General features: G+C 42.5%; 9 protein-coding genes across 13 annotated transcripts in view; 5 read left to right on the forward strand and 4 right to left on the reverse strand.

The window, feature by feature from the left end:
* Positions 1-5,499: 5,499 nt before the first annotated feature.
* On the reverse strand, positions 5,500-8,960 carry rpl15 (ribosomal protein L15). Its single transcript, XM_066674258.1, has 4 exons — positions 8,874-8,960; positions 7,685-7,866; positions 7,086-7,222; positions 5,500-5,863 (listed from the first exon to the last, which is right to left on the reverse strand). The coding sequence occupies exons 2-4, from the start codon at positions 7,854-7,856 to the stop codon at positions 5,558-5,560; spliced, it is 615 nt and encodes a 204-aa protein (XP_066530355.1). The 5' UTR covers positions 7,857-7,866; positions 8,874-8,960; the 3' UTR covers positions 5,500-5,557.
* Positions 8,961-9,512: 552 nt separating this feature from the next.
* nkiras1 (NFKB inhibitor interacting Ras-like 1) lies at positions 9,513-14,221 on the forward strand. Of its 2 annotated transcripts, none has more exons than XM_066674866.1 (4): positions 9,513-9,568; positions 9,885-9,999; positions 11,408-11,649; positions 12,342-14,221. In XM_066674866.1, exons 2-4 carry the CDS (start codon positions 9,906-9,908, stop codon positions 12,582-12,584), a joined length of 579 nt encoding a protein of 192 aa, XP_066530963.1. In that variant the 5' UTR covers positions 9,513-9,568; positions 9,885-9,905; the 3' UTR covers positions 12,585-14,221. The 2 variants fall into 2 exon arrangements, with proteins under 2 accessions (XP_066530963.1, XP_066530964.1); XM_066674867.1 differs by lacking the exon at positions 9,513-9,568 and adding an exon at positions 9,710-9,770.
* A 2,982-nt stretch (positions 14,222-17,203) lies between these two features.
* ube2e1 (ubiquitin-conjugating enzyme E2E 1) lies at positions 17,204-35,103 on the reverse strand. Its single transcript, XM_066674441.1, has 6 exons — positions 34,956-35,103; positions 33,936-34,102; positions 31,371-31,421; positions 19,706-19,838; positions 18,580-18,727; positions 17,204-17,362 (listed from the first exon to the last, which is right to left on the reverse strand). Exons 2-6 carry the CDS (start codon positions 34,091-34,093, stop codon positions 17,265-17,267), a joined length of 588 nt encoding a protein of 195 aa, XP_066530538.1. The 5' UTR covers positions 34,094-34,102; positions 34,956-35,103; the 3' UTR covers positions 17,204-17,264.
* A 3,671-nt stretch (positions 35,104-38,774) lies between these two features.
* Positions 38,775-65,123, reverse strand: LOC136699573 (ubiquitin-conjugating enzyme E2 E2-like). 2 transcript variants are annotated; one of them, XM_066674392.1, is made up of 6 exons: positions 64,931-65,123; positions 59,614-59,805; positions 56,582-56,632; positions 47,382-47,514; positions 44,954-45,101; positions 38,775-40,230 (listed from the first exon to the last, which is right to left on the reverse strand). In XM_066674392.1, exons 2-6 carry the CDS (start codon positions 59,802-59,804, stop codon positions 40,133-40,135), a joined length of 621 nt encoding a protein of 206 aa, XP_066530489.1. In that variant the 5' UTR covers position 59,805; positions 64,931-65,123; the 3' UTR covers positions 38,775-40,132. The 2 variants fall into 2 exon arrangements, with proteins under 2 accessions (XP_066530489.1, XP_066530488.1); XM_066674391.1 differs by having other exon boundaries at positions 59,614-59,810; positions 64,931-65,121.
* A 3,543-nt stretch (positions 65,124-68,666) lies between these two features.
* On the forward strand, positions 68,667-78,439 carry sf3a3 (splicing factor 3a, subunit 3). Its single transcript, XM_066674349.1, has 17 exons — positions 68,667-69,027; positions 70,545-70,592; positions 70,724-70,776; positions 71,373-71,478; positions 71,585-71,657; positions 72,406-72,497; positions 72,582-72,664; positions 73,441-73,579; positions 74,131-74,199; positions 74,744-74,811; positions 75,057-75,164; positions 75,675-75,744; positions 76,225-76,389; positions 76,841-76,951; positions 77,347-77,437; positions 77,608-77,663; positions 78,174-78,439. Exons 1-17 carry the CDS (start codon positions 68,932-68,934, stop codon positions 78,249-78,251), a joined length of 1,506 nt encoding a protein of 501 aa, XP_066530446.1. The 5' UTR covers positions 68,667-68,931; the 3' UTR covers positions 78,252-78,439.
* Positions 78,440-84,712: 6,273 nt separating this feature from the next.
* On the reverse strand, positions 84,713-104,612 carry maneal (mannosidase endo-alpha like). The gene is made up of 4 exons (XM_066675454.1): positions 102,649-104,612; positions 101,767-101,876; positions 91,711-91,787; positions 84,713-87,676 (listed from the first exon to the last, which is right to left on the reverse strand). The coding sequence occupies exons 1-4, from the start codon at positions 103,127-103,129 to the stop codon at positions 87,040-87,042; spliced, it is 1,305 nt and encodes a 434-aa protein (XP_066531551.1). The 5' UTR covers positions 103,130-104,612; the 3' UTR covers positions 84,713-87,039.
* A 2,895-nt stretch (positions 104,613-107,507) lies between these two features.
* On the forward strand, positions 107,508-118,574 carry LOC136700173 (protein lin-28 homolog A-like). Of its 2 annotated transcripts, XR_010803710.1 has the most exons (5): positions 107,508-107,534; positions 111,993-112,180; positions 115,156-115,331; positions 117,279-117,487; positions 117,623-118,574. XR_010803710.1 is itself a non-coding variant. In XM_066675443.1 (4 exons), exons 2-4 carry the CDS (start codon positions 112,103-112,105, stop codon positions 117,424-117,426), a joined length of 402 nt encoding a protein of 133 aa, XP_066531540.1. In that variant the 5' UTR covers positions 107,508-107,534; positions 111,993-112,102; the 3' UTR covers positions 117,427-118,574. The 2 variants fall into 2 exon arrangements, 1 of the variants encoding a protein (XP_066531540.1); XM_066675443.1 differs by having other exon boundaries at positions 117,279-118,574.
* A 5,104-nt stretch (positions 118,575-123,678) lies between these two features.
* On the forward strand, positions 123,679-140,997 carry pdik1l (PDLIM1 interacting kinase 1 like). Its single transcript, XM_066674259.1, has 3 exons — positions 123,679-124,085; positions 127,382-127,678; positions 131,772-140,997. Exons 2-3 carry the CDS (start codon positions 127,394-127,396, stop codon positions 132,498-132,500), a joined length of 1,014 nt encoding a protein of 337 aa, XP_066530356.1. The 5' UTR covers positions 123,679-124,085; positions 127,382-127,393; the 3' UTR covers positions 132,501-140,997.
* Positions 140,998-142,412: 1,415 nt separating this feature from the next.
* LOC136700308 (replication protein A 32 kDa subunit-like) overlaps positions 142,413-142,826 on the forward strand; it is a 5,926-nt gene continuing 5,512 nt past the window's right edge. Inside the window, exon 1 of one of the 2 annotated variants that reach the window (XM_066675598.1) lies at positions 142,413-142,518. In XM_066675598.1, coding sequence (XP_066531695.1) covers positions 142,506-142,518 — 13 coding nt within the window. In that variant the 5' untranslated portion in view covers positions 142,413-142,505. The remainder of the gene's footprint in view (positions 142,519-142,826) is intronic. The other variant, XM_066675596.1, reaches the window with a different exon arrangement.

The following is a 142,826-nucleotide window of genomic DNA, read 5'->3' on the forward strand; positions in this document are numbered from 1 at the left end:
CAGACTGTAGTCCACTTGTTGCTCTGCATACTTTGTTAGGCCCGTTTGTCCCGTTCCTCAGTGCTCAGGACCCCCACAGAGCAGGTGTGATGTGGTGGTGGATCATTCTCAGTGCTGCAGTGACACTGACGTGGTGGTGGTGTGTTAGTGTGTGTTGTGCTGGTGCGAGTGGATCAGACACAGCAGTGGCTGAATGAAATCTGAGTCTCTACAGTAAACCATTTCACACCAGACACCCAGCCTCACTTTGTTCACGTCTCAATTGTTGACATTGTCATAAATTTGGAAAAATGTGTGGAATATTGGAAGAAAAATAAAATCTCTTGTTTGGTGCGTGTTCACATTAATGTTGGCACATAGAGCCCACCAAAACACACTGTGAAACTAGACCCCCAGTTTTGAGAAACACAGTTCTATTTTGTTAATAAAACGTCTGTGACCTGCAAAATACTATAAGGATCAAATCCAACAGTAGCATTCTCCCCCTGTCTAAACAGCCCTGTTACTTTAAATGATAATGAGCCTCTTGCTGTTCCCCTGACCCCAAGTGTACAGCAGTGAGGAGCGCGGAGCAGAAGCTCTGGTTTTTAGCCGTTTTCGCTCTGTTCTCTTTCTTCTCCATTCTCATTTTTTCAGTTTTTACTCAGTGCTCTTATTTCTCCACGCTTGTTGTGTCTGTTTTAATGCGTTTAACCTCGTATTTACATAAACTCTCACATAAACAAGGGACCAGCGCTGTGGACAGACTCTGATGAGGGGGCGGGGCCATTCTAAAGTCTCTGTACTTGACGTCAGAAGCAGAGCTGATTCAGAACGACTCGTTTTATCTGAGTTTTCTGACTTAGGAAAACACTTAGGAAACACTTCTGTTTCACAGTGTGTGGCTTGGTGGCCTCCAGATTCACATGTTAATGTGAACATGCCCAAAGCAAAGAATTTCTTCAAAACATATCCCTTTTAAAACAACTTAAAACGTCTATAAATATCGGTATCTATAAAGAACGGCAGGTCTGAAATTTTACTGAATTAAACATTATTTTTGCTGTAAACCAAAACAAAGGAATGGTTTATAGTGACTCCACCCAGAAGAGTCTTATCAGGGAAAATTAAGGCCAAGCGAAGATGGGTTTATATAACAAAGAAATGTTCGAGGTTTATAGATAACAGCCATAAACTGTCCATCATCAACCTACTTTTATCAGGAGGAAGTCTTTGACTCATGTGGTTAGAGTTAAACTGGACACTGGAGACTTAACAGCACTTAAACAAACCATAAAAACCACCCCCTCCTCCACTTTACAGTCTACATTTACACACTTTTTCCACTTGCTATCTTCTCAAAATCTTTATTTTATGAATCTTTACCTTTCACGTTTTATGTATCGGTCATCTTCAGCTGTACACAGTGTGTTTACATTGATCAGCCACAAGATTATGATGATTTGTTTACATCAAAGGGGCAGCCGGAGGTGGTCAGTTGTTGATGTTGTCAGTGGAAGGATCTGAGCTGATTTGATTACCTTCCTCTGACCACTTTGGGTTGGTACTGGGAACACCCACCAAGACCTGAGTTCTGGAGACCTTCAAATATCACCCTCAAAACCTGACCCCCCACCACAGTGACAGCGGTTTATAATAACGTTATAATAATGTCAGTATTTCTAATTTTATGGCTGAGAAATACATTTATACAACATAATTTGTGTGTGTGAGTGTGTATGTGTGTGTGGATATTTTGTTTTAACCCCTTCCACATCTTTCCTTGCAATATTCATTCATTGTCTGTAACCCTTACCCAGTTCAGGAGCCTACCCGGAATCACTGGGCACAAGGCGGGACCACACCCTGGAGGGGGCATCAGTCCTTCACAGGGCGACACACGCTCACACCTACGGACACTTTTGAGTCTCCAATCCACCTACCAACGTGTTTTTGGAGCGTGGGAGGAAACCGGAGCACCCGGAGGAAACCCACGCAGACACAGGGAGAACACACCACACTCCTCACAGACAGTCACCCGGAGGAAACCCACGCAGACACAGGGAGAACACACCACACTCCTCACAGACAGTCACCCGGAGGAAACCCACGCAGACACAGGGAGAACACACCACTCTCCTCACAGACAGTCACCCAGAGCGGGACTCGAACCCACAACCTCCAGGCCTCTGGAGCTGTGACAGAGACACTACCTTCTTCTGTGATGAAGGGAGGTAATCAGGAGTGTGTTTATTTCTGAGAGTGTAGGGACACAAATGTGCATCCAGGTAAAAGCTGATTTAATGCTAATACGGCCGTTTTTCATTCCATTCGTTTTGTTTAGGTGCATTTTCTTGAACAAATAAAAAGAGAAACAGTACAAATCTCTTCAGTTTTGATCCACAAATCTGCATCAACACTCCCTCCTCCGACACACACTCGGGTTGATGTGAGAGAACTGTGAAATTACAAACCGGATTCCAAAAAAGTTAGGGCACTAAACAAATTGTAAATTAAAAACTGAATGCAATGATGTAGAGATGGCAAATGTCAATATTTTATTCGTAATAGAACATACATGACAGATCAAAAGATTAATCTGAGTAAATGTAACATTTTAAAGGAAAAATATGTTGATTCAAAATTTCAGTGTCAACAAATCCCAAAAAAGTTGGGACAAGTAGCAATAAGTAGCTGGAAAAAGGAAATTGAGCATATAACGAACAGCTGGAAGACCAATTAACACTAATTAGGTCAGTTGACAACATGATTGGGTACAAAAAGAGCTTCTCAGAGTGTCAGTGTCTCTCTGAAGCCAAGATGGTAAGAGGATCACCAATTCCACCATTGTTGCGCAGAAAGATAGTGCAGCAATACCAGAATAGTGTTACCCAGCGTAAAATAGCAAAGACTTTTAAGTTATCATCATCAACCGTGCATAACATCATCAAAAGATTCAGAGAATCTGGAACAATTGCTGTGCGTAAGGGTCAAGGCTGTAAAACTCTACTGGATGCTCGTGATCTCCGGGCCCTTAAACGTCACTGCACCTCAAACAAGAATGCCACTGTAAAGGAAATAACAGAATGCGCTCAGGAATACTTCCAGAAAGCATTGTCAGTGAACACAATCCACCGTTCCATCCGCCGTTGCCAGTTGAATCTCTACAGTGCAAAGAGGAAGCCATTTCTAAGCAAGCTCCACAAGCTCAGACGTTTGCACTGGGCCAGGGGTCTTTTAAAATGGAGTGTGGCAAATGGAAGACTGTTCTGTGGTCAGATGAGTCACGATTTGAAGTTCTTTATGGAACACTGGGATGCCATGTCATCACCAGAGAGGACAAGGATAACCCAAGTTGTTATCAACGCTCTGTTCAGAAGCCTGCATCACTGATGGTATGGGGTTGCTTGTGACATGGGCAGCTTGCATGTCTGGAAAGTCACCATTAATGCAGAGAACTATGTTCAGGTTCTAGAACAACATATGCTCCCATCTAGACGTCATCTCTTTCAGGGAAGACCCTGCATTTTTCAACAAGATAATGCCAGACCACATTCTGCAGCAATCACAACATCATGGCTACGTAGGAGAAGGATCCGGGTACTGAAATGGCCAGTCTGCAGTCCAGATCTTTCACCTATAGAGAACATTTGGTGCATCATAAAGAGGAAGGTGCGACAAAGAAGGCCCAAGACGATTGAACAGTTAGAGGCCTGTATTAGACATGAATGGGAGAGCGTTCCTATTTCTAAACTTGAGAAACTGGTCTCCTCTGTCCCCAGACGTCTGTTGAGTGTTGTAAGAAGAAGGGGGGATGCCACACAGTGGTAAAAAATGGACTTGTCCCAACTTTTTTGGGATTTGTTGACGCCATGAAATTTTGAAACAACATTTTTCCCTTAAAATGATACATTCTCTCAGTTTAAACTTTTGATTGTGATTTGTGTTCTATTCTGAATATTAGATGTTGGCACCTCCACATCATTGCATTCAGTTTTATTCACCATTTGTTTAGTGTCCCAACATTTTTGGAATCTGGTTTGTATAATTAGCTACCTTCTGAATTTCTTACTGAACCACTCAGAAATGACTGTCAGTAATGTCTTTAAATAAAGATGCTTGGGAGGGGTTCTGAGGGCATGTCATTCCTGATTGTTGTGGCAGGATAATGTGTATTTTATGGGTCTGATTTTAAATATTCCTTAATGTCCATTACTCAGTGAAAATGGTGTTTTAGCTGTTGAAGCTTTTAGAAATACGCTGGTGATATTAGTTAACATGATGCCTGTAGTGAACTTTAGTTTTCTTGTAGTTATGCTCTGCCTTTCAGGATTGAATTGACTTCTTACAGCCGCAGTGATTTAACCGGGGCACGTTGCTGAAAAGTGAGTATAAAGCCTCCCGTGTTGTGCATCATTTGCAGATATTGACCTTGCTGTAAAACAGTGATCAGAACCCAGGAGAGCCACTTTCTTGTCAGATATCTTTGGTCTGGACCAACACGCATCAGTTCATTTTACAGCTAACCAGATAAGTTAATCCTAAAAACAAGTATAGTCAAATAGGAATGTCCCCCTTTGCTTTCCTTTCTGGACAGACCTGGCTTCAGCTATCTGACTCAAGTGTGCGTACTTGATGATAGTAATCTGGCGCCCTCTAGTGGCCAGACAGGCAAACCACAACAATTAAGACAACTCCCTCCATCTCAGACTAGGTTTGTATGACTTCTTCTTAAGTCCTAATGAAATGTGCTCTGTGCATGAACATCGAGGACTATTTACAGCCAAGACCCAAAATATCTGAGCGCTGAAGGTGGATCTCCAGTCATGTCTCTGAACGTTGACTCCCTTGCAGTAGCTAAACGGCCTCCTCGGACTGGACAAAGGCATCTACCCCAGGTCCTTACGAGAGAACAGCTTTGGTGTTTGAACTGTGACTGCATCAGGGGGTGTACTACAATACAGCATTTCTCAGTTAAACCGCTAACTTAAGCCCAAAGCCTCGGACAAATTCTGGCAACGTTTTCTTCAGCAACGTGCAACAGCCTTCCAGCTACATCTCGGCTGCTACACGCAGTATGGTTTATGCATAGTTCACTGCTAACTTTGTCACTTGTGTGAACGCATCGTACAGGTCACTACTCTGACTTTGTTGGGACTCAATGCAATGGAAATAATCTACTTTAAAACTTGTCAAGTTGTTCTTGACAACGCAGGCTAGAATTATAACCACAGCTTTTTAACAGTCATCCACAGCAAGAATCACACTTTTTACTAGTCCTTAATTTTAGGATCAATACATGTGATTAATGGAGTTAACCAGATAACCCAGAGACCTGCAGAGTGCTCAGCAAACTCGAGGGACAGAGAAGGAACGGTCAGGAAAATGGACATCTACAGAACCAACTCAGTCTCCTCTGGGTTTAAATGAGCAGCTGTATGAGCAGCATAAACAGATTCAGGATTAATTTACCCAGCGCCCCCCCACAGACGAACTGAACGATCAAAGAGTCGGACGCAGCAGTGTTGACCATGAAAAAGGTACTTTATTCTGACAGATGTACAGTTGCGCGCGAGTCTTAGCGATAGCGGTGGAGCTGCAGAGTGTTGCGTCTCCTCCAAGCCGCGCGACGCGAGCCACCGATGGTGAGGTGGAACTTGTGGCCCTTGCCCAGGCCCCTGCTCTTCTTTCCTGCGGACGTGAGCCCGCGCATCTCTCTGTGCTTGTGCACCGCCTTCGTGATCCATTGCGTGTCCGGGTTGCGGCGGATGGCTTTGTGGAAGGTGTCCACCAGCACCACCTCGAAGAACTTGTACGTGGAGTCCTCTCCAACCCAGTAGGAGCTCAGCACCCTGAGACCACCGCAGTGACGGCCAGCACGCTCCTGAGGTACGGGGGGGAAGAGAGAGAACAGTCAGGAAAATGGACAAGTACAGAACCAACAGTTTCTTCTGGGTTTAAAGGAGCAGCAGTTGTCCAGCGCACTCCTGAGAGACTTTAGAAACAACAGGAGAGGACTGATCTCCATCCCATTTGATGCCCCCAGCAATGGGAGGGTGGGCTCTTGGAGGGAAGAGGTATCATCAGGGAACAAACCAGCAGTCTCCTGATGACAGGGTGAACATTAAGACCCCTGCTGCATTCGGATTAGAGCCGATTAAATTAAACAGATGAAAAACATTTCTAAAACTACACTTGAAGAACAGCAAAGAGCAGCTCCCTAATGTTTAGACGATTTTTATTTTAAAGACAGTGTCCCTAAGGGAGACGTTTGTAATGAAACATTATCCACGTGTGACAAACATGTATCCAGACGGCTTTAAAATCACCGCAGGATGAGCCAAGTCCTCGTGTGTCGTACTGATGCTGGATATTTAATGAAGTACACGACACATTAAGTAGATTATACAGCTGATTATGATACCCCACTTTAATTAAAGCCTGTGGATCTTGATATTCTTTGTTTTCAGTTCTATTTCCTCTGGAAAATTCTCCCAGGTAATGTATGGAGAGCAAGGTGTACCGTTCCAATCTAGTAAAATGTCGAGTGATTCTTCAAAAACATTTATTTTTCTCAGGGGAGAAGTCAGACACCAACATGATTGATCCAGAAGGAAACAAAATTGAGAGCTCCTACAAATAGACAAACATCACCCCAGGAGCCCGTGGATATGTAATCACAACCTTTCCAACACCTGTACTTGAAGCAAACAACCCGTTAATTTTCTTCAAAATGGATGCCTTCCTTTTAAGTACTGTTCCTGCATTGAGCATTTTAACTGAAACATTTAGTGCTGGTTCCACGGGTTCACTTCAGATGAACTCGGTTTATCAGGATCAAATGCATTCAGAAATTTAAGACAAAAGACATGAGGTCCAGTAGAGCTGGTTTTCGTAAATGTAAACTAGCTATAATTCCAATTAAGTGTGATTCTGTACATTTAGCCTTTAACCACATAGGAACCCACAACACTACACCTTTAATTTAAACAAGACCTTCACTATAAACACTGAAATAATAAAATTATATGAACATTATAATTATATGATATGAAATATCAGCACACAAGAAGTGTTCTAAAACACGTTACAGAACAGATACGAACCTCAGCGACGGACTGGAGGCTGCGGGCGAATTTGATCTGGTTGACTCCGTGGTGAACAGGTTTGCCGTAGGTGGCACCTTTGGGAACGGGACGTTTGCGACCTCCACGACGCACACGCACTCGGTAGATAACGTAACCTGGAAACAGAGGCAGCAATAAAAATAAACACTACTGCAGTGACCTCCACATTCACTTCATGTGGTGCTTTTTCAATCATAGCCCCCACCATAAAGCTTGGTTTAACTCCAAACCCCTCTCAGAGCCGCTCCCTGCGCAAGACGCTCACTGAGCAAATGTAAATGCAAAGAAAATGTGGACCAGAAAAGAGTATCCTAAAGAGATGGCTTGACGGATGGAACAGACACTCAGAATTAAAAGTAGTGTATTGATTATAATGAGGGCTCACTTTTAATACAAGCGTCTGACTTTGTTCTGTCTTCATTGTTAAAATACACAGCAAATTCTCAGGCTGTACGAGGGTTTTTTTTAAATAAACTTGCACTTCTACAGATGTTCTCAAAGTGCTTTCCATTCTCAGAAGATGTTCCAAAAACACACAGCAACACAAAGTTCATATTCATCTCAGTGTCCAGACTCACCCTGCTTGGCCTTGTATCCGAGTCTGCGAGCCTTGTCCGGCCGAGTGGGTCTCGGAGCGCGGTGGAGAGCAGACAGTTGGCGATATTGCCAGCACCGAACACGGAGCAAAAACCTCATAACGTCAGACTGCTTCTTCCTCCACAACTCCTGCATGTACTTGTACGCACCCATGATGCCTCACCTGGAGAAAACACATTTATTCAGACTTTAAAGGGACTATTGAATCAAAATGCAGTGCACTTCTGGAACTGGTTCAGAACTTTTTGATTTTGGTGAACAACACTACTGAACAGAAAGGTTTCTGTGAAAACTATAAGCTTATCTATGTGTGGTCCTATTTTTAGCAGAATTACCCTGTTTATGTCTGTAAATCAGTCATGAAATTCAGACACAATGGACATGACTTCAAGTTTGGTTACAATAGTGACTAGAAGCTATCTTTCATTTTCCACTAGAGATAATGTAGCTAAGTCAGCCGAATTTTATTTTCTCCAATAATCATTATAACAAAACAGACTAAAAGTGAACTTCAGTTTTTATAATTGGTAGTTTATAACTCCAACAACAACTTGGCATCAAACTGTACATTTCTGGACGTGCAGTAAATTCACAGCAATTTTAACGCTACTGTATTTTAGCTTTTTTTGGCAACTTGTTTTAAAACGTTTTGCTAGAAGATACAAATTCCAGCTCCCAAAACATCTGCAAAGACAGGCTATGAAAACCCAGACATTAGTTTTCCCCAGAAAAAGAGACTGAAAGCAATACAAAGGTCTCGCATATTATTTTTAAACTGCTTTAGTAGCTTTAATATCCGCCATGTGAGCCCCATGCAACAGCCAACCCGCCTAGCAGACCGCTACCGCAACATAAACACACACGAAAAGCAATATATTAGGGAATACGTTCTCATAGCACTGTAAATATCGACATTTATTTCAAATGCCAATTGCTTTCGACCCCACATTTCACCAAATACAACCAGCTAACGAATCGCCGCTAAACACTACCAGCGACATCTAAAGCTTAAAAAACACAGAGAAATTAAGAGTAGCCGCGAAATATCGCCTACAACTGCTTTAATAAACGATACAAGGCAGACATAAGAAATGCCGAGTTCGGATGACCCTGTTTTAAAGGTGATTTTTAACAGATTGTAGCTGAAGTGAAATGCAAAACTGCTCTTACTTGATGGCGTACTAAGCGGAAAGGAAGAGAAAAGGTCCCAGAATCCTTTATGAAAAACGTCACGGGGTGCTTCCGGCACACTGAAACAGGGATTATGGGTAATATAGTTTTATTTGTTGGCTTAATATATTTGGCAGAGTATGAAGTATTTGATCATTTATACAATTATTTTAAATCTAAACATGTTTGCAATGCTTTGATGTGTAATTAAGCATTATATGTCTTAAAAGGGTAAGGGGTTGAGTGCATTGTGTTAAATATATATTTTAAAAATATGTATTTATTTAAACTTAAATTAATTAAATTAAATATTTTTTCTGATATGTACTTGAAGTTTTTCCTCAAAGAGACAGCCACTCCTATTTATTTAATTTTTTTCTTAATTGTTTTTTTCTTAAATGTTACAATTATAATTATAATGTGTTATTACAATATGAGACAGTAAAGATTTGTTCGGTATAAGTTATTATTTAATTTGTAATTAATTATATTATTACTAATAAAAATAATAAAGTGTTTCCAGATTTACATACATTTGTTTATCTTTCCTGGCAGAAACGGGCTACCATAACAACGTGTGACGTGTGGAGGGTTCGTAGATAAAAGTCGTGCTGTTGAGAGAATACAAAATAAGAGTACCGTAGTAGCGCATCGTATTCTATGTAACGGTTATTATCAGCTAGTTGAGGTTGAAGGTTTGTTCGCGATTTTCGTTTGTGTTTTTATTAGCTCACAGTTTAGTAAATCGATTGGATTTTGTTAAATAATATGCGCTTTTGTGAGATTTTAAAATTAGATTCTTTTTCCCGTTTTTTTTAATGATCTGTTCCACCTTAAATTCGCAGGGGTTATATTCTGGCGCCCGACTCAACAGAATGTAACTGCGGCACATTTAAGGTGGAGCGGATAATTTCATCAGGAACCAATCTTTAACGCCTTTTGTGATTTTTTTTTTTTTTGTACTTGAATTGCATGTTTTAATTAATCCTTCATGTTTCCTATCTGTTGTAGGATATTTAAAGGCTCCTGAGTATGGGGAAAGGCTGTAAAGTTGTGGTTTGTGGTTTGGCGTCTGTTGGAAAAACTGCTATTCTTGAACAGTTACTGTATGGAAATCATAATGTAGGTTAGTTATTATTTATAATTATTGTTCTACAAAACACCTGGAAGCCTAAACTTATTCCTTTGCAGACATGGTGTTGAGCAGTGTGTGTATATATAATAGCATCTCTGTGTTTTTTGTATAATTGTATGTAAATTGTATAATCTATGTAAGGAAGCATTTTATTAAATGGGACGCTCTGTTTAGCCGCACAAGTCCAAAGTCTCACTGCTCAATAGCAAGAGTGGACTTTGAAGGGTATAAAGCCCTCAGCATAGGACTGTGGACCTGTGTTCCCTGGAGAGATGGAGCTCCAACCAGTGCGTTTTGAAGGAGTTGGATTAAGTACTAAACATTCAACCTCAGTGCATTACCTCAATGACAATTACGTGGCTTTCTGCAATCAAACACATTCAGCAGAAGTGGGCTGTTATTGCAGGAAATTGGTGCAAATTCTTGATTAAAGAGGATGGTTTCAGAGGTAGATTTCAGAGGAAATGTTGGATGAGCAGGTTTTCATTTACTTTTGACCTTGTAGTGTGTACTACATTAGGGTGAAATTGTATATTGACTGCTTATGTATTGTAAAAACATTCATATATACATTTTACACAATTATAAACTCAAACAACTTTATTGGAAAAAGCATCTCACTTTTGCTAATATATTTGTGTCAGTACTAAAGATGTCTTTACACAGATTAAATTATTATTGATGCAAACAGTGAAGTTATTTGTACATTTACTGAATTTGAAAGTGAATGCTAGTATAATGTGTTGTATTTATTGCTTGAAATGTGTGCAAAATTCAGTGTTTGAGCTGTAAACAGTGGTTATTCTGTTGTGTGTTTATTGTAGCGACTCAGGTTTCTTTCCAGTGGCTGTGAATGAAATGAGGTGTCTCTGTCTACAACACAGATACATTTTATTCTCTCTCCACCATCAGCAAGGACTTCCTCCTCTGATGCATGTACTTCACTTTTAAAAACACATTTTAAAGCAACTTTGGGTCGTATTTTTACCTTAACATTACAGCTTCAGTATCCTAGTGATGCTTCATTGAGTTGTTATAGGGAAAATAGAGCCTCTGTCATTGCTACTCTGAGCTCAGCACTGCAGAAATTAAACTATGTAATTTTGGGAGGAGGGTAGGAAATCATCCCTCCTTCTCCTTAATTTCAGGCCAGTGCTGTAAATGTCTTCTTCTCAAAAGGTTTAGAGAAGTATCACTAATTTCTAACATATTCAGAACAACCTAATTTACTAAGAATCTGGTTCCATTCATTGCAACTGTTAATGATCCTTAATGTGTTTTTTCTAGAACAGAGCATTTCACTCCAAATCAATCCATTCAGTTACACGTAATGTAACATTGCTGAGCATCTGAGCAACAGTGTCACATTCAACTTTAACCTGCTCAACCTGTGATTTAGGTTCAGAATCCAATGAAACCCAGGAAGACATCTATGTGGCCTCAGTAGAGACGGACCGAGGAGTGAGGGAGCAGTTACGGTTATACGACACAAGGGGGCTCCGGGATGGTCAGGATCTCCCGAAACATTACTTCTCTGTGGCAGATGGCTTTGTGCTGGTCTACAGCGTGGACAGTCTGGAGTCCTTCAAGAAAGTCGACCTGCTGAAGAAGGAAATTGACAAATCCAGGGACAAAAAAGAGGTAGAAAACAGTGGGGACACCTGTTTTTTTTACCAGCATTTGAAAGGAACTGAGAGTTCAGAGAAGAGCAGTTTACAAAAAATAAACCTGATTCCTTTTAAAACTGTTAACACTTTATTTATTTGTTTAAAAATAGAATTGTTACTGCAGTTAACAGCCAGAATGATCACTTCTCCAAGGAGACAAATACCTATACAGATGTTGAATTCTAACTGAAGTCAATGTAAATACATTTCCAGCAATTCCTGAGCATTTCTATTGGTCCATTGATTAGTGACGTGTTCAAAGGCTCTAGAAAGATGAAGATTAGGAATAAAGACATTGGAGATGCATAGATTTATTTGGACACTTGTGTAAAGCTCTTAAAGACTAGCCCTAGTTTAATATCGCAGAGCAACACAGAATATCTCCAAAGAGACCTAACATTTTCCAGGTTTTACTTAAGGAAACCTGTCTATAACGACACTCTGTCTGAATTAATTTCTCAGTATGAAATTAATGTCTCAGTATTAAAATGACTTAATTTAAACCATTTAAAAGAGGTGTTTAATAAACATGAGCATGTTGTCTTTGCCGGTAAACTTTGGGTTTAGGTTTGTAACAAACACATAATTTAACATATTTTAAAGAAAATGTCTGCTTGTCCTGTTAATACATGCCCCTCCCCCGTGTGTGTGTGTCTGTGCACGCAGGTGATGGTAATGGTGTTGGGGAACAAGTCGGACCTGCGGGAGCGCCGGCAGGTGGAGGCGGAGGTGGCGCAGCAATGGGCTCGGGGAGAGAAGGTGAAGCTGTGGGAGGTGAGCGTCACGGAGCGTGGTTCTCTCATCGAGCCGTTCACGACCCTCACCAGCCGCCTCACGCAGCCTCAGAGCAAGTCCGCCTTCCCCCTGCCCGGCCGCAAGAGCAAGGGCACGCCCTCCAACGACATCTGAACAGGCCTGGGGGCTGTTCCACACAGCAGGGTTACTCAGGTTCCCAGATAACTTAATAGAAAAAGTATTACGTTATCCAGCTAACTCATAAATCCTGCTTTGTGGAAATGCACCATTAACACATTGAGTGCGAACAGACTGTTGAGACTCTCATTTTTTCTCAGTGGTGGTGAACGGAACCAGACCTCATTGTGAGGAGCTTTTAGAGGCGGACGTCTGGTTCCATTCAATTCCACTGTTGATTGTTACTCTAGAATGAAACGCACTCTGTCGATATGTTTGTCTTAATATTTTATTTAAAGCAGAAATTCTGAAAGATCAGTGGAGTTCCCCTTTCTGAGATGTGCTTGTCTGCAGAAACAGCCACAAGTGCTTTAGAGTCAGTGAGCTGTGGAGGTCTGAATGATGTCATTCTTTCGTGTAACACCATGATAAAGTCTTCCTGCACCTGTCAGAATAGATACCTTTAATCTGATCTCCTGTGTGTCTCAGCGCAAAGCGTCTGGGACACGATGCTGTAATACTTGACTAATTCTCTTCTAGCAATAGGATCACTGCAAACAAGACATCCCTGTGGCACCAAGTGAAAACCTCTTAAATCCAGTCAGTACACAGCCGTGCAGAGTGATAATACTGGAACACCTCCTTTACAGACAACACCTTGATTACCTCTCGGTCTCAGAGTGGCGCCATGGTTTAAACTTTGGCCCCATCAACTCTAGATTGCAGGTTCGATCAGTCTCAATAGTGCTTTTCCACCCCACGGTCCTTCCACCAGGTGAATCAGGTCCTGGTTTTGGAAGCGGGTTCTTGTTTAGTGGCTGTTCTCTCGTGGTTCAGAGCGAGCCGAGTAGGGACTAAACCGTGGCGTGTAAACCTTGCAGAGCGCCAATTGTCCAGAGAGAGTCGTCACTCTACGCCACATGACACAGACGACCAGCACCAACTCTCCATCTGTAAAATCTCCAGCTGCAGCAGAGATCATGTTTGTTTTTATTCGACTCATGACGGCAGCTCGTATTTATTTATTACGCCATCGTCATTTGAAGAGGTTCAAACGCTCCTTGGATCGGTGGCCGACGAATGAATCCAGCGAGAGCTGGATGCTGCAACAAGGAAGGAACAAACTCTACTGATCTGTCTGAACTGATGACGGAGCTGTGTTCAGTCCCAAACAACAAAATAAACCAAATCTATAATGACATTATTGAACAAACACTGACTGGATTTAAGACAATAAGACACTTGCCAGGATGTTTTTAGCAGTGTTTGTTGTAAATGCTGTGTGTATGTATGTATGTAGTATTCACTGTGGGAGTATGTGAATGTATGAGAAACAAATGTTTGTGTAAATGTAGAGATATTTATTTTTATTTATTCTTAGCCACTTTATTGCGTACGTACGGAGTCCTGCTGGAATTATTAATGTGAGGGAAAAAGATCCTTCGACTCGGAACAACTTAAGACTTGGGAGTGACTTAATCAAGACATGGGAACGATGTCCTAATGACTAGGAAGGACCTGAAAAGGCTTAGGAAGGACAAGGTGTGGGTATGAAACATTACAGATCTCATTCCCAGGTGTGATCAGCAGGGCTCTGTGCGTGCGATAGGAACTGAAACGGCGTTAACTGCACTGGTCCTTTGTGTGGTAACTACGTCATATAAATAAATCTCTTAAAACTGCAAAGACTTTTATTTTCCCCCACTGCACTAATACACAGCCATGGAGAGGTTCAGCAACACACACACACACACACACACACACACACACAGTGCATTGTGCCTTTGTTGCTACAGGTCAGTGTTTAAACATGAACAAAGATGATAAAGCATCATTACTGCACTTAATAAACAGAATTATTACTTCAAGACATCCTCCTTTAAAGGAAGAGTAGCTAATTTCTGGCTGTATTTTCTCCTATGGCTCCCCCTAGTGTTAATCGTTTTGACAGCACTGTACTAAAATCAATGGGAAGGGGTGTGGTTTCCTACCGTCCTCCAAAAATCACGTGCATTTTCTGCAGTGCTGAGCCCACAGTAAGTACAACAGAGGCTCTATTCTCCCCTTTACAGATCAGTGAAGCATCACAGTGATTCTGAAGCTGTGAACTTCAGGCAGAAATATAATGTTTATTTAATTAAGTGTATTTTTTACTTTCACATTCACTTGTAAGCAGTCACTGTCAGGACAAAATATCTTGAAACGGTGTAAAAATAATGATTAAAACTAAAGAATTTGGAAATCCAGGGTTGTTTTTAGACAAAGATGATATTCACTTGTGTAAATCTTCTAAAGACGAGCCCTGGTTTATTTCAGAGCGGTGAAATACAAGCCACGTGTGGGTGAAAGTGTGTTAGTCATACTGAGAGAGAAAGATGTGTGTCATGGTTGTAACAGGTTTGTGGCTGCGAGTGGTGTTCACAAATATCCTGACAGTGCAGTGTAACTCTAATCTGATTAAGGACCATGTTGCTGTTTGCAAATTATGACTTTAATGTGGGTCAAACTTCATGAAGGTGTTTAAAGAGTGCAATTCAAACACAATTTCAGCACACGGTGGCTATGTATTACACGCACAAATATGTTTTAAAGTGTTTTATGTGATTGATGAAGATGAAAATTAACTCAGAATTCTTGAAAATATTCTCTGGCTCTTTAGTCATTTTATGATGACTGTTTCGTACTAAAATCACAGTCATTTTCTTCAACAGGAAAGAACCTATAGATGGAGCCTTGTGAAAAGTGAAGAGTTTATTGGGTGCTGCATTTGTTCTGAGCTCCATCAGGAAAAGCTGCAGAAGACTGATGGGTTTGTTCTGTTCTTTGGGACAATTCAGTGTCCAAAAGTCTGTGTGAGCGTGGGTTTAGACCATTTAAAGATGGAGTCAGTGTTAGAGTCAGGAACAGAGCGCAGTAACACTGTTTTTAGGTTATTTTTTTTGTGAATCAAACACAACCGACAAGAGCGGGAGAATGTTTGAATTCTGAATTATAAAATTACACCTTACACACAAACACTTTAAAACTTATTTGTGCCTCAGTTACAAAGCCCAGGGTCCGATACATCCACATCCAGGTCACTAAGTGTCAGTGTAACATACGTCTTCAAGAGCAAGTGTTAAATCAAAAAGACAAAAGCCAAACGGAGTCGTACATCCAATGTAACTTTAATAGCAGAAGAGGGGAGAAACACAGTCGGACATGGTAACCAGAGGGTCATGCTGTGATTTTAGTTTTACAAGCAATCGAGGGCTTAATAATGAAGGTCCTTTCTGTAAAGCACTAAACTAAAATCAATTTACAACCGCAGAACCAAGAAAAACAAGGGAAATAAAGGAAAAGTAAAGGAAGACACGTTAAGATCTGTTATTGCCAAATGAGGATTCTACACGGGTGGAGAGAAAAAAGAAAAAGCGCACACATAATGACGATATCAGGGGAGAAACAAACAGAAACGACTTTAAATTCCACCTTAAAAATTCTCCCTGCTCTCCATCCCCGCCGAGTCCCGCTCCCTGCCCCTTTAGGTACGGCCGTGTGCATCCGCACGGACCCCTTCGCTCAAATCAGCTCTGTTCATTTTCCTCAAACCTTTTCTGTTCACTAGAAAACAACAACATAGGTGCCGTTACTTTGTGTTTGAAATCCAGCAACTACCAACTTCTTTAAAGAATGTGATCCCCAGAGCGGAGGACTGTCCCACGGAAATGTCCCTCTGCTCTTGCCTTATTAGAGACAGTTGACTTGAGGCTTTATTTATGAGACTAAACAAATCCATCTCTGTGGACCCCCCCAGGGCTGTACATTCTTCAGATTAATGCAGACTGTTCATCAGGAAAATGTTAAAGCTTTAAGTGTGTCATGATTTTGCTACAGTTTTACTTCCTCTGCTCCATTTGTGTTTTTCTGTTAAATATTATTTTTATTTATAGGAGAAAAAGAAAAAAAAAAACTAAACTAAATGAGTGTTAACTTTCGGTTACACTTTTTTGTTGTTGTTAAATTCAGCAAATAAAACCAAAAGTGTACAACTGTGTTCTTTATCTGAGTCTTTTTTCCTGCTAAATTCTTTTAAAGAGGAAAACAAAAAGTGACATAAATGTGCCACATTTTTTATTTTTTCCTCCCTCTGAGATATTGATTTTTTTCCTTCTCATATTTAGCGCAAAATTTCTAAAAAGATGAAGCATTAAAAGCATTCCTTTTTTGGGCCTAAATTTGTTCAGCAGTAATTCTTTGTTTTTCCAAGAGGTTTTTCTGCTAACTTTGTTTTATTTATTGTGAAAAAAAAAAAACTAAATCCCTGGCATGACTTTGTGTCATTTTCTGTTTCCCCTCAACATTTTATTTCCAGCATCATTTCAATTAGAAGAGAATTGTGTTTTTGTTCGAGGACAACTCATACGGTGGTATTTTTCTTAATAAAATTAATAACATAAATTTAGCAGAAAAAAAAAAATATATATATATCCACTGTGAAAAATGTATCCTCCCCCACCCCCCCTCCGGTGTTCATCAACAAAAACATAAGCAAATTTGATCGAAAACATCCCAACGTTTGCACACGACTTTACACCGTCCCCATAAAGCCCACCCAAACACCCCCCAACTCCCTTTACAGGACCCCCCCACCCCACTCGCTCCACCAGCAGCTCGTCCCTCTCTCTCTGGAGGCGATTATGTGGCGTAGCGCTTGGTCCACTGTTTGGCTATTCTGTCGTGCTCCGGTCTGTTGGTTGTGTATTGAGTGGCGATGCTTCCCACCAGAGGGTCCGCTACAAAACAGAGCACAAAGCACAGGGTTTTCAGATTAAAAACAGGGAAAAGACACTTTGTGGAGAGAATGAAATACTGTATAGAAGCAGTACAGGACACAGTGGTTATTCTGTCCATCTTTGGTTTGTTTTTTACTCTTATACAGGCTTCTGGGTCTGAGCTTGATTTCTTTAAAGCTGCGTTCATACGCCAACCCCCATTTTTCTCTCATTCTGGTCTTTGTTTGATGTTTAAACGTTTTTTTTTCTGCACAAATCTGATTTTCCACAACATCACCCAACACACACAGACAACTCTGCTGCTGACAGAGGAGACGACAGAAGGCTTCCCAGGTCCCTACGGATCCAGGATATCTGTCGAATCATGTATGTTGTGTTTAAAAGGTGAAGTATGAGATTTTTATTTTCTTTTATTAGTCAAGAAAAAAAACTGCAAAATACAATAAACAAGATAAAATATCTAATTTAAATTCTAAGTGCAGTTTGTTTCTGAGAAAACCTGTTGGGTAAAATGCAGTGTCATTGCAGTTCTCCTGTTTGGCCAATGGAGGACACCGCACTGGTCAAGATTTGGGATGTGTGACCTAGGTGAACTACAATAACAGACTTGCTGGTGAAATTGCCTAGTGCACCTTTAAACTACGTCATTGCACTATGCATAATAAACGTTATACAGCCTCTTCAAGATGTTCACATCTACACAAAGCACACTGATATTTCAGCACTGCAATATCACTATATTTCGAAGCCCCCTGACTTTATTAGATCAGACTCGTGCTTTTTATAATTGTACTATTAAGAAATGTCTGCAGCATCATACATGAGCATCAAAAAGCTGAATGCATGCCCACACCTGTAACTGCCAAAGGAGCCTGGACGGCCTCCTCTGATATAATCTGGGTCTGAGACTGAGCTTCAGCATACAGCAACACTGCAGCTCCAGCCCATGACCAAACGCTTGTGGCAAAGGCAGTTGTGAAAGACCAGCGTGTGGTTTTCACTGTGACTTCAGCTCTAATAACGGAGCAGGACAGTCATTAAGTAACCACTGGTTTCAGTTTCCATTCCCCTTCAAGAGCAGACAACAGACTTCAGAGATGCAACACAGGTACAGAAGGCGTTTTCTCTGAAATTTGGACCAGTTCTGCACCAAAAACACCACCTCAACTCGATCTGGAGCAGTTTATCCCCGTGAGGGTCTCGGAGGAGGATCTTACCCGGGTTACAGTCTGTGAGGAGGGAGCAGATGGACAGCAGCACTTTGGAGATGGTGAGGGCAGGGCTCCAGTTGTCCTTCAGGATGTCCAGACAGATCACTCCCTGACTGTTGATGTTGCAGTGGTAGATTCTCGTACGAAACGTCACCTGGAACAACAAGCAGGGCTTTAAGCGAGAGGCTACCATTAAAAGTCTTAATGCAGTGTTCAAATAGCATTTTAAAGCTTATTTATACTTCTCCAGTACACTTAACGTGGTGTTCTCTTCAACTATAACCTTTTTACTTAACAGAAAGATATTGATCTTATCCTTTAAAGGAACAGGCACTGAAAGCGGTCATTCTGACCAGGGTTGCTTTCTTTTTAAAAGACTATCGGCAGCGGAGAGTTGCTCTGATTTTGCCAATATTTCAAACAGATAATTGCTGATATTTTATGCCAGATAAAGACTGGGTGTCGAGCCGGACCCATGTGGTGGAAACAAACCACTTGTCCCTTTCAAAAATTATTTTCTTTTAGAAACATTTAGAGCAGAATCTCAGGCCCCATTCACACCTGGCCCTGGGTGATCCAATCACAAATGGCCAGCACAAAGTCCAGGTGTGAACAGGGTATCCGATCACTCAAACCGCATTCAGAGATGGACAGAGGTGTGTATGACTACATTGTTTTTGGAGTGTGAATGGCAAAGAATCTTGATGAATCTCTGACGGCAGTAAACACCGTCTGCGTCAAACACTTCACCAGCCAGGGTTTTACCAGTAAATGAAGTTTCAAATTGTGTGTGTGTGTCTGACTTTTAGACTGAAACGTGCCTCTTATCTCGGTTTCTCTCACAAAGATCTAAAAATATTTTTTCTTTCGATCTGTACATATTTGAAAATTATAAAATTAGTTCAAGGTCTCTGAGTGTGTCATTTCAAAATCTGTTGTATCCTGTAGCAACATATTTAGCACCTATCCAACCATGCTCCTCCAGAGGGAACGATGTGATGAAGGAAGGGTTTCCCGTCATGTTTTCAAATATAGCGCCCCCCCCCCCCCCCCCCCCCCTCCAAAATTACAGATTGAGTCACTAACCCAAGCTACCCCCAAAACAAACAAATTTAAAAAGAGAACTGCGGACCTTGGGGGGTTTGAAGGGGTAGTCAGGGGTGAAGGCGATGTCCAGGAAGAAGACTCCACCCTCGTACACGGAGCCGGGGGGACCCAGGATGGTGGACCTCCACTCGTAGATGTTGTCTCCTTTAGGACCAGCGCTGGGAAATACACAGACAGGAGGTTAATATTTAATTATTCAAAACTATTGAGTCATATGTTTTTAAAATGTCCTTCACTGTGTTTAAAATGATCAAAAATGGCTGAAACATCAATAAAAACAAAATTTTAAATGTTCCTTGTCCTATAATTCTTTTTAAAGAGGTTGTGTTCCGACTGCCAAAGGTCACAAATCAATAGTTGCACAATTGCCGGAGGTTTGCTATCTCTGTTTGTAGCCATTACATCCAACACCATCAGCTCAAAAAAAAAAAAAAAAAAAAAAAAAAAAGAGAAAGAGCAATTTTCCTGAGTGTTATCAGTAGAGCACAACCATGGTCCCCCCACGGATCATTCTTCACTAGTAACTGCAGTAAAACACAGGGAACGATTCGGGATGAGAAATTGCTGAAAACATAACGAGAAAAACACAAAGCTTTATTATATTCACTGAAGAGAGAGACAGGTGCATATTAGCATCCAAAATCTGGCATTTTGTCTCTATTCAGAGGTGGGAGCTTTATTAGTAAGTTACATGAGTATTTCACACATGATGTGATTTTTCAGTTTGTCTGAAACACTGAACATATGCATGCATCACAAACACTGCATCTCTCTTACAAAGCAGCTGGAGTGATATAGCACCCTCTGCTGAAGAAAGGACAGCCTGATGAATATGAACCAGTGAGTAAACAAGTTTTTTGACCTCTAAAAGGATTGAGAGCAATTAAGAGTCTGTAAACATCAAATCTCAATATTAACTTCAAACAACACCACAAGATGGTGACAAAATGGAGCAGGAATAGAGCAACATCCTCTTCTCGGTTGGTGCTTTTCAGCGTTTGGAGTCTCTCCGTTGTCTAAAAACCGGACCCAGACACTTTGATTTTTTTTACCCATTTACAGACACTGGGGCTTCATAAACACATTAGAGCAGTTTCCAGAGCAAATCGACTAAAAAGCAGCACATGGAGGGATGGGGGAGGCATTTTCTGAATTTTATATCAAGTGTTTTTTAATCACGATCCTGAATGTCACCCTTCACATTAACCACTGCTTATCTGCACGTTATTCTTTTACTTTCACCCATTTCTGAACCTCCTGAGGTGCTGTAACCACGTCAGGCTTCACAGTGTTTTATTATTTACAGTGTGTTATCGTTGACATAACACACACCAAGCAGCGGACCCTCAGCTCCACGCCGAGACAAATGAAAGGAGTTAAAGGTCTGGAGCTAAATACAGGCTCTGAAACAACAGAGAGCTTTCACTCCCATCTCACACACTTCACTATAAATACAAACAGCCTCATCACGACCAGCGCAAACAACATATCACCACAGTCAGGCTGCAAATTTAGTCTGAGGTTTGTTCTTGTGACCAAGATGGCCTTTAGGACACACACACACACACACACACACACACCACTGCCCTCTATAGCTGAGCAAAGATGAGAGCACAATGGAGCTACAGAGTTTGACCCTCACACTGTCACCACTGTCATTTGGTTAAATAAAACACTCGTCCCCCCCACTCTCTCCCCCTCCTCCCTTCTGTAACCTTTACTCCCTATTCTCACTCATTTTGCTATTTTCTCCCTTGCTGACCTCTTCCCTGGTGTTTCTCTCCCTCTCTCCCCTTGCATCTCCTTTTTCCATGTCTTTCTCTTTTCTCTCCATATCTTCCCTAACACCTCTCTCTCCATCTCTCTTCCACTCCGAATATTATACCATCTCTGAAAGGCTTTATGTGACGTGTGATGGTTTAATCAGGTTTGTTTTCTTCTTAACACTGACTCGATTATTCACCAAGAACATCAGGAGTGTTTTACTGTTATTAACAAACACAGTGTTGAAAAAAATCAGAAGACACTTCCGATAAAAACGAATAATACCCTTTAATTAAAATATCAGATTTCAGTGCCAGTTCCTCCCGTGAGGAAGAAAAACCTGAAACGCTGAGGGACAACATGATAACATCTTAAAACTGCATTCGGAACAATCTCACAACTCAGTGTTTACAAATTCCAGAGTCACGTCGCCTTTTCTTCCCCAGAACATTATCACCTTAATTCTTATATAAGTCTCCATTCAGCCTATTGTCCTCACTTCCTTTTGTTCACAGACATCAAAGTGAATATAGGGCTGTAATCATTTTAGACGGACATTTGCATAACTGATTAGTCACGATACTGGTATTTTATTCCTTCACAATATGTAACCACTTCAGAACAAATGTATATGTATAAAATAAGAGTCAGAGACGCAATTTTAAAGGATTACAAGAGCGCCCCTCCCCCACTCTTCTTTCCAGGCTGCAGAAATATTTACACACTGTACCTTTAAGCTAGGTTTACATGTTTTGAAAGAGCAAGGAAGTTGTGACTTTTGGAAAAATCTGAACTACACACCTCTGATTTCACACAAGAGAGATTTCTAATTTTAAAAAATCAATTAAAGCTGAAATAGATTATTTTACAGAAAGCAGTGAGATTAAGCAGGTTTTGAAAACATCCAACTGGATCTCCCCTCTAAGCAGCAAATTTAAAAGCCACTCCTCAAAGCACATGAACATGCTGCACTACAGCTAGGGGAGTTCACACATGCACGGTAATCCAGAAATGTCCCGGAGTTTACCCGGAGGAAGTGTTTGTGTGAATGCGACCACCCACAAAATTCCTCCCGGACTTTACCCAGACCTTACCCTCCACACACCCCGGTAAAGACTATGGCAGAAGCTGAGTAAGCACATGTAAGAACAGAGTGAGAAATGTTCCGGAGCTTCTCCCACACAAACTCCGCACCAACACCTAAACCACACGTTTCATTCCCTACCGCGAGTGCGCGTCTCACGCAGAAAATCTCCTGCTGTGCACGACCGCTCCGGGACATCTCCGGACCCCATACTCCACAGTTTCTCAAGAGATTCTCCTGAGTTTGGTGTTTGACAGAGGCAGGAGACAGAGAGACGAAATGAGAAGGTGAGAGACAAAGAAAGCAGGAATAAGAGAGACAGAATAGAGAGAGAAACTACAAACAAAAAGACAGAGTGAAGAAAAGAGACACAGAGCAAAAGGAAACAAGATACAGCACAACAGACAACATCGCTGTCCAATAAAAAACACGCTTCTCCAAAAGGTTTTATTCCACTTCTGTTGCACTTCTATTGGTCCATTCATCAGGAAATGTTCACACTATATGTTTCTAAAAATAAAACGCACCCCCCCCCCCCCCCTTCCAGCTTTAAAAGCTTCTAACGTTTAAAACAAAACCCAAAATAAAACACATTAAGGACCGTTCAGCGTTTGTGTGCGAGAATTTTCATTTTAACGGGAGTTAACCAGGTGGGCGTCAATTACCTAAACCACAGACGACTTCAGCTCAAAACAGATTTAACGCACAGACGTGCAGCCTCTCCACTGATTACATCAGAAATTCTGATGTAATCCTGGTGAATTTCAAGAGACGGGACCATGAAAGCAACCCACCCACCCCCCCTCTGTTTTCCTGCACCGAGCAAAACGCCTCCCCACATCTCACATGTAACGCCGAGGCCTGCTCTGGAGAGTCTTCAGAGCAGCAACAGAGGAATGTGGGCAGTCTTGTCGAAAGGAGGAAATCCACTTTAAAGATCCACTTTAATATGGATAATTCGAGCCTGAGCTCACGGCTCAGTGTCGCCTGGAGTTTGTCCTTCCAGCGTCACGCATCTGACAGCATCCATAAACATTAGCTCGCCGCAGTGTGACAATCAAAAGGTCACGGCGCCAGAGGGGCTTTTAGAAAACAGCCTCCAGAGGCTCTAGAGCTCCATACACAAACCATACGCGTTTTATTAGACCGAGGTAGGGCTGGGAATCTCTGGGCGCCTCCAATTAGGGCCTAGCTGATAACACATGTAAGAGCAGACAATACAATAGTGCATTGCAATGGATATTATAACAAAAGCATAATAATGTAATTACACTCTTTTAAAGAGCAATAAACGTAAGAAAGAATGCATGTCATCTTGTTTAAACATGGTGCTTTTATTTTATTTATTGGATTATAGGATATTTAAAAGCAACAGTCTAAGATTTTGATAAGATTTGGGCTCTCCGCAAGTGTTATTCCTTTTAACCTTTAACAGCACTGTCCTGAAATCAACAGGGAGGGAGAGTGGTGGTTTCCTGCCCTCCAAGTTACACAATGCAGTTTCTGTAGTGCAGTGCCCAGAGTAGAAATGACAGAAAGTCTATTCTTACTATTACTGGTTTCACAGTTAGTATCACAATGATTTTAAAGCTGTAGTTTTAATGTGAACATACAACAGGACACATTTACATTACAAGCCCCATCCATGAACTATGAAAATAATACTTTTAATAAAATGAATTGTAAACGAGGTAAAAAGGTTCAATAAATCATGATACTGATTGACGATCATATCACCCAGCTCTAGCTTTGATTTGGAATCCTGGATACGGGCGAGAAATGAAAGATGAGGACAGAATGGGAATATCTGACTGGTTAAACTGATAGTATGCAAATTTCAATGATGAAACACTGTAGGTGAGGCATGTCTCGGCCATTTACACCACATGGCTTATTCCTACAGCACACAGTGGCAGAAAATGATCAAAGAGCACCAACGCGGCTGAAGCAAACCTGTTTAAGCAAACCTGTTTTACACCCGAAGAGAAGCCAAAGAAAACATTTCTTCTACACTATACATTTCACGCAGGGTCAGTGTGACAGGATTTTCAAAACCTTTCCATCAAATCACTGGACCATGAAAAGGATGAGTAACAACAGGAGTGTCTGACAAACAGCACTAGGCTCCATTCGCAGGACGTGAGGCAATTATAGCCCGGTGCTGCGTTTTTAATTTCAGGCTCGCTCTCGTTACTCAGCCCCGGGCGCAGGAATGTGTGGAATCCTGAAAAGTGTGACTGAGTGACACCCACAGGCCAAAATCCACAGAGGAGCAAAAGAGGGACGGAGGAGAGATGGAAAAAGGGCAAATTGGAGAGGGTATAGTGTAATAATGAGAGGCAAATGTGACAGAGAGGAAAACAGAAAAGAAAATCTAGAGTATGGATTTGTAAGAATGAGAGGATAAAATAAAATACCCGAAAGGAAAGAAGCAAAAACCTAATTTAAAGTGAGCAGGTTATGTTAAACTCCCTTCTTCAGAGCGTGTTCACATTAAAGTGCGAATCTGGTGTCCACCAACCCACACACTGTGAAACAAGAGCACCCAGTCAGTTTTCTGTGCACAGCCCAAGCCAGAAAACACGGGATAAAACGAGTCGTTCTGATGCTGCTCCGCTTCTGACATCAAGTGCAGAGACTTTAGAATTGCACCGCCCCCTCGTCTAAGTCTGTCCAATCACAGTGCAGGACCCGCGTTTATGTGAGAGCACAAAGACCAGGTTAAACGCAGCAAAACAGACACAATGAGCGTGGAGAAATGAGAGCACTGAGTAAAAAAAAAAAAAAAAAAAAAAAAAAAAAAAGATTAGAAGAAAGAGAACCGAGCGAAAACAGCTAAGAACCACAGCTTCTGTTGCTCGCTCCTCACTGCTGTGCGCTCGGAGTCAGGGTGAACATCGAGAGGCTCATCATCATTTAAAGGAACAGGTGCTGAAAGCAGGCGTTCTGAACAGGGCTGTTTACACAGGGGGAGAACACTGCTGGGGGTTTTAACCAAAGCAGGTCACAGACATTCCATTAAGAAACAGAACTGTGTTTCACTGTGAAGACAAGGGGGAACGTGCCCTTTAAAAGGAGTAGGAGTATAAAGGTACGCAAGACTACGTTTCTAAAGTCCAATAATTCTTTCAAGGTGGGGGTGTGTCTGCTGTGGAATTCCTCTTCTGGCACAAGCAGGTTTAGTTAAACGCTGATGTGAATTAAAATCATTTCCAGAACAATAAAAATAAATAAACCAATCTCTACAACAGTTTGATTCAGAGAAGAGCTGCAACAGGCCATTGATTTAACTGATTGATAACTTCAAGAACCCAGTTCTCATAACAGATTTGTTTCTCCTCAAACACATCTCATCTTTCGTCTTTTTCCACTTAATCCTTTTCAGAGTCACAGAGACAAAGGACGAATTAAGAATCTCAGCCCCCACAGCGTCCTCTAGCTCCTCCTGGAGGATCCCTATGTGTTCTCAGCTCAACTGAGAGATATTTGGTGCTTTTCAACTGCATGCAACCTAGACGACCTGACTTGGACATTTTGATTTTACACTGGCCAAATCTGGTCCTGGAACTGGGTTCGTTTAGTCCCTGCTCACTTATGGTTCCAAACGTGCCAAGTAGGTACTGAATGTGAGGTGTAAACCCTGCAGAGCGCTGATTGGCCAGAGACCTGTAAATCACCACATAATGCAGTTCAGTCATCTCAGTGAAAAAGGGGTTTATGTGGAGGGAGGGTTTAAATGGGTTTCTCAAAATGTGCTAAAGATGAAGACAATTAAAAGCAGACAATTAAAAAGACAGCTTTTCTTTCAAGGCCTTTTTTTTCCAAGGGAAGATGGTGTGAACGACTCAGATAAAAACAGCTCTCTGCACAGGTCACCATCAAAGAGTGTGAGGTGAAACTTGAACTCTGTGCAAGGGGGAAGAAAAAAAAAAAAACACACACACACCTCCGCAGCTTCCCAATGCTTGCTGATTCAATACCACAAGCCTCAAACTGATGATCCCATTACCATGAACTTGACTACAGATGCGCCACTGTTAAAAGACACTGACAGCATCAATCCAAGCTGTAGCAAAAAGCCTCTGCTGTCCAAGTCTGGGAGTCCTAGAGAGCACAATCGGCCTCGCTCTCTAGTGGCCAACGTATGCTTCTGCACTGACTCAGAGCCTCCGCTGTCTGTTTTGGAGCAGAGAGAGTCGTACAGGGCGAAGACAATAAGGTTAGCTGAGGGAATTTGGTCTTAACGTTTGTTTTTAAAATACTACTTTCAATGAATGTGGCACTGTAAGAAATCTGCGGGTGCTGCGGCAAAGAAGAACCGAAGTTGTGCAGTGTCGGTGTGATCTTTGGATGCAGGGCAGACAGCCAGTGTTTGTGAATGTTCTTTACAACTGTAAAACCTGTCTAAGTTAACATCAACATTTTAAATCTAACTTACTCTCCTCTCCTTGTACCAGTCGCTTCAAATTAAAAGCCCTCTGCAATATATATGTAGAGGAAACACTTATTTCAGGAGACAAATAGGAGCAGGCATCTCCTTTGTCTTTCCTTCTGAGCTCACTGTTTTCTAAGAGAAACTACTGCTGTCCTGGTGGTGAGTGAACTGAGTGTGTAACCGAAAGGTTGCTGGTTCGATCCCCAGAGCCGTCAGATTATGACTAAAGTGCCCTTGAGCAAGGAATATAACCCCCAACTGTTTCCTGGGAAACCACCGCTCTGGGCATGTGTGCTTACTGCCCCCTAGTGTTCATGGGTGTGTGTGTGTGCGCACGTATTTCACTACACGGATTGGGTTAAACGCGGAAAACAAATTCCTCTGTGTGCAGCACAGTGGCCAATTAGGTGATTCTGATTCTAATGATTTTCTTTGGGGAATTGTGCACTGCAACTCTAGGGGGAGCCCAGGAGCAAAAATATTAAATCTTACCTAGTGTTCCTTTAAAAAGCAGCTGAAATCATACATTCTGGTTCTTTTCTAAGCAAAACCACCCCCCACACACACACACACCACAACTAAGGGTATTTAAACTGTATACAGCTATGCATATCACACACACACACCTCTGGAGATGACGCCACACAGGCACAAACAAGACACATGAGAGACTGCAGTTTAACGTGTAATCAGCTCCCACCTCGAGGTCTAGACACAAGCAGAGAGGAGTGTTTAATCATCAGCACAGAGACGGTGCTTATCTCAACTCAGACGACCCAGCTCTCACTCACACAACTACAAAGACACACACACAATGATGGGAGGGCCCTCTTCTAATCCGCTGTCTTCATTTTGGATGCAAATATCACTCTCTATTCAGAGGGTAATAGTCTCCAGACAATGCATCAGATAACACTGCATCATTCAATCACAGGGCACTCTACCAGTGTTACCTTTACCGGGTAACGTTCAGGTTTCTCATCATTCACACTTTAACCTGGAGAAACTCCCCTTCATGAGACCAGTATACAGGAGAAATTCCCGTGCACGACACCCAGTATCACCGCACAATACCCAGTCTGATACTCGAGATATTCCCTCAGCAATGGTCTACTGCAGGACCTGGAGATTAACTGTGTGAGGCTTGGTACAATACCAGGGAAATTAGCCACACAAGCCCCAGTACTGTCCACAGAAAATGACCCACACTGGTCTCGGTACTGATCCGTGCATGTGCACTAGCACAAAAAGGCAGAGTTATCGGGTGTAATGTTGGCTAAATTTCCTGGGAAGTTTAAAATTATACATGGAAAATGTTCCAAACAAGACACATCACGATCTATTCCTCCGGATGAGACCCATTTTGAACTTTTAGCCAATATTACACCCGATAACTCTTCCTTTTTGTCCCTTTGTGACGCCTGCGACTACACAACTATATCTGCCGTGGGGACGTTTTTCACAGTTTCTGCAGAGAACAGGCTCTGGGATTAAAGCTCTCCTTCACTATGATGAATTTTGGTTTTACTGCCAGTTTGAGTGTAAAAGCTAATGTGATGTGCCAGTGACTCTCAGGTAGTGGGACAGACACACAACCCCCCCGCAGGAGCCCTTCTATAAAACACCTGAAACCTGATCTGGAGTCATTCAGAATTTATTACTGAAACACCTTCACTCAAATACACTCTGTCCCTCACCCTCTCACTTGCTTACCAAACTAACTGCTGCACTAATTAGCGCCCCTCTAGAAACCATTCATGCGGAACAATCTGTAAATCTTTGATAAATGAACTAAACTTAACTTGAAAAAAATTAAATAAAAAAAGTTCATAAATGTACAAATACTGAAGAAATGTCTTGTCCAATGACCACACATTTTGTTTGAATCCTAAGTGAATTTTTGAAGAGGGGAATGAAGAAAAAGGAACAACAATTCACACGGTAGGCTATCCGGGGAACTTCCCCCACAAATCCCGACTGGATACCCGTTTATTGACCCAAACTAGACCCAGGACCACACCCAGAAAATGGGTACACGTGGTAAAACACCTGGGAAATTCCTTGCATGAGGCTCAGTACCATAAACAGAAAATATTCCAAATGAAACCAGGTACAATACCTGGGAAATCCCACACAGACCCGGTACCGTACCTGGAAAACAACCCACATGGGACACAGTGAACCCCCAAGAAATTACCCACACAACACCTAGTAATACACCCAGGAAATGTGGCCCCCAAATTTCCCCCATTCATCTACACAACAACCCAGCGGACGAGATATAAACCAAACCCAATTACTCTGAGTACAGTAAACATCGTGGATCGTGTGTGAGAACAGGGGCAGACACGTTACTGAGAAACTGAGCCCCTTCCTGTATAATTACCACCAAACCCCCAGGGTAAGAGAGGGGCTTCTGTCCCCACGCTGGTCCCGTCTCAAGAGAGTGGACTCTGAAGAGCCACAGAACTCAGGAAGCTTTTTGAGACGTGGCTGTATAACACAGCTCTCTCTTAAAGATGGCAGCCTCTAAACAGGCTCCAAACCACACATCTGAACCACACTTTGAACTCATTGTTAATTCAGGGGGGGACATATACACAGGAAGTGATTTGAGAGTGTGAGACATTTGCTCCTCCTGCTAAAATCACTATACACACAGAGAGAGAGGAAAACATGCTCGTGGTCTTTAAAACAGGGACCGTTTTGATCCCTCTAGATCATTGACACTGCTACTGGTGTAAACACACCACCCAGATCTGTCATATCAGCTGAAAGACCCTCATGCCATCTACTACCAGGAGCAGGGGGATTGGGAAGAAGGGGCTGTGCTACCCACTCAGGGCATTAAATTTGACCAGAGGTTTTCTAACCTTTGCGTATGACCGCAGATAGAAACTAATATTGAAAAAACAGATTAAATTTAAATGAACCCAGAAACTGCTTCAAGGCCTCAACTCAACGATTGTATTTTTGGAGCAAAAGACAGAAACAGATCTGCAGCAGATGGTCCAGGTGCTCATGAAAAAGTCAAGCATGCGTAAAATGGTCAAAACAAATGTTTGTCGTCTACCTCAGCTTCACAAAGTCAATATTTATGTTTAGTATGATAACTAAAAATGCCACAGCTTATTCTGATTGGTCCAAACTGGTGAAACCTTGTGTAGTAATAGCTCACATACATATTTAACAGGGTACATTTGATTTAGGTTGCAATGATATCTTTCATATTTTTACACAATCAAGGGCGTCTGACACGTGAGCCTTGTATAGCTAAATATATAATATTCCTGAGTTTGGACAAGACAAAGGTCCACAACAATTACAAATACATATTTTTTTTATTCAGCATTCACAAACTCCACTGGACTAAATCCAAAATAAAGAACACACTAGAAACATCACTGACACAATCAGCTCAATGATAAAAACTCCCTGCACGCACTCCTGCAACCAAACCTGGACTTGTTTGGGGTTTCTGTCATTTTAGGGAAAACCTATGTCAACAAACAATGGAACCAAATATGAGAAGAAATACATTTCCAAGAAAACGTCACAGAATATCAACAGGGGGCGCTGCACAGCGGCAATCAACAGAAGTGAGAAGATGGCGGAGCGTGTAGACGACCTATGAGCGTTTGTGCTGTTGTTACCAACGTTTGTTTCTCTCCAAAAAGCAAACATAGACCAGCTTTTGGCGATAAGATGTAGACTACTACACTGTGCACGCCTCCTGGGTGTCACCAACGCTTCCTGCTCCTGTAACTAGCCACGCCCACAGACGTCCACACGGTTCAGGCTGAAAAACCTACTATTCTTTGGTTCCCGAATAAAACTTTTCAGGATCCGGAGCCTATTTTTGTTGGTGGAAATGCGTTGAATGGTTTCAAATTAGATTCACAAACTGAAACAAACTGAGCCCGTTCCACGTTGGTGGAAAAGCACCAAATCAGAGACTGGATTTTAGGCCACACACTGCTGTGTGGACATGATCACAACCACGTGTCTCATGACCCGTCTCTCGCTCAGAATTAATGGCTGATCTTATAGGTCTTGTTTATAAAGACAGTCCTGGAGCTTATTTTATTTGAAATGATCAAAATCGCCAAAAAAAAAAAAAACAGGAAGAAACGTCATTATATTAAATTCTCCCCAAGTCTTTCAGCCCTAAATTAATAAAGATTTTATGTTATTACACACCAATTTAAAATAAGGTCAAAAGGTTGTTGTTCTTACCCACCAACATTCAGACTCATTTATACAACTGTAGCTCAGAACTTCACTGTCCTAAAAGCGAGAAAAACTGACCCTGCTGATCTTAATCACATAAACCAAACAAAGCCAAAACAACAAAGTGCACCCCAGAGGAGACGGAGGATTAAAGGGGGAGAGCGTGGCTTCACTCACCTGCAGTTTGGTGGAGGATCCAACATAATATCAGCCAATTCCTTCTGAATTCTGAAACAAAAATAAAGCAAATGAATGTTTAAAACCAACAGTTAATCATTCTCTCTAATGAATCCTCTTCAAATCATATTAAAAACAACAATAAAGTATTTTATATTCATTCATATTGTACCAAAATCAAGCTGCAGTTGTGTGTTGTATGTGGGGAGACGTCTGGTTCCATTCACCATCAACCATTTCACACCAGAATTATTAGGCAGGCTTGCATTTCCTAATCATTGAGGATACACTGTCCACTCTCTCAGCTCCACTGACCACACAGGAGCACTTCAATTAGTAGTTCTACAATTACAGACTGTAGTCCATCTGTTGCTCTGCATACTTTGATAGCCCCTTTTCACCTTGTTCGTCAGTGCTCAGGAACCCCACAGCGCAGGTATAATCAGGATCATTCTTAGCACTGCAGTGACACTGACGTGGTGGTCACGGTGTGTTTTGTACTTGTGTGAGTGGATCAGACACAGCAGTGCTGCTGGAGTATTTAAACCCCTCAGTGTCACAGCTGGACTGAGAATACTCCATCAGTCACTCAGTATTGGGCATTAGATATTCATGTATAGATATAAAAGCAGTCCTCAGCTACAAGAGCGCCCAAATATCATCATCAATGCATGCATCTGTTAATCCGTGAGAAAATCTGTTCAGCTACAGTAGCATTTAAATTTCCTCAACAGATGCAACAAAAACCCTGCAAAAATCCCCATCTGGAGCTATAAATACATTTATTCATCAACCAAAAAACATGTTACATCTAAAAATGTCACTGATGGATAAACAGTGTTTGTGAATATAGGATCAGGGACTATTACTCTGTGTATATAACAAGCCCTGACATTGTTAGCTACAGCGGCACCATAAATATCCCCTCAGGCTCTATTTGCGTTTCAAAAACCCGATATATCCAAACAGTTACCTGCATTAATTCTGTGTATACACCAGCTACAGCGGCACCTGAATTCTACCCACACTGAGCTGGTATCGTCCATTATATATTAAAAGATAAATAAACATAAGCTTTGTGACAAATGAACATGCAAATCTATGAGATACAGAATGGAGTCCTGATATTCTGCACATAAACATATCTCCTCCAGCCCCAGAGAAACTTCCATTATTTTTTAAAACAAGAAACCTTGGTGCAAGTTTGGTGTATTACAGTTTAAATATATATCCCTTCAGTCTCAATCCCATTTATCGATCAATCAATCAAAACCTATTTATAAAGCTATAATACAATAGCATTCAAATTTACTTACACAGAGCAATTACCAAATATGTACTTTCACAGCATTTTGGGCTGAAACCTCATCTATAAGCAGTTGCATGTGCTCTCTCTCTCTCTAGCATCAAGACATCCAGGTATGTGATCTTCAGCTACAGTAGCAGCCAAATATCCCCCCAGGGTCAATAAATTAATCTACTCATCTCTTAGAAATAGCTAATACAGCTCCAGGAGAGCCCAAATTTCCACCTGTGGATTAATAAATATGTGCACTGCGGTCTATCGCTCCAGTAACCAATATCCCAGTAAACAACTGGATATTCGTTCAGGACCAGCAAATAAATCTACTGATCTAATGATCCACTCAAGAGGCAATAGCATCAAAACTTCCTCAAGTGGAGAAACAACTACATACACAGCTTTTGGGCACAAAACTCAACATATAACTGCGGCTAATCGACATACCAATATCCCCTCAGGATCAATTATATCTATAAACACACATAAAAAGCTACATACATAGGAATTTGGAATGAAATTCGATGTATAATTGAGCACACTGAAGTTTGTAGCTACAGCAGCAACCCCATATCCTCTCATCAATAAACTGATGCAGCTATTGATCAGAAACTACATAGGGACTGTAGTAGCCACATTTTCTCAATCTTCTCTATGTACATCATTTGGGATTGAAATTCAGATTATAAGTGGGGTACGATGTAGTCTATTGCTACAGAATCACCCCAATATCCTAACATCCCCACAGGACCAATAAATACATCTTCTGATCAATCAGAAACTCATTATACAACTACAACAGAAGTCAAATGTGGATGAATCAAACATCTATTGAGCTACACACACAGGAACTTGAAATTAAACTCAATGGATAAGTGGGTACATTGTAGGCTATAGTTGTGGTAGCCACCCATGTCCCCTGTTCAATAAACTGATAAATACAGTGCCTTAATCTGTCAATTAATCTATATATTGATGAATAGAGCGGTGGTCTTCAGCTACACCCCATTATCCCTCTGATCAACACATCTATTGATCAATCAGAAGGTCTTAATACAGCCAGAGTGGCGCACATACTGCCCCATGTGAATCAATAAACAAATATTGATCAACATTAACGACACTTAGGAATGGAATTCCATCCATAATTGGGGTGCAATTATGTTAGTCTATAGCTCCAGAAGCACCCCAATATCTCAGTATCCCCCAGGATCAATACCCTATAGTAGAGGTATTGATCAGGAATATGTGGATGTATTGATCACCTCTTGGCGCTGGTGGAGAGGAGTTTGGAGGTCTTGCTCATGTTGGTTTTGCTCTCTCTCTTCTTGCTAGGCGTGTCTTTCTCCGCTTGCTGGTGCGCGGAGGAGGAAGAGGAGGATGAAGATGAACTAGAGCTGGCACGAGAATCTTCATCCGACATGCTCCCGACCTCCAGAGAGACGACAAGAAGAGTCGATTAATATTTATACAACACATACAAGACATTGGAAAAAAAACAATATGGTGAGAAGCTCCCAAACATGAAGGACCTCATTAGGCCGAGGGTGACCTTTTAACTCCCCAAAACACAGCACAACACTCAAACACAACGCAGAGAGCAGATAATGGATGGCGCACGGCTATAATCGACGTGAAGCTTCCCTTTAATCGCGCGATTATTCGCCTATTTCATAATCTCACTGGCCTGTGGGTGGGATAAGCTCCTCTGACCTCGATAACAGAGAAGGTCCGCGTCTTCGTTTGCATGTCGACACCCCCCGCGCCCCCGGGGAATAATCGAGTATTGGTCATTTTTATCGTTATTGACATTAATCGAATAAAATAGGATGACGTTGCAACGGCGTCGTGCAAGAGGCACAAGAAGCATAAACATACATACATACATATATACAAACAAACAAACACACTCGCCCGCGCGCGCGCGCGCGCGCACACACACACACACACACTTGAACACAGCCTCTCGCTTTCTCGGCAAACTTTCACCCTTCCCACGACGATTAATCGCCCAAACCGCGTCAAAAGCGTCGAATATACATTCAAGAAAGCGCAGTATGTCGCGTTTTTCGTGCCCCAAACTCATCTGAACGAGTCCCAACAACAGAGCAGAACCCTTCTTCTCCCTCCTCCTCCTCCTCCTACTGTTCTCTACCCCTCTCTCTCTCCCTCAGTCTCTCTTTCCCTGACGCCGTTAAACAGTGTCCCCTCAGCTGCTCGACGGCGAAAAGCAACGCTCGGGACGCCGTTCCCGGGCAGAAACAGCACAGTGAGGTAACAGCTACCTTTCCTTTGTGTCTGCGTGCGCGAGCCCCTTCTCTTCGCCTGCGGACGCGCGTGGCTTTGGCCTCTCGCGCAGCGGAAGTGCGCGTGCTCGTGCGCGTGCTCGTGCTCAGGAGCCAAAGCGCGTTCACGACGAATGAGGGAATGACAACACAGGGTTAAATCGGCAGAAAGGACCGTGTAAAGTGATTTTTAATGGCACACGAGAGGTTTTATCAGATTGTTCACACTAAAAATGACACCTAGACCAGCTAAAAGATTAAATCTAGTCAAGTTTATGGGTTTGACACGTTTTTAAAGCTAAAGTCTACGCATTAAACTGATTTCTGTGGCACTTAAGGCCCATTAGCCCTTCAACACAAATACATACAAGCAATAAAAAGATAGTCTGTAAACGTTTTCAGGCTTAAATACATTAAGTTAACAAATTTACACATGAAAGATATTTAGAGCAAACTAAAACATGAAGTCAAATTGATTTTTGAGCTTTAAAGTCTAAAAACTACTCATTAAACTGATTTAAATTTCACGTAAGAGCCTCTCAGACATATCAACATTAATACATACCTTAAAAGATCATATGTAGTTGAGTTTTAAAGCTTTACACTGTTTACGGGATGACAATAACACGAATTTATGTTAACTGATCTAAACGTAAGCAGTAAGTAACAATTTCGCATAGGAGTAAAATCGACTACAGCTTGATATTTAGATCAGATAAAAGATTAAATCGGCATATATATCATTTAAAACGACTCATTTAACTGATTTCTGTAGCAAATAGGTGCCTGTATTAAAGAGTTTAGTTTTAAAATTATATATATATATATATATATATATATATATATATATATATATATATATATATATATATATATTTGTGTGTGTGTGTTTAAATGCGCTTACTTGGTGCGTGTATAAAATTGAGGAGTCCTTTCTAGAGTAGCATCTTTAATTTATCAGAAACCCTTAATACAGCTCAAGTCGTTTACTGGGATAGAGGCTGTGGGTAAACGCACTTTCACTACATGGTATCACAACACAAGAAAGCAGATATATTATTAAAAATCGACAGGCGGATGTGATGATGCCAATTTTGCTTCTACTTAGACAGGTGGCATGCTGGCACACAGCTCCAGGTTCCTGGAGGTTGTGGGTTCGAGCCCCGCTCCGGGTGACTGTCTGTGAGGAGTGTGGTGTGTTCTCCCTGTGTCTGCGTGGGTTTCCTCCATGTGACTGTCTGTGAGGAGTGTGGTGTGTTCTCCCTGTGTCTGCGTGGGTTTCCTCCAGGTGACTGTCTGTGAGGAGTGTGGTGTGTTCTCCCTGTGTCTGCGAGGGTTTCCTCCGGGTGACTGTCTGTGAGGTGTGTGGTGTGTTCTCCCTGTGTCTGCGAGGGTTTCCTCCGGGTGACTGTCTGTGAGGAGTGTGGTGTGTTCTCCCTGTGTCTGAGTGTGTGTGGGAGTGTGTGTCACCCTATGAAGGACTTGCACCCCCTCCAGGGTGTGTTCCTGCCTTGTGCCCAGTGATTCCGTGTAGGCTCCGGACCCTCCACGACCCTGAACCGGATAAGGGTTACAGACAATGAATGAATTAATATATATCTGGACCATTACATTTTGACTCAGAGGTTGACACATGTTTATAATGTGAACCCCTAGATACCCTCTTTTTGTCAGAGAATGTCCACAACATCCTTTAAAGTATCTGAGCTGTAACTCCACAACTGTTTTTAATACTAAACTTCACATACACACTAGCAAGATAACAAAACACACACATTTTACAACACTTTTCTGAAGTCAAGGAAGAAGGGGAAATTATGGTGTTGGTTTCCAACCCTCCTCCAACAGTTACATAGTGCAGTTTCTGCAGAACTGAGCCCAGAGTAGCAACAACAGAGGTTCTATTCTCCCTGTTACAGCTCAGTGGAACATTCCAGTGATTCTGAAGCTTTATTTTTAAGGTAAAACTACTACCTATTGTTGCTTTAAGCCATCTTTAAGACATAATAAGAACAATGGGAAAATAATTGTCACATAAAGAGGTAATGACTTTGTTATGATGTTGGGAAGTGATGAACAAAAAGCCACACATATTTCATGAGTGGAAAAACACAGGCTGTAGGCCCTTAAAGCTCCAAGTGTGTTGGGGGAAAATAGATGGGGGTCCCACCCCCAACACCAACCCACACGTAGCCTCGAGGAATTGCCCCATTTACCCACATTTTGACCACTGGTTCTAAAGGCACCCTGCACCTCCCCCACCAAAGTAGTTTGCATTTGTAACAGGATGGGTTTCAAGGGCTTTCCACTCTCTCTCTCTCTCTCTCTCTCTCTCTCTCTCTGTTACACACACACACACACACATTCACTTCCTGTCTGTCTCTATGTCTGCTTGCATTATGTATGACAAACGCTGGGCAGAATGGTTCAGCTGAAAATGCCATGCCGCCTGGATCACTACATTACATAAATGTAAAGCCACTGTCTTACACTACTGTGGAAAATTCAGAGACCAATTTCCACTTAAACAGCCTTTAAGTATGACTTATTCATTCATTTATTCATTCCCCAGATGCCATCTCTGTGGAGATTAGCTGTAAAATAAAACATCCGACATAGAGAATGGCAAGCTACAGGGAAATTAATAATTGAATCATTGAAATCATTGACGTCAGAAGCAGCGCAAAATCAGAACGACTCGTTTTTTTCCCATGTTTTCTGACTCAGGCAGCACACTGTTTGAAAAAGACAAACAGTTTGGTCTTGTTTCACAGTGTGTGGGTTGGGGCGTCCAGATAAAGACATTAATGTGAACATGCACTGAACAAGGTAATTGTTTATGATATGTTCAGCTTTAGGTTTTTGACTAAATACACTGTTTAATTCAGTTCCAATTAAAACAGTTCTCCTGTGTTGTATTTAGAGGTTTGTTGCCAAAATATAATTATTGTTTACAGTCACATCAAATTCACTACAAGTAGCAGCAGGGACAGGAAGCTTTCCAAAAATGACCACTGACCCCTGCGTTTTGTTTTATATATTACAGGTTTGCAGACATTTCACCCATCATTACACTACAATTCCACCTCATTCCACAACATGTTAGATGTGAGGCTGGACGATACGGCCCAAGTTTTTATCATGTTATAATTCCAATATCGAATGCCAAGAACAAACAAGAAACATGACATCACCGTCAAATATAAGCCTCTTGGCTTTGTCAATATTTTTAAAATAACTTTAAAATTGAGGGCAGTGAACAGGGCAGCGCCCCCTAATGACCGTCAGTCAGTGACAGATGCTGTAAATAACGTGCACTGAAATACTGAAAACATTGTATATATTCCGATATTTTGAAACATTTTATATTGCGATATATATTGATATTGAATTATTGTCTAGCCCTAGTTAGAGATAGATTCCAGCAGGCCCAGAATACTCATAAGAGAAGGATTTTGATTGGACTGGGCCTGACCAGCCGTGTGGTAAACACTATGAAGTTTCTTTTCACTCGATAAAACACACGACGACAAAACATCCCAGCTGAGGTCAAAAGGAAGAATATCATCGCTGTCCAAAAAATACATGTATCACCAAAACAGCAACTTTACCAAAGAAGGAAATACCCTCTTAACTTTCAAAGGAAGTCAATGTAAAACATTTTTATTCAGAGTCATTTTACAGTATTTCTATTGGTCCACTCTTTGTTAAATGTTTACACAGTGCTATGGTTAAACTATGTTCATTGGACAGCGATGTTATTCTCTCTGAGAGAGATCAACACAGAAGGAGCCTCACAAAGACCAGCATCAACACCACACCAACTTTCAGCGCAACACAGCATTTATTCACTCAACAGAGCACTGACTGAGATTTTCCCACACAATGTGCATTTTAAAACAAACAGCCCATGGCTGCAGGACCTCGGGATACACAAAACTACAGTGCAAACAGGCCAGGCCCAAAAGGGTGAAAGGGTAAGGTGTAAAGAAGCAATAAACAAAGAAGAATTAATGAAACAGATAAAGGAACTGAGTGTGGGAGCTTTTCACATTGAAAAAACGGAGTTTAACAGCAGAGGGGTTCAGAACTTTTCCCAACTCGATTTTATTAATCTACACACCAGAACTCCTCTCCACACCCTGATGTGTGTGTGTGTGTGTTGGAGGGGGGGTGGGTCTGTGAGCAGCGTCTTATAAAATGCTGATCATTTCAAACTTTCTGGGATATTCTCTTTATTATCTGTTGTTAAACCTAAATCTGTACATGGTCCCATTTTGTGCTTGGCCTATTTTGTGCAATGGAGAGTGTGTGTGTACGCATCCATACAATGATCAGACATAACATTACCATGACCTCTTTGTTTCTTCACGCCCTGACCACACAGGAGCACTTTGTAGTTCTACAGTTACACACTGTAGTCCATCTGTTGCTCTGCATACTTTTTTAACCCCCCCCCCCCTTCCCCTCTGTTCTTCAGTGCTCAGGACCCCCACAGAGCAGATGTGATCAGACACAGCAGTGCTGCTGGAGTTTTTAAACCCTGCATCCACACACTGATGGTGAAAAAAGACTTTAAAAGGGACTTTGAAATTAACTGCAAAGTGCTCCTGTGGTCAGTGAGTGTGTAAGCTATAGCTGATCAGTGTATATACAGCAGAAGGCCCTGATATACTGAAGCGGTAGTGGGCATTTTGAAATAATAGCAGGCCAGAGCCATAGTGTTCCACATTAACTCAAAGAGGAAAAACCTGATGTTTTTTTGTTAAACATCAAAAATAAAAAAAAAAGAGATCAAAATTGTTCATGGAAAAATAAATTCAGTGACCACTGCCTGGTCTTCGTCTTCTGCCCAAAACACACGAAAATCCACTGGACGCTCCTCAATAAATGCAGATCAACAGCAGAACAGTAATAAGAACAATATAACAGTACAAATAATAATAATATTATTATTAATAATAATATTATTAATAATAATAATAATATAAAGCTTTTGATGACCATGCCAACATTCAGCGCAGTGGACAGAACATTACAATCCCCATCTGCTCTTAGATACATACTACACTGTATAAAAAAACCTTTCAAGTCAACGAGAAACCAAGGACAGTTCATTTTTGGGGCTGGGGGGCAGTGGGGGAACAAACGGAGTAGGAGGTAGGGAGGGGGAGGGCCTATGTGGCGTAGCGTTTGGTCCACTGTTTGGCTATCCTATCGTGCTCCGCTCTGTTGGTCAGGTACTGTGTGGCGATGCTTCCCACCAGAGGATCCGCTGTTAAAACACAGGAGAGGAAAAAGTATTAGAAGATAGAGCCACCTTTAATCCATCACTCATTTTACCACCTTAAAACCGCAGAGAGTATTTACCAAAGTCATTAATCATCCTTTTAAGTTTTTGTTCTATACAATTTGAAAGAAATGGAGAAATAAAACAGCTTTGTTGTCATTGTTTCTGCCGCCAGAATCACTCTGACTGACCCCTGCGGGGTGGGAACCAGGGTCCTCCTCCTCTTCCTGGTCTCCAGGGGCTTTTCTGTGTTGTAGCCCCCAATAAACCACTGTGATGTGATCTGTTTCTGACCAGTGTGCTGATCTACACACAACACTCACCGCTGCAGTAGAGCTACAAATGCAGAGTTAGATATTACAGATACTTCCACTTAGAGATGCTGTATTAGGAAAATAGGGGAGGTCAAGAAATGTTGGTCACAAAGAGAAGGTTAAGGTTAAGACACTGAGAAGAATGGTCATTTCACTGGAAGTGTATTTTTAATGTCTTTGAGTGTCTTTTCCATACTGCAGTCTGGGGGTTAAGAGGGGGTCAAGGTTAAGCTATTTTAGCCGCAGAGGAGTATGCCCCCTTTGGCTGAGAGCTTTTCGAGAGGGTCATCCTGATCACCCTGAAGAGTTTGTGTAAACAAGGCTGAGACTGTGAGAGAGTCTCTTTATCAACGCTTTGGGATCAGCCTCCAGCAAATTCTCACCATTACTGACTGACACATGAGTCTGGCCCCAGGTCAGCCGCTGAGGGCAAGGGAGCCATGTAGAGTCACGGGCAGAGGTCTGGGGACACCCCAAGTTATAATCTACATACTGTCTACACACTACACATGTACAGTATGGATGAATGCTGTATGCACACTGTACATTATTGCACATGGTTTTAATGTACATTCGGTGTATATACTGTAAAAGCTTGTTATATAAACTTGTAAGCATTGTACCTGTTTATATATTGTTGCTGTTTGTGTGGATCAATCTGTATTGGTTATAGTTTAGAAGCCACTGGATGGAGATGAGTCAGTGGACAGTTCCTAAATCAGGAGCTTGTATCTAATTGGTTCAGTTTGATGTTATGCGTGGAGTCAGTGGGCGGATCCTAAATCGGGAGCTTGTGTCTGATTGGCTGTAGATGTTTCTCTTCTGCAGACACTCTCCTGATGGTGGGGCTCGTACGGACTGATCTACCACAGATCGTCATATTCTATAAAATCTTATTTTGGAAAATACATGTTTTTAATTGGACAGCGACAATATACTGATTTGCAATATGTATAGCGATTTATATAATTGATGCACGTTCTTGCCCTTGAACTTTTCTATTTTTGCACAGCAATAATGTTTACATTGTCTTGTACTTGTACTATAATGACAATAAAGATAAATCAATAAATCTATAAAGGTTTCTTTGTTCAGTCATTTCTAAAAACATTAGCTAGGGTTAGTTTCTATGTAATAGGCACAGTGGTGCTGCAAGGAAACTGTCCACAGGTAGGTGTGTTTGTGTGTGTGTGTGAGTGACTAGATGAGTGTGAGTGACTGAGTGAGTGTGTGAAATTGTCCACAGGTGTAAGTGTGTGAGTGACTGGGTGAATATGTTTGTGTGTGTGAGTGTGTGAATTATGTGAATTTTCTTCACATTAACATGTGACCCAAAATAAAAAAATACATATAAAAATGTGCCATAACCTTTTAACACAGGCAGTGTTTATTGTTGTATTTACTTGTATGCACCAAAACCTGCAGGTGTGTGTGTGTGTTCACTATTAATTTTGAGTATAAACTAAACAGAAAACACATTGTAATTTAGCAGGGGTGCTTGAGCTGTAAGTGAGTGTTCTCTACAAGGGTTAGAGGACGCGGCACACTGAGGTGTTTGATGACGACTCTGTGTGTGTGTGTGTGTGTGTGTGTGTGTGTGAAGGTAAAAGGCCTATGAGGGTTAATTAACTGTCATTGGGCCCTGGTCCTCTTTAATGAGCTGCGTCTCATTGATCTCTCCTCCATGAATAACACCTTCAGGAGCTCTGAGGGAGGGGGAGGGAGGCACACATTCCCATTCACCCCTGCAGCAAAGAGCTGGCTTAATGTGTGTGTGTGTGTGTGTGTCTGAACCACTGAGCTCAGTTATAAAATCTGCACCGCTGTGAAAGTGGGCTCTAACACAGTGTGTGTATGTTTTTGTGTATTACTCAGGACTGCGAAAGAAAACCAAAAGGAAAGCCTACATTAAAATCATTTTCATCTCCTGAAATTAATGCTTTACATCTGATGCTGGAACATTGCTGTGAGGATCTGATGGTCCTCACCCACAACAGCATCAGTGAGTGTCAGGTGCGGATGTTGGTGATTAGTTCTGGATCACACTCACACCACTATAACTCATCCCAGAGGAACTGAATTGAGCGCCATCACTCCAGAGAACACAGTTCCACCGTTCCACAGCCCAGTGGTGGGGGTTTTAAACCCCTCTGGCCCACATGCAGCATCTGAAATGGTCTTAATATCTATCTATTAATATCTAATACACACATCTACACACTTAAACAGGACCCTGCGTCCTCAGAAGGCATAAAGACAAACATGTCTGAGTGTTTGTTTAGATGCTGTCCTCTATTACATCTCCTGTGGGGGACAGGAATGCCTCTTTATTCTCTTTATGACTGTAAACAGCCGTTACGCCGCAGTTCCAGCAGGAGATCGGTTCTATTAAGAAACAACGCCATCGGCTTCACCTCCAGCTGGAAAACGATTATTGTTATGGTGGCTGTGATGTTCTGGAGCATGTGCATTTTTGTTCCCATCAGGACGATGCCAGAAAACAGTGGTAATGATGCCAGGAGCCATCTTCCCCTCTCATTCCGAGGCCGGGATGAGATGGGACTAATTTGCCTCCTGCCATGGAGCGAGGAGCTGGACGTGAGCCAGACTGTCGTCATTAACGCCGCATTTCCGCAGCCGTCCTCGGTCACATATCGATTAGCTCTGCCAGAGAGGATGCTAATCTTTATTTACACAGATTGCCTCAAGATGCTCATTCAAAATCCATCGGTCTAAAGCAGCGAGAAGAGCAATGACGACTGTGTGGAATGTTGACCGTTTGGTTACCATTAGAAAGAGCATTAGAGTAAGTTGGCCAGTGCTGGGAAGAGTAGTCTTCTGTTATTTCTCATTCTGAAGTTGCTGTAAGAATATTTTTGTAGTTTTGCTGCGAGAACTTAATAGTGAGGTTTAATTTGCCTGTGGACGGCTGAGACAGGTTTAACCACCCGCAAATACGTCAAGTGCAGAGAGTTTAGAATGGCCCCGCCCCCTCGTCTAAGTCTGTCCAATCACAGCACTGGACCAGCGTTTATGTGAGAGCACAAAGACGAGATTAAACGCAGCAAAACAGACACAAGAAGAGTGGAGACATTTGAGAACTGAGTAAAACGGAGAAAAAAGAGAACCGGGCGGAAACGGCTAAAAACCAAAGCTTCTGCTCCTCGCTCCTCACTGCTGTGCGCTCGGGGTCGGGGTGAACAGCGAGTGGCTGTTCATTATCATTTAAAGGAACAGGTGTTGAAAGCGGGCGTTCAGAACAGGGCTGTTTACACAGGGGGAAAACACAGTTGTGGGGCTCGTGGGGTTTGGACTGAATCAGGTCACAGATGTTTCATTAAGAAACAACTGTGGAGGAGTGGAGTATATGTCGCCTTTTAACCATTCACACAGCGGCCATGCAAAATGTCCTGGTGACTAACCAAATTCCAGTCGTATTTGAAAGGCACACAGCAGAGTATTTACATTCCTAATCAGCTGAAGAGGGACTCTGTGGAGTCATAATACAGATTAAAGCCACAAATCAGGGATTTCAGGACAAAGCACAGAGGTCCAGTTCTGAATTCTCTGAAAAAGCAGGAGGAAGAGGTGGGGGCACGCTGCTTTTGTTTCAGGAACTCCGCTCTGGAGCTTAGGAGTGGCGTATTGAACTCAGACTGAGATCTGAATGCGTTTATCAGCAGGGAACCACACACACTCAACAAACTCAACAGGCCGCATAAAGAGTCCTCTCCCCTGATTCCTCTTCACGGTATGAAACCCCTGACATCTACAGCTCTTTTCCACCAACAAGGAACTGAAACGGTTTCAGACTAAATTTGGAACTGGTTCGTGAACAAGCTTAATCCCCAGCTGGAACCAAAGAAGAGTTGGTTCTTCAGCAAGAACTGTGACGTGGTCTGTGGGCATGTGGAGTGTTAGGGTTAGGGTAACTCAGGAAAGAGCTCAGAGCTTCACACACAGCGTTATTCCCCAGTGGATCTAGACGGGGTCATTTATGTAATTTCATATAAATAAATAATAGGAAATAAAACAGGAATGCTCTGTTTGTGTGTGTTTCTGGAGCTGTGTTTGACTCAGAAAGTCACATACATGGGGCCTAAAAAGTTAGAGAAGCAAGCTTGGGGCTGGGCACTGGGGATGGCTGCCAACCACTGTGTGTGTGTGTGTGTGTGTCTGTGTGTTCACTACCTTGGATGAGGGGACCCACTCTGTGGAGCATAAACCAGTTCAATCAGAGACAACAAAACGACTCCATCTCTTCATCTCATGTTACATTTAAAACTCCACAAAATTAAATAATAAATAATTACTTTCTGGAGGTAAGAAACACAGACTGCACCTTTAAAGCCTGGTGTGTTTATCCCCGTGAGGGTCTCAGAGGAGGATCTTACCTGGGTTACAGTCTGTGAGGAGGGAGCAGATGGACAGCAGCACTTTGGAGATGGTGAGGGCAGGGCTCCAGTTGTCCTTCAGGATGTCCAGACAGATCACTCCCTGACTGTTGATGTTGCAGTGGTAGATTCTCGTACGAAACGTCACCTGGAACAACAAGCAGGGCTTTAGTTTCCCACTTACATATTTACTCAATACCAAGTGTGGACTGGATAGGTGTAAAGCTCCAGCTCTGGGCTGTGGAGCAGGGATGGAGCTTCATCCGGTTCCTCTGGGACGAGCTGGAGAGGGGTTTATGATCCTGAACTAACCATTCAACATCAGCACCTGACCTCACAAAAGTTTATTTGGCTGAATGCCATCAAATGCACACGGAAATGATGCAAGGTGAAGTGTAAAACACCTCCATCCCTGGGATTTTAAATCAGGAGGAAATTCAAGAACATGTTCAAATATTTACCAGAAACAAACACAGACCTTCCACACCACCCTTCACCCAAACTATGATCACACACATGACACACGAGAGAGAGAGAGAGGCAGAGACACAGACAGACAGAAAGAAAGAGTTAGTGTATGTCTACGGCAGAAATAAGCAGAGAGATTGACAAAGAATGTGTGTGTGTGTGTGTGAGAGAGAGAGAGAGAGAGAGAGAGAGCTAGACATTTTGTGTGTGTATGTGAGAGAGGGAGAGAGTGTGTTTCTGTGTGTGTGAGAGAGAGAAAGAGAATGTGAGTGAGTTTGTGTGCGTGTGTTTGTGTGTGTGTGTGGGGGGGAGTTAAAGAGCCTGAGAAACGAGAAAACAAAACATCAGTGAGTCTGCCCTTTAGGCCTTCAGTTACTCAAAAGACACACACACACACACACACACACACACACACACAGAGTTTATAAACTGAGGTGATAGTGGAATAAGATTTAACAAACAAATATTAAAGTTGACCTCAGAAGCAGAACAGAATGATGGAGGGATGAGAGGGAGCCTGAGGCAACTGAGCTGACCTCAGGTCTCTGCTGCTGCTGGAGGCTCTGAACCCAGTGTTAAACAGAGCTCAGTCCTGCTCTGGCCCTGGGCTGAGAGGAATCCGTCGAGTCACTTCACTGTTCAGATCCAACGAGAGCTCTGACCCACAGCTTTATTCTTCACGACACGCTGCGGGAGACGGACAGCGGTCTCTGCTCCTCCAATAAAACCACGTTAAAAAAACTATCTGTCAGAAAGAGTCTCCTCTAGGAACCCTCCTCCAAAAGTTACACAGTGCAGTTTCTGCAGTGCTGAACCCAGAATAGAAGGGCAGAGGCTCTGTTCTCCCTGTTACAGCTCAGTGAAGCATGACAATGATTTTGAGGTAAAATCACTACCCAGTGTTGCTTTAAAGCAGCTTCCAACAGGCTGGAGATACTCCACTAGCGGGTGCAATTAGATCTGACTGTGCATCATTGAAAGAGAAGAAACTTGGAGCCAAACTCACATCCGTACAATCTTATGTATTCATGTACCTTCACGCCCCTGCAGTGTGTGTGTGTGTGTGTATAAACAGAGTGTGTGAGTGTGTGTACAAAGTGACGCCATGTGTGAGTCTGCAGCGGTCTGGGGTTCAGGGTTTAGTTTCATTCTCAGAACGACAACACAAACCTGAACATCAGGATTTCTACTATCTCATTTACACACACACACACAGAGTGAGTGAGTGAGAGAGAGAGAGAGAGAGGTGGGGGGAAGTAGAGGGTAGAGAAAGTGAGAAAGTTAAAGATAAAACTATAAATAGAAAGGGAGAGGAAGTGTTTGAGAGAGAGGAGGAAGAGAGAGAGAGAGAGAAAGAGAAATAAAGAAAAAACAGAAAGAGACAGAGAGCCAGAGAGAGAGTGTGTGAGAGAGTGTGTGAGAGAGAGAGAGAGAGAGAGAGAGAGAGAGAGAGAGAGAGAGAGACAGCTGTGCACCCGTGGAGGTTGTGACCTGCAGAAAGTGGCTGAGTTTCTCCACAGTTGCTTTTTTAGAGGCTGCTTCGGTTGATATCATCAATATATATTGATTTTTTAGAGGAAGCGTCGGTTGATATCATCCTCTGAACCCCCCCCCACACACACACACACATACACAGATCTGTAACAGTGTGAGAGCCAGAGTGTAACCTGAGATCATAGACAGTTTTGAATAATTGTAAACAAAATACTTCACCAACACAAATCTCAAATATTACGTTACACACACACACACACACACACACACACGTGTATGCTCATTAATATTTGTAACAAATCTTCAATGTTTGTGTCCACTCCCTGTCCCCAGCTGTCACTGAAATACAGAAGAGAAAGTGTCCCCTCAGCAGAGTGTCCCCAGTTCCCAGAGAAGGGACGGCTTTAATCTGATGGACAAGGAAAAGTATGTTATTTCCCAGAATGCATTAGGGGTTTCAACAGACCTTGGGGGGTTTGAAGGGGTAGTCGGGGGTGAAGGCGATGTCCAAGAAGAAGACTCCGCCCTCGTACACAGAGCCGGGGGGACCCAGGATGGTGGACCTCCACTCATAGATGTTGTCTCCTTTAGGACCAGCGCTGGGAAACACACAAAACACACACCGTTTAGAGAAAACAGTCACACTGAATCAACCAGCACTGAAACAGCAGCAAAAAACCCCGCTCCCCCCCAGACACACACAGGATACACACACACACACACACGCCCCACTGGAAATCAACAAGCTCTTAAGAGAACATCCACTACCCGATTCTGTTTCATTGGGAGGTGTATGTACAAACTGGGAGGTGTATTTACGGATGGCTGGGGCAGCACCCAGAGCAGGGCCAAGGCTTAGGCAGCAAGTACGAGTGAAGGACTGTGGGAAAATGAGTGGCACAAACAACTATCCCTCTCACTCATTTTACTCCTGCTAGCCTTTTATCCCTCCCTTTCTGTTTCCCTGTCTCTCTCTCTCTCTCTCTCTGACTACTAGCCCCTTCTCTCTCCCAAGACTCTCTTCAATGTGTGTTTAATGATTGTGCATGTGTGTGTGAGAAAGAGAGTGTATGACGAAACTAAACATTAATGTTTATAGAGAAATCCCCCTTCTCAGAGACACAGAGAACAGAGAGTCAAAAGGATGACTAAAATAGGTTTTTAAAAATGAGACAGAGAATTTCAGAGACAGAGAAAGAGAGAGTGTGTTTGTGACAGACAGACAGAGAGAGAGAGAGAGAGAGAGAGAGAGAGAGAGAGAGAGGAGGTGTGTGAGAGAGAGGAATCTCTCTGGTGATTTCCTCCCAAAATTGTCCAGCTGCAGTCCAGGCTTTGCTCCAGTTCTCAGCAGCTACAATAACACACAGACACACACAAAATCGACAACATCGCAGCCAAGAAAGCGTTAACAGGTTATCTTCCAGATATAGAAGCTGACTTTTCATGTTCTGATCGCAGGATGACACTGATGACCCGCCAATGTCCTCCTTCCTCTCATCCATTAAAATGTGTTAATGAAAGTCCCAGAACTCCAGAACACCCAGGCCTGACTCGATCCCGAGCCTCCAGAACACACCCCACCCCCCGAGAAAAAACCCAGGCCTGACTCGATCCTGAGCCTCCTGAACATCCCCGACCCCCCGAAAAACCCCAGGCCTGACTCGATCCCGAGCCTCCAGAACGCTGCTCAACCCCCGAGAAAAACCCAGGCCTGACTCAATCCCGAGCCTCCAGAATGCCACTCAACCCCCGAGAAAACTCCAGGCCTGACTCAATCCTGAGCCTCCTGAACATCCCTGACTCCCCGAGAAAACCCCAGGCCTGACTCGATCCCAAGCCTCCAGAACACCCTCACACACCCTGAAGTTATAAGAGCAGAGGCTCACCACCTGCAAACGCTTCACTGTGAACACAACCAGCAAAGACCCCGGCTTTTTCACTTCTCCATCTGGTAAATCTGCTCCTGGTCCTGAATATCATGAGGACGTAGTTAAGTATCATGAGAGCGTAGTTAGTTATCGTGAGAAAGTAGTTGGGTATCGTGAGGACGTAATTAGGTATCGTGAGGACGTAGCTAATTATAGTGGGGACGCAGTTAGGTATCGTGGGGACATAGTTAGGTATCGTGAGGACGTAGCTAATTATCGTGAGGGTGTAGTTAGGTATCGTGAGGACGTAGTTAGGTATCGCGAGGACGTAGCTAGGTATCGGGAGGACATAGCTAGGTATCAGGAGGACGTAGCTAAGTATCAGGAGGACGTACCTAAGTATTGTGAGGACGTAGTTAGGTATTGTGAGGACGTAGCTAAGTATCGTAAGGATGTAGCTAGGTATCGTGAGTACATAGTTAGGTACTGTGAGTACGTAGCTAGGTATCGTGAGGACGTAGTTAGGTATCGCGAGGACGTAGCTAGGTATCGGGAGGACGTAGCTAAGTATTGTGAGGATGTAGCTAAGTATTGTGAGGACGTAGCTAAGTACCGTAAGGATGTAGCTAAGTATCGTGAGGACGTAGTTAGGTACTGTGAGTACGTAGCTAAGTATCGTGAAGACGTAGTTAGGTATCGTGAGGACGTAGTTAGGGATCATGAGGACGTAGCTAAGTATCATGAGAATGTAATTAGGTATCGTGAGGACGTAGTTAGGTATCCTTAGGTATCGTGAGGATGCAGTTAGGTATCGTGAGGACGCAGTTAGGTATCATAAGGCAGTAGGTAGGTATCGTGAGGACGTAGTTAGGTATCATAAGGAAGTAGGTAGGTATCGTGAGGACGTAGTTAGGTATCATAAGGAAGTAGGTAGGTATCGTGAGGACGTAGTTACGTAGTTAGGTATCGTGAGGACGCAGTTAGGTATCATAAGGCAGTAGGTAGGTATCGTGAGGACGTAGTTAGGTATCATAAGGAAGTAGGTAGGTATCGTGAGGACGTAGTTAGGTATCATAAGGAAGTAGGTAGGTATCGTGAGGACGTAGTTACGTAGTTAGGTATCGTGAGGACGTAGTTAGGTATCGTGAGGACATATTTGTGAGTTCTCTTTGGCAGTGTAAAAGCCATCAGAGCTATGGACATTCTCCAACGTCCCACACAGAAAAGACTCTTCTCGTCCTTTGTGGTGACCCGTGCTTCAGCTTGTGTCCGGCTTTTGTCCCTTGCCCTTTAGACCAAAAAGAAGAGGAAGACAGCAGGGAAGAAAGGGAAAGAACAAATCCCCAGCAACGCAAAGTAGCTGTTGAGGGTCTTTCCCTGCAAAAAGCCCAGGAAAATGTGGTGCCGTGACCCTGCTGTAGAGCACAGGCCCTTTGACCTCCGCATAAGGAGCAAACCAATTGAAACAATCCCGATTGGCTTGAATGCTGTCACCTAGCAACCGCTCCCAGGGGGATGTAGGATGCCAGTTTTGTAGAAGGCATTGATCTCCATGGAGACGACACCAATACATGGCACACTCAGATGTAGCATACACAAGTACCCCTTTATAATGTATAAACAACATTTCATGACCCCTCAACTCTAAAAAAGGCACTATTATAGGGAACTGTGCAACTCCGCTATTGTAGCTCTACTGCAGCAGTGAGTGTTGTGTGTAGATCAACGCACAGGTCACAAACTGACCACATCACAGTGGTTTATTGGGGGCTACAACACAGAAAATCCCCTGGGGACCAGGAGGAGGACCCTCGTTCCCAAAGGAGAATCTGATCTTCAGTAGATCAGTTAGTACAAGCCCCACAGTCAGGAGATAATCTGTAGAAGAGAAACATCCACAGCCAATCAGACACAAGCTCCTGATTTAGGAACCGCCCACTGACTCCTCCCATAACTGCCAGCAGAGCCAATAACACACAAGCTCCCGATTCAGGAGCTGTCCACTGACTCCTCCCATAATGTGCAACAGAGCCAATCGAACACAAGCGCCCACTAATGACTCCTCCCATATCGTCCAATAGAGCCAATCAGACACAAGCGCCCACTAATGACTCCTCCCATATTGTCCAATAGAGCCAATCAGACAAGCTCCCGATTAGAAACAGGCGCCCACTGATGGCTCCTCCCATATCGTCCAGGGGGGCCAATCAGACACAAGTTACCTATTAGGAACCGCCCACTGATGACTCCTCCCATATTGTCCAAAAGAGCCAATCAGGCACAAGTTCCCTATTATGAACCGCCCACTGACGACTCCTCTCATATCGCCAATAGAGCCAATCAGGCACAAGCGCACACTAATGACCCCGCCCATATCGTTCAATAGAGCCAATCAGAGACGGGCGCACTAATGACTCCTCCCATATCATCCAATAGAGCCAATGAGACACAAGATCCCTATTAAGAACCACCTACTGATGACTCCTCCCATATCATCAAGGAGAGCCAATCAGAAACAAGACCTTTATTAGGAACCGCCCTCTGATAACTCCTCTCATATCGTCCAGCAGAGCCAATCAGACACAAGCTCTGGATCTACACAGAGCTGAAGATTTGTTCCTCACCTCATTCATCTAAAAGACTTTTACTTCATCAATATAAAATTAGAGACATGAGCAGAACACACACACACCGCAAAACCCCTCTCCTTCCTCATACATTAATGCAAAAAAACTTGATGAGAACAAAGCAGTGCTGATGTTTCCAGACCAGAGTACGGGATATTTTATACTTTCTCACTCACTCTTTCTTTTCTCTTACTCTTCACACACACATTTCCCTTATTTGCTTTTCTTTGTTTCTCTCCTTTCTGTTTTCATCTACATCTGTCCCTCCTCTCTCTCCTCCATTGCCCCCCTTTATCTCTATCCCTTCCTCCTCTCTCTCCCTCCCTCTTCCTCCCTCTCTTCTGTCTCTCTCGCTCTCTTTCGCTCTAAAGCACTTCTGTTGACAACATTCTCTCTATTCTTCACTCATCTGTAATTCATGCCATCAGTGTAATTGCTGAATGGACACAGTATCCACTCACAGTGTGTGTGTGTGTGTGTGTGTGTGTGTGTCTACAGTCACCTGAGACCAGATCTAACACTGTGACCGACTCAAACGGAAATCCTGCCTCGGTTCAGAGAGTCTGGAGGCAGGGGGCTTCATATCCCCACCAGCCCTAGTGACCTTAGGCTCATGTGCAGCTGCTCTAGAGCGTCTCATTTCACTCCACGTTTTCCAAAGAGAATACGCCCTGCATCCAAACTGAGTGCCGCTTCGAGAAGAAGGAAGCCTCGCCTCTCCTCCATTTGTTTGTTTGTTTGTTCACTGTTTGTTTGTTGGTCGTGTGCTGTGGAGTCTGTCTGCAATAGCTGCGTCTGCGCTGAACATGTATCGACTATTGGTTTGCAGCGTCTCCACTGTGAGAGGGAGGGTCAGTGATGTACAATAACAATAAACCAGAGGAATACACAATAAATAATAATAATACAGTATTAATGAATTCATGTTTAAAACACTGCATTATTTCCAAATATAGGGATGTAATCAGCTCAATAAACTGATAACATAGTTATATATATATATATATATATATGTGTGTGTGTGTGTGGCTGTGATTTGACATTTTGTAAAAACAATGTAATGCACCTGCATCTATGTGGTTGGCACTCTGCACATTGTGTGTGTGGGTTTATGTATAGCAGGTGTATAATATATATATATATATATATATGTGTGTGTGTGTGTGTGTGTGTGTGTGTGTGTGTCTGTCTATCTGTCTGGGTGGGAGGCTTTGTTAAACCCACAACTTCAGAAAGCACAAGAGGAAGTTGGTACATGTTACAATGACTATAGAGAGAGTGTGAATATAAGATAAAGTGAGAAGAGCGAGAGAGAGCGAGAGAGAGAGAGAGAGTGTGAGTATGTGTGTGTGTGTGTGACTCCACCCTGTGCCCATTTTGCCTGTTGAGGAATCTTGATCAGTGTTTTGGCAGAGAGCTGATGAAAGAATCAAAGGATGTGGTGATTAAAAGAGAGAGAGAGAGCAGCAGTGACACATACGCACACACACACACTCAAACACTTCTCCTCACCTCCACCTTCAGCCCGATGCCAACCAAAACTCAAACACTCTGACTTCAGCGTGAAGAGCCTGATCAGGAGAATATTGCCTTTAAATGTGTCAATTGGCTTTGTGACATCACAAAATCCTCACTAAATAATCTCAGAGCTCCACAGGCTGGAGCTCCACTACCCAGAGGGGGGGGGGGGTTGTGGGGATTGTGACCTTAGGTGTCCCATTCTGTTTCACGCTCTTCAGAAGGGATTATACACACTGTGTATGTGTGTGTCACAGTGTAAAGTTCTCTGTTAAAAGGATGTCTACAAAATTTTGGACACGTAGCACATGGAACCACTGGCTGTAATTGTGTTCAAACCAGAAACATTAAAATCTTGGCTCTGCTCTGAGTGAAGCAGTTTGTTTCTTGATGCCGTCTCCGAGCCCTGGCACAGAGCATGAATTCTTATGAAGGAGTCGGACTGACGGAGCCTGCGGAGCTGGCGGAGGAACAAGTTCTGGGTTTGTATTTTGTTCTGATCTAATTCTGAAGTGCAACTTTAGCTTGAAGTAGCAGATGTGAGTCTAAATCCTTTAAGCCGGAGGTATACTTTCATGTTGGATGTGTTTAAGCCTGGTAGGATCGGGGTGATACACAGAGTCATCGACTATCATCTGATGTTGTCTGAAACACAAAAGTTGAGAGCATTGGGCGAGAAGAACCGGGAGGCCTTGCCCTTAAGCGAAGGAGTGACTCGCACTCAACGGAACCAGAACACAATCCCGAGACCACATTCAACTCTATGTACAACTATTCTATCTACAACTGTCAGGTACTTTTAGCTGTGAATGTTCTTCAGAGGTTTTGATATTTCTTGTTTTTTAATTATATTTTTATATTCTATTTTTTATTTTTAATAAAAAAAATACTATTTTTCGGTTGTTACCTCTTTTTATTACTGAGTACTTTTTTGTCCCTTTGCTGCTGTAACACTCTGAATTTCCCCACTGTGGGACTAATAACGGATTATTTTATCTTGTCTAACACAGAATCCGGATATGAACAGAGTTGGCTTAAGATCAGGAAATGTAGTGAATTTGTGACTGTAAACAATACCTATGTTCAGGCACCAATCCTCTAAATACAGAAGTCTAATGAGAATTGTTTTAATTGGAACAGATTATAAACAAATGCCTTGTTCAGTGCATGTAAACCTCAATGTGAGAATCTGGAGCCCACCAACCCCTTATTGAGTTTCCTCTGTGTTGCCTGAGTCAGAAAACACACAATACAACGAGGCGTTCCGATTCTGCTCCGCTTCTGACGTCAAGTGCCAAAACTTTAGAATGGCTCCGCCCCCTCATCTGATTCTGTCCAATCACAGCGCTGGACCCGTGTTTGTGATAGCGCAAAGACGAGGTTAAACACAGCAAAACGGACATAACGAGCATGGAGAAATAAGAGTAAAAAGCACTGAGTATAAAAGGTGAAGAAAGAGAACCGAGTGAAAACAGCTAAAAACCAGAGCTTCTGCTCCTCGCTCCTCACTGCTGTGCGCTCAGGGTCGGGGTGAACAGTGAGTGGCTCATTATCATTTAAAGGAACAGACGCTGAAACTCACACACTCACCCAGTCATTCACTAACACACTCACTCAGTCACTCACACACACTCACTCAGTCACTCACACACACTCACTCAGTCAGTCACTCACACACACTCACTCACACACGCTCACTCACACACGCTCACTCAGTAACTCACACACACTCACTCAGTCACTCACACACACTCACTCAGTCACTCACACACACTCACTCAGTCACTCACACACACTCACTCAGTCACTCACTCACACACTCACCCAGTCACTCACTCACACAAGTAGCTAGTTACTGTATGAGATATGCTTGACCCTGCATTATTTTAACCCCAGCTCCCTTTAACTCCTTAAACAGAGAATAAACCATGGCCCATTTCCCTCTTTTTCAGGCAAATCCATTTGTCCTGAAAGCTGCAGATATTCCAGAGCTGCTCTTGTGCTCGATGTCCCGGCGTGAAATCTGCTTCTCCTCGCCTGAGCCCTGGCGGTCTGACATGAATATAAGAAAAAAACAAGTGTCACAAAAGATTACACACACAACTCGCGGCAGAACGTCCAAGCAGACACCGGCCTCACCCTCGCCTCGGAGAGAGAGCTCCACTCCTCCAGAACTGACTCAGCTCACCACAACCTCAACCAACCACACACTCACAGCGAGGTCATCTCAAATCCAGTCACAGCGCTCATATTCAACACTGTGAGATTGATGGAAGAATATTACAAGGGCACCGCTGTGAGGATATGGTGGCATTCCGCCACATAAATATCAGTGAGGTCAGCTGCTGATGATGGGGTATACATTCCGGATCATGAACACCACTCCAACTCATCCCAGAGGAATGAGATAAAGCTCCATTGCTGCAAAGAACACAGCTCCAGCCCAGTGAGGGGTTCCAGAACGTTTTCTGTAATGGCTCCCTTTTGTAGATATGAACATTTTAAAGCCTCCAGATTGTGACACGTCTGAATCCAAACTCTGCTTCTTTTTAAAAAAACAAACAAAAAAGTTAAAAAAAAAAAAATCACATTTACAGTGGAATTTCAAAAGGGTTGTGTGATGTTTGTATGTATGCATTTACGTTGCTGCACTGCACCCAACCCCCCAACCCCCCCCAAAAAAAAAAAACCTGCACTGCTTACCCTCCAGGGGGCATACCCCCCATTTTGGGAACCACTGCTCTAGCCCATGCTTGAGAAAATCTTAAAAATCTGTATCTGATTGTGCATTAATCTTTACCAGAGACTCCCAGCCAGCATCACTCACTCACACACTCACACAGTCATTCACACACTCACCCAGTCACTCACACACTCACCCATCCAGTCACACTCACCCACTCACCCATCCAGTCACACTCACACACTCACCCATCCAGTCACACTCACACACTCACCCATCCAGTCACTCACACATTCAGAGCTGTGGACAGTTTCACACACTCACCCAGTCACTCACTCACACACACACTTACAGCTGTGGACAGTTTCAGACACTCACCCAGTCACATACTCACTCACACACTCACAGCTGTGGACAGTTTCACACACTGGTGTGTCTGGACTGTGGAAGGAAACCCACACAGACACAGAGAGAACACACCACCACCTCTCAGAATTTCAATTATAAAATAGAATATTTAAAAATGCAAAAGCCACAATGTAAACTCCAAGCAAAATATCCTTTAAACACACACACACAAATACACACACACACACACGCTCTGACACGTTTCTTGGCAAACACACACATTTGCAGAGTCACCAGCTAAGATTACCATCAAGGTTAACAGCGTTTGGACTAAAACCAAAACTCAGCTTTTAAACTCTACACTTCTCACCCTTTCCTCAGTTTCTTCACACTACACACACACACACACACAGCAACATAGAGCCAGTTATGAGCTTTAAATCATCCCATAAATATAAACAATCAAAAAGATAACCCAGTCACATTTATCGAGCCCTGCTCCAAACAGCCGAAAGTTCCAGAGTAAACCAACACAATTTAAACCCCTTTAAACACCCCTCACCCCACAGCAAGCACCGCAAATACAATAAATGCCACACACACAGCAAACACAGCCTCCTACCTGCAGTTCGGTGGTGGGTCAAGGGTTATCTCCGCCAGCTCCTTCTGAATCCTGCGGAGAAAAGGAAGACAGAGTCATTCATTCCTTCATCATCATTTACAGCAACTGTATTCATGACGTGAAGAAGAAATCAAGTCTGGGGCAAGATAACGAACCTAAACACACTAAAGAAGAACAGCCCACACATGTAACTGCAATATTGAATGTGAGCAGCATGGTGGCGCTACAGGTGGAGTCTCTTAGCCCTTTTTCACCAGAGAGGAACCGGTTCAGTGCATGGCCACAAACATAAACAAGTTCCTTCACGTTCAAGTTTATTCCCAGCTGAAACCAAACAACAGTGATTTCTTCAGCACGAACCGTGGGCGAGTCGAGATAAAGAAGCTCCAGAAAGAGCTCAGAGCCTCAAATACAGGGTTATGGCACAGTGGAGCTAGACGTGTCATTTACAATGTGGTATATATTCTCTGAAGGCTTGCAGGAAACTGTAGTGTCTGTGTTTAACTTGTGTATTCAGGTCAGTAAAAGAGGTCATGTGACCACGGGTGCCAAAACTTTTACACACAACTGGACACACACAGTGGCTGCTGTTTAAAAGTCTGTATCATAATATCAGCCTTGTTGTAGTTTTGCTTTTAAGGACCACAAGGAGTAATAATGAGGGTCATTGTTTTCCGCTCAGCCGAGAGGAAACGTCTGTATGTGTGCGTGTGTGTGTAAAGCTGTGGTTTACTGCCTGATGATTATGTAAGCTACAGATTGCTTGTGAAATCTGATCCACGTTCTTTCAGCTCTGGAGCTCCTGAAGGCTCTTAGAAGGAATAAAATCATCCATGCGTAAAAAAACCCTCACTTTAGCAAAATGAGGTTTTAAACTCTGTACATCAGCCAAAATATTAAAACGACCTCAATGCTTCTACAATTATTCAGCGCTGCAGTGACACTGACGTGGTGGTGGTGTGTTAGTGTGTGTTATGCTGGTGCGAATGAATCAGACACAGCAGTGCTGCTGGAGTTTTTAACCCCCTCAGTGTCACTGCTGGACTGAGAATAGTCCATCCATCCAGCCAACAGCGTCCTGTGTCATTGATGAAGGACTAGAGGACGACTGACACACACTGTGCAGCGACAGATGAGCTACTGTCTCTGACTTTACATCTACAAGGTGGACCATCGAGGGAGGAGTGTCTCACAGAGTGGACAGTGTGTGGACACAGGGTTTAAAAACTCCAGCAGCACTGCTGTGTCTGATCCACTCGCACCAGCACAACACACACTAACACACCACCACATCACACCTACTCTGTGGGGGTCCTAAGCACTGAGGAACAGTGAAACGGGGTCAACAGTTTCACTCTGTGGAGCTGATGAGTGTGGAAAAAAGATGGCTTTAATGTTATGGCTCCTCCCAACTCTGGTGTACGCTGGAGGACTGCAATAAAACGGCTCCGGTGTTCGGTTTAACTCTGTGTAATTTGATAGCACTCTTTCTCCTGATGTGGAACATTTCTGATTAAGAGCTGGGTGGGGGGGGGGTCTCCTGTCCTGCCCTCTGCTTCAAATTTCAAAGCAGCCTCCAATTCCTCTGCTCGTAATATAAGCTCAATCTGTGGTAGACGCTGTTCCACAGGCCGTGGTGGAGACTGATTCACAGCAGCACAGTGATTCACACTTGATTATAAATACCTGAACAAATAATCAATTATAAGGTGCTATCTGAGGTGGCAGCACAATAGAGCAGCAGGTAGTGTCTCTGTCACAGCTGCAGGGTCCTGGAGGTTGTGGGTTCGAGTCCAGCTCTGGGTGACTGTCTGTGAGGAGTGTGGTGTGTTCTCCCTGTGTCTGCGTGGGTTTCCTCCGTGTGACTGTCTGTGAGGAGAGTGGTGTGTTCTCCCTGTGACTGCGTGGGTTTCCTCCGGGTGACTGTCTGTGAGGAGTGTGGTGTGTTCTCCCTGTGTCTGCGTGGGTTTCCTCTGGGTGACTGTGATGAGTGTGGTGTGTTCTCCCTGTGTCTGCGTGGGTTTCCTCTGGGTGCTCCGGTTTCCTCCCACGTTCCAAAAACACACGTTGGTAGGTGGATTGGAGACTCAAATGTGTCCAAGAGTGAGTGAGTGAATGTGTGAGTGTGTGTCCCCCTGTGAAGGACTGGCGCCCCCTCCAAGGTGTGTTCCCACCTTGCCCCCAGTGATTCCGGGTAGGCTCCGGACCCACCGCTGCCCTGACCTGGATAAGGGCTACAGACAATTAATGAAGGTGCTGTCTGAATATATCTGCAATAGGTGAGGCACAAAAACAGAATCACCAGTTAGTGTTCTAGAGCAGGCGTGCTGAGCTACAGTTAGAAAAGACACTGGAAGTTCAGCTCATGTCCTGATGTTCACGCCGGACATCATCTTCAACGGCAATATTCATTCATCCACAGTCGGACGAACACAGATTAAGCTGAGGAGAGATTAACGGTGGACGTCTTCTCCACACACATTCACCGTGAAGGCAGCCCATTCACTGCCAGAGATTTTCTCACACAGGGTTTGAGGGAGAAATACAGACACCTCTTTGAGGAGTTATATTTGTTTCTTTCCTGACAGTGCATGTATAATACACTCCCAAATAGCACCCTACACCCTACATGGTGAACTTCACAAATTTTTAAACTAACACGTTAGACAGCTTAAAGCCCATAATATATGCTTTAATTATCCGACATGGAGTACACCACCATTATTTTATGACCTACACTGTGCACTACATAGGGTGGAGAAAGATACTTGAGATTCAACCCTAGTGTTTTGGAGATGTAGCTGCAATGACGCAGACATATCAAACACACAACTGCAACTTCTTATTGATCAAAGTGACAAATCCCCGTCAGAGTGAAATTATTAAAGTGACTTGAATTATACACAGTTGCTGCGCAATGAAAAACCCATATTTCCATGTTAGTGGATATTCAGTTGTATCGTTATCAACTACATCATTTGAACACAGTGGTCCACTCCATCCTCCACCCTCTGACTCTACCTTGGACCCACCTCTTGGCGCTGGTGGAGAGTTTGGCAGCCGTCTTGCTGGAGATCTTGGCCTCTTTCTTTTTTGGTGGAGCTGGATCCCTCTCCCTCTCCTCCGGCTGCTCCACAGGCCCCACGTCTCTCTGTTCAGCATCTGAACTTCCCCCGCTAGTGTTCGGACTGTCGTCCGGCCTCGGCTGGACCTCACTCGACATCCTGATCTGGCAGACAGAGAGAAAGAGAGGGATTCACTAATTTTTCATTCATTCATTCATTCATTCATTATCTGTAACCGCTTATCCAATTCAGGGTCGCGGTGGGTCCAGAGCTTACCTGGAATCATTGGGCGCAAGGCGGGAACACACCCTGGAGGGGGCGCCAGTCCTTCACAGGGAAACACAGACACACACACATTCACTCACACCTACGGACACTTTTGAGTCGCCAATCCACCTGCAACATGTGTTTTTGGACTGTGGGAGGAAACAGGAGCACCCGGAGGAAACCCACGCGGACACAGGGAGAACACACCACACTCCTCACAGACAGTCACCCGGAGCGGGAATCGAACCCACAACCTCCAGGTACTAGAGCTGTGTGACTGCGACACTACCTGCTGCGCCACCGAACCTCCCGATTCACTAATTAGATTCTTTAAAAAAAACACCAAAATTAATAGGACTCCTTGGAGCAGCTGCACATGAGCCAAACGTCACCCTGCCCGGGAACAGTGGAAGTGTGCTTTGTGGAGTGATGGGGATCCATTCAGTTCAAGATACGATGGAGAGCAGAAATAATCGTCCGGCACCAGGACCTGACCTCATTAATAACGGCTGAATGTCATCAAATCCTCCCTGAAATTAATTAATACCATTAATTTTTATTTAATTCAGTTTCATAACGGCTTTCTGCGAGGGATGTCTGGCTCCATTCACCACCGCTGTGAACAGTTCTGACAGCTCTGCAGCTGCTGATGGATTCTGAAAGATGAGTGGAGTTCCCCTTTAAACCTAAGGTTGTTTATATGCAGCGCACCACTGTTCCGGGTCCAGGGTGATTTGAATGAACCTGTTTTTAACCTCAAAGTATTTAACTATGACTGCCAAGCCCTCCATAAACTACAATCATCTAATCCCAGAACACTTCACTCTTGCTCTAATGGCTATGTGCCAATCACTCGTTGCTGTTTTAATGAAATTTATGAGTAACTTCCTGCCTTCTTCTGCTTTGCCTCGCAAATAAATCTACCACCATCAAGTTTAGAGCTATTTTAAGTGGAATGTAGGCCTGAGTGTTGTAGTGGTCTAAGCGTTAACCTTAATCAGGAGGTCGCTGGTTTCAAGCCCTGTGATGCTTCAGATCAACAAGGCTGAGAGTCCCAAAAGAGAACAACTGGCCTTGTCCTCTCTGATGGCGCTTTTCCACTGCGTTGTATTTACTGGACTCTACTCTCTGATTGGTCCCTGGTTGGTTTTAAATTCCCACTGCTCCCCCCTGAAATGTATCGAGTGTCGTCTCTAACCCCATCTTTAACGGGAACAGTGGGCTTTGGAAACCACAACAAAGGCAGTGGTAATGTTAAGTGATGTTTACTCATGGTGTATTGGCGTGTTGTTGTTGTTGTTGTTTGGGACTGAACACAGCTCCGTCATCAGTTCAGACAGATCAGTAGAGTTTGTTCCTTCCTTGTTGTAGCGTCCAGCTCTCGCTGGATTCTTTTGTCGGCCACCGATCCAAGGAGCGTTTGAACCTCTTCAAAACAGCGTAACTTTACGAGCTGCCGTCGTGAGACGGATAAAAACAAACATGATCTCTGCTGCAGCTGGAGATTTTACAGATGGAGAGTTGGTGCTGGACGTCTGCGTTGCATGGCGCAGAGTGACGACTCTCTCTGGACAATCAACGCTCTGCAAGGTTTACACGCCACGGTTTAGTCCCTACTCGACTCACTCTGAACCACGAGAGAACAGCCACTAGCCAGAAAATCACACACCTGCGCTGTCCCTTCTCTCGACCGACACGTTTTTGCTCCTGTAACGCTTTCCTCACACAGAAAACACATTCTGTGGATAAGGTTGGTCCCTGAGCACCTTCGAATGTGGTTTGAGTGATTTGACCCTAAGCAGATCACAATCACAACGCACCTTCGCTGTGTTTACACCCGGACGAGTGAAATCCGAACGTGACCCGATCACCAAAGACGCACCTTAACTCCAGGTGTAAACAGTTTGAATTGAGCTGAATGATGTGGAGCATGGCTGAGTGAAGTCGCTCCTCTCCTCGTCCCACTGAGGATCAGCCGACTTCAGGGCGAGCTTAAGTCAGGCTTAACACCGCTGAGCCCCAATCCCCTCTTATCTCATTCAGAACCCAGCCCTGTCGTCCTGTTCACTCACAGAGCTTCACTAAACCACTCAGGACCATCCTCAGGGTCCCTTCGTCACATCACACGCTGTAAAGAGGAAGCTAGGGTTTTTTAGATCACACCAGAAATGGAGACACAAGCGACAACTAGCAGGTTCTGCCACATTCCTTATTTATTAATAACCACATGTTTCTAGGGCCCTCCTTTAAATAGAGTACTCTGGATTATTTCATTTGTCTGTTTACGTCTGTCTGTCTGCTCACCAGTCTGTATTAATGCCCGTATCTATCTATTTACTAGTCTCTCTCTGTCTATTGATCTGTCTTTCTGTCTCCTTTTCTATTTATGTCCATCTGTTTATCTCTCTTTCTATTAATATCTGTCTATTTGTCTGTCTCTCTCTCATTGTCTGTCAGTCTCTCACAATTTATCTGTCCATTTAGCTGACTGTGTGTCTATTTATCTGTCCATCTGTCAGTATATCCGCCTGTCTGTCTGACATGTTCCCGCAGTAGAACAGCAGCTCATCTCTGATCACCTTGAATCGTTGCAGTTCTGAGGAGATTGAGTCCCTGACCTCGGCGCTGTCTGTGGTCATTCTTTGATTAAAGAGCTCCTCTGAGATGGACTGACTCCGAAGAGAGATCTGAGCTCACTGCCGGGGCCTTTAATCTACACACACACACTGCTGTGGTCTTTAAACCCCAGCCCTGGAGAGAATGGCTTTTACAACGGCAAGGCTTTGTTTATTGAGAGTCCCGTCCGGTCACGAATTTCCTCTGAAACTCCTCACAGAGTCACAGATGTAAATTAAAATCCGTAAGGCCTTAAAAGTGTCTCAGGGTGTGTTCGTAGCGGTCAGTTTTGCTTGGATTACAGCGAACGTTTCTAAAATAACTTTGCTGAAGTTGGTTTCAAGTGTGAACTCAATATGGACCAAACACAGGATGTAAAGTCACTAAACGCACGGCGTGAGAACGGAGAAAAACAGCGGACCTGCTCTGTTTTGACAATATTTCTCTATCTATTTTACCACCTCTCACTATGGTTCATGTTTGTAAAAACACCTAACACTAAAGCCCCTTTCACACATGCGCTGTAACCCAGACCTGTTCCAGAAGTGCATATGTGAACAGAGCCGCTAATGTCCCAGAGTATTCGCTGCAACTCATGCACGTGCTGCAAACATTTAATATGATTTTATTGACATTGTACATCATAGAACATTGTTCATTCACTCCCCCTCCTCCATTTGTCCTGCTGATCGTGAAGATAGTTTAGGGATTAGGGCTTTATGGACCCTGGCCTCCAGGCCTTTCAGCCCCAACACCACTTTTCTAACCATTATACCACGGCTGCCTCTGCCCTAATACCTTAAAGCAACACTAGGTAACATTTGGTGTTGTTGTTCTCGGGCCCTGTCTACAGTTGCACAGTGTAATTCACACTTACAGAACTCTCCTGAAATCACAGGGCATTGGTTTCCTACCCTCATCCAAATGTTACATAGTGCTGTTTCTGTAGTGCTAAGCTCGGAATAGCATCGACAGAGGCTCTATTCTCCTTGTTACAGCTCAGTGGATCATCACAATTATATTGACGCTGGAATTTTAAGGAAAAAAACAACTAACTGCTGTTGCTTTAACCTTTTTGCTTTTACATATTTAAATCTAACCTTTAACTCTAATCCTATCCTTATGTCCCCACAATGGGGGTATTAAAAAAGACACACACACACTCCTCCCCTCCATGTGTGAGAAATGCAAGAACAACTCTCATATTTCTCATCTCCTATTCTCTGTTTCTCTTTTAAAAGGAAATCGGTTACATCGATTATTGTGGCAGAAAAATAATAAATAAATAATACACCCTCAAAAAACCAACCCCTAAACTGAACCCGGGCTCCCGAGTGTCCACCACAGCCGCAACGACTCTTTAAAAACTTTTACAGCAATAAATACACGTCTGATTCACTTATTTTTGGCCACGTTACGCCGCGAGACGCAGAGGTGAGGAGCGGCGGTAGAAACGTGGGAAGGACGTTTGTTTCTAACGCCATGAAGCGTGTGCTCAGCAGAGGTGTCGTTCTCTAGAGAGTCGGCTCGGTGTCGGTTCTTTTAGGTGAGCCGATTCGTAAATTAAGGAGCTTATTCTTTGTGATCTAGGGCCAAACAAATGTGTAGCTCTAATGTTTAATTGATTTAATTGGCTATTTCAGTGAAGTCTAAAGTGGCTCAAATGACTAAACAGCTCTCTTCCTAGATATCAAAACTTTTCTGGTCCAGGTCCAGTCCAAATTCATATTTCTCGTGGCCCACTTGCCACATGGGTTGACGACACTTGGCTCGCTCACAATTTGCAGCACTGAGCAGTTTCCTAGCTGTGTGACAATATACACGACTCAAATTAACAAACATTACTCACTGCTGCCCTCTAAAGGGCCGTTAACACTATTGAGGACATATAATTTAGTTATTATTCTGTATAACACAAGGCATCTAAATATGTTTTCTACCTTTTTTCATTGACGTGTAATTGTCTCAGTTTAACCAGACATTTCACATTGTTTTTGGAATTTAAATACAACACAAGCTAATGTTAAAAATCCTGTAAAGTAATTATAACCTTTACATGCTACAATAATTACATGGTTAATAACAAACTAAACAAAATGTATGTAAATTAGTTCTTAATTTCTTTGTATAATAAAAAAAAAACAGTGTGTCTGAATACTAAATTGAAAATTAAAATCTAACAAAAACTGACAATGCTACAAGATGAAAGAGTCGACTCTTTATTGTGAACCGAGCGATTTGCTATGAAAGGACTGAAAGGAGTCGAATGGCCATCGTTAGTGTCTAAAGCACCGCACCCTCCCCCTACAGAGCTTTTCCCGGGGATTTCACGGCTCTTACAGCCTCACTTCACTCCACACACATTCCGCACAACAACATACACACGAATAAAACCGTTTACCTGTAAAGCTGAGGGGGAGAAGCCGGGGAAATAGTCCAAAATCCGAGGTCAAAGTCGTGTTTTCCTCCCGTGAGTCCTTCTTCTCTCCGCGGCGCTAATGACACACAGAGAAACAACAACCGGACCGCCCCCCCACCTCTCTCTCTCTCTCTCTCTCTCTCTACCTCCTCTCTGTCTCTCTCTCTCTCTCTCTCTCTCTCTCTCTCTCGCTTTACCTTCTCTCTTTCTCTACCTCCTCTCTCGCTTTACCTTCTCTCTTTCTATCTCCTCTCTCTTTACCTCTCTCTATCTCTCTCTCTACCTCCTCTCTCTCACTCTCTGACTCTCTCTACCTTCTCTCTGTCTATCTTTCTCCACCTCCTCTCTCTCTCTCTCTCTCTCTCTCTCCCTCTACCTCCTCACTTTGTCCCTCTCTCTCTCTCTCTCTACCTCCTCTCTCTGTCTCTTTCTCTCTCTACCTCCTCTCTCTCTCTTTCTCTCTCTACCTCCTTTCTCTCGCTTTACCTCCTCTCTCTCTTTCTCTCTATCTCGTCTCTCTCTGTTTCTCTCTTTACCTCCTCTCTCTGTCCATCTTTCTCCACCTCCTCTCTCTCTCTCCTCGCTTTCTCTCTCTCTCTACCTCCTCTCTCTCTTTCTCTCTATCTCCTCTCTCTCTGTTTCTCTCTTTACCTCCTCTCTCTCTCTCTCTCTTTCTCTCCCTCCTCGCTTTCTCTCTCTCTCTCTACCTCCTCTCTCTGTCTCTTTCTCTCTCTACCTCCTCTCTCTCGCTTTACCTCCTCTCTCTTTCTCTCTCTCTCTCTCTCTCTCTCTCTCTCTACCTCCTCTCTCTCTGTTTCTCTCTTTACCTCCTCTCTCTGTCGCTCTTTCTCTACCTCCTCTCTCACTCTCTGACTCTGTCTCTACCTTTCTCTCTCTCTCTCTCTCTCTCTCTCTTCCTCCTCTCTCTCGCTTTACCTTCTCTCTTTCTCTACCTCCTATCTCTCTTTCTATCTCCTCTCTCTCTCTCTGTTTCTCTCTTTACCTCCTCTCTCTCACTCTCTGACTCTGTCTCTACCTTCTCGCTCTGTCTATCTTTCTCCACTTCCTCTCTCTCTCTCTCTCTCTCTCTCCCTCCTCGCTTTCTCTCTCTCTCTACCTCCTCTCTCTGTCTCTTTCTCTCTCTACCTCCTCTCTCTCTCTTTACCTCCTCTCTCTTTCTATCTCCTCTCTCTCTGTTTCTCTCTTTAACTCCTCTCTCTGTCTCTCTCTCTCTCTCTACCTCCTCTCTCTCGCTTTACCCCCTCTCTCTCTTTCTCTCTATCTCGTCTCTCTGTCTCTCTCTCTACCTCCTCTCTCTCTCTCACTCTCTCCTCCTCCTTATTCTCTCTTACCTCATATCTTTACTTCTGTCTCCTCATTCTTTCTCTCTTTCTCTACTACTTTATCTCCTCTCTTTCTCTCTATACCTCCTCATGCTCTCCACCACTCTAGCTCCACTCTCTCCTTCCTCATGATTCTCTCTGTACCACTCTACTGTGTGAATGAATATTCTGAGAGGTGTTCAGTGTGTGAGACCGTGGCCTAAAGGTGATGAGTGTTAAGGGAATAAAGGATGTGAAAGAGAGGGCAGGAGTGATACAGCAGAATGAAAAGAAGAAATAAATATACGATCCACTCCACTCCTTAAGTGTCTCATTTATGTAGAAATGTATGAGAGTGTATAACTGTCCACAGGTCAGGTGTGTGTGTGTGTGTGTGTATGAGTGGGTGGTGCTCTGTCCTGGGTGTAATCTTGCCTTGTGTCCAACACTGTAAACCCTAATATTCAAAGTAATGAACTGGATTGAAAGTAATGAACTGGGTTCGAGTCCAGCTCTAGGTGTCTGTCTGTGAGAAGTGTGGTGTGTTCGCCCCATGTCTGCATGAGTTTCCTCTGGGTGACTGTCTTTGAGAAGTGTGGTGTTTTCTCCCTCTGTCTGCGTGCGTTTCCTCCGGGTGACTGTGAGGAGTGTGGTGTGTTTTTCCTGTGTCTGTGAGGAGTGTGGTGTGTTCTCCCTGTGTCTGCATGGGTTTCCTCCGGTTGACTGTCTGTAAGGAGTGTGGTGTGTTCTCCCTGTGTCTGCATGGGTTTCCTCCGGGTGACTGTCTGTGAGGAGTGTGGTGTGTTCTCTCTGTGTCTGCATGGGTTTCCTCCGGGTGACTGTCTGTGAGGAGTGTGGTGTGTTCTCTCTGTGTCTGCGTGGGTTTCCTCTCGGTGACTGTCTGTGAGTCACTATCTTTTTTTTGAGTTTGGAAACTGTAAAGTTCTGATTTAACAGAGTCCTGTTTGGGGTTTTAAGTAAAAAATAGCTAGATATGATTGATTTAGCAGAACTTAAACGTTATGAGTGGGACCAGTGCAGGAATTTTCAGTCGAGGTTGAAGATGGTCTGGGGTTCACTGCTGTTAGTGAATGTGGACAGGTTCATGTGTTTATTTCAGTGTGAGCGTTGGTGGAGCAGCAGGTAGAATCACTGTCACACAGCTCCTGGGGTCATGGGTTTGAGTCCTGCATCGGGTCACTGCCCAGAGGTGTATGGTGTGTTCCCCCACAACACAGAAACATACACTGGCAGGTGGACTGGCAGTGAAAGAGTGTCCATATGTGTGAGTGTGTGCTGCCATGCGATGGACTGGTGCCTTGGTTACAGACAATTAATTAATTGATTTTTAGATTAGTTAATAGTACTTAATAGCACTGAGCACCAGAAATGCATTTTTGTTGTTGTTGTATCAAGCCTTAAATGAAGTTGTAGACACTTAAAGTAAACTTGTATGCATACTTCTGACATATGAGTTCATGAATTTAAAACTGTTATGGCAACAGATTGCCTTAAAGAATGGGTGCAGTCATATCACAGGAAATGAATGAGTGAATGTATTCATTTTGGATGTTGAAGAGTTTCTCTGTTGATTAGATGTTTCTTGCTTCTTCTGTAGATTGTTGTTCAGTTATTGACCACAAGAGGGCGCTCAACAGTCAACACAGTCAACACTAGTATGGAGCAGGAGAATATTCATTCATTCATTCATTCATTATCTGTAACCATCCATTATCTGTAACCATCCATCCATCCATCCATTATCTGTAACCGCTTATCCAATTCAGGGTCGCGGTAGGTCCAGAGCCTACCTGGAATCATTGGGCGCAAGACAGGAACACACCCTGGAGGATGCGCCAGTCCTTCACAGGGCGCAGGAGAATATATAGATATCTATTTCCCAGATGTTTTGAACTTCAAAAACACATAAAATACATAATTCAGATTTATTGTACATAAACATTTGTTCCAAATTTCAACCGAATTTCTCTTCATTATAGACATGTTATGATATTACCATCGTATAATGAAATTTAATATAAATTAAGTAGTTGTTAAGATCAGCCTGTTGCTGATCTGATCATAAACGGCCACAGCAACCTTAGTGTTGAGGTGTATAGGATTCAACAGGAATTTTGGTGGCTGCCGGTAGGAAGAGATTGTGGTGAGCCTTATGTGAAGGTGTAATGGATTGGCACAGGATATTTTACATTTTTTTTCTTGTGTATGATTATAATTAAAGGCATCAGAATTAAATATTTAACGTCCTCCACCAATCACTGATTACCCCTAAAACTCAGGCACTCTCCTAAAACAGAGGTACAGATGTTAACTTTTTTCAAGATAAAAGTCCCCTAACGGCAGTGATTTGTTGAATATATAAAATTGTCCACAGGTGTGAGTGACAGGGTGAGTGTGTGAAATTTGTCCATGTGCCTGAGTGATTTTGTGAACGTGTTGTTGTTGAGAGAGTTAATATCCGCCCCGCTCAAAGCACAAGGTGGAACGCTTCCGCTGCTCCTGTTTTCCGGGACCCTGGGTTAAGGAGGGACCGCTGCCGCAGAGGGACCCCGCGCGCAGCTGAAGAACGGGTCGGATCCGGGTTCTGTTTTTATTAAAGGTTCTGTTTAAATTTCGCCACCCGCGGAGAACCAGTGAACCATGGAGACCATTTTAGAACAGCAGCGACGCTACCACGAGGAGCTGGAGAGGCTGACGGACGCCAAAACGAAAGAGATGCTACACAAGAAACCCACGGTGAGACCCAGCGAAGTGGCTAAGCTAACGACGGGGTGTTCCAAACGCCCCCTTGTTTCCTACGTAGTGCACTACACTAGTTTACAAAATGCCTTCTGCACGGTAGCAGTGTATGATTTCTTTGCTCTCCCTAAAAGCTGGTAGTTTTACTGTTATAACCATTTATTTTTATTTAATTTCTCGAGATCTATAATTATTTATCACGACAAAATATGCACGTTAGTTAAAGTCATTAAAGATCATTTTTTAGATATGCTGAATAGATTTTGTTTTCTCAGTAAAACTGTTTAATAAATATAACTTGACGTCAAAATAAATATTGAAATATTTAAAACGTTAACTTGTAAAGCGATATAAGAACATGTTAATCATAGCCTTTGGGGGCTTTCGTAGTACACTTTTTACTTCAATATTTGTAGGGAGCAAGGACGCGTTTGGAACACGGACTCAAGGTAATGTTGCTAAGCTAAACGTTTTTTTCCATCAGTGGTTGCTTATAATGAATCTGAATACGTTTAATATTTTTAGTCTCTTTATGCTTAAAAAAAAAAAAACAATGAACATGGTTATATGAGATTAAAAAAAATAGTACTTGGAGACATTGAATTACTATCTAGGCTGGAACTAGCTTTGCTTTTGTTGGAATTCCCACATTTCACCTAAAACGGTAGATCAAATTTGTTTTTGTTTCTGTTTAACTGCTTCGTACATAGATATTGTCTTAAGTAGGTACCCCACCAGTGGTTTAGATGGAAACAAAGCTGTCTGAGGTGAAATATTTGAACATGAAAGGTCAGATTTCTTTACAGTGTTTGGTGAATATGATCAGACGTAAAAACAAAAACTATAAATGTTATATTTACTACCAGAAACTGCCAGGGAACTGAGACCTGGCTATTGAATTTTTATGGTTTATAGAGGGGCTGGTGGTGATGATGATAAATTGGAAATCAGAAAAAAAAAAATATATATATATATATATATATTTTTTTTTTCTGAGGACGTCTGGTTCCATTGAACACCACTGTGAAAATCAGGGATTCCCAAGTTTCTGTAGTAAAGAGCATTTCACTACTGACCAAGGCCAAACCTTCGTGTTTTGGGGCCAGTGAAAGAAACATAAGAAAATCAGTGCACTTTTTTTTTTTTTTTTTTTTTTTTGTGAGAAATCTTCAGTGTACAGCTATAATATTAAACATCAAATTAGGATTGTCACCATCAGCAATGAAACTAAATGCAAATTAATATTGGGAAAATTCAAATACAAAGCAAAATTAATCAAATTAATTTAATTCACTTGAAAGAGTGGGAATTTCTAATACAAACAGGCAGTTCTTCAAATTCAAATTCAAACTCAGAGAGCAAATGGAGGTGGAGATGATGTTTCTGTCGTGATCGTCCTGCAGTATCCCCTCAGACAAGACGAGGACACACCTCATATGTACAGTCTCCCGCTGTGTGCTGTAAACACTATATACTACAAACATAAGCTCATTATTTCTGCTTCTGTCTTTCAGTTACGTGACCAGATAAATTCTGACCACCGAATACGAGCCATGCTGGACGTAAGCTGCTGTTCTTTCTGAACTAACTCAGTCAATTCCTATTGCTGTTCTGTCTTCTAAAGCGATGCTTGTGTATATCCTTGTTTATATTCAGCAGCCTGACTCTACTTTGTATTTATTTACTCTTGTAGAGGTATATGGAAGTGAGCGGGAACCTTAGAGACTCATATGATGACAAAGACGGGTAAGAGCATGCTTATTTTGTTCAGATACAGAGCCAAACTCAAGTAATTGAGCTTTGTGTTATGTAAATTTTTTCCGTTATGATTTAGAATTTTAAAACAATAATACGTAAAATAATTCAACCTAAACCATACATTTAATCTGATACAGTTGTATTTCTTGGTCTCTCTTGACTGTGCTTAGTGTTTATATTTTCTTATACAGAGATTCAGATTTCACAAAAGCTGATGCTTTGTGTTTTTTTAGCTGTTGTTGATCACAGACATGCCATGAACCCACATTCACACAGCTTGTTCTCAAACTTTGCTTGCATCTTCTTTCTCTCTTTGATGCATAAGTAAGGTAGCTTCTAGCTCCTTTTTCCCAATTCCAGTCCATCAGAAATTAAACCAAGCCAATGAAGCACAGAAAACCCACAACCTGAAACTAATCTGTTCGAAAGAAAACTCAGTTAAATATGTAATAATATAATCAGGGTCAACATCAGTGGACATTGCCACAGTGGAAGATCATGTAGAGATGATCAAATCTTCATATGACACAAACCAAATGGAGCCCAACATTGCTTCAGCATTGCATTGTCTGTTTATTCCTCAGAATGAGGAAAGAGGAGCTGAGTGCCATTTCTGGGCCGAACGAGTTTGCTGAATTCTACAACCGGCTGAAGCTGATCAAGGAATTTCACAGAAAGCATCCGAATGAGGTAAAGACTTCAGCTTTTTTGAGAACGACTCAAAACGATGCAGTTACTTTTCCATTAGGATTTACTACTTAACACTCACTGTCTTTTCTTTCTGGACCACACACAGATCTGTGTGCCCATGTCTGTGGAGTTTGAGGAGCTGATGAAGGCCAGAGACAACCCCAGTGAAGAGGCACAGAGTAAGCACAATGGCTTTTGGACTCCTGTGTCTAGCAGGGTCTGGGTTCTTCTGGAGGACTCTCTGTTTTAGCCCTTTTTGAGCAAATGGACTCTGCTTCTTGAACTGGTTTAGAACTTTGGTTCTCTCCAGTGAACCGCCCCCCAGCATCTGATCAAGCTCTGATGGGAATGAAGGCTGCATCACTTCACTCAGTCTCTGGGTTTTATCAACAGAACCAGAGCCGGAGATAGAGGGATAAGGGATAGAGTCAGCGCAGAGTTATGGTTTATCCACTGTTTACAACGTGATCAGAGAAAACACCAGCCCCAGAAAACACGCACACAGAGCATTTTCCTGCTTTTATTTCCTGCCCTTTTCACAGATAATGACTCTTTAGTCTCTGGGCTCTTTCTAGAGCTTCTTTATCTTGACTCACCGACTCTTTAGTTCCAGCTGGGAGGAAAATTTTTGGGTTCCAGAATTTATTAATGTTGGTGCAAATGTTCTGAATGCTACAAAATTAGGTGCACAAACTGGCAGAGAACTAGGTCCACGTTGGTGGAAAAGGGTTATGGACATCTTCCACAAAGCAGAGTTTCTCAGTTTAGCCAGTTAACATAAACCCAAAGTCTTGTCCAATAGGAAAAGAGCTCATGGACATTGCTACTGCACAGTCCTCAAATATGAGCACAATACTCATCACGTAATGTTATACAGAGCATTCTGTTACCAGGTCTTATCGGCTCACTGATGTTTTTCTGTTACAGATCTGGTGGAATTCACAGATGAAGAGGGATACGGTCGTTACCTGGACCTTCACGACTGTTTCCTGAAGTACATCAACCTGAAAGGAGCCGAGGTACGATCCGCTCAGCATTTCTGTTTCCTCTTTTAAAAAAAGGTCAGACATTTCTTCACTGTCCTCGTTCTGTTTGTCTTTTAGAAACCCGACTATATCTCCTACCTGTCCTCGTTCGATCAGCTCTTCGATATCTCCAAAGACAGAAAGAACGCCGAGTACAAGAAGTAAGTCCATGTGGTGTTTAAAGGGTTTGTTCAGAGGACGTTTGTATTTGTCAAACATCGTGTTTTTAAGTTAAACGTGCAATCAGTCATTTTCACCAACAACCCGAGCGAAGTGTTGGTGAAAAGGATTTATTGATACTTTTATTCTGCACTGTAAAGTGCAGCTGGCATGAAATAAGGAACCAAATTGACTTTGTATATGCACCATAGAGTGAGTCACCCACATGTTTTGGGCACGAAAAATGGAAAAAAATACAGAATCTCTGACCAAATGCAGCGGAGTGGTTACCGAACCAGAGTCGTGAGCCAGGTTGCAAGAGGTTACATTACATCCCTGCCACTAGGGGGCAATGAATAATGTGAAAAATCATTAGGAAACTGAATGTTTTTTTTTCTTTAATCTGATGCATTATATCTCTGTTATCAGCATTATGTTCAGATGCAGTTAATATGTTAAAAGCTTCACTCCATTGAAACATTCATTCATTCATTGTCTGTAACCCTGCAGCTGGTTCAAAACCAGTGGGTGTTAAAAGATTGCTGTTAATCAAGAGCATTAATGTGAAACCCTGCTGAAACCAAGCACACATCCTGATGCAGCTGGACCTCACTGAGTTTTAACTGAAGACCCCTGCTGTAGGCTGTGATCTCATGGTTTATCAGTAATCTTTATTATTTGTAATTTTATTTTCCAGTCTGACAGCTTTCAGTTTGAAATTCAACCCCTGAAATGTGGTCCTGAATACAGACTCCGCCTCTGATTGTGTTGTGTACAGGTATCTGGAGATGTTGTTGGAGTATCTGCAGGATTACTGCGACCGAGTGAAGCCTCTTCTGGATCAGAACGAGTTGTACGGAAAAGTCCTGGTTGAGTTTGAGAAGAAATGGGAGAACGGGACCTTCCCAGGCTGGCCGGTGGGTTTCTTCCGCTTAAAGGAGCAGTCTTAATTCCCGTAATTCCCTGGTTTAACAGAGCCGAGTGATGTATTCTGTGATTTATTTAGGGATGTAAACATTACAGTTGAGTTTAGCAGGTAGATTACACTATTTTTGCTAAAATATGTTTTACATCGCATAACTAACTTTGTCTTACCCCCTGACATCTGTTTTTCTTTCTCACTCACACACGGCTGCTGCGAGACGTTCAGTGACTTTATTTTTTTATTATTTTTTTTTTTCTCTCTCTCTTCCCTCTCCTGCCTTGGTTAATGCACTCATTGATCTCTTATAAATTTTGCTAAAAGCTCAAATATAAGCGCAGTGCTTTATTGTCCGAGCAGTAGCCTTCATTTTCCCTATTAATGTTTGTGTCCAAGCTTTTTACTTTATTGTATCTATTTTTGTCCTTTGATTTCTTACTTAATGGTAATTAAAAATAATTAAAAATGGCTTATTGTACCTTTTAATGGATCATAATAACCATGAATGCAGTTCTTCTTATGGTGTTTGTGTGTGTCTTTTTAAAGAAAGAGGCAAGCAGTGCTCTGACTCACGCTGGAGCTCATTTGGACCTCTCTGCCTTCTCGTCCTGGGAGGTAGGTGATCCATAATCCCTTAAGATCATTGTGAGTGAATGTGCGTGTTGCTTTGCGAAGGACTGGCGCCCCCTCCAGGGTGTGTTCCCACCTTGCGCCCCAGTCTCACGACAACTTGAACTGGATAAAAAGTTAGCGGCGAATGAATGAAAGAAAGAGATTCTTGTGTGATGTCTAGTGGCAGACATTCAGATATATCACCTTAAAAGTTAAATTCTTGAGGACACAGACTTTAATTAGTAAAAGCTTTTTAGAAATACACGAGTTGCTCTAGAGCCTAAGCTCACCTTGTGCAATGCCAGGCGCTGGTTAGAGGGGTTCAAAGCCCCAGCATTGGGCTGTGGAGCCATCAGACTTTTATTTCGGAGACATTTTGTGATACAGAACTAATCCTCCAACACCCGCACTTGACCTCAACTAATGTTTAAGTGGCTGCATGTCATCAAATCCTCACAGAAATCTTTCAACCTTTGGTTTAAGGCTTTGTCAGAAGAATCAAGAGTGTGTTATTTATCAGAACTGATTTGAAAATGATTTATTGCAGGAGTTGGCCTCTCTGGGACTGGACAGATTAAAGTCTGCCCTCATGGCTCTGGGTCTGAAGTGTGGAGGGTGAGTTTTTGTATTTGTGTTTCTGTTTATGATCAACCAAACTATCTTATTACAGACTGTCTGACATGTTCCTGCCATTAGGGGTCAGTATAACAATTGTTTAAATTGTGAAGAAGAATCAACTTTAAAAAATGTCTTAAATTTCGTTCTGTAACTTTGCAAAGGTGTGAGTTTTGTTTGATCTTCTGCTTATTTTCTTTTATGAAATCAGTGCCTGTTTAAATGGATCTCTTTTCTGTCCCCAGCACTTTGGAGGAGAGAGCCCAAAGACTGTTCAGCACTAAAGGCAAATCTCTGGAGTCTCTGGATCCCTCTCTTTTTGCCAAAAACCCCAAGGCCAAGGGACCAAAGAAGTAGGTTTTTACAGAATAACACACAAAGATGTGCAGCTGTTAGAGGTCCAGCTGAGAGGAGCCCAAGCAGATGAATGAATGCGTACATAGCAGGGTTTGAGCAGCAGGATATAAGATATTGTTTTTATGTGTAAGACTTTACTACAAGGATAAATTAATTCCTGATACTTGACACAGTAATACGTCTTAGGTATTAAGGGGTGGTGCTGCAGGTAGTGTCTGGAGGTTGTGGGTTCGAGTCCAGCTCTGGGTGACTGTCTGTGAGGAGTGTGGTGTGTTCTCCCCGTGTCTGCGTGGGTTTCCTCCAGGTGACTTGTCTGTGCGGTGTGTTCTCCCTGTGTCTGCGTGGGTTTCCTCCGGGTGACTGTCTGTGAGGAGTGTGGTGTGTTCATTTAATGTAAATAAATGTTCCAGTGCATCTCTTGGAGTCGTAGGCAGAGGTGGGGGATATAAAATGTTCCTGTGGCTAAACACTTTATATCTAACATCTACCCACAATCCTCTCCTCAGAGACACAGAGCGTAACAAGGAGGTCGCTTTCCTAGAGGCACAGATTTATGAATATGTGGAGATCCTGGGGGTATGTATGGATTTTAAAACTGTATGTTTTGTTATTTTCATAAGGTATTTTACAGAATGTTTAATAAAAAAAATAGAAATGCACAGTGAACTTACAATCACACCGTTATCTGCAGTTAAATATTTACATTTTTGTGGTATTTTCAAACCTGATTTTTTTTAATGATGCTCTGTTGAGGAGATGCTGGGTTACTGCACTAATATATGAGCTTTGTATTTGTAACCAGGCTTTGATCAGGTACTCAGACAGATTTGCAGTGTGGTATAATGTTGCTGTAAAAAAACAAAAAACAAACAAACAAAAAAAACCCCTTACATCTTAAGATAACGGGAGGCATTTCTATTGGTCGATGCGGTGATGATGACGATGTTGTCAAGTTAAAATGGGGAAAAATCATTATAGATGCATGGACAATCTGCTACAGGGTTTTCTTTGTTTATCCCAAAGATTCATTCCTCCTTCCCTGTGTTATTCCTGCAGGAGCAGAGGCAACTGACCCATGAAAACGTTCAGAGGAAACAGGCCCGAACGGGCGAGGAGCGAGAGGAGGACGATGAGGAGCAGCCGAGTGAGAGCGAGAGTGAAGACGAGGACAACGAGATCATCTACAATCCCAAGAACCTGCCTCTGGGCTGGGACGGCAAGGTACAGTCTCCTGCTCTTATACAGGGCCTTATTCTTATCCTACAGTTAAATCTATGTGAATATGCAGATTTTACAGTTCTGTAACTGATTGGTTTGATCTCTTTTAAATCACGTTTAATCGTTGATTTCAACATACAGCTGTTTATGATTTAAAGAGAGAGCAGTGAACTCACTCTTCAACCTCAAAACCTATCAACAAGGACAACCATTGGCTCAAGAGCTGCTAATACATTTCTCATAATGTGTTTGTACAACATACTTTCTCTCTTAACCCAGATAACTTTGCCAAGCCTTTAAACATTAGAAGGAGCCATAGGAGGTGCTCCTTCTAGACGACTCACACTTTGGGCTTTAGTTATCTGGCTAACACTGAATGATCCCACTGTGCAGAGTAAAATGCCACAATGCTTGAAGACATTTTTTTGATGTGATGCTTGTACTGTCTTTGTAGCCCATCCCTTACTGGCTGTACAAACTACATGGCCTGAACATCAACTACAACTGCGAGATCTGTGGGAACTACACATACAGAGGCCCTAAAGCCTTCCAGAGGCACTTCGCGGTGAGTGTAGTGTTCATTTCCATCAAAGCCTGGGTGGTGTTTGCACAGTGGAGCATGTTTCAGTGAGAAAGACTGAGCTTAGATAAGTATCTGATTCATTTAAACTCTTTATGTAGTTTATAATGTCACTGAAAAAGAGGATTTTCTGACTATAAAACAGAAATAAACCCCTGATTTTATTAACCCTGTGCTTATAGCTTATAACTGACTGGAGAAATAATGCCCAGGTTAATTTGTCCATTAGGAGAATCCTCAGGTTATTTTGATTCTTTAGAATAACTCCAGGTTATATTTAGTCATGTGCTATAAAACAAGCTCATTCCTGAGCGGTAACAGTGCTAAAAGATCAGTGTTGATACTGAATGACACCTGTTGATTTGTGTGTGTTCGTTCAGGAGTGGAGACATGCTCACGGTATGCGATGCCTGGGAATCCCCAACACTGCCCACTTTGCCAACGTCACGCAGATCGAGGATGCAGTCTCCCGTCAGTTACAATTTAATCAGCCATTTCTTAATATGAACCATCTGTTTATATCACAATACACTGTAAATACATGATAATCATATACAGTGCAGATGAAAATATGAAATGGATTCAGAAACGCATGTTTTTAATATTGCTTTATATTTCCCCAATTGTCTTTTTTTAAACAGTGTGGTCAAAGCTGAAGTCACAGAAAGCATCAGAGCGATGGCAGCCAGATACAGAGGTGAGTGTGTCTCTCTTTCTCTCTCAGGCACGTATGCATGCGCACACACATACAAACACCCACACATTGCTGCAGCCTGGAAGAAGTGTTTCCCTAAAATATAACTCTGTGGCATGTGGCTAAAAACCCAGCAGAAGCCCACCCATGTGTGTTACAGATTACTGAAACCCTCGATGTAGTTGGAGGTGAGTTTGTAGGGTGTTGATGTTCAGCTGGAGGATGAATTGTGTTTAATTCATTTATTCAAAACTTTATGCATTTAGGGAAGATGCAGATAGATGGCTGAATTGAGGATGAATGTGTGGTGGGGGGTGGGAGGACAGACATATCTAAGGCACAGAACATTTATTAGAATAATACTATATTAATATTAATAATTATAATAAGGCTGTAACACCTGAACTGGCCACAAGAGGGAGTGATACAATTGCAAATTTTTTTTTTTGTCTCTCCTTTTTCTCTCTCTCCCTTTTTGTTCATTTGTTCTTGTTCTCTCTCTCTCTCTCTCAGGAGGAGTATGAGGACTCCAGTGGAAATGTGGTCAATAAGAAAACCTACGAGGATCTGAAAAGGCAGGGGCTTCTGTAAGACCCTCGTTGGCGCAGGAGAAGAGTTTGGGACTTGTCTGTTTTCCCTTTTGTCCTTTTAATTTTATCTTCCTTTTTCAAAACAGTAGATTTGTATGTTTTTATTATGGGGTCATTCCCTTTATCCCCAGCCCAGCCACCCACCTCTGTGAAATGAGAACGGTAGATTTCTGTATTCATTAAATAGCAATGTTTTGCCAACACGTGTGAAACCTTTTTTTTTTTTATAAAATCAGAAACTCTTCCGAATGTTCATCCACCTGTTTATTTAAACTCTTATAGCTCTTGGTGTTTGAACATCTCTTACTGCCTTTGTTATTAGGGGTGCGTCCCAATTGTGTACCAGACTAATGCTAATTGCTTTTTGAGTATATAGTAAGTAATATTGCCCTTTTGAGTCTGCAGAGGCCTCATTTCTCATTTTCCAAATGAATGTGGTGCTCGACAGCGCCCTCTATCCACCTGTACTGCAGCTTGCATTGAGGTTGCAGAGTCAGCAGGGGTCTATTGCCAAAAAAGTCCTGTAGATGCAGATGAGGGTCAATCAGAACAGAGAATTTTATTAATAGTTATTTATTATTTGTGATTATCTCCTGGACTTGTTCCTGAGACACATTCTGCTGTGATCATCATAGACCACTGGAGGTTCCCAAATTAGCTCCTTAACAAACACTGGTGACTACATTCACTCAGTCACACACACACACTCTCACACCTGCGGACAGTTTCACACATTCACCCAGTCACTCACAGCTGTGGACAGTGTTACACAGTCACTCACACACACACACACACAGCTGTGGACAGTGTCAAACACTCGCACTGTCACACACTCACCCATGGACAGTGTCACACACTCACCCAATCTCTCACATACACACACCTGTGGACAGTCACACATTCACCCAGTCACTCACACTCACATCTGTGGACAGTTTTACACACTCACTCAGTCACACACACACTCAGCTGTGGACAGTTTCACACACTCCACAGAGAGAACACACTACACTCCTCACAGACAGTGACCTGAGGAGAGGATCCCACCTGGGACCATGAGACCCTGCAGCCCTGGGGCAGAGAGACACCCTGCAGTGCCTCCCTGTGGCCCGGGAACATTACAACACAAAAAACTTTGGATTTTCTGTTCCTTCTTACTGAATGTTTTTGCCTGAACCATTTTATGGAAACAGTGCCAAGGACATGTTTTGATGAGATGCGTCTTCTCTGGTCTTCGGGAAGACGTCCAAGTCTCCACCACACAGGCGTTTGAAGGCTTTCCGTTTTTCATTGGGGGAGAATCTAAATGAGCTCCAGTCTCCACTTGCTTTGAGCTTGTTCCAGGTTTGATGGGAACCCTCACAGTGCCAGGAATTTAATTCACGTCCAGAAAGGACCTTTATACCATCGGAGGCCTGGATGGTGTCCAGTACAGCTGCTCACTGACCTTCTGCAGTGTTTAATTAAACAAACCTGCAGCTTTGCCAAGAGACACTGGCTCTGAGAGTTAATCGTGTAGAAGATATTAAGTGTACTTCATGTATTTCAGCAGCTCAACCTTAATAGCAACACTAGGTAGTATTTTTTACCTTAATATTACAGCTTCAAATTTATTGTGATGCTTCACTGAGCTGTAACAGAAGGAATAGAGCCTCTATCATAGCAACCCCTGGCTGAGCCCTGCAGACGCTGCACTATGTAATTTGTGGCGGAGGGTAGGGAAAAACCCCTTTTGTGGGTTTTTCACGGAAAAATACCCCCTTGAATTCAGGACAAAGACTGGGTGTGTGCACTTGTAGTGGGAGATGAGGAACAAAAATTCTAGCTTACCAAGTGTTCCTTTAACTCAGCAGCTTTCCAATAGTTAGACAACAGCATTCTCCTCCTGTCTAAACAGCCCTGTTCAGAGCGCCCGCTTTCAGCACCTGTTCCTTTTATCCCGTGGTTTTTGTTTCACAGTGTGTGGGTTGGTGTATCATAGATTCACAACTTAATATGAACCTTTGTGGGCACTGTGTTGTGAAGTGACCATTTATTCTCTTCAGACAAATCTGTTTCTACGGCAGTGTGCCCTCTCTGCCTTTGCCTTGAGCTTAAATGAAGTCCTTAAAAGCCCTTAGGGACTCAGCTTCCAGGATTTGGATAAAACTCCTCTTAACTCCTTCCATGCGTTCTGCATTATTAAACAAGAAAAAAGTACTGCAGCTTTTTAAAGAGCTCTTAAACTGTGTACAATATCTCAGAACCAGACACACCCCTGTCTATGCATCTCTTCACTTTAGACATATTTCCCCAACATTTTTAGCTCCACTGACCACACAGGAGCACTTTGTAGTTCTAACATCACAGACTGCATACTTTATTACCCACCTTTCTCCCTGTTCTTCAGGAGTTTTTAAAACCTGTGTCCACTCACTGTCCACTCTGTGAGACACTCCTCCCTCGTTGGTCCACCTTGTAGATGTAAAGTCAGAGACAGTAGCTCATCTGTCGCTGCACAGTGTGTGTCGGTCGTCCTCTAGTCCTTCATCAGTGACACAGGACGCTGTCGGCTGGATGTCTTTGGTCGATGGACTATTCTCAGTGCAGCAGTGACACTGAGGGGTTTAAAAGCTCCACTCGTGTCTGATCCACTCGCACCAGCACAACACACACTAACACACCACCACCACGTCAGTGTCACTGCAGCACTGAGAATGATCCACCACCACATCACACCTGCTCTATGGGGGTCCACTAATGTATGCAGTGCCAAAGAATGAATACAGTCTGTAACTGGCCTCTTCAAAACTGCTTAAAATCACCAGAACTCCTTTTAGAACCAGAATCATAAACAAAACAGATTTGCAGGTAGCTCTGACTTTTATTTGTAGACACCGAATATAATGGATGAACTCAGCTAGTTAAGGTTCACAGGGTGTATAATCTGTATAGTAAAGCGGGAAATGAAAACAGGATGCACTGGAGCAGCTGCTTATGAGACTAAGATTAAAATGCTCAATGCCAAGCGTCGGCTAGAGGGGTATAAATACCTCCAATAGATAGATGTCATGGAATAAGGTGTATAACCTTGTAATGCACTTATAGAAATCCCGTGATGAGAGATGGGAGTGTATCTACTAGACACAAGACTATCACTAGCTGAGATATTGTTCTTTCAGGCGCCCGTATGAAATGATCGTAAATACATCACCAGGAACCAGAAGCACAGTTCCCTGAGCAGATCAACACGCCTCACTGAGGAGAAGCGGCTTTATTCCTCCATCTCATCACATCAGTCCTGGACCAATGGCTCTGAAGTAGCCCTCGAAGATAGAAAGGTCGGGACGAATTCATGGCTTCAGATTCTGGGAGGAAACCAAAGACCCACAGGAGCAAAGAGCCACAGAAATGACATGAAATGTTTAGACTTCCAATGCATAAAGAGTTTTGATTTCTATAGCTGGCCACAAGGTGTAATTGGGCCGCACTGTGGCTTGGTGTTGAGCACGTTCACCTCTCAGCGCTGGGATGTTGGGTTCAAGTCCTATCTGGGTGGAGCTTCCATGTTCTCTCTGTGTCTGCATGGTTTCCTCCGAGTGACTGTCTGTAAAGAGTGTGGTGTGTTCTGCCTGTGTCTGCAAGGGTTTCCTCCGGGTGACTGTCTGTGAGGAGTATGGTGTGTTCTCCCTGTGTCTACGTGGGTTTCCTCCGGGTGACTGTCTGTGAGGAGTGTGGTGTGTTCTCCCTGTGTCTGCGTGGGTTTTCTCCGGGTGACTGTCTGTGAAGCGTGTGGTGTGTTCTCCCTGTGTCTGCAAGGGTTTCCTCCGGGTGACTGTCAGTGAGGAGTGTGGTGTGTTCTCCCTGTGTCTGCAAGGGTTTCCTCCGGGTCACTGTCTGTGAGGAGTGTGGTGTGTTCTCCCTGTGTCTGCGTGGGTTTCCTCCGGGTGACTGTCTGTGAGGAGTGTGGTGTGTTCTCCCTGTGTCTGCGTGGGTTTCCTCCGGGTGACTGTCTTTGAGGAGTGTGGAGGTGTACTCCCTGTGTCTGTGTGGGTTTCCTCCGGGTAACTGTCTTTGATGAGTGTGGTGTGTACTCCCTGTGTCTGTGTGGGTTTCCTCCGGGTAACTGTCTTTGATGAGTGTGGTGTGTTCTCCCTGTGTCTGCGTGGGTTTCCTCCGGGGGCTCCAGTTTCCTCCCACAGTCCAAAAACATGGAGGTGAATTGGCTTCTCTCATAACTGTCCTGGTGTGAGTGAATGAGTGAAAGTGTGTGTACCCAGACCAAGATTGGCGCTCTGTCCTGGGTAAACCCCTGGTGCCCGAAGCAGTCCTCCAGTTGGACGGTGGTTCCTCGTTGAGAGGACGGTGTGTGCGTTTGCCTGCTGCTTCTCATCAGTGTCTGTGTGGATTGAGTGTTGATTGTAATGTGTCCTTTCGTTTCTAAAAAAGCACTATAAAAGTTTAATGATAAATAAATAAGTAATATATGTGTGGCCCAAGATGTGGCCCCCACCCTGGAGACACCTAGAGCTACTTTCACAGTGAGAGGTGAAAGATGTCTTTCTTCTGTAAACATATCACCAAACTCTCTGCCTCTCTTCAATACTTTAACCTTCTCTCAGTGAGATATGGATGGAATGGATGCATGTTCTTGCAGGTGTAACGGGCAGAGGAGAGGGAAGAAGAGGCACACATACTCTTCAGTGTTTACAGAAGGAGAAATGAATTAATATTTCACCTCTCGTCTTTTAAAATGCAACCCAAGTTGTTTCTTCTCTTCAGATGATACACACGAAGCCACCACTCTCATGATGCTCTCATTTCACAGACACCTTTAAACACCTGGGGGTGAGGGCTTTGTGAATTCAGAATCTTTCCAAAGAGAGTCACAACTTTTATGTCTGATGTAAGCAATAATGCTTTTTTAAGAACATAACGTGGTTAAACGGCTGAGTTTGGCAGTTTCCCTTCCCTTGAGAAATTACATCTACTTCAGGGAGTAGATCTGATTCTTCTGATGATGATTAAAGTGTTTGGTGTCTTTTCTGGTGCTTTTTTCAGACGACTGCAGTTCGTCTGGCCTCCTTCTGATGAGGCAAGCACAGTGCCGTGAGAGTTGTGATTTATTACGGTTCGTCTCTGCAAGGAAAATGCCACCTTTCATGCCAAGCTGCTAACACACACACACACACACACACACACACACACAGACAGCATGGTTTATGGTGCTCTTTGAGTCTGTGTTATGTAACATCTCTGAAGTGGATGTAGGCTCTGAGTGTTTCTTTTGTGCGACTCTGCTGTAAAACCGCTGTGACAGCAGCAGCAATCACTCACCGACTGCAGCCGAAAGTGTCCAGGACACGGCTTGATGAATAGCTCGCACTAAACGGACGCTCGGACCTTGATTCAGTCGTATATTTACCAGGCCGAGAAAAAATGGCCACTATCTTGTGTGTTACGTGGAGCAGTGACCAATATAATGGAGTGTGTGGCCCTTTAAGTGTGTTCTGTACACACAAAACGCTGCTAATACAAAACCTAAATCAGCTACTGAATACTCACACTACAGGAGACACTTCTGAAAAGATCTTAGAGAAATATGTGTCTCACCTTGTATTTTGTAAAAGGCACAAGAACTGAAAAAATCCCGGGTGATGCAACATAACGGCTTCCATGAGAAAAACAGCATCAGATCTGAACACATCCACAGCTGTGAGAAGACGAATCTGCGTCTGAAAGGATGTGGAGTGATCAGGAAGCTCACAATGAGAAAAGGAAATAGACACAAAAGAATTAAAGCAATGCACCAGACTGACTGCACCAGACCCCATGCTCACTAAATGGGTTTGGGATTAACTGGGATTGTGTGTTCACATGCACTCAATGCTTAATAATCTGATAACTGCACTACATCAGATTTTGTCAGTAATCCGATCAATGCATTAACACACACTTAGGTAAATCAGATAACATGAAAAGTTTACAATAATCAGATGTCTGCTTTGCAACTGTCAATAATATCACAGAAAGACATGACATTAACTCCCTGCTTTGACTTTGTGTAAACATGGACCTACTTTACCTGCAGACATGGATCTTCAGTCTTAAAATCAGGTTATTAGATGCATTTAAACGGACTAACACCTGCTGTTGTCTGGTGAGAGGAGGCAGGTCCAATAGCTCATAGTTTAACTTAAAGCATATTCAGAGAAAAGTAATCTGGAGGTTAATCAATGGGAATCAAGCTGTGTATTACCTGCTTTCACCACAATGAAGCTATAGTGACCTCAGCTTCATTTCAGAAACATTCACAAGTGAAGAGGGATGGGGATGAGAGGCTAAAAACTGCTGCTGGTGTGAACCCTGGGTGAGACCGACCTCTGGAGGTTGTGGGAGGAGTTTAAAGTCGCCAGTATGCGGAAATGCAAGGGATTTTTATTAAAGTGGTTATACGTGTGAAAATAAACCAGTGTTCTGGATTAACTCTTTATTTATCAAACCTTTAGAGTCACAGTAAGCACACGTTGGATTACAAGGAGAAACAGAGTCAACATTTCACCTCCTCAACCACGGGAACGAAACAATTCTTATCAGTGTTCACCATGAAGGTTAAAGACAACCTCTGCAAATAAAACAACAAAGCCACCGCTTAGTTATCTTCATGTACCACACCTTTAAAGTACTTTAAAAGAGTCAACGTCTAAACACTGGTCTGAGGGAACAGCAGAACAGGAAAACATCTCTAAGGAATATTTATAGGTTGATTTTCCCTTGTTATTTCCCTCGAGGTGGTGCAGTTAGGGTCTGTGCTAGAAGAGAGATCACTGAAAAGGAAATGTGGCTTTCAGGTGCTTCAGTTGTTTTTCTTCTGTGCATGTGATTCACGGAGTCAACAAAACATGAAGTGTGTGAAATGACTGCTTTTGTTTGTTATCTACTTCACTCTTGTGCTGCGTTCGGAAAGGTTCACCCTTTAACTCCTTCACTATTCGCTCTATAGCATTTGTTAAATAGTGAACTGACCAGGGGGTGACCAAAAACATTTGGTACACTACCTTCAGAATCACTGCTTCATAAAAAAGGGACAGACATTTCTGTGACGCATTTATATTCTATCGTATAAACAACTCAAACACGACTGAGAGGTAAATTACTCAGTAAACATTGTCAATTCACTGATCTAAGCACTGTTATATTCACTTAAATAAAAATCAAATCTACATGGCATCTTGAGCTGTCTGTGTGTTCCTGCTGCTCCAGGACACAACAAATAATCATTCTTCATTCTTCATTCTTCTTCATCATTAGTAAGACAGCACCGCATTGTATTACGTCATATTGGAAAATCTAGTACACTACATTTTGTGAGGCATTAAAGCAACAGTAGGTAGTATTTTTACCTTAAAATAAGCTTCAAAATCTTTGTGATGCTTCCGCTGAGCTGTAACAAGGAGAAAAGAGCCTCTGACGGTGCTACTCTGAGCTCAGCACTGCAGAAACTGCACTATGTAACTTTTGGCGGAGGGTAGGATAACAACCCCATCCCTCCCTTCACCTTTCCCCTTGATCTCAGGACCGTGCTTTAAAAATTTAAATACACTCTGCAGCTCTAGGTGGAGCCCAGGAGCAAAAATACAGAATCTTACTTAGGGCTGCTTTAAGAAAATGTCCCACGGAAATTTCAATCAACACTACAACATGGCTGACGCGCTACATGGCGCACTATTTCTGTAATAGGGAGCGATTACGAACGCAGCTTTGATGCCTGTCGGTTCTGACCTGGTGTGTTTGAACACAGAAGAAATACAGTGTTTGTTTGCTGTGTAATTTTTTTTTTGTTACTATTTACTGTATTTGTACAGTTATCTGATACTTCCCAATCCTGTCTTCATTCCTTCACAACAAATAAGGGCCAAATTATGCTTCGGCAACAAATCTATGCCATTACCACAGGCCCTGTGTAGCCGTGTACTCTACGCTGTACCACCCCAGAAATGTATCTATTGCCTCTTTCACACATGTAGTATTCACACCGGAGTATTTCTAGAGAAACTCTGGAGTGTCGGGTCCGGAGACAACCCGGAGCAGTCGTTCATACATGCAGAATATTTTCCACGCTGTTCTCACATGCGCTGACTCTGACTTCTCCCGGAGTCTTTTACCATGGAGCAAAGACGATAAAGTCCAGGTAATGTCTGGGACGAATGTTGCTGGTGATCGCGTTTACACACTCAGCTCCTCTGGGAAAACTCCGGAACATTTAAGGATCACCGTGCATGTGTGAAATAGGCATGTGTCGCGATGTCGCAGACCATAATAAATGTGACTGGCTAACATTTGGACGAACATGGATCAAATCCAGAAATATTAACTTCTTTTTTCTCCAAATTACAGACACTGCAGACAGCAGCAAATTCACCACCAACAATTTCCTTTATTTCCAGATGGAACTGAAAATTTGGAGTGAGGACCCAGGTGGGAAAAAGTGCCTGTGTAGACTTTATTTCTTTCCTGGCACCACACTCAGCACCCTACTCCCTACATAGTGCACTTCACAGTTTATAAAACTAGTACTACTACACAACTACACTGTGCACTACATAGGGTGGAGGAAGATATTTAAGATTCAGCCCTAGTGTCGAGGGGATGTAACTGCAGAGTGACACAGAAGCATCATCGCAACGGCATAGGTTTGTCGCAGAAGCATAAATCAGCATTTTTTGTCAACCTCATGAAAGTCCATGTACTGCTTCTTTATTGGACACCACTCAAAAGCAGCAGCAACCTCAAATCAGTTTTCTCTCCAATCACATCAGCCACTGCTCTTTCTCTTTGCTGAACTGCTCCGCCCACTTCCTGGTGAGCTCGAGGTACAGGTCGGGCTGATGGGGTTTGTAGTCCAAATACAATCGAGTCACCGTCTTCTTGGGCACGGCTCTCTCGATCTGCGTCCCTTCGTGCCACTCATTAAAGGAGGTGACCGTGATGATGTCAGGTCTCACGGACAACGCCGCCTGGAGGGAGGTCTCATAATAGCGTCCGTTGACTCTATTCCGCGTGTTGTGGTTGTTCCAAGGACGAACGGCAGTATCTACGTAACCAGGTCCAGCGCTGGGGATGAACAGGAGATTGTTTCTATCGCAGAAAGCCTTAATGGCCTTCCAGTTCTGATGAGAGGAGCCGAAGGAAAAGCCGTTGGATGCGAAGTATGTGTACATGCCGTCGAAGCCGCTGGCGAGGATGTCGTGCTTGTGACGCTCCTCCACAATGAGAGCCAGGAAAACGCCGTCGTATTGAGTTCCTCGTACACTGTGGGAGCCTTGCGATGTCAGTAAATCCGCCCAGGATTCAGCAGGGGTCAGGTAAGAGTCATACACATAGAACAAGGGCAGAACTTTCCCCGTACTGGACTTGAATCTGTAGAAGGCGCCGTGTTTTCCGTATCTGCAAAAAAACAGATAAATTGAAAGTGATATATTCTCTTCTTCTCCACAGTGCAACACAGTTCTGTTTCTTAATGAAACGTCTGTGACCTGCTTTGGTCCAAACCCCACTAGGCCCACAGCAGTGTTCTCCCCCTGTGTAAACAGCCCTGTTCAGAACGCCCGCTTTCAGCACCTGTTCCTTTAAATGATAATGAGCCGCTCGTTGTTCACCCCGACCCTGAGCGCACAGCAGTGAGGAGCGAGGAGCAGAAGCTCTGGTTTTTAGCCGTTTTCGCTCTTTTCTCTTTCTCAGTGCTCTTATTTCTCCGTGCGGGTTGAGTGCGTTTAACCTCGTCTTTGCTCTTACATAAACACAGGTCCAGCTCCGTGATTGGACACACTCAGACGAGGGGGTGGGACCATTCTGAAGTCTCTGCACTTGACGTCAGAAGCAGTTTACACCATGTTTTACAAATTTTCTTAATTTCCCGAATGGTTTCTCTTTCACAAGCTTCAAAACATCTTGAATTTCTTAATGTATTAAACTGACATCAGCACGGATTGTGGCTTCATGGCTGCACTTGTGTTATTGTGTATTTCTCTTTAGGGTTCAGTTCAGTGTCCTGTTTCTCTGTATTAATCCCGAGGTCTCTGGACTCTAATCCTATCTGTGCTGACGAGGATATATTTTCTGAACAAGATGACAAAGCACTTTTGTAAATGGCTCTGTATAAAAGCATCTGCTAAAAGCCATACATTCTAAATTCAAGCACTGCCCTTAGAGAATCATCTTTGTTAAGAGAGTAAATTATTGTATATTCAGAGATGGATAGACTGAGTTAATTTAACTGTGCATGAATCAAATGAGAACGGAGGTCTCTACTGTCTCAGCATATGAATATTCAAGTTTACACAGAGTGTAAACACAGTCCTAGTAAAACACCACGCTTTGCTCGGCGTGACTGTGGATAATGAGCAGAAGTGATGGAAGTTGTAATGTGTAAATGATTGATTTGATGACTCACTGCTCCACATGTTTGTCACAGAGATGAACGATATCTCTGCACACCAGTGGCGGATGCTGTTATTTCAAGGGGGGAAGCTCAATTTCAGCCTACATCATAAAATGTGTTGGTTTATTTATACATAAATTCTACCCTCCATTCCTTTTCTTTTTTCTGTGACCCTGTCGTACCAACAAGGCGTATTTTCCAGGGACTTGACTAGTGTCCTCTCAAAGGCCAGCAGAATTAGGCTGCGTAAACAGCCTTGGCCCATTTGAAGTGTGTCCGTCTGTGAGTGCTTTGTGACGGTGGAGGGGCTCAGCAGCACCCGCTGGACAGAAACTGCGATAGAAGTCAGAAAGAGTGATAGAATTCAGTCTCCAAACACAAGCAGCTACAAAAAAAACCCACTAGAAATAGAAGCTAGATTTGTCGCTAGTCGTTTTTAAAAAAAGAAAATGCCGCTAAGAGGATTTAGAAAGTCTCCGGTTCAACACAGAACAGAATGAAAATTTAATGCTCCCACGGATCTTTAAACCAAAGCATCGCTGATTCACTCATTTCACTGTCAATCAAAAAGGGATTCAGCCTCAGACAGATCATCCAATCATCATGCAGAAGCTGAGCGTCTGGGCCAGCCGAGGCCAGCCCACTGCCCCATAGACCACAAGAGACGCTGAGCGTCCGATGGGCGGGACAAAGCCCAGCATTTATCCAATGACTCATCTAGTTTCGCTGCACTTCGCAGCTTCGCTATTAAACTCTGTGGACACTCAGTGTCCACACTGTTTAAAGCACTGTGAAGCTGTGGGAATGATTGAGAGGAAAGCCGCGTCTTTACCAGTGATAAGAAGCTGATTCTGAACAAAAGTTCAGAAGTTCAGAAGAGTGCGTTGTAGTGCATATTTATTCAATGACATGTACTCACAACAGTATATATTTGATCACTTATTTATTGACATTTTAGGGGAAGCTGAGCTTCCCTTGCAGTCTTAGAGCAATCGCCTCTGCTGCACACGTATCTCTCTCCTCATCTGTTTACAAAATCTGCTCTCTGAGAGCTGACTGCAGCTGTAAAAAACTTCGTAAAAGTTCACCGCTACCTTTCCATGATATGATATTCTAAGAAAAGGGGCTCTATTTTAAGCACTGGTGTGTCTCATCCTCTGGCCTGGATGGATTTCCACCTTCATTTTCATGAGTTCAAAGACACCAAACATTAATATGGAAAGTGGAGCAGTTGCCCCTGAGCTCCAGGGTTGATTTGTTGGTTCAGGGCTGAAAATGCATTGAAAGGATACAATGAAAAAAAAAACATAACTGTTTGAACTACAAATGAGACAATAATGAAATCTAAAATATACATAAATCCTGGGAAAAATACTGAGACATTTCTATATTTTTATTTACTGTATAAAATTGTGTCTGAAATATTCTATTGACGTGGAAAGAGGTTCATACAAAGAACAAGATAAAAGTCTCATTGAATGTGTCTAAGCTTAACTCTACACCTTCATGAGCAGATTTAGTCTGTGCAGATCTATGAAGATGCAGTTAGTCCATATCTACGGCTCTAACAGCCCAGCCCTGAGTGGATGGGATCATTTTCTCAGGTGTGTGACGTATGAAACAATGTCTGTCATAATCTGTGTTTCTGAGACTGTGTTTGGATTTTGGAATTTGAAAGCGGAAATGTTCAGCCACAGGGCATTCACCCAATATTCACTCAGTATAAGACCTCTAATGTAAACACCACACACTGGTTAAACACTGGATTTACACTAGATTGGGCTGTAAATAAACTTTCATGCTGATGTTATATTACACATACAAATACATTTTAAAGTGTTTTGTTTAGCATAATATTGTAAATCATTCACCCACTCTTTTGTCATTTTAATGCAACTCATTCGTTCATTGTCTGTAATCCATATCCAGTTCAGGGTCGCGGTGGGTCGCGCCTACCCTGAATCACTGGGCGCAAGGCGGGAACACACCCTGGAGGGGGCGCCAGTCCTTCACGGGGTGACACACACTCACACATTCACTCACACACTCTCACCTACGGACACTTTTGAGTCTCCAATCCACCTACCAACATGTGTTTTTGGAGCGTGAAAGGAAACCGGAGCACCTGGAGGAAACCCACGCAGACACGGAGAACACACCACACTCCTCACAGACAGTCACCTGGAGGAAACCCACGCAGACACAGGGAGAACACACCACACTCCTCACAGTCACCTGGAGGAAACCCACGCAGACACAGCGAGAACACACCACACTCCTCACAGACAGTCACCCAGAGGAAACCCACGACAACACAGGGAGAACACACCATATTCCTCACAGAAAGTCACCCGGAGGAAACCCACACAGACACAGGGAGAACACACCACATTCCTCACAGACAGTCACCCGGAGGAAACCCACGCAGACACAGGGAGAACACACCACACTCCTCACAGACAGTCACCCGGAGGAAACCCACGCAGACACAGGGAGAACACACCACACTCCTCACAGACAGTCACCCGGAGGAAACCCACGCAGACACAGGGAGAACACACCACACTCCTCACAGACAGTCACCCGGAGGAAACTCACACAGACACAGGGAGAACACACCACACTCCTCACAGACAGTCACCCGGAGGAAACCCACGCAGAAACAGGGAGAACACACCACACTCCTCACAGACAGTCACCTGGAGGAAACCCATGCAGACACAGGGAGAACACACCACACTCATCACAGACAGTCACCTGGAGGAAACCCACACAGACACAGGAAGAACACACTACACTCCTCACAGACAGTCAAAGTGGGACTCAAACCCACAACCTCCAGGACCCTGGAGCTGTGACAGAGACACTACCTGCTGCTCCACCATGCCGCCCAGTGGAGAATGTTTGAATTTTTAATTACAATTACACGTTACACAACAAAACGCTTTAAAAAATAGTAAATTGTACCCTCATGAAACATATTTACATCAGGAAAATTGATCACCCAGCGCCCTTGTGAGTTTTGAAGGCTCCAACCTACTTGTCAATGATGTATTTGATGTTGTCATGCATGCTGAGCTCCGTCCGGCCTCTGTACGGCTGGATGTGAAACGCCACCTGCAAACAGAGCACGGGTTTATCTGAAATCAGTGGTAATCATCAAGCATTGAAAACCTCAGCCATGCATCAAGATCAGAGATACTACATCTCCCAACAAAGCCTAAGAACAACAGTAACAACGAACACAAACATTTAACATTAGCCAATTCTCTGTATAGATTAGATGTCATTTTCCAAATGTGTATCAGTCTTGAGTCTGGGTCTTGGGAATTGGGAACATACTGTAGTCATACTTTAGTCCTCTCAGCTATCTTTAATGTGACACACACAACACTGATGTTGAAGACCAAAAGCTTGCATTTGACAGAAGCTGATCCAGGAACAGTGCATTTTTAATGGATCCAAAGTATGTTTAATTAGTTCGGTAAAAGTATTTCTGTGCTATGTGCTCTTTATGTGCTGGATAACACATTCTATATAAGTAAGGGCTTTATTTCTATATAAAATACCTCACAGTGTATTATGTATAACCCTTATCCAGTTCAGGGCGGCGGTGGGTCCGGAGCCTACCCGGAATCACTGGGCACAAGGCAGGAACACACCCTGGTGTGACACACTCACAGTTATGGACACTTTTAGGTCGCCAATCCACCTACCAACGTGTGTTTTTGGAAATTGTCAAAGGGCTTTAGGCAAATTACTGTGTCACCTTTTTAAGAATACAATGGTTTAGAAATATTATTTTTAAGATTTTATTACTATTTTTTGGAATGTCATACTTGATGCTTCTGTCAATAAAAATAGCATCACAGTGCAAAATATTAAATTATGGGAATGCAAAAACATTTTTAAATGTAGGTTAACCTCATACTGGACATTACTGTTAAAGGGAACATCTATGATTGTGGGCAAGTCACAGTACTACTCACGAAGTGTCTTTCAAGGTGGAGCGGTGTGTGTGAGTATGACACAACTGTATGTTGTTGGTGTCTGAAGTGTAAATTCTCTGTAAGTGTTTATTCACTTTTTGAATTCCCACAGAAACTCAGTTTAGTTTTGTAGCACTGTCGCTAATACAGTTAGCCGTCTCCTGAGTTTGGAGACAGTTCCACCTTAAGTGATCTGAAACAGCATAAATAAGTCAGTGTTACCCCCCTATGGAGCAAGAATAGAGCAACATCCTCATCTCGGTTGGTGCTTTTCAGCGTGTGGAGTCTCTCCGTTGTCTAAAAACCTAAAAATGGCGTTTCTCTGCCGTGAGCAGAGAGAGAGAAAGCCTAGCACTGGACCCAGACACTTTGTTTTTTTTACCCATTTACAGACACTGGGGCTTTGTAAACACATTACAGCAGTTTCCAGAGCAAACCGACTTCAGGGCTGCACATAGAGAGGAAATATCTCAACTTTATAAAAAATTTTTTTTGATGACCCATGAACTACGCCTTTAAAAAAAGTTAGTTAGTGCAATCATGTCAGGGTGTATTTGGCTTTTTGGGGGATGATGTGAAAAATCAGGTCCATTTTGTGCAGAATATACTGGAGAGAAAAAAAAAAATAAAATCACTGAGTATATTATCGTTAAGTCCAGAATGTAAGGCTTGACTAAAGCTTAAAATCTCAGCTACACACAGGAAAGGCTACTCGAAAGTCTGTTCCTAAGGACATGTGGTGCACTCTCCTGGAAACTCATGGGGCTTTGGTTTTGCTTTAATCTGAGGAAGCATGGACTATTTCCACTCAGCAGAAAAAGTGCCTGCTGCTTCTGGAAGTGTGTCTGAAGCTGCAGGGCACCATCTGCTGTTTGCCTCAGGCCATTTGAAAAGGTTTCTCTCCACGGACAGCAGCCCAACCTTCAAAACTCAGAGTCTGTGACATCTGGCCATGTTTAACCTTAAAGGTAAAAACAAAAAAAATGCTCGAATGGGCTTCACAGACTACTTGTAGAATAGAGAATAGAGAAAATTAGATCTTACTAAAGCAACGCTACATAGTATTTTTATCTTAAAATTACAGCTTCAAAATCATTGTGATGCGCCACTGAGCTGTAATTAGGAGACTAGAGTACTGCAGAAACTGCACTATGTAACTGTTGCAGGAGGGTATGAAACCACCCCTCTCCCCCTTGATTTTAGGACAGTGCTACAGTTAAAGTGAATTACATTCTGCAACTGTAGGGGGAGCCCAAGAGCAAGAATACAAAATCTTACCTAGAGTTAATGGAAATGTGATATCCAGTCTGAATATCTAATATTTAATAGCAGACTTGGAGGGTAGATGTAGAGTGTGCATTTCAATGGGCAACAAAAATGACACTGATTGGTCTGATGGTGGCGCTATAGCAAAGCACAACGCACCAAAATCCATATCTCTTACCCCATGTGACGTAGAAACAGAAATAATTTTCCCCCAGATTTCTCAGGTCAGATCCTACAAAACAAAGCCTCAAGAACATTAAGCTTCGCCCACAAAATATGCAAAATCACACAAATGTTTGAGTGCAAACTAGTCTCTGGATATTTACCCAATATGGACATATGTGATAATAGTAGAAGCTAAAACCTGAACCTGAAATTTTATTTTGAAATTGTTTTTATGAGTATTATTAGACTATACATCATATCTTTTGAAAAGTAATTTCTTGAAGTCATTTTATCTAAGTACAATGGAATAAGACACCAGATCAAATCACCTAAAACAAACAATAATATCTAGAAATAGGTGAGTAATCTTATAAACAGAACTCTCAGAATGAGAAATATTAGATATATTTGATATTATTTATTGCAGTGCGCATCTGCTTCTTATCTGAGCTCAGACTAGGTCTGCATAAAATAATTCTCAGGGCATTTTAATTGATGTGTGGCTTCCTGAGCTGACTCAAATGTCTCTCCACTGAAGCACAGTGGTTATTTAAAGAGCTGGATCGATTTATTGATCCTGTCCTGTAAAGCACTTCTGACAGAGAATGGGCCACAAAAAATACCATCAGTGGTTTAAGGGACATTTTCTAAATTTAGTTCTGATATAAATGGCCCTATTTTTGAGACAAAAACTTGTAAACAACGCTTTAAGACAATGTGGATATATGCTGCTCTGCTTTTCACTTCCTGTACTATGAAGCTAATTTAGGGGAAAATGGGCTGTTCATTTGAAATAAAAAATAAAATAAAACTGAAAGTTCAAATCTTGAGCTTGAACTTTGAAAAATACTACAGTGTTTTCAAAATTAAGGATGATTTTTTTTTTCAACTTAAATTGAATTTTGATTCAATTCTGGAATTGTATTGAATAAATAATTTATTAGAATTTTTCACTTTCCTGTTTTGATATTTGAAGTCTAATATTTTTCAGTTGCAGATTCTGATCTTATTTTTTTTTTATTTTCTTTTTTTCACTTTCAGATCCTTGTTTTTCAGTTTCAGACTTTTGGCCGTGATCTAGTGTGGGAGGCGGGACATCAGCTGAGAGGGGCGTGGCATAATGACTGACAACCTAAGAAAGAAGGCAGAGTATCTTCCTCACTGTTGACTATGAGAAATATCATAGGACACTCACGTTATACACAATATTCAATGTAAAATGTTGACATTAGTGACAAAGTCCTGTATAGTGAGCTCTTTAGCACAACAATCGTCACCGATTGCTGTATAAGAGCGACAAACTCTGCCAGATATAAACCTCACCTTAGAAAATTCCTGACACATGAAGCGTGGCAGTGTGGCTCAAGCACACCATCAGAGCAGAGAGAGTGCCGTATCTGAGAGACTCAGTGAAGCTGACATGACATCTATTTTGAAAAGCGCTGCACAAAGAGACTTAAGAGTCTCAAAGCAGCATAAAAATATATCCCAGTCACTTATGTAACATTAGCCGAGCCACTAAGAGCTCAGAGGTTTTCTTACAGATAACAGGCCCCGAGGCCACAGTGGAACAGGGTCCTGTGGAACTGCTGAGTGACAAGAAACTCTCTCTGGGAACCTACATTTAAAGTGTCAGCAGTACAGGAGAGCCAATAGAGTAGGAAATCCGTCTGTGGTAATGTCATGCAGAAATAAAATGTGTGCGCTCCGTCTTTCTGTTAACGTTCTGTGGTCAGCCAATAACCAAAGGGTTAAAAATGAGGTCAGCTATACATTAGGTTAAAACGTATTTAAATCATTGAATATATTTGTCTCTCTTTGATTAGGGTAGCCATGATGACAAAAGGGTCCTGGAGGTTGGGGGTTCGAGTCCCGCTCCGGGCGACTGTCTGTGAGGTGTGTGGTGTGTTCTCCCTGTGTCTGTGTGAGTTTCCTCCGGGTGACTGTCTGTGACGAGTGTGGTGTGTTCTCCCTGTGTCTGCGTGGGTTTCCTCCGGGTGACTGTCTGTGAGGAGTGTGGTGTGTTCTCTCTGTGTCTGCGTGGGTTTCCTCCGGCTGTTCCGGATTCCTCCCATGCTCCAAAAACACATGTTGGTAGATGGATTGAAGACTTAAAAGTGTCCATAGGTGTGTGTGTGTGTGTTGCCCTGTTAATGACTGGCGCCCCTTCCAGGGTGTATTCCTGCCTTGTGCCCAATGTTTCCAGGTAGGCTCTGGATCCACCACCCTGAACTGGATAAGGGTTACAGACAATGAATGAATATGTTTATAGATTAACTGTGTGATCTGTTGCATGTGTAAAAGCGTTGCATGTACAGGTACGAACATTTTTATGAAGGTCTGTAAAAATTGAGAGCATGCACCTTTTATTTGTTCAGGTACTGATGTGCATATCTGGCTTGTGTCGCCTGTATTAAAGCTGACACAGTTTATACGATGTAGCTGTTTGTTAAATGTAAAACTCAAGCCTTATCTTCTGTAGTATAATTAAAGGGTTAATTTCTGTTTACACAAAGAAATAAATTATAACATTCTCACAAAGACGTCATCATGAGGAACATATATTGACTAGATTTAAAAGGATTTCTTGTAAAAACATTCTTAGCACAGCAAAGCAGCAGCGATAGGTATGAAAGGGTTAAAGGGAGTCCTTGGAGTGTGTAGCTACGAAAGAGTAGACAGAGAAACGCCCACCACTTCTCACACGCCACATACAAGGCCTTCACAGACCGTTTCCATGGTGATATGGAGCCAGCGCCGAGCATTTCCAATGTCACTGTTGGATAAAAACATCTTGCAGAGGCCAAGAGGGTGAAATATGTTTCAATCTGGCAACCCTTGTGCTTCAGAACATCACAGTCCAGTTCAAGGCCACACTGCACCTCTGCACTGCTCTGCACTACTTCTTACATCTGGACAATGGGTGTGAAAATATTCTAAGAATATACAACCTATTTCTTTCTTGTTTTAAGTTTTTTTATCTGGTTAACGTGGCTTATTCCACTGGCATATATTTGTTTTTCAAGAAATGATGCTTAAAACAATGGAATAAAACATGTTCACTGGATAAAATACTTTAAAACATGAGTACATTTATTTATAAATGTGAGATATTTTATAGTATTCCTACAAAACATTTTATAATGAGAAATTTTACTTATATTATCCAGATTTATGATGCTTTCACCCAGTAAGAGATCATTTTTCGCAGTGTGGGAATCTCTTCTCTTTCTGTCTCTCGCTCTCGTTCTCTTTCCCTCCCCCACTCTCTGTGGGTGGGAGGGTTTGAAATCCCGCTTTATGATACATGACAGCAGAGCGTGCTCCTCTGCTTTGCCTTTGCTTTGACACATATTCGCAGAATTAGAGGTGTCAATTCCCCCTCACATCTCTGGAGTCGCTCGGCTGCGTGCCACATATGCTCTCTTTCAAGAGTCAGAGCGTTTAAAAAAAAAAACAAAATGCAAGAATGTGAGGGATGGGAAATTGGTTACATTTCATCTCCCTGCTCTTATTCTTCATGACATGCCTTCGTCAGCCAAGAGCCACAGGGCACTGGCCTTAAATTAGTCCCAACTACTTTGGTGCACAGAATGCACAGGGTTGGGTGAGAGCACACTTTTCTAAGCAGAAAATCTGCACTGGCTCTATTTTCTGAGCACTGCACAAGTGCATGGATCATATAAAGAGGTGCAGAAGAGGTTCCCTAGTGGTGTAGCAGATTTCTTCCATCAAAAAGCTGTCAAAAACGAACATAATAAAAGTCCTTGCACTTGTTTAAAACATTCTGATGCCTGTTCATATTACATTTTTTTCTAAAATGAAAGACATTTATCTAGAGTTTGTTCCCTCTTTGCTGTCACGTAAAGTTGATGAGTTGGACCATTTCTGTGAGGATTTCATAGCATTCACAGCCAGAAATATCAGTGAGGTCAGGTGCTGATATTGCATGGTTAGATCCCAAACTCCGTCTAAAGTAGGGGTAATTAATTTAAATTCATTCATTTCCGGTGAGAGAATGTTTCTTCAATCCAAGGTCCAGGATATCATAATAGCTGCGTCCCAAGCCTAGGCTGCAGCTGAAGTAAGACATGTCCTGAATAGGACTGTCCTATGAAGGCTCCTCCTTAGTAACATGTCACACAAGTGGAAGCATCTAAGGAGGCTGCGTCATGACGTCACTGGAAATATCTGATCTGCCTCAAAGCACTAAACTGACTGTAGGTTAAAACAGACGGTATTTACTTATTAATATTATCCTTCAGAAATAACAGAAATTATTAAAACTTTCTTCAACCTTAAACACTACTATATAAGATATAGGCTTTCTATGGTACTGTAATATGCCAATGAGCTTATTGATTAAATAGGGTATAGAGACAAAATGTTTTTCGACGTGTCTTGTTTATTTTCTCCTTGGTGCCATATGTGCACAGAGGATTGTGGGTAACTGAAGGCCATGAAGGACACGTCAGTTGCACCCTTGAAATGGCTCTGAACTTAAGCTGCATTTCTCAGCTGTATTTGTAACCAGCAAGCTGATTGGCTCTTTCGCTGAAATATGGACTTTTATCCATAAACAGGCTCCATTGTGAGTGTTATAAGAAACTCTCATTCATATTTCAACTGATGATCTCTCCCTTAATTATAAAATTTCTGGTTTTAATGCACACAACACTGAAATCCCAAAGTGCCCCAAGAGTGCTTTTATCTCATCCACTGGGCTATTTTTTTTGTCTGGAGCCCTGCTCTGTGTGAGTCATACTCTTGAGTCGCAGCTTTCATCATAATGCACAGGTCTGACTGGCTGAAAGTGTCACATATGACCTCTACAAAGCACACGATTGGTCTGTGATTTTCCTGGGCAGCTAAACCTGTACTGCAATGAATAGAAAAAATTACAGCAGTTAAAAGCAAAGTGTACGATTCTGGGGAGCTGCTGTTCTCTGGTTAGTTTACATTCAGAAGCTCTGTGTCTTTTAAAGTGAAATGGCATGTTTGAGGAAAAAAAAACAACATTTTTTGTAAATGTCTGAAGTATAACTTGTCCGTACATTTTTATTCACTGTATTTGCTTTCACAAATTAGAAAACATTTCCACCTTGAGTGATCTGAAACAGCAAAAATAAGTCAGTGATACCCCCTATGGAGCAGGAATAGAGCAGCATCCTCATCTCGGTTGGTGGTTTTCAGTGTTTGGAGTCTCTCCGTTGTCTAAAAAGCTCCAGATAGCGTTTCTCTGCCGTGAGCAGAGAGAGAGAAAGCCTAGCACCGGAACCAGACACTTTGTTTTTTTACCCATTTACAGCCACTGGGGCTTCGTAAACACATTAGAGCGGTTTCCAGAGCAAACCGACTGCAGAGCATCACATGGAGAGGAAACATTTTCAGAAGTGGGGTTTTTTTTTGTATTAAAATCATTAACATCACCTTTGAAATAAACACTCCATTCAAAATTAAATATTTCTCACGAGTTTATCAGTTTTAGGTCCAGGTCCAGATTAGACAGCGTCTGGGTCCGTAACCACAAAACAGTCCATCTATTAGGGACCACTGGTCTTCAGTATTTTAATGAGCAGCAGTGGACCTGCGTTCTCTGGAGCTTTGGATCTCCACCCAATACCTTTAAAGGGACTAATCATCCAACATCACCTGGCCTCACTAACCTACTATAAGAGTAGAGGTTGTTCCTGTGGCACAGGGGAATAAGTAAATGTGAGACAGGCAGCAAGCGTCTCCAGAGATCGATGTCCTATGTCCCAAAAATGCATCACTTTGATAAAGAACCTTCACACAGAATAATGTCTGTAAACACAGGCAGATCTTCAGAGGGGGAAAAAGCACTAAGGTGAGTTTTTTTTTGTTCTCTTATTGCTTTGCTCCTCTGAGTGTCTCGGTTCTCAGGATGAGGCATGGCCCTCAGGGCTGGAGTGAGATATGGAGGCCGTTACGTAATGAACTCTCATTCATCCTCTGAGCCTCCCTACGCCCCCTCCATTCACCTCTACAGGCAGGGAATAAATGGCAAAGAGAAGAGAACTATTTCTTGGCATCAGGATAAAAAATAATTTCTACAATGTCCTTTGTAATGTCAGGGACAATCATCTTTCTTACGTGTCTCTGTCCTCCGTTTTATATCTGAACTCAAAACAATTCACATGCGTTTACAGTGCACATTCTTGGATTTTAAACAAACTTTGCTATGAAATAAAATGCTGTAATTTCTATGAGGTAATATTAAAATGTGTAAAAACTCCCTTAATTATAATGTGAGAATTTGAACTATTCTGCATGTTTGGCCTTAAAAATCATCACAATGTTTAATGTTGCTCTGATTAAATGCCTAATTTTAGCCCTCTTGCACTGAAACAGCACCAGTAACTTCAGCAGAGGACTGTGGACAAATCAACGAGCAGCTGACTAACAAAAGCAACATCTAAATATAAATCTCCAGTTCCACCCAAGAATCTCCAATGTAAAAATAGACATGAGATGTATGATGTCAGACATGTCGGCACTTTGAAAACCCACAAAAATAACATTTTCACTTCATTTGAATGCAACTACAAAGATATCGGTTTAAAATCTTTAAAATAGATACGTAATATGTGTAAATACATTTTTTGCCCCTGTGCTTATGCTGAAAAATGATCAAATGTTGAATTCATAGGTAAGTTACTGGCTTTAGTAATTCGTAATGGGATCTTTTGCAGTCAAAAATGTGCTTGCCATGAATTTCAAAATAAAAGTAAGCCATCAGTCCTTGCGCATGCTTTGTTTCCAGTAGGATGCATATGCAAAATAATTCTAACCCACTTATCTGAATCTGCATAGTGCAGAAAGGCTGGATTTCCCCCTGCTTTGCTTCTATCGCTGTACACAATCAACCCCTAAGAACATCGAACAAACAGAAGAACCTCTATGCAACGGCACACTTTAACATCGTTTTTCATATTCCTTTTTGAGAGTATGAGAGAGAAAAGCATATACCGGCAGTAACTCTTTCCCTGAATAATGCAGAGGGTTGATGAGGGGAATAAATCAGGAAGCTGAAGGCTCTTAAAGCCCACGAAGGCACAGCTCTGCCCTGGGGCTTGGCTCAATTAGGAGCTTCACACATCACAAACTAGTCACTACTTTATTTTCCTGTGTTTTATACTGTGTGATTTGTTCCAAATTCTGCTTTGTTATAATTCATTTATTTCAGACCAGTCAGCAGTCCTCACTGAGCAGAAACATGGCAAAAATAAATAAAACCATAAAAATCTCAATTAAAGGAGCGATCTGTCTTTCTTATCATTAAACAGCAGCAAGCAATATTAAAGAACACAAATATAAACTATTAGTATTTGAAGTTTATGAAAAAAAGTTTATGCACCCTAAGAGGGGGTCCCCCACAAGGAGTGGCCATGTTTTAAATAGTTTTAAATCTCTGGTACATCTCTAACCACTAGATGTCAGTATAGCAGCTGTTTCATGACGTGAAGTAGAATCTTTAAAGAAAATTACACAAACACTAACAGATAACAAGAAAGAAGATTTAAAAAGAATTCATTTGCCAAAATATGAATAACAATTTTGTGATGTTTGTAAATGGTACCTATGTTAATGCACACATCTAAAATATCTTTGTCAACAAAAAGAGAAAGAAGAGTTGATCCTTTCTCACCAGTTACCTTGATACGGTGCCTATGGGCAGCGTCCATAACGGCAGGCACCAGATCTTCTGTCGGTTCTCCATGTTCATCAGCCACTCCAGGTGGGTACCAGGACAATACCACCACACCTAGCATAAAGAAAAATATACAGCAGAGCTTAACATTTTAAATGGAATAATCTAGTTATGCAACAATTGCTGCATTAAAAAACGATGAATCAGAAGTGAATGCATTAGCAATTTGCATGATAGAACTGGTACAGTAGTTTCAGAGTTATATCATTACATATATAAAAAGAGTACGCATAATATAAACTTAAACTGAGTGCAGATTTTGATGCTTAACAGAACAGGAGAAAATCCAATTCTGGTTGTGAATAAAAGTATTAAAATGATAGGAAAGCAAAACAATGCAGTGTTTATAACTGAATCATAATAATCCGGTGTTTATAACTGAATCAGCCTAGGCCAATCATGGCTTGAAAATTTCTAAAACCAAAAGAGAAAAACAAAACAAAACAAACACACCATACTTCATAACACACAAGCAAGCATGAACAAAAAATATATATTTATGAACTGTATTTAAGAAGTGCTAGTGCATTTATATATGTACAATGTATGCATAATGCATCATAATGTTGTAAATTAAACACTTTGTGTAATGTCAATGCAACCTCATTTACTTCATAGCATATATAACATGAATGCTGAAATGTTATTTACTTAATGCATTTTATTCAATGTTTATGAACATGTTAAGTTCCTATGTATGTGGCCTTCAAAGGGTTATTGAAATGTTCTTTAGGGTACATAATGTGGATTTCCTAAAACAGTGCTATCTGGAAGTTCTATGATTAAGACTGAACTGACAATGGCTCCTGGATAATTTGATAACAACCTGCAGCAGCTGCTTCAATCTGGGACATGTGGGACTCCAGTACTTTTGAATCTCTGGAGCTGTAGGGCCCAAGCTCAGGGTAGAAACTGGATGCGATGTCTTCAGGTGGATTGTGCCTGCCTTTGGGGTGACTGGCAGCTATTTTGGGGTCCCAGTGAGGAACCAAGACATGGTCCCAATGGATGTATCCCCGATCCATTGGAGGGGCTCCATACCACAGATAGTAGAAGATGTGGATATCATAAAAGATGCTGTGATCATGGCCAGAGTTGGAGAAGACGATTTTGGTGTCGGAAAGATCACCTTCCGCTTCTGCTCGTCTCTCAATCCTCTCAGCCGCGAACGGTCCAATCTCCATTCCAGGAGCTAGGTCTGAGAACCCGTCACTGGGCTTGAGGGTACGCAAACCCATCATAGTCCCAAATATGAAAAGAGTGAAGAGAAAAAGTGCAACACAAGCTTTCTTACGCAGCCTAGTCATTGTGGAATGCCTCAAAAGACAACAATGTTCATATGCACTGGGCTACTATGGCTTTTTGAAGCTTGCCTTAGTTTGTTCGCTTACATTTCTTCACATTTGAAAACAAGCCAAAGAGAAGTTGGGGAAGTTCATTCAAAGTTCAAGTTCTCTGAGAAGTTTACAACCAATGAAGCAAAACTTCATATCTGTGTTAGTTCATATTGGTAGAAATGTCAAGAAGAAAACTCACAGAATATAAAAAGATAAAGTTAATTCCATATTGACTCTGACCATCCATTTACACATGTTTAAAAATATTCTTTTCGCAATTTTGATTTTTCCTGAAGAGAAAACTAGCACAATTTCTCACCAGCTATGCATTTACAGGTACTTATAAAAGAGGACACCATCACAAAATACAAAAATAATTTTCATCCACTCCAGATAAGTCTCTCCCCAGGCCACAAGTGTTTTAAATATCCTCAGAAAAGAAAATCACAAAATAATAATAATAACTATTACCATCATATTCAGCCATTCATTAGAGGACTGAAAACTGTCTTAGAAACCATTAGTTCATCATCTTTGAAAATCAACTTCAGAAGCCTTGCAAATACAATTTAGAACAAATATATGTAGCTATTATTTTGATTAAAAACTAAGAAAACCTAAAAAATATGATGCAAATATGGGAAAACTCATCCCAAAATACGACTTTATACATTCTCCCATTGCATTTTCAAATAGTTTCTGTGACAGAAAAGGGTACGTTTAAAACCCACTGTTTTGTTATCGACATAGACTATTTCTTCTCAGAGTTGCAGAATTATTAGCTACTTCCTTAGAGAACTTAGCATGAGAACAAATTCGATCTACTTCATATTTTGGGTTAATTTCGCTCTCAGTAAACGTGGAAACTTGCATTTAATACTTCTCCAATCAAAAACGTCTATATCTATTTTCAGAGAGGTTGTTGCAGGTTATTACATATAGTGTTGTGATTTGGGGCTTGTTTTTTTGTAGCACAGATGCACAATAATCAATATAAAATGCGAGGTTGATATTGCTCATATTTAATTAAAATCAATTTACTGTCGTTATCCTCCGTTGTGGCAAGATAAAAACGATACGTGACGTCACGACTGGACCAACGGTCGAATAACAAACAATTCGATTTTAGCCGGAAAAACCCGAGACTTGCCGAAACCAGCAACGTCTTAATGTTGATAAAAGGCGCTCATTGTACACAAATTCTGGGTCCGTTTTCATGATACAGTGCCTCTTTCTCTCTGCTGAATTAATCTCTCCATATCTCCATCCCTCTCTCCTTCTCTTTCATCCTCTTCCTCTTTCCCATTCTTCGCTCCAACACATCGGCGCGGTTGAATAATCGAAAACCAAAACACTTAACGGCGTCCAAACACCGTCACTGCCCACGTTCACCCGTTTTTACCGTTAAACTTCTCGTTTATAAATCCTGCGCGAGAGAAATAAACGATGCTCTCTTCCCTCGGAGGAGGAGGAGAGGGAGGAGCTAAAGCTCGTCGCTGATTGGCTGAAATTGATTAAAGGGCAAGTCCACTTAGAAACGGAGCAGCGTAGAACTCTCAAATATATTTGGGATAAGATGAAGTGGTGTTTATGATCCACAATTAATCATCCATACAGCGAGTGTGTGAAACTGTCCACACATGTGAGTGAATGTGTGGGTGTGTGTCGCCCTGTGAAGGATTGGCGCCCCCTCCAGGGTCTATTCCCGCGTTTCGCCCAGTGATTTAGTACACAGTAGTGGTTCCAAATAACATAACCTAAGTATACTTTCTTTTTTGACAAGGAAACTACAGAAAAAAAAAAAAAAAACAGCAGCACTGTTCTACGGTCCAATCGTGGGAGCTTTATACCCCTCTGGCGGGCTCTTAGCATTGGGAACAATAACCTTAGGTTCATGTTTAATATTATATTAATTATATAAAAAATGCATATTGTCTTTCTGAACTATTTTGTCTAACAAATTTACAATTTATTATACATTCATTTATTATGATTTGCATTATTTAAATGACATTATAAATAATATATCTATATATTCTGAAAGCTAAAAATGCTTTGAAGTTGCAGCTAATAGATTTTTATTACGTAATAAAATTAACTGGAATTTCTCGCCGGTCTTTATCACATCCACTGTAATGTAAGGACATCTAGTGGCAACAGAGGACAGTGCTTTCCAAAAGACAGATATAGGCTCCTCATGTTGTGTTTTTAAGATGCCACAAGGGGGCAGTAACACGCTGTAAAAAATCTTTAAAAAGAGGGTTCTTCAAAGGTCTTTATCCAGACTTAAAAGAAATTTTTCTTCAAGGGTTCTTTAATAAAGGCAACAGTTCTGAATAAAACTATGTGTGGTTCAATGTTGTTTTTTATGCTGAAACTATGCTATGTATTGCTTTTTTTGAAAATGGTGCTAAATGGTACCAGAATTTGTTTTTCTATTGTGACACTTATGGAAATCGTAAAAATACTACAACTCTTTCTAATGCAGCATAGAACCATTTTCTACAAGGTGCTACATAGAACCATATACAGCACATTCTCCATCAATTCAAAAGAAACATTTCCATGCAAGTGGTTCTGTATAGAGCACATAGCTCTCTTCAGAACCATTACCTTTACTAAAGAACCCTTAAAGAACCCTTTTAAAGAGAGATTTTAAAGACAGTAAGTCAGCTTAGATCTACAGTTTCTGTACTGAACTGATTGTGTGGCTTCTATTGTTACAAGGACTAACATAACCTTGTTTGATGCTGCATAGAGCCATTATCATAAAGCTTTTACATATAGAACAAATATACAGCAAATTATTCATTAGTGTGAAGAACCATTTCATCATGCAAACAAATATTAAAGCACATAGATGGTTCTGTATAGAACTCTAGATGGTTCTAGATTCTAGATAGTCTAGATACAATCTTTATACAGGAAGCCTTAAAGAACCATGTTTCAGAGTGTAGATCTCAAATTACTCTAGATACCAACAATAAAAGAGTATTACTTTGGAAAAGAAATAAATGAATGAATGAATGAATACAGAGGAAGATCCCAGCAAACAAGCATTTACTAAAAAAAGTGTTGACCACATTCACATTGTCTCTGTACAATCATTAATTAATTCATTCATTGTCTGTCACCCTTATCCAGTTCAGGGTGGCAGTGGGTCCGGAGCCTACTCGGAATCATTGGGCAAGTTTGTGACTCGAGTTCTCGTTCTATATGAGACTTAAGCTGCTCCAGAGTCCGTTTTCACCGTCGTCTGATTCTCCTCTTCAGGATGACCACAGTGGACAGATGCGGACACCGGCTGGTCATGCTCACGTACTCCATGTCTCTGAAGAAACGCTGCTGTGAGTCCTGGCATCGTCCTGCTGAAATAACCATGGACTCCCAGGGAAAAGCTATTATTTTAAGGCCAGCATAAAGACTGTTCTCCACTTATTCTCACTGCTGTAAGATGGGTTCCACTCAGGACTGAGGACCTGGAACCTCTAGATGGTGTTGTACAAAAATAGGAGTAGAACTGTTCTAGGTGCTGAAGCTGTATTTTTATGGAAGGCTCTCATGAGTATAGCAAGAACAATGTGTGTGTGTGTGTGTGTGTGAGTGAGTGAGAGAGAGAGAGAGAGAGAGAGAGAGAGAGAGAGAGAGAGCACTTTAAAGAGTTTTAAATTGAACAGCATGAAATGCTTCCAGAAGTTGAACTGATGAATAAAAAAATTAGACAATTAAAGCCATAATAAAAAGGTCAATTGTATTCTGAGGTCTTATACAAAAGTGTGACCACAGTAATGGCATTACTGACTTTAACAGAGGGACAATAAGAAAGCAATAGGTTCTTAATAGAGGTCATTTTACTGGTGACATGTGTGGTGGAAAATTAGGACAGAAATAAGAAAGCTGAGTCTCTGGGTCGGCATCAAATAAAAGAGCAATTTATTATCTTGAGAGAGAAATGCTGCGCGCAACACTATTTTCACCTCTCTCCTGCATTTCTAACACCTTTCCAGACGTGCCCTGTGCATCCCCCCTTACCCCTTTGGTCTCAGTTATCTCCCCTCTGTGGTCTGGAGACAAAGGGAGTTGATTGAACTGAAGGTGTCGATATGCTGTTATTTGAAACACACACACACACATAAGTCTGCTGTCTCACGCAGAGAATTAGGAATAAAACAATTTCAGTTTACACAAGCATGCGTGGTCACTGCTGATTAAAAATATCTCTGTTGATTATGAATCATTTCTATAAACAAATTTCCATCACACATATGAAGTGTGATTTTCCACCTTGTTCAAATAGCCAGCAACATGTCAATTCAGGAAGAGACAAATGGAGAGTAGAGATTAGGAACTCCTCGTTAACAAGCTGCCATTTCCGGTAAGTGATACGCAGTGACCAGGCAGTAATCCCAGCTCACTCACCACCGGCTCCCTATAGAAACGCCGGTCATTTCTTTCTCCTGTTTGCTGGTCGCTCTGTGAGTAAAGCCCTTTTTGTAACTCTCCACCGCAGCAGGTGTCTGCTGAGTGAGTCAGAATAAGGGTTGCCATGTCTAGCAAAACTCTCCAGCCCAAAATGTGGTTAAAACAAACCCAATCTGACATAAATTAAAAGAAAGTCATGATGCAAAATGGGCAACACTTTAAAATAAGGGTACATTAATTAACAGTACTTAAGACAGTAGCATGGATTAATGCACGATAGAAACAAGAACTAGCATATTGTATTAACCTTAGCACATTGTATTATCCTAAAGTAATGCTAGTTAATGCTAGACCATATTTCTTATCATCACTTAAAGGAGACATTAAGGATTTTAATCAAAAACCCTGTGTATAAAGCTCTGAGCCTGTCTCCTCTCCATGTGCTGCTCTGCAGTCGGTTTGCGCTGGAAACCGCTCTAATGTGTTTTTACGAAGCATCAGTGTCTGTAAATGGGTAAAAAAACAAAGTGCTAGGCTTTCTCTCTCTCTGCTCACAGCAGAGAAACACGATCTAGAGGTTTTTAGACAACGGAGAGACTCCAAACGCTGAAAAGCACCAACCAGAATGAGGATGTTGCTCTATTCCTGCTCCATAGGGGGGTAACACTGACTTATTTTTGCTGTTTCAGATCACTTAAGGTGGAAATGTCTCAAAAACTCAGAAGATGGCTAACTGCATTAGCGATAGCACTACAAAACTAAACAGCTCGAGTTACACATGAGTTTCTGTGGGAATTCAAACAGTGAATAAACACTTACAGATGAGTTATATTTCAGCCGCGTACAATTAAGAGTTCGAGTTCCCTCAAACACACCGTTCCACCTTAAGAGACGTTTAGCTTAGAATTGTAGACATTCCCTTTTATGATTAATTATTGCTTATTATATTATACATGCTTATTATTGTTTTAAGTATGATTAAAATGCCATTATTGTAAAATGTTACATAAAATTATACATGTTCTTCTGAAGGTTCCAATCTTTAAATAAAAGCAGATGTAAATATAGCGTTTTATATTGTATATGAAATAGCAAGTCCACAGGGGTGAGGGTATGAGTGACACGGTCTACGAGTGTGTGTGTGATTTCCTGTCCAGGATGTGTTCCTGCCTTGTGTTCAGTCACCCCTGACCAGGGTGAAGCAGTAACAGGAGATGACTGAATGAAATAAATATATCATATTAAAGAAATTGTCACATTCCTCCCATTTCTCCCTTTCCTTTTTTCTTCCAAACCAGCTTAATTATGCACTAAAACCACAGACCTGGCAACCCCAGCCTCAGAAACCCGAATCCACTCTGAGTCAGTGATTAATAACAAGCAGGAATCAGCATGAATTATTCATTACAAAGTGAGATGTGAGCTTCAGACCTGAGCTGAGGTGGTTTCTCATTCAAATTATTCATGTTTGACACCTTAAATGGATCAGCAGGTACATACTGGATAACTGGATACTTTATGGATAACGATTCTTAATTTACAAATATTCCATCAGAATGTTGTTAATAATAAGTAATTTAGTTATTTTCACCACAATACAAATCAGAATTTGGAAAAAAATTATCATTGCACCTGTTTAGAGATATTAAGTCATTTCTGAGAATGCAAGGCTTTTTTTCTAATTATTAAGTTTTTTTTATTCTGATATTTAATTTTTTTAAATAACACATCATTATTCAGATAATCAGAACATTTTTAGAGAGAACTGTATTGTATTTACATCAAATCAGTTATTTGTAATCATTCATGGTTTACCATTTAAGGTGGCAGAGTAAAAATGTGGCAGAGTTTAAGGTGGAACGGAAGGGGAGATGCAAGGCTTTATGCTGAATTATGAATGAATCCTATTTTCTGATAAAGATGTGTCTGTTTTCTGACTCATACACACACACAGCTCAGTATAAAAGATCCTCCTTCACACTGAAGAGAGACAGAATGAATGAGGAATGAATGAACGTGGAGGAACTCCTTTCAGCTCGGGGGAGTGCGGGAGAATTGAGTGACTCTTGGGTAAGGAATCAGCCACAAGATTAAAACCACTGCCAGGTGAAGTGAATAAATCTAATGAACTGGTTTCAGCGCCCCCTGTCGAGGTGGAGGGGTGGTGGTGAGTTCTCAGTGTGTTCTGACCCGGTTCAATCAGAGCAGAGTTAACTCTTTCAGCGGTGTGTGTTGTGACCTGGTTCTATCAGAGTGGAGTTAACTCTTTCAGAGGTGGGTGTTCTGACCCGGTTCTATCAGAGCGGAGTTAACTTTTTCAGCTGTGTGTGTTCTGACCTGGTTCTATCAGAGCAGAGTTAACTCTTTCAGTGGTGTGTGTTCTGACCCGGTTCTATCTGAGTGGGGTTAACTCTTTCAGCTGTGTGTGTTCTGACCCGGTTCAATCAGAGCAGAGATAACACTTTCAGCGGTGTGTGTTCTGACCTGGTTCTATCAGAGCGGAGTTAACTCTTTCAGCGGTGTGTGTTCTGACCCGGTTCAATCAGAGCAGAGTTAACTCTTTCAGCGGTGTGTGTTCTGACCTGGTTCTTTCAGAGCGGAGTTAACTCTTTCAGCTGTGTGTGTTCTGACCCGGTTCTATCAGAGCGGAGTTAACTCTATCAGCGGTGTGTGTTCTGACCCGGTTCAATCAGAGTGGAGTTAACTCTTTCAGCTGTGTGTGTTCTGACCCGGTTCAATCAGAGCAGAGTTAACTCTTTCAGCTGTGTGTGTTCTGGCCCGGTTCTATCAGAGCGGAGTTAACTCTATCAGTGGTGTGTGTTCTGACCCGGTTCAATCAGAGTGGAGTTAACTCTTTCAGCTGTGTGTGTTCTGACCCGGTTCAATCAGAGCAGAGTTAACTCTTTCAGCTGTGTGTGTTCTGACCCGGTTCTATCAGAGCGGAGTTAACTCTATCAGCGGTGTGTGTTCTGACCCGGTTCAATCAGAGTGGAGTTAACTCTTTCAGCTGTGTGTGTTCTGACCCGGTTCAATCAGAGCAGAGTTAACTCTTTCAGCTGTGTGTGTTCTGACCCGGTTCTATCAGAGCATAGTTAACTCTTTCAGCTGTGTGTGTTCTGACCTGGTTCTATCAGAGCGGAGTTAACTCTTTCAGCAATGTGTATTCTGACCCGGTTCAATCAGAGTAGAGTTAACTCTTTCAGCTGTGCGTGTTCTGACCCGGTTTCAGAGACTGACTAAAACATTACAACCATCACAATGTGGCCTTTATTAAAGTCCAGATCCTTTAGGTCACTCCTGGGATGTTTTTGGTCGGTGGACTGTTCTCAGTCCAGCAGTGACACTGAGCGTACAAAACTCCAGCAGCACTGCTGTGTCTGATCCGCTCACAACACCACCCCCCACCACCCAAATCACCCCAGCCCTGTGAGGGTGCTGACCACTGAAGAACAAAGTATGCAGAGCCACAGCGGGACAACAGAGTGACCTGTGTGTTCAGTGGAGCTGAGAGAATGGACACTGCTTTATCAGCTTTGGGAGGACAAAGAGTTGGTGGTCTTGCCCTGAGGGTCTCCAAAGGTTCCCCTGGTATGTAGAGGGTGGGGGGTAGGTGGGGATGGGGGGGTGTAGTGGGGAGTGGAGGGTGGGCCTGGTTTTCTTCTCTCCCTCATTGTCTCAGTCAGGTTTTGGGGGGATGCTTTAGGAGAGGGTTTCTCAGAGACGTTTGAAGCCGCTGCAGTTCTGCTGTTGCTCTGTTCGGTGATGGACTGGAGGGTCTTTGGGGCATTTTTGGGGGGTATTTGTTCGGACAGAGGGTCTCTAGTTGTGCGCGAGGATCTGAGGGGTCTCTGAGGAGCGTGAGGTTTGAAGCTTGCGGTGAGGAACATGGTGGAACTGGGGTCAGCTGGAGGTGAGCTGAAGTAAAAATTTCTAAAATATTGTGAGAAGGAAGGAACTCGTTTTAAAAATGTGTTGATATTGTTTTGGATTCCAGTTTTGTTCCTGTTTTGGGGAATGTTTGGGAATGCTGGGAATGCTGCAGTGTGTGCAGTTTAACTTAAAGCAAACTGAGAGACATTTTAAAGAATTATTAAGCTTTACTTAAAATTGAATTAAAAACACTCCATTTAATCCTTGCACAACACTAAATTAACAGTATTTATAAATATATATTTATTGATTATTACGGTAGTATTTAATTGGTTTAGACTTTTATTGCTTTGTTAATTATCCACCAGCAACACACACACACACACACACACAGAGAGAGAGAGAGAGCGAGAGAGAAAGAGAGGCACGCACACAGCACACGCCACACTCATGCTCTCCAATTCATCAGCTTCATCACTCTCTCTCTTTCTCTCTCTCTCTCTCTCTCTCTCTCTCTCTCTCTCTCTCTCTCTGTGTTCAGGAGGTAGCGCGCGAGCTGACGGAGGGGACGGGGCAAGTTCTGATGAAGGCTCTGACTCGGACACGCGTGCGCTCCACGGCAGTGGGGTGTGTAAGTGGTTTAATGCGAGGATGGGCTTCGGGTTCATCTCCATGAGCCACAGAGAGGGGTCCACTCTTCAGCCCCCCGAGGATGTGTTCGTCCATCAGGTGACACACTCGCACACTCACACTCACACACACTCACTCACACACACACACACACACACACACACTCACAGACACTCACTTTCTCTCTCTCTCTCTCTCTCTCTCTCTCTCTCTCTCTCTCTCTCTCTCTCTCTCTCACACACACACACACACACACACACAGTCTTTAGGCTCAGTTCCTGGTGGCCAGGTTTAATCCCAATGTTTGGGCTCCATTCCTGGTTTAATCACAGGATTTATGCTTTATTTCTGGTTTAATCCCAGTGTTTGGGTTCTATTCCTGGTTTAATCCCAGGATTTAGGCCTTGTTCCTGGTTTAATTCTAGTATCAGGCTCTATTCCTGGTTTAATCCCAGTGTTTAGGCTCTATTCCTGGTTTAATCCCAGTGTTTGGGCTCTATTCCTGGTTTAATCCCAGGCTTTACACTCTATTCTTGCTTTAATCCCAGTGTTTGGGCTCTATTCCTGGTTTAATCCCAGTGTTTGGGCTCTATTCCTGGTTTAATCCCAGTGTTTGGGATTGTTTCTGATGTCCCTGCTGCTGTGGGTCAGTGCGCTGGACGTTCACTGAGCCATTGGTTACCTCTCAGTGGAAAGCAGTGTAAATGTCCGCCGCTGTTGAAAAGCTGGTGCTTTTTTGGAGAATGTCTTTGGATGTTTGGGGGATGTTTATTGATAAGTACCAATGAAAACCTGGTCAGTTTACCACTCCCACAGCTCCCCCTAAAATGTCTCAGTTGTCGTCTCTAACCCCGTCTCTAAGGGGAACAGTGGGCTTTGGAAACCACAAGAATGGCGGCGGTAACGTTAAGCGCTGTTTACTCATGGCGTATTGGCGTGTTGTTGTTGTTGTTGTTGTTGTTATTTGGGACTGAACACAGATCAGTAGAGTTTGTTCCTTCCTTGTTGCAGCGTCCAGCTCTCGCTGGATTCTTTCGTCGGCCACCGATCCAAGGAGCGTTTGAACATCTTCAAAAGGCTGGGGTGGGGGTGGGGGGGGTGGCAGGGAGGAGGAGAGGAAGGAGGGATGGGGTGGTTCTTTGGAGGGAAAAGGAGATGCCTTGTTAGCTGAACTCATTCATAAAAAAGTCCTGTGTAGTAAAAGAGGAGGGGCAGTGGTGGAGAAGGTCAGAGGATGAAGGGATGAAGGGATGGGGGGATAGTTTCCAGGAAAACTCAGTGGGGGTGGGGAAAGAGGAATGTGGATGTTGTCAGGATTGAATTCCTTTCCCACTGCCTTCACTTCAAAAGCAGTGGTGGTGGTGGTGGTGTGTGTGTGTGTTTTAACCCTTCCTACCACTAAGAGGGGCAAGGGTTAAGCCTAAAGGAATCTGATGACCGTAAAGTGGCCCACCACAAACTTCCCACTTTAAATGGTTAGCATTCAGACGTGGGGTTACCTTGTGGATCTGAGGAGATTTTGTTTGACGTAGAACCTGATTGATGCAGGTCATGAGGCTGGTTCTGGTACTGATTCATGTTTGTTATCAACAGATTATTGGTCAATTCCAATAATTCTGCAGGTTGCTAGAATGACCCTGATTAATCATCTAACCGATATATTGTTCAGGCCCTAATTTGTAGCTCTCATATAAAACTAATCCTGGTATTTACAGCAGTCTTCTTCTTGTTTCTACACTCACTGTCCACTAAACACACAGGAGCACTTTGTAGTTCTACACTTACAGACTGTAGTCCAAATGTTGCTCTGCATACTTTACTACCCCCCTCTCCCCCTGTTCCTCAGCGCTCAGGACCCCCACAGAGCAGGTGTGATGTGGTGGTGGATCATTCTCAGCGCTGCAGTGACACTGACGTGGTGGTGATGTGTTAGTGTGTGTTTTGCTGGTGCAAGTGGATCAGACACAGCAGTGCTGCTGGAGTTTTTAAACCCTGTGTCCACTCACTGTTCACTCTGTGAGACGCTCCTCCTCATTGGTCCACCTTGGAGATGTAAAGTAGCTCATCTGTCGCTGCACATCAAATCAAAACAAATCAAATGTATTTGTATAGCGCCTTTTACAACTGACGTTGTCACAAAGCAGATTCACAGTTTCAGAACAGAACATTTAAATCAAGGCCCAATGCGAGCAAGCCGAAGGCGACAGTGGCAAGGAAAAACTCCCTCGAGGCTGGAGGAAGAAACCTTGGGAGAAACCAAGACTCACAAAGGGGACTCACCCAGCACAACACACATTAACACACCACCACCACGTCAGTGTCACTGCAGCGCTGAGAATGATCCACCACCACATCACACCTGCTCTGTGGGGGTCCTGAGCCAGGACTGAGGCCTCTACTGATGTCACTGTGTGTGTTTGTTAAACAGAGTTTGTTGGTGTTGGGTTTTGAGGTGAATCCCCTCCATAGTCCTTTCCCATTCTTTTAAAGCAGCTATCTGAGGAATGCACACTTCCCCCTCTTTCAGCACCTTTTCTATTAAATAATAATGAGCTGCTCGTTGTTCACCCCAACCCCGAGCACACAGCAGTGTGGAGCGAGGAGCAGAAGCTCTGGTTTTTAGTTGCTTTCGTTCGGTTCTCTTTCTTCTCCGTTTTTACTCAGTGCTCTTATTTCTCCGCGCTCCTTGTGTCTGTTTTGCTGCATTTAACATCGTCTTTGCACTCTCGCACAAACGTGGGTCCAGTGCTGTGATTGGACAGATTCAGACGAGGGGGCAGGGCCAGGAAAGTCTCTGCACTTGACATCAGAAGCAGAGCAGAATCAGAGCGGCTGATGAGCGTGATTTTTGACTCAGGCAGCGCACCGAAAAATGACTGGGGTCTTGTTTCACAGTGTGTGGGTTGGTGGACACACACTAATGTGTAAATGAAGGTGGAGTGTGACCTATTGGAGGACAGTGTGTATGTAAAGGAATTTCTTCCTTCTGTCCAAAACAACATGACCACAACCCTAAGTCTTTGTCCACCGTGCGTCTGTCTTTATGCGTCATCTCTGTTTCCTTTTTCTCACAGAGCAAGCTGCACATGGCTGGTTTCCGAAGTCTGAAAGAGGGGGAGCCAGTGGAGTTCACCTTTAAACGATCCTCAAAAGGTCTGGAGTCTGTAAGAGTGACTGGTCCTGGGGGGGCACCGTGTGTTGGCAGCGAGAAACGACCCAATGGAGCCCTGAAGAAAAACTCAGGAAATCGGTCAGTACAAAGATGAATGGACCCAACTGATTGTCTGTTCATTTATCATTCATTCATTCATTCATTTGTTCATTCATTCATGCACTGTCTGTAATCACCCATCAGGACGCTTAATTACATTTACAGAACACAGTTGGACTATGGAGAACACACACTAGAGCTAGTGATTAACAGTGGAGTTGAGTCAGGGGCATCTAAGTATGTGAGTGTGTGAAACTGTTCACATGTGTGAGTGTGCGAGTGAGTGATAGGGTGAGCGTGTGAAACTCTTCACAGGTATGAGTGAGTGATAGGGTGAGTGTATGAAACTGTCCACAGGTGTAAGTGTGTGAGTGAGTGAATGGGTGAGTGTGTGATGCCCACAGGTGTCCACAGGTGTGAGTGAGTGAATGGGTGAGTGTGTGAGTGAGTGAATGGGTGAGTCTGTGAAACTGTCCACAGGTGTGAGTGTGTGAGTGAGTGAATGGGTGAGTGTGTGAAACTGTCCACAGGTGTGAGTGAGTGAATGGATGAGTGTGTGAAACTGTCCACAGGTGTAAGTGTGTGAGTGAGTGAATGGGTGAGTGTGTGATGCCCTGTCCAGGGTGTGTTCCTGCCTCGTGTCCAGTGATCCTGGGTCGGCTCTGATGAAAGAATGAATGTCATTAATTGTTTAAAGCCCTGCCGTTTTTGGAGGAGACTCTTCTAGAACTCTTTCTGGCGTAGAGTGGAGTGGTTGCCCGAGTTGGGAATCGAACCCCAGTCGGCCATGTAAAGAGCCACTACACTGCACAGTCCTGTTTGTTGTTGCATATCTGTGTGTGTGTGTGTGTGTGTGTGTGTGTTGACACTGCTGTTGTTGTGAGAGAGTGAATGAGGATGAGGGTGGCATCCTGAGGGAGGTCCCGTCTCCATGGTAATGCTGCGGGGGGCGGGGCAGTGGAGAGCAGGGGTTAGTGGTCAAAGGCCACACTGCTGTATTGAAACAAAGGGTCAAAGAGAACACAACCCCTCCTCCAACACACACACACACACACACACACACACCCACACACACACTCCTTGTGTTTATTGATCTGTGAGTGTGTGTGTATATGTGTGTGTGTGTGTGCTTGTCCTCTCTCTCTCTGACTCTTTCTGTGAGTGTGTGTGTATTTATGTGTGTGTGTCCTCATTTTCCCTAGGTGTTTGTGTTAGATCTCTCTCTCTCTCTCTCTCTGTGTGTGTGTGTGTGTGTGAGTCTAGTAGTAGTTATGGATGAAGACTCCACAAAGTAAATGGATGTCTATGAAAAGTCCCCACAATGCAGGAAAACAAACTAATCTGAATTTTAATACCATTTTATTCAGTGTTTAGAAATGCAAAGTGGGTCAAAGAGGCACTATATTTGATAGGATGACTTTCACCACATTCAGTGACCTTGAAAGCTTAACAGCAACACTGCCACCTAGTGTGGGTCTTATTTTAACTCTTGAAGACAGCGTTCATGATTTTAATAAAAGAAACCCTGTGTATAAAGCTCTGAGTGTGTCTCCTCTCCATGTGCTGCTCTGCAGTCGGTTTGCTCTGGAAACCGCTCTAATGTGTTCACGAAGCCCCAGTGTCTGTAAATGGGTAAAAAAAAGTGTCTGGGTCCAGTGCTAGGATTTCGCTCTCTTCTCACTTCTTACTAACACACATTGCTCCACTATAAAAGATGCAACAAAATCAACACTTCAGCTTGCTGAATGAAGATTCAGCACTCCACAGAACTCAATTTCATTGCTCTGAAGCCTAATGGTGTTGCGTGTGGTTATTCCCCTCTGGCAGACTCTTGACATTGGGCATGGTGACCTCCGATTCATTTATCGGCTCCAGAGCATTTTGTACTTCTCTTTTCTACAGAGCTTATACACACTGAATCTTTGTGAACTGTAGTAATATCATGTATAAACATGTATATTAATCTTTTGTCCACATTTTTTCCAGCTGCTACAACTGTGGAGGACGGGAACACCACGCTAAAGAGTGCCAACTGCCCCCTCAGCCCAAAAAGTGCCATATCTGCCAAAGCACAAGTCACATGGTGGCCAGCTGTCCAATCAGAGCACAGCATTCGTCTCCGGGGTCGCTGTGAAAGACCACCTCTCTGAGCCAGACCCTGGAGAACCTAGGAGACTGAAAATCTGGACCGGATGGTAAAAATAGAGTTTTTTATAGGGAAATGAAACCAGAACAAATGCCATGGTAACAGTGGTGCGCTGCTATTGGAAAATGCTCAGGTTCTTCTTTTAATTTTGTTTATATTTGTATTCTTATTTTTTTACCAACAGCGTAAATGAATGTCCTCTCAGTCAGTGTGAACTGAGAGATCTCCTCAGCGTCCTCCTTTCTTAACGTGACCTTCTATAAAACCCCTGACCACTGTTTTTTGAAACAGCAACCTGTCATTTTATTCACCCAAAGGGATCAAACAATATTAATGAACGCAGTTATTTTCTATTCCTTCTATTCCTTATTCCTATGTTATGAATCTAAGATTGTAATCTTTGCTCATGGATGGACCTCAGTTAACGGACATCAGTCTCACAGACTGAGACTCTAGATCTGTGAGATACACATGAGACATGAGAATCTACACCACAGTGTGATGCAATGAAAAAAGCACCATTCAGTCTCAGAAAATAGAAGCGGTTCAGTTCAGGACACTGACAGTTACTTTCATGTTTTGTCTCAGGGAACTCTAGACGCACAAGTTTGCTTTAAATCATGGGTTTTCTAAGGAAGCTGATTCTGAAGCCCCTTTCACATATGCACAGTAATTTTACTGGGAGGAGCTTTGTGTGTGAATGCGAATGTCAGTGACAGTTGTATTGGATATTACCCAGCCATGCAGGTAATGTCTGAGTGACCCCTGTGTGAACCATGTCTGACACCGAAAATCTCCGGCTGCGCACCACAGGTGTGTATGGATAACTCCTTTCAAGCCCACCTGGCTGGAGCTCTGAACTTAGCACAGGTTTTACACCCTCCCTTTTCACCCAAGCTTGGGATTGGCCCCAGGAGCGCACAGTTGCCACCCCCATGGGTCTGTAGTAGACACTGACCTCTGCACTGAACAGTGAGGTTGGAACCCAGGCCCCTGTGGCTCCGGAGCCGTGCGTCAACTGAGTTTGTGAATCAGAGGGTGAAAGATGTTAACATACACTCTTAAACATGATGGTTCTAAATAGTCCTGTAGTAAAGAAAATTGTTCTCTATAGAACCCTGAACACTTCTGTGTGATTAAAGGGTTCTTTGATCATGAAGGGGTTCTTCAGGTTGATGGAGAATGTGCTGTAGAATGTTATATGCAGCACCTTTTAGAAAAGGGTTCTATACAGCACCAAAAAAGTTTTTATATCGGTACAATGTCAAGTGTTTTACAGCAGAGGAATCACTTTTGGTGCCGTAGAACCCTTCTCTAAAAGGTGCTGTATAGAACCATCTACAGCACATTCTCCATCAACCTGAAGAACACCGTCATGATCAAAGAACACTTTAATTGTGCAAAAGTTTATTCAGTTGTTCAGGGTTCTATATAGAGTCATTTTCTTTAGTAAAGGACCCTGTTAGAACGTTCATTTTTAAGTATGTATGGCAGCGTCACTGATACAAATACAGTTCCACAAACTGAAAGAGACTGTAATTATGGTCTTTGTGATACGAGGTGTTTACTGTGTCTCTGTTGTCTTTCTTGGTGTATTAGACTTTATGGAATTGGGGGAATGGTTGGGGGTGGGGTGGGGGGAGGGTTGTTATTTGTTTGTATTTTTAAACTCGTCTGAAAAGAACAAGGCCTAAACCTTGTGCTGAATCTATACAAGTCTACCTCAGGATGTATTTAGTGGACAATGGCATGAGTCTGGCCTCATTAGGCCTCTCTGAAACAGGGCAATGTCCATCTAAATGTGTGTGTGTGTGTGTGAGTTTTATTTTTTTTTTTTTATTAAAATGAAAATAGCCAAAACACCGTACTCCATAACAGTTGAATTCCACTAATTTCTGAATGTTACTCAGAAGCTAAAACTGATGGAGAAATTCTTGGTCTGAATTGTTCACAATGGTGGTGAAAAGTTGAGCAGGTTATAGACCTATAGAGTCATGTCGACATTATGCCCCTATAAGGCCTGAGCAGATTTGTCTATGGGTGACTGTCTGTAAGGAGTGTGGTGTGTTCTCCCTGTGTCTGCGTGGGTTTCCTCCGGGTGACTGTCTGTGAGGAGTGTGGTGTGTTCTCCCTGTGTCTGCGTGGATTTCCTCCGGGTGACTGTCTGTGAGGAGTGTGGTATGTTCTCCCTGTGTCTGCGTGGGTTTCCTCCGGGTGACTGTCTGTGAGGAGTGTGGTGTGTTCTCCCTGTGTCTGCGTGGATTTCCTCCGGGTGACTGTCTGTGATGAGTGTGGTGTTCTCCCTGTGTCTGCGTGGGTTTCCTCCGGGTGCTCCGATTTCCTCCCACACTCCAAAAACACAAGTTGGTAGTTGGATTGGAGTCTCAAAAGTGTCCAAAGGTGTGAGTGTGTGAGTGAATGTGTGAGTGTGCATCGCCTTGTGAAGGACTGGCGCCCCCTCCAGGGTGTGTTTCCGCCTTGCGTCCAGTGATTCCGGGAAGACTCCGGACCCACCGTGACCCTGAACTGGATAAGGGTTACAGACAATGAATGAATGAATGAATGAATGAATATTGAAATACAAGTTTTGAATTTGTTTTTGTGAGGTTTATTTTAAATTTTTCATAATTTGACTTCATGTTGAACTAGGTCTGGATTCTTGGGGGTTAACCTGGGGTTTATTAAAGTGCCTCAAATCATATAGTATACTTACTTTTCCAGATCTCACTATTCTCCTCCTCATCATCATTCCATATAAAGCTCTTTAAACTGGTGGAGGTGGATTTGCGTTGAAGCTGTCGTAGACCCCTGGTTCCATTCACCGCCACTGAAAATTAACCAGGGTCTCTACAGTCATCATACTCTCTCCATCACTGTGCTTACATCTGTGTCACTGAATTATGGAGGGCTTGTGAAAAATGGGTGGAGCTGCCCTTTACCGCTCACTCTGAGTTGTTTGAATGCTAGAAAGATACAAACAAACCCTTATCTTTTGCTCCAGAACAGACAACTCCCATCAGAGAGCTGCTGTAAGAGCTGCCCCAGCCCTTTAGACAGAGATCTTCTTCTCTGATATTTCACAACAGCTCCAGACGCATCAGAAACACTTTGTATTTGAATGAAATGTGTGTGGCTTTCGAACCCTCCACAGACCCCACCCTGCACAGCCTTCCCTTTCATTTCTGGCTTTTATTATTTTTAATAATAGACAGTAAACTCATCCTCTATAGAGAGCTCACATCTACACTTTTTAACAGATGTTAAGTTTTTTTTTAATTACAGTTTATTGGTTACTTTAATGTTGTGGTGACAAATAAATAAAAAAAGAGGCCTGTGCAAAGTTGTACGTTTTATATATTAGGTTTTGTTTTTCAATGAGTAAATAAAACGTGTTAGAATTTGCAGAAACTGTTTTTTTTTTAAGTGAACAAAGAATGTTTTTTTTTTTATTTCAACATACAATAAAGAAGAATATTGCAACAGATGTTTTAGTTGATTATTCACTGTGGTTTCTACCAAATAAACTCATTTAAATACTTTACTGTTACTCCAATGTGTGGTAATCATAAATATCTCTAGATAACACACCACCACCAGGTCAGTGTCACTGCAGCTCCAAGAGTGATCCGCCACCCAGATCATACCTGCTCAGGCATGAAAGTATGCAGAGCAACCAGTGAACTACAGTCTGTAACTGTAGAACTACAAAGTGCTCCTGTGTGGTCAGTGGAGTTGAAAGAATGAACAGTGAGTGGAGAAGGAAGGATGTGGCTTTAATGTTACGGCTGATTGTGAGTGTATACACATTTATACGTAATAATATTATAATTTAAAAAATGCTAATTCCAAAACTTCCATGAGTGGTGCATCTTTAACACATAGGGAGGGGAGTGGCCAGTTTAAATCCTCAGCACCACGACCCTCTTCTCCTGAGCGCAGTGGCCCTTTAATGGAATGTTCCATGTTTAAACGTCTGTAGGGGGAGACGAGGACTTGCGTAACTTCATTTTTAGACGTAGTTGCGAGATAATCTTCTTTATTGAGATCTGATTTGTTTATGTTTCCCCTTATTGCTCTTAAATATCACCAAACCGGCTGTGTACTAATTAAAATGTATAAACAGGCGACACAGTAATGATATACTTGGAGAATACAGCACTTTTTAAAAATGTTATCACAAACAAATTGTTTCTGACGCATGGTTCATGTCAGGCCTTGAGTGAATTAAACATATTTTTATTTTAAACTGAATTAATACCCTTCTTGGTTGTGATTTTACCTGCTAATATACTGTAGTATTAATTTAGAAGTTATAATACAACTGCACATTTCTAAAGCTAATCGTATTGGTCTTAATAAAGTGGTATACACTAAATTAGCCTCAGCTGTTTCTGAAATAAAATATATAAATTATATTCCACTCCTACCTTTCGTTTAAATAGAACAAGTAGCTCGTTACAATGATCGCTTTTTGGCCCAAATGATCCCTTAATCCCTATGTAGTGACCCACAAAGTTAATAACTTCACATTGTCTTTGAAAAAAAGTAACTTAAAAAGCTAAGTCCAAAGGAGATGCAGAAAATAGCATTTAAAACGGTTAGCGTTACCCTGCCTTCTACGTAAAATCTCTATTTTACCCTCTACGGAATGCACTACATAGGGGGCATGGAGCTATATTGAGTCGTGCCCGAGTTCTAAACAGAAACTGACAGCGATCCCCCCGCTCGCAAAGGTGGGAGTGGAATGACCCAGCGCGTGCACCGAATTTGAAAGCGCTCGCGGAGGCCCAGCGCGAGCGCGGCGATTCCGGCTCTTTTCAGTGAGCCAGATGATTCGACTCTTATTCATAAGAGTCGACCCTTTTAGCTCCCAGTCGGCTCTTCATTCAAGAACAGATAGCAGTTTAGCTTTCGTTTTAAACAATATAAATTTAAAATGAAAAGATAAAATAAAAAAAAAATAAGTAAAAAAAGCAAGTAAAACAATTTAAATAGTGCAAAAAAATAAACTTAAAAAAATTAAACTGTGCCATTTTGATAGTTCCACATTTATTTAAATTGTTTATAACATGAATCATTCATAATTTGGCCCGTTAGGTCGTCAGAGTTCAGACTAATACATTTACTGGAATTTAACATTTTATACATGTTTTAAATGTGTTTTTCTAAAACACAATGATTTATTTATCTGCTCCTGTGCCCAAAAGGTGCAAGAGTCTACCCAGAATCACTGGGCGGGAATACACCCTGGAGGGGGCGCCAGTCCTTCACAGATCGACACACACACTCACACATTCACACCCACGGACACTCTTGAGTCTCCAATCCACCTACTAATAAGTGTTTTTGGTAGGAAACCGGAGAACCCGGAGGAAACCCACGCAGACACAGGGAGAACACACCACACACCTCACAGACAGTCACTCGGAGGAAACCCACGCAGACACAGAGTTTACCTTATATTGTTTTGTTTTTTAAATTTGTTTTATTTTTTCAATATTGCTGTATCTTTCCTTTAGTGCTTCTGTAAAGCACTTTAGATCGCCCTTGTGTACAAAAGGTGCTTTATAAATAAAATATAAAATAAAACAAAGAAATAAACAAATAAAACAAACCCAATCTCTTCAATAGAGAGTTACCGTGAGGCCCACATTTACCTGACATAGGCAGCTCATCAGGTCTCACTAATAGCCCATGTGTGCGCCCACACAGAGCCCAGGCCCATCTAGAACGCAGAAGACCCATGTTCCGTGACTCATGTGGGTCCCACTGAGGTGTGCTGGCTGGGAAAGGAGATTGAAAATGTGGATCCAGGTTAATGACAAATTTTCAGTTACGCTGCATCTTTGTAAGATCTCCACTGATGACGCAAAAAAAACCCCATCACAAATTGCTAAGAGGCAAAAACAGAATAATTAAAGAGCCACAACTTGTGGAGACTTGGGGATTATAGCAGCGACTGCACTACCAGAAATATATATTCTTATTTGCTTTGCAAAGTCATAACCAGAACTTAACTGTCTTGTCCTAATGTTTTATTAAGACATCCTCAAAACATATGCTTGTTGTTAAATACCATGTTCCCACGCTTTAGTTATTGGCAGTCAATCATTGTTTTCTGTCAAGGAAGGTTGGCTGCAGTGGGACTCCATACTCGGTTCCCAGGGTTCACTTAAAAAAGCCGACTCTCTGAATCGAATCTTCAGCACACGGCACTTCACTGAAGGGGGTGGTGTTTCTCAGGTCGGATCGCAAATCCTTCGGTGCTGCCTAGATAGTTTACTACGGATGCCTTACAATTATTACGTTAAGAACATTCCACTCCCCAACAGTACATTTTACACCGCACCAGGATCATTTGTGGATGGATTGACCTGATCGAGTTGCAGTGTTTTTTTTTGAAAAAGACAAAACGTGAGAAGTGTATAGGGACGGAGGGAGAGATTTGGGACGCGGTTCGAGACTCTGGGCCACCGTGTGTGTGTCCGCTGCAGAGGTTTTGGTGTTTTTGGTGATTTTTGGGTCGGAGCTCGGGGCCAAAGGGTGAAATCTGCGCGAATGATGGCGTCCGGAGAGAGGGAAGAGAGAGACAAATGAATCGGGGATAGACTGGAGAGAGTGAAAGAGAGAGAAAGAGAGAGAGAGAGGTAAACATTTCAGACGTTTCTGTCTTTGTCTCCTTCCTTCCTTCCAGGGAAGAAGGGAGGCAGGCGGCGGGGCTCTTTGTCTCCCTAGCCGCAGGTGGATGCCTCTGATCCGGCTTGTGGTTTGGAGCGCAGGCCGCTGTGGTTCGGTTCCGTTGTCAACATCTGCTCAACGTGTTTGGGCAGTTGTGGGTTGCCAGATTAACGCTGTTTAAGCGAGAGACATTTAAACGTTGCTGCTGGTTCATAAGCTATTTCTACCACCTCAATATTCCTACATTTATCTTAGAAATTATGGAGGACAAATCTTAAAATATGTTACAGAAATGTGTAGTGTTGATTAATGTGAGCTGTCCTTGTGGTTATATAGAGAATACATTTAGATCAAACTGCACCTTTACACCTTTATATTAACCTTAAATACACCTTAATATAAAGCTTAGCACACCTGTGTATACACCTTATATAAAGCTTTACATACTCAGTATATACATCTTAAATACACCTTTATGTGCACAGTAAGATATAACATAATATTCACTTTTATATAAACCTCTAATATATTTCAAATTCACATTAAATATGACTTATAAAAACTTTAAACACACCTTATCCCTTAATATACACATTAAAAGCATGTTATATAGACCTATATAGGCACACTAAATATGCTTTATATACACCTTTATATACATCTCATATACTTCTTATATCTCACACTTATCTATACATCTTTATAAATGCCATACATATAACTTATATACAAACAAACATGCTTCCTCAACAGTTTACTTCTTTAAATAAATAAAATTAAAGCTTGAATTGTACATAGCTTTAGAGAAATGCCAAATATTCATAATAATGTGAGACGTTACTGTAAATCTGCACAGTTTAACCTGAATTTAGTAAAGTAAATTTGAGCATAATCTTAACTCCTTAATTAATTAGGATCTGAAGTTTAATAAATAAGTGCTGGCACATTTACATATGTTTATTAATGTGCCTGTAAATCTGGTAATTTATAGTAATTAAATTGAAGGTGACTGACTAGCTGTTTATACCACCTTAACCTTCCTTCCAGGGTTTATCTCATAAATTATGGACTCTAGTTGTTCAGAAATGAGAGCTGACACATTTACAGACATTAACACAAGCGTCCGATGTTTATTAAGGAATTGTCCTTGTAAATCTCTGACGAGTAAATGAAAGATTATCGAAGCAGTGTCTTTTTTAATGTTACCTAGCTAACGTTTGGCACAGTTTCTAACAGGTTACACAAGCTACATAGACGACTATAGCAGTGTGCGATTGTGTGCGAGTATGGACCAAAACGAGCAAATATTAATAAAACCAGCTCATTTTCTATCTTTTACTTCGCCTCTGGGCCTCATTTGCCTCAGAATATCTCCTCTTCCTTCCGTAGACATGTGCTGCCAGCGTTTGTTTACGTTAGCTCAGAGGCTAACATCACCTAATTTTTGCACATTTTAAACCTTATTTTTTGCCGCATTTCCACATTTAAACGTAGAATTAAAACCTTCTATAACTGCCTCATAAATCTCCAGCTTAAGTGATGCTTGTATCTTATGTATTTCGTGTGTTTTAACAGGGTTTTCCAACGTTTAACTCGAGGAGGCTGGCTTGGCTGTGTCCCAAACCACATACTCTAACTCAGCACTGGTTCCTATCTTAATTTTAACCATAATCTTGATCTTGACGCTATATTCTGATCATATTCGAGTTTTCGTCTGATCCAGATACACCTGATTTAATTTATCAGCTTCTTGAACTTGTCATAACAGGTGTATTACAATAGACAAAATACAATATTTGATTATAGTACAATAAAAATATTGCATAGAAAGGACACTTACAAAGTAGGAGTACTAATATTAGTCCGGTATCTTAAAGCTAAAGTCAAGTCCTGTGCAAGCGGATAACAGTGGAGGGACAGTCCTATTAGATAATCCTCAATCTTGGGTTTAAGTTAGACTCTTATGTTTGTGCTGTACTTATGTTTATGGCATAAGGCTCTGGGTTTTTTTTTATGTGGTTTATATTCACATAAGTGTTGATATTTCATTACTGTGTGACATTAATGAGGACATTTATGACATGACTTTTTTTTAAAAAATAATTTTAAAATTTAGTGTATAAAACATCATATTTTCCTAACCTAAATTATATTCATTCATTTATTCATTGTCTGAAACCGCCCATCCAATTCAGGGTCGCAGCGGGTCTGGAGCCCACCTGGAATCACTGGGCACAAGGCGGGAACACACCCTGGAGGGGGCGCCAGTCCTTCACAGGGCGACACACACATTCTAAATTATATTCAGAGGAATGGCAGCAGTTTGAGTGAAGGTCAGGTTGCCAGGTGTTTTCTCGTCTACAACAGAAAGGATTTGCAACAAGAAATAGTCAAAGCCTATCACAGTCATTACATAATAAGATGCCTGCAGGTATTTAAAGCCAAATACAGTTGTTTTTACAGGTGTTTGCTGTTATTGTCTTCTTTCAGTTTGATGTAATTTATTTCATTGTTCAGAGTAAATAGGTTTAAATAAACGAAAAAAAGAAAACAAAATTATTCTAAACCCTGGCTTGGGCTATGACACATTTTGATGGATACAGTGTGTGATATTTGATGTTTTTAAATTACGTTCCAGTAAGTATTTTTTGTAAGTATTTTTTCTGAGCTTAAGCTGTTTCTATCACCAGTTGGCATGTACTAAATGTTAGATAGATGGAGAGTAAACCAGTTTGTAATCTTGTGTCATGTGTCATGAACGCATCCCATGTCCACAACAACAACAGAGACTGGTCATCAAAGAAAATATAGTTGCTGTTTGATTAAAAACATGTATCTCCATTTTTGTTGATTTTCAGTTTACTACATAATTGGAACACAACAGCTGTCCTTCACGTCATGTGAGAATTTCATGACGAATGGACCAATTGTAATGCTCCAAAATTAATCATAATAAAATCTTTTTACATTGACTTCCATTGAAAATTAAGAAGGGGTTTTACTCTTGTAAAGTTACTATTTTGAGAGATACGTGTCTTAAATTGAACAGCGATGATTACATTTTGTTGTGGAGCAGAGTACATGTCTTACTTAACTTTTCTGTTCCACTGTTAAACATGCTGTGTAACATAACTCCATTTAAGGTGGAATGGAAAATCAGTCTGTGTTGTTTGTGGACTATTTAGGCCTGTTTAGTTATTTCAGGTCAAAATGCTTGCATTTTTTGCCCAGAAACCGCATTTCTCTTCTTCTGTCTGACCCCCAGCTGAGGAAGAGGATGGTGAGCAGCCAGCCGAAGTACGAGCTGATCCAGGAGGTGGGGCGAGGCAGCTACGGTGTGGTGTACGAGGCGGTGGTGCAGCGGACGGGTGCTCGCGTGGCCGTTAAAAAGATCCGCTGCCACTCTCCTGAGAACGTGGAGCTGGCTCTGCGGGAGTTCTGGGCCCTGAGCAGCATCCAGAGCCAGCATCCCAACGTCATTCACCTGGAGGAGTGTGTTCTCCAGAGAGACGGCCTCGCCCAGAGGATGAGCCATGGCTCCAGCTCCTCCCTCTACCTTGAGGTCTGTGTACAGCACATTTATAGAAAAACACACCAGAGGAACTGGGGGACTGCTGGGTGCCCACAAATCACATCTTTGTTGATAGAGTACACCTCCTGTTAGTGCTGGACGATATGAGCAAATCGGTTTCACGATTAATTGGACATTTTACCTCGATTACGATTAATAAGGATGATTTAGTAGTTGTTTGTTTGTCTCACAGTTCCCTGACAAGGCTCGTGCTGTAAACACCCTCCAGTATTAAAGGTGGGGTGTGTGTTTCTGATGCGGCTGGGAGCTCCGTCTCTATGCCTGAGCCGTGCTCTGTTCATATTCGGCGTGTGAATGTGTTCAGTGTGAAACAGACTGGGGGATTCACTTTGGTCTGAAACTGGTTTTTCTCAGTGTTTACATTTGACTTCTTTATGTTCAGTGTGTTCTTCACTAAAGTCAGAACACGTCCAAACCACAGACACAGCGTTTCTCTTTGGTACGAGCCGCTCCAGTCACTCGGTCCATCTTGGTCCATCTGTTTAGGTTCTCCTTCATGTTGCTTCTGTGTGTCAGATTGGATGGGGCAGAGTCACATGACTACAGCGCCGTGGTGTGGGTTTAAAGGGACAGTAAATAAACAAGCAGTGGAGATGTACAGAATTAAAAAGAAAAATCAATTTAATCGATGCAGGCAAGATTATATTGATTGTTGAAGTTCTAAATGTTGATTTTGATTAAATTTTGATTATTTGCTTAGCCTTGGATGGGCATAAGCTGTAATCTGTAGAATTTGCATGGAATTGTGGGAACTATATTTGTTTAGGAGTATTGCTATTGTTAACTGTACTTTTGTTTGTCTCTCACTCCTCCTCCTCTTCCTCTCACTGTGGTGTTTAGAGAGATGCTCATATGTTTGTTTTTATCCCTCTTTAACTCTCACTGTTCTCACTTTGGGTTTGCAATGACAGGATATTTCACCAAGTTTCTTGTGGCTTTGTAAAATATTCACCTTTTTATTTCAGAGAGGTCTGGAAACATGAATGTGATACTAGACACTTAAAGCAAAACAAATTTTTGAAAATTGAAATGGTGTCATATGCTTTGATGTTAAAAATGATAATAGAATTTAGCTCACAATCAAAGAAATGTTTCATGATTTATGGTGCAAAGATTATTCAGCGTAAATGTCTGTGTGAACAGACTTGTGGTGAAGAGTCTACACACACACACACACACACACGCAGTCTTTCATCACACGCACCTTGCATGACTCGATGTATTTGTTGGAAATAAGGCACGTCCTCTGGGGCAGGATGTGGTGAAATGTAGCAGCACACACTCAGCTGCTGGCGGTTCTTTTCCTGCTCACTGGGGACGACTGCTGTTGTTTTGGTTCTGACCAGTGGGAGGGGCCTTACTTGTGGGCGGGTCCCTGTGGTGTTGACTGAGCCATGATTGGTTCCTTTCAGGAAATACAGGTTTGTATTTTGTAACTCTTTGCTGTGGATTTTAGGAATCACTTGATTACACTATGTTTACTCATTTATGGCTGAATTTTATATTTATACCGTATTCATTAAAGTGACTGGGTGAATGTGTGTATTGTCCACAGGTGAGTGAGTGAATAACTGGGTTAGTGTGTAAACTGTTCACAGGTGAGTGAGTGAATAACTGGGTAAGTTTGTGAACTGTCCACAGGTGAGTGAGTGAGTGACAGGGTTAGTGTTTGAAACTGCACAGGTGTGAGTGACAGGCTTAGTGTGTGAAACTGTCCACAGGTGAGTGAGTGAGTGTGTGTGTGACTTTTAATGGCTGTGGCCCTGTGATCTGAGCTGTGTCTTGGAGAAATGCTGTGTTGCAGTGGCAGGTTGTTGCCTTTTTTTTCCCCCACCTTGCTCTCTCTCTCTCTCTCTCTCTCTCTCTCTCTCTGTGTGTGTGTGTGTGTGAAGAGCTGAAGGGGCTGAGAGGCTGATTATAGTCTCTCAGTGGCACCTGAGCAATTGCCTGACAGCTCGTTAAACTACACTATTTGGCCACTCTCCCAGAACCCCTAGTCTCTCTCTCTCTCTCTCTCTCTCTCTCTCATTCCCCACAGGTAACAAACGCTGATGAGCCGGAACCAGACGTACGTTGTGTATCATGGCTTTGTTGAATGGAGAGCCACTGGGATAATTTACTTCATACACAAGCTTCCTCTTAAAGGAGCAGCCTGTCATTTTTCAACCTTATCCCTTATCAACAGCCCTGTTCAGACGCCCGCTTTCAGCGCCTGTTCCTTTAAATGAGCCGCTCACTGTTCACCCCAACCTTGAGTGCACAGCAGTGAAGGGCAGAAGCTCTGTTTTTTAGCCATTTTTACTTGGTTCTCTTTCTTCTCCGTTCTCTTTTTCTCCGTTTTTACTCAGTGCTCTTATTTCTCCGTGCTCGTTGTGTCTGTTTTGCTGTGTTTAACCTCGTCTTTGCGCTCTCACATAAACGCAGGTCCAGCGCTGTGATTGGACAGACTCAGACGAGGGGGTGGGGCCATTCTAAAGTCTCTACACTTGAAGTCAGAAGCGGAGCAGAATCAGAATGGTTCATTTTATCCCGTATTTTCTGACTCAGGCAGTGCACAGAGTACTGACTGGGGTCTTGTTTCACAGTGTGTGGGTTGATGGGCTCCAGATTCACACTTTAATGTGAACATGGTCTGATGAAGGGAGATTTTCATGATATGTGCTCTTTAAAAACATTATTGCTGACAGTTTGTGGTTAAGTAACAGGTGCTGGGTCACACCCTGACGATGAGTTGTTTATATGGAGAAACCTGTTGAACAGCTGCAGGGTCAGTTTGTGTGGATATTATTCTGTATGTTTGTGTGTGTGTCAGGTGAGTGTCTGCTCTGTTTGTGTCAGTCAAACGAGCCGATGTAGAGGGGCTTTAAACGGATAAAGCCTGCACTTATCTCGACGCCTGATGGAAGGAGAGAGCTGTGGAGATGAAATGATGAGTGCAGTCGAATGCTTTTAAAATGAGAGGCTCCGCTTCGGGCTTTGATTCCCCGCTGGGCTGAGAGCCAGGAGAACACAATAAGACTCAGTGTGCAAGAATGTCATACGCTCAAATTCAGAGCTGAAAGGAGGGCCCAGGTTTTTTGTTTTCGAGGCAGTGGCCCGGCCCTCTCCGCTGATGTGTTTGTTTATGGAGCCTTTTGTGCTGCGCTTCTTTGAAACAGCCAGTGAATTCTTTGAGTTTTCAATTAAAGGGGACCTTCTTGATAAATGTGGAGTGATTTGACTTGATGATGCAAATCGCCACAAAAAGAAAAGCGAGAGATGAGCAGGGAACGTCTGGTTTCAGGGTGATTGTTGCTGTTGAAGCTTTTATTAAAAACTGGGTTTAGAAAATGGCCAGTAGTGGCTCACCCCAAAATTACAAAATGCTGATGAGAAAATCAAAATTTAGTATTACAATATTTAAATTGTTTTTAATATTAGATGTACAAATAAGTAATATGTTTTTTGTAAATTGCATAATTGTAATTCATAATTCAAATTCTCTGCTTTTTTGTCATTTTACGGTGAGAGTGTGTTGTATTAAAAATCACATTTTCATTTTATTGAATAGAAAATAATCTAAAAATGTGTGAAAACATTGAGTGAGGAGTTTACCAACTGCATTTGTTCTGAGCTCCATCAGAAATAAGCTGCAGAAGACTGTGAGGGATGTGTTCTGTTCTTGGGGATAATACGGTGTCTAAAAGTCCTTATTTGTACACCTGATATTTTATCAGTTGTTATTTACATCGTGTCAGAAAGTAATGATAAAGGATATATAGAGATGATCTGCAAATACAGGATACACAGTGTTGTGGTTGTGAAGCAACAGTGCTAGTGGCGCCCCCTTGTGAGGAACCTTCAGCCTGCTAAACATGAGTGAGTGAGTGTGTTACAAGCCAGACCTCCCTTGTGAAACACCATAATACAGTTCACAAATCCTTGCCTAAAATTGTAATGTATGTTCCAACAGAAGCAATAAAAACGGGTAGTTGCTTGCATTTACCACTGTGGCCTATAAATGTCCTTCTGTACGACATTGACTGGCACTAATGCTAATTAATGTTTTTCTCCGCTCCCTCAGCTGGTGGAGACATCTCTAAAGGGCGAGATCGCCTTCGACCCTCGCTGCGCCTACTACCTTTGGTTCGTGATGGACTTTTGTGACGGAGGAGACATGAACGCCTACCTGCTGTCTCGCAAACCCAGCCGTAAGACCAACACCAGCTTCATGCTGCAGCTAGGCAGCGCTCTGGCCTTTCTACACCGCAACCAGATCATCCACAGAGACCTCAAACCCGACAACATCCTCATATCTCAGTGCTGCACGGCCGAGCCCACGCTGAAGGTGGCGGATTTTGGGCTCAGTAAGGTCTGCTCGGCTTCGGGGCTTAACCCTGAGGAACCCGCCAGCGTGAACAAGTGTTTCTTGTCAATGGCATGCGGGACGGACTTTTACATGGCTCCCGAAGTGTGGGAGGGCCACTATACGGCCAAAGCGGACATCTTTGCCTTGGGGGTCATTATCTGGGCCATGGTGGAGAGGATCACTTTCGTGGACGTGGAGACGCAGAAAGAGCTCCTCGGGAGTTACGTCCAACACGGCGAGGAGATCGTGCCCCTCGGAGAAGCTCTCCTGGAAAACCCCAAAATGGAGCTGCTCATCCCAGCGCGGAAGAAGAGCATGAACGCCGGAATGAAGCAGCTGATCAGGGAGATGCTCTCGGCAAACCCCCAGGAGAGACCCGACGCCTTCGAGCTGGAACTGAGACTTGTGCGGATCGCATGCAGGGAACTGGACTGGGACACGTGAGAAAGCCAGTGTCCTACTGTGGATAAACACTTCCTTCCTTTCGGTTCTTTCTTTTTCTTTTATTTTCACATAAACACCACCAACAACAACTTCACCATCATCACCACCACCACCAAGCAAAACAAAACACAGTTGGGTCATGTGGAATAAGAGTACAATGTTTGACAAGTGTGACGCAGAGGGTGAAGTGAAGATCAGGAGCCGTTCAGATGTCCGTAAGATCCTTCAGTCACACCTTACTCCAGATATCAGCCGGGACACATTTGGAGTCTGAGGTTTTGCACTGGAAGAGCGTAAAGGATGGAAACAAGGGCAGTTTAGGAATAATATGAATCCTAAAATTATAAACTGGGACTGGGAAATGCCCCAAACTGCGGAGGGTAAATAAATAAATGGCAGTTTGCTGATAAATTAGATCCCTGCCGTCCCAAAAGTGCTGTACATCGTATTGTATACGATTATTCGTACAGTACCCTGTAGCTCCAGAGCAGAAACATCAGACACCAACCTTTACTTGGCTGACCCACTGTTAGTAGCCAGTATGAAACATTGTATAATGTTTATTAACATCATAGATTTTCTCTATGAGAAAAATGAATGGTCTAAATATGAGCAGTCTTTGTTGTATCAATACTCATAGTTCATTTTTAGTGATTGGATAATGTTGAGGCTCCAGGTATAATCCGAATAATTCTCGTACAATTGCAGGGATTTTTGCAAATGTGATTCATATTTCTTACCAAAAAAGCAGCTTAGATCTGGAATGCCTTATACTGGAGTATCCCCAGCTACAAAAAGGTGAGGTTTCATAGTGATATCACACATTAGACTGGTACCATGCGACACAGGCACTAACATGAAGTGTCTTGCAGGTATTTGGGTGGTTCCTGACTCTTACTCTTCACCCTGTGTGTTTGTAATAGTTGTCCTTAAGCACACAGCAGCTGAGCAGCGTGTAGGTTCTCACCCAGCTAGGCTAGCTTTACTCACATTAAAGCTACGTGCACAAGCATGGATTTCTTTTGTCTGAGGACTAAGCCTACACCCAGATCCGAGCCCCAGGAGTCGAGCCAGTGGGTTGCCAGCGAGAGCACGGTGATTTTAATTGGCCACTTCAAATGGTGCTTGGCGAAACAAACTAGTGACAGGTTTCCCCCTGATACTTCCAGCTCTCCTCTCTGGGTGAAACCAATTTCATCCTTTGTGACAGCCTGAGGTAGCTCATCAACGTCTGCCTGCCTCACTCTCGGTGCTAGTTTAACCTCTGATGCAATGCAAAACCCAAACTCAAACACAGGGAAAACAAGCGTTCAACTGGACGTCTGTCTCATTCCGGTGCAAATCTGTGGTACTTTTCTGTTAAACTGTTGTTTATCTCTTACCTCCTGCACTAATTCTCTACAGAACCTCAGGCTGGTATCTTTCTACATCCAGATTTTACAGTATCTCAGTGTTGTCTATCAGATTTTCTACCAAATGCCTCCTGTACACAACTGAACCATGCAGAAAAGAAGAAGAAGAAAACCGTGGGTGTTGTTTTTTTTAGTGAGAAGAGGAAGCGTAATAATCCGGCATGCTTTTGCAGAGCACATTACAGTTAGATCTGAGCAGATTTTCTTTACTTTCAATGCTGTAAACAGCTGCGGAGAAGCAGAGCATTACGATATGGGGGCTTGCTGAACCAGAAAGGCCTTTGCCTTATGGATGCTGTTTATATATATGTACATACATGCACAGATGGGTGATAAACGGGAGAGAAACCCCAGAATAAGTGAGTGGAGAAAGCTACAGGTGAACCGAAGTTATCGGTTAAAATTCCAACATCGGACCGATAACAATAACTACAAAAAAATTTCGCCAAAATCGTTCATCTCTATTGGAGGTGTTATGTTTGGGCCGAGACGAAATGCTGTGTCACTTCAAAGTCACCAGATCTCAACCCTGTTAAACATCTACAGGAGGTTATCAAATGTTGTATTTGATTATCCACCACACACTGAACATTAAACACCATCCTTTCACTTTCATTTATCACCCATCTGTGTCTGATTTGCGAATATACCCAGCGCTCCTCCTCCTCCTCTGAGATCTCTGAGCTTACCTGTGATTTGCAGCCCTTAAAAGAAAGAATTTTCCAAATTAGATTTCCTCAAAATATCTCCTGAGAGAGTCGTGAGACAAGCTGCTGCTTCTTAAAGGGATGTTCTGGAGTGTGTGCTGATTTGTTCAATGTCTTAACATTTGCTGTGACTTCCCTGCAGTTAATGATCTGTTACTCAGTGAAAACATCTTAAATCTGGTCGATATCTCCCATATACCTCCTACTGAGAGGGTTGTATGGAGAATATGAGATTACTCAAAGGTTTTCTCAACACTGATTTTAAGTGATGTTATCTACAAAGAAAGTCTGATTTTGCTTCAGAAAACAAGATTTTCCACATCATTCATGAAAAAATAATGATTGAACAAGAAAAGACATAATTTTTTGCAGTGGTGAATGGAACTGAATGATGTCCATTTAAGACCTGACAGCTCTAGGGGTGGACGATACGATAGATCATGATACATTAACTTCACGATAATTATCTATGAGAATTTTGTTGGAGGTGATAGTAAACAGCACTGACTTATTACATATTTTGTTAAAGAGAGACTTAAACAAACTGTAAAAAACTGTGAAAAATATTGGTAAGTGCTATATTTATAAATAATTGTTGTTTGATTGATCAATATTCAATTGTCAATAATTTTTTTTTTTTTTTTTTTTTTTTTTTTAAATCTCATCAAATGCTTTGTTGTCAACTTTGTTGCTGAATCAAAAATGCATCCTGCAAGTCTGTTTATAAATTCTACATTTTGGTTGTTGTGGACTGTATTTGAGGATATTGTCCACCCCTAGACAGCACTTTTATTAATCTGTTGTTTGTTTCGTCCCTGTGACTGCTTTGACCACTTAATCATGTCGGATCTAAAGTGTCCAGCCTTGTGTCCTGCCTCCGGACTGAGTGATTTTTGGAAATTCCTGGCAGCAGTAAACACCAGCAGCCCATAGACCAGTGGGAAATGTGTATTTACATATTTGTATCTCTGAAAGCCTCTGAGAGACGACGGCCTTAAGTTCTGACACCTCACCGAGGTGAATTTGATCTCACTGTCAGTTTGTCTGGATTTCCTAAAAAAAAAAAAGTGCTGAGTCTTAGAAGTAATCCCCCTGTTCCCCTGACTCCTGTTGGAATAATACTAAGCTTGTTGAGAAACCTTGGGGACTGAAAAATGCTGTTTGGGTCAAAGTGTACCTTATTTAAAGCAGAAAAAACTAAGAAAAGTCTCAAAGCAGCAATATCTCTCCTGCCCTTTTGCATTAAAGCAGTGGTTCTCAAACTGGGTGGCCACTAGGGGGCTGCAGAATATTTTTCCCCCAATTTATGTTGCCATTCATTACACCGGTCTCCGGCATCTCACCCAAACTAAGGTTGGGTGGCAATTATGACCTGTGTGGTGTGACAGATTTCTGTTCTGTGTCTTTAAATATAAGGCCAAAAAGTTAATTGATGTGCATTTAAGATAACCACAGGGAGAGGGCACTGAGGGATCTCACTGACTGCTAATGTCACACTCTGAAAACGGGGGAAGTACAAGCCCAATCTCCCACTGCAGTGTGATTTTTGGGTTAAAAGAGAGATAAATGAAGCTGAAAACACTCAGAAGACACTTAACTCGACATTGTGCTCACAGCTATGAGGCTTTATCTCTAAATGTGTGTGATTTGAGCTTCAGTTCACTGGAGAACCATCTGATGTGGTGTGCGCTAAACCACAACTGCCTGTTAGCACCAGCTGTGCTTCCAAACAGTGTAGAACCGTCTTATTTAGCTTATTTTACAACATTTCTCCAGCACATGTCAGTGTACACTGTTGGGCTGTGCTGAGCTGAACTGCACAGCGCCAAAAACACTTCACTCTACTTTGTGCTCACAGATATAAGGCTCAGTGCAGCCCGACAGTACACCCCACACCCACACAGTAATAACGTATACCGCGATAATATTTTCATGTGGTAAGACGGTATGAAAATTGTGGATTCTGCCCATCCCCACCCCAAACACAATGTTCTGAAGACACTTACACACTCACACCTGTGGATAATCTCACACACTCAACCAGTCACTCACTCTCACACACCTGTGGACAGTTTCTCACAGTCACACCATTTAGCAACATATAGGAAACCCACACAGACACATGGAGAACACACCACACTCGTCACAGGACCCTGAGGCCATTGCATGTGGCAAAGACTAGAGAATAAAACAGTTTGAGAGCTGCTGATTTAATCTGTCTCCAAGTTTAACACTTAATCAACAGGTCATTGATGTTGTCTCGAGTTCTGAGTGGGTTTTCTGTTCTTCTCTCGGCGAAGGGAGGTGTAATGAGGGTAGAGGTGCTGCTAACTGACCCTCTGCCACAGACACAGGTAGCGTTTCTTTAAGTGGAAATCATTGGTGTTTTGAAGCGTATGTTTTGGGATTTTTCAGACCTTTCCTGGGGGTGTAGAAACTCCTGAAACCAGCACCCATCCCACTCCTGGCTTAAAACGACCCACTTAGAGTTATTTTTATTTTTTTATTTTATTTTATAGGATTTCTTTAAGTGTTCTGGTGCCGTGGGATCATCCATTAATCCACATAATCACAGAAACAAAGGATAAATGGATTATTTCCACAGCTTCACCACTGACTCTAGATCATTAGAATATTGTTTATTTTGCATTTTCTCTGAGATTACCATAATTTCTGCCTTATTTTAATACCCCACAGCCTGCTCTGAGCTCTTAATGGGATGGGACGTGTTCAGGAACGAAGGCCAAAGGAAAGAAATAGGGACCGTTGATTGGCTTTGATCCAGCCTAATGGCTTTGTTTGACTGTGTTGTAATTAATCTGTATTAATAACTGCACAGAATATAGATGCTGAACACTTAAAGGGCCCATATCCTGAAAAATTTCCACTTTATTTTGGTTAAAAGGACCTTTTTTTTGCATTAAAACCTGTTTCAAAGCCTACATTTAGTCTGTGAACTGCTCCTGGGCTACCGTGACATTTACAGAGTGTAATTCGCATTTACCGTAGTGTCCTGAAATCAAGGGGTGGGTTTCCTACCCTCCTCCAAAAGTTACATAGCGCAGTTTCTGCAGTGCTGAGTGTTAAAGAGGCTCTGTTCTCCGTATGACAGCTCAGCAGAGCATCACAATGATGGGTTAATATTAAGATAACAATTCTACCTAGTGTTACTTTAAGCTGAAACAACAGCCTATTTAAAAACATTTGTATTTGTGATGTCACAAAACCATCAGTTTATTTCTTCTTGTATATGCTGAACCTCCAAGGAACATCAGCTTTGAGTTCCTGTGTTTTGAGGTGCATTCAAAAGCAACCAGTCAGCAGAGAGGCCATTTACATATTAAAGAGCAGTCTTAAAGGGCCAGTATGCTTCTCAATATTTAGTTTTTATTTGTCCAAAAAAAAAAAAAAAAAAAAAAAAAGCTTCTTTCTGCCTGACTTTAAGAAGTAGCTGTTGAAATACTGATTGTATTAACTGTTCACACACACAAAAAACATTTCTGTTGTCATATGCTGGAGAAATGTAAGGTTATGGGCCCTTTAAAGTGTCTGAAGAACAGTTAAGGAGGGCTGACTCTGCCTGGAAAAGTAAAGTGTGTCAGGAAATAATGAGCAATACTTAAACCGTCATTTAAAACCTAATTTAAAGATGCAGATTCTGACTGGTCTGTTTTCCCCACGAGTCTGAAATGGTTAAAGTGTGTTTTTTTTTGTTTTTTTTTTAGTAAAAAAAGCCCAGAAACATGTCATATTTAAAGGTGCAGTCCATCATTTTTACCATAAAAATGCCACTCACAGAAGAACCAGACTGACATGTCATCCCTAAATAAATCAGCTTAGGCTCCATAAAGCAAGTCCCTCATAAGGTTTGTATAGCTCCTACATCCAGGACTCTAGGTGTCAGTATAATGCCCTTGTTCTGGATGTTTGGTCAGGTTTAATAGACTTTCTTCTCTTTCTTTTTCACACCTTGTGTGTTTCTTTGCACTTGTGTACTGTATATGGAGTTCATACGGAGTTATATGGAGTTACGACATTTCTCAAAGACGTAGCGTTTGCGTGCGTGACTGCTGAATGTGGGAAGCACTGAGTGTGAATTGTAAAATAATCAGAGTCGTATGTTGAGTTTGGGGGTGCACCCGCTCTCCCTTCTGTCCCTTTTGGTTGTGAAATATTGCAAATGACATTTACACGTACCTCTACTTCCATAATCGAGTTATTTTTTAATATGAACCTATGGTGTGGTTTGTATAATAATAATTATGCTCAGTTTCTGAAAAGAGGAGCACAGCTCTAATCATATCTATCTCAAAGACCAGCTACCTCCACACCACACAAGGGATTTCACTTATCCCCCCCAAAAATATCAACATAATTAAATGTTTAAGATGCAAACAAAGTGACTGAGGTTGGCCGGTTTGTGGTGAAATACTCAGTTCTAGAGAATCTTTGAGTTAAATCAGCTGACGGTGATGTTGAATGGAACCAGACATCGCCCTCTAAAAGCTCCTCTCAAAGTTATGGTAAATGTTTATAAATATGACACTTTGTCATTGTTCTGAGACTTGAGATTGACTTTTCATCCTAAAATGTACTTTTACATTCATGAACCTCTCTTGTAACTTGCTCACTCATGTTTAGCAGGTTAAAACATTTGCACAAGAGCGCGACAGGCATTAAAACAGTTTGGTGCTTTACATCAAAAGCATGTGCACATAAGACACTCTAAAGCACAGAAAACATAATTTTCAGAGTTCCCACTATCACCTTCATCATTGTCATAAAGTATAAAGCTCTTCAGGTGGATGGAGGTCACTTCCTGTGGTGGTGGAGGAGAGCGAGTAAATTGCTAGATGTGTATTGTAGACATGGGGATGCCTGGTTCCACACACTTTTACTGGAAATATGTCTGAATGATATTTTAAAAAATCTCACTGACTTTGTTTACATCTTAATCTTACATCTTTTTGTGTGGATTTTTATTCCTAAATGGGTGGAATCCTCTTTAAAACGCTAGTGTCCATGTCCAGGTCAGGCCTAATGTCAGGGAACAACTGTTTTAGGAGGGAATGTGTTCTTTAAAGCTGCCTTTTTGGACTCTGATCAGGTTTGACGTTGGCCTTTAGCATTAAGACTGCAACACTGTAATATCTGTCAGGAAATGCATCGTCATTGCTGTGTAAGAGGCTGCAGACGTGACACATCTTTGTCAATTGTGTTTGGTTTAGGGCTGAACGATGCTTTGTTTTAATATCAAAATCGCAATTTCAAAGAGTGCAGTTTTGTTAATATCCTCCATTATTCAAAGTTGTCTTAATGAGTTTAAAAACGTGATATTTCACCTAGCCCTGTTCAGAACGCCTGCTTTCAGCACCTGTTCCTTTAAATGCTGTTCGCCCCGACCCAGTGAGGAGCGAGGAGCAGAAGCTCTGGTTTTTAGCTGTTTTTGCGCTGTTCTCTTTCATCTCCGTTCTCGTTTTCTCAGTTTTTACTCGGTGTTCTTATTTCTCCGCGCTCGTTGTGTCTGTTTTGCTGTGTTTAACCTTGCCTTTGCGCTCTCACGTAAACGTGGGTCTAGCGCTGTGATTGGACAGACTCAGACGAGGGGGTGGGGCCATTCTAAAGTCTCTGCACTTGATGTCAGAAGCGGAGCAGAATCAGAATGCCTCGTTTTATCCCGTGTTTTCTGACTCAGGCAGTGTGTATGTTGGTGGGCTCCAGATCTCTGGATGTATGTGCACAAACAAGCACTGAATAAGCAATTTTGTTCTTAATAAGTCCCACTGAAGCTTTTATATGTAGTAAAGACCACTTAAAATGTTTCATGCTTTATTTACATTGCAGTTATCGTTCAGCCCTGATTCTAATCCAAGCAGAAATGAAAGTGAAGGGCCTACTTCTATGATGCTAGTCATTTCACCGCTCTACCACAGCTGAGTCAGCTCCTCAAACAGGCACGCATCTCTGAAGTGGTATTTAGAGCAGAGGAACATCTCGGCTGTGCCTCACTGCGGTCTCCAGGTGGAGAATGGTGGCTATATCATGGCCCTGTATCAAGACAGGAACTTTACGCTGGTAATATTGTCATATCACAAGGTTTGTGGTTTGACATCCTGACGTAAAAGCTGCAGAACTGCTCCCCTCACTGTGCTCTGTGCATTGATTCGCACCTCAGCCACCTCGGTGTGGACGTGCGTTATCAGTCGACTGGTGTACTCTGTGATTCTGTTATTTAGTTTTGTTTTGTTCATTTTTTTTTTTTTTTTTTTGAACTAACCTGTATTTTCCTGTGCAGTATTTTGCCGAGATGAACTGAGATTTACAGAGGGATACTGTAAACGAATGTGTAATTTATTGTTGGGATTGGCTTTATAAATAAACATCGGACTCTAGCCGCAGTTTGTGTTGTGAGCGTTTTTCTTCCTTCGCCCTGGAGAAAAATTTGTATACACCCACTTTACAGTAAAGTCAACATTTAAAATCATTACATGAAAAGAGAGAGTTTGAAGCTGCTGCACATAAGCCCAGTGTCAGGTAAAAATAAATAAATGTACTCCTATATAAATATAAATATAAATAAATACTTAATTGTTATGAAAAACTGCATAAAACCCCCATGCAGACACAGAGAGAACACACCACACTCCTCAGAGACAATCACCTGGAGGAAACCCACACAGACACAGGGAGAACACACCACACTCCTCAGAGACAATCACCTGGAGGAAACCCACACAGACACAGGGAGAACACACCACACTCCTCACAGACCGTCACCTGGAGGAAACCCACGCAGACACAGGGAGAACACACTACACTCCTTGCAGACAGTCACCCAGAGCAAACCCACACAGACACAGGGAGAAAACACCACACTCCTCACAGACAGTCACCCGGAGGAAAACCACGCAGACACAGGGAGAACACACCACACTCCTCACAGACAGTCACCCGGAGGAAACCCATGCAGACACAGGGAGAACACACCACACTCCTCACAGACAGTCACCCGGAGGAAACCCATGCAGACACAGGGAGAACACACCACACTCCTCACAGACCATCACCTGGAGGAAACCCACGTAGACACAGGGAGAACACACCACACTCTTCACAGACAGTCACCCTGAGGGTCTGGGCTGTGGAGCAGTGGAACTGGGTTCTCTGGAGTGAGAGCTTTATCCATCTGCCCCTGACCTCACTAATGTGCAAGTGGATGAATGCCATTAAATCCTCACAGCAACTCTGCACTAATGTAAAACCCTTATCAGAAGACTAGAGACTAACTGCAGTAAAGAGGAACAGACTCCTGATTAGTGCCCTTCAGTTCAGAAGAAATGAAACACTCATCTGCACTTCTTTAGTTTCTTTAAACAAGGTTTGTAACTACACACTGTGCCTGTGCTGTTTTTGCTCAGAGCTAGAGGCAAGTTAAAAGTTCTTTCAGATTAATTTAAAGGATTTAATGTGTTATAAACTTTAAGAGATAAGATAGTCATATTGTCATTGCACATGTACAACGAAATTGAGCGAAACCGAAGGGAAAAAATTCTAAAGCCCTTTCCCACGAAATAAAATGGCTCTGTCAGCGACTGTTTGAGGAGGTAAGCCCAAATGCACTGAACTAATTCGTTCAGAAGACAAACGCCTCGCCTGTACCCCCTGTCGGCCATCGGAGGCGACGTCACCAGGGCCCATTACATATGGTGAATTTTCACAAACACGCTACAGCTGAGTGTGTGAATCGAGACAGGAGAGCTGACCAATCACAGGCAAGCTCCCATTACTCAACACCACGAGACCTACGTTTCACTCATTCATTGTGGCGCTGTTAGCGACAATCCAGAGCAGTATTTGTGCAGTCTCAGAGCTGGAACCTGGTCCTCATGGGTAGTCACGGTCAGTTAATTAATTTCACTTTTGTATGTTTGTTTAACCGGAAAAAATGAAAATAATGTTTTTTTCTTGATATTGTAAGGGGTATTTAGAGCTTAGTGAACGAATTCGGTATAACAATGTGTGCTTTACACAGGGAACGATGACTTAATAGGAATATAAAAGCATATAATCCACGAATGTGAGCTTTAAACAGAGAGATTGAGTGTTTAAATGTCAGTGTTTGTTGATTGTTGAAAAACACTTCGCTCGCACTGCCACAACACACACTAACACACCACCACCACCACGTCAGTGTAACTGCAGCGCTG

This window comes from Hoplias malabaricus, chromosome 6 (genome assembly GCF_029633855.1).
Source record: "Hoplias malabaricus isolate fHopMal1 chromosome 6, fHopMal1.hap1, whole genome shotgun sequence".
NCBI classification, from domain to species: domain Eukaryota; kingdom Metazoa; phylum Chordata; class Actinopteri; order Characiformes; family Erythrinidae; genus Hoplias; species Hoplias malabaricus.

Bases quoted from the DNA above. Each gene is read 5' to 3' on its own strand.
- maneal (XM_066675454.1), bottom strand. From the start codon at position 103,129: ATGACTAGGCTGCGTAAGAAAGCTTGTGTTGCACTTTTTCTCTTCACT. The intron at 101,877-102,648 runs GTTGTTATCAAA...TCTTTATGCTAG, and splicing joins GATTGAAGCAGCTGCTGCAG to GTGTGGTGGTATTGTCCTGG. The intron at 87,677-91,710 runs GTAGGTTGGAGC...GTTTTTTTGCAG, and splicing joins ATCAAATACATCATTGACAA to ATACGGAAAACACGGCGCCT.
- LOC136699573 (XM_066674392.1), bottom strand. From the start codon at position 59,804: ATGTCGAGTGAGGTCCAGCCGAGGCCGGACGACAGTCCGAACACTAGC. The intron at 56,633-59,613 runs GTGGGTCCAAGG...TTTTCTCCGCAG, and splicing joins CTCTCCACCAGCGCCAAGAG to GATTCAGAAGGAGCTGGCGG. The intron at 40,231-44,953 runs GTAAGATCCTCC...GTGTTTTAACAG, and splicing joins CCTCACAGACTGTAACCCAG to CGGATCCTCTGGTGGGAAGC.
- nkiras1 (XM_066674866.1), top strand. From the start codon at position 9,906: ATGGGGAAAGGCTGTAAAGTTGTGGTTTGTGGTTTGGCGTCTGTTGGA. The intron at 10,000-11,407 runs GTTAGTTATTAT...CCTGTGATTTAG, and splicing joins GTATGGAAATCATAATGTAG to GTTCAGAATCCAATGAAACC. The intron at 11,650-12,341 runs GTAGAAAACAGT...CTGTGCACGCAG, and splicing joins AATCCAGGGACAAAAAAGAG to GTGATGGTAATGGTGTTGGG.
- pdik1l (XM_066674259.1), top strand. From the start codon at position 127,394: ATGGTGAGCAGCCAGCCGAAGTACGAGCTGATCCAGGAGGTGGGGCGA. The intron at 127,679-131,771 runs GTCTGTGTACAG...CCGCTCCCTCAG, and splicing joins GCTCCTCCCTCTACCTTGAG to CTGGTGGAGACATCTCTAAA.
- LOC136700173 (XM_066675443.1), top strand. From the start codon at position 112,103: ATGGGCTTCGGGTTCATCTCCATGAGCCACAGAGAGGGGTCCACTCTT. The intron at 112,181-115,155 runs GTGACACACTCG...TTTTTCTCACAG, and splicing joins AGGATGTGTTCGTCCATCAG to AGCAAGCTGCACATGGCTGG. The intron at 115,332-117,278 runs GTCAGTACAAAG...CATTTTTTCCAG, and splicing joins AAGAAAAACTCAGGAAATCG to CTGCTACAACTGTGGAGGAC.
- ube2e1 (XM_066674441.1), bottom strand. From the start codon at position 34,093: ATGTCGGATGAAGATTCTCGTGCCAGCTCTAGTTCATCTTCATCCTCC. The intron at 19,839-31,370 runs GTGAGTGAAGCC...TGTATTTCCCAG, and splicing joins GATCCTCCACCAAACTGCAG to CGCTGGTCCTAAAGGAGACA. The intron at 18,728-19,705 runs GTCCGCAGTTCT...TTGTTGTTCCAG, and splicing joins ACCCCTTCAAACCCCCCAAG to GTGACGTTTCGTACGAGAAT.
- sf3a3 (XM_066674349.1), top strand. From the start codon at position 68,932: ATGGAGACCATTTTAGAACAGCAGCGACGCTACCACGAGGAGCTGGAG. The intron at 73,580-74,130 runs GTGGGTTTCTTC...GTCTTTTTAAAG, and splicing joins GGACCTTCCCAGGCTGGCCG to AAAGAGGCAAGCAGTGCTCT. The intron at 74,812-75,056 runs GTGAGTTTTTGT...TTCTGTCCCCAG, and splicing joins CTGGGTCTGAAGTGTGGAGG to CACTTTGGAGGAGAGAGCCC.
- rpl15 (XM_066674258.1), bottom strand. From the start codon at position 7,856: ATGGGTGCGTACAAGTACATGCAGGAGTTGTGGAGGAAGAAGCAGTCT. The intron at 7,223-7,684 runs GTGAGTCTGGAC...CTCTGTTTCCAG, and splicing joins CGGATACAAGGCCAAGCAGG to GTTACGTTATCTACCGAGTG. The intron at 5,864-7,085 runs GTTCGTATCTGT...CCCGTACCTCAG, and splicing joins GCCTCCAGTCCGTCGCTGAG to GAGCGTGCTGGCCGTCACTG.